This window comes from Protomyctophum bolini, assembly GCF_963924005.1.
Source record: "Protomyctophum bolini genome assembly, chromosome: 9".
Lineage (NCBI taxonomy): Eukaryota > Metazoa > Chordata > Actinopteri > Myctophiformes > Myctophidae > Protomyctophum > Protomyctophum bolini.
The window spans coordinates 14,125,577-14,269,755 of NC_137870.1; the positions used below are offsets into that span (position 1 = coordinate 14,125,577).

The following is a 144,179-nucleotide window of genomic DNA, read 5'->3' on the forward strand; positions in this document are numbered from 1 at the left end:
TACTCCAGCCATGCGTACTTGACCAAAGTAAGCCCTTATGTTCTGTATTGAATTAATGTATTCTATGCTATGTTGATCACCTTGCCTACTATGATTGTTCACATATGTATAAATGCCCAGTCTACCTGTTGATACGTACCCATTCTGTTGCCATATTCTGAACTATATTTGATCTACTTTATTGTCATGCTATAGCTAATATGTATTCCATTTCTTATATCTTACTTGTAGAAACCATGGATTAAGGAGATAATAAACCTGAACGTGTTGATAATATACCTTGGTGTCACATACTCTCTCTGACCGGGGATACTTGGGTGGTCAGCTCATAGTCCACAAACCCAACCAGCACAGAATATTTATTACTCATTCATATGCATTTATAGTCTGGTGTATGTGTTGTTATGTATGTCTTGTCTATAAAAGAAACCTAATAAAATAAAACACTGTCCACCTTCTCCTTCTCCTCCGCCAGCTCTGTCTCACTCCTCTTCCTCTCCTCCTCGCTCCTCCTCTGCTTCATGTCTGGGTCCTCTTCTGCCTATAGAGATATACAGGACAATAACCGCTTATCGCTTAACGCAAAAATCTAAAATTACACTGATGATCAGAAATCATCTGTCATACACTGGACCCCCCCCCATGTTTGTCATGCAGGTGGCTGACAAACAAGGCAGTTTTAAGCCTATTTTGATTAGCCTATCGTGCTAATATCACTAATCGCAATTATAGAGGGTGCACGTGACATCATCATCATACCCGGAAGTTATGCGGGAACGCCTACTGAGTGTCAAGAAACTACATACTGGCCTTGACAGCCCATACGTCCTATCTGATTGCATTAAAGTCCCACATGTCATACGCTGTCGTGGCAATCAGCTGACCATTTGGGCGGATCTTGTCCCGCTCATGGTTGTCACCATGAGCTGTTTGCTCTCATCGCCACCCCAGCACCACCGGTGGGCTCTGCTATTTATGTTCCCGTTTGGGCGGTTGTTATTGTATATCTATCTCCCTGCTCTTAATGGTTAATGATGGTTGTATAATTGTGCCTCTCTCTCTCTCATTAGCAGGCAACAGAGCAGCACTATCTCTCTCTCTGTTTCTGGCACAGCGCCCCTACTGGTACTAATAGGCATATACTCGTGCTCATGGCCACATAGGTAGACACATGAGACATAGGTAGACACATAGGTAGACACGGACATTGCTGGTTGTAGGAGTGGTTGCACCACTCAAAAATATTATATGCACACTCATATTCTCACTCTACAATAATATTCGCTCAATCTACTCGTGAGTTATCTGTCAGTACAGTAATTGTGACATTAAATACTCATTATGATCTCATCCCTACCTCCATCTTCTCTCCACCCACCTCCTCCTCCTTGTCCTCCGTGCCGTGACCTCCTCCTCCTCCTGTCTGGAGGTGCCTCTCCTTGGTGGCCTCGAGGCGCTTCCTCTTCAGCTCCCTGAGGAGCTCCTCCAGCTCCTTGTCGTTCCTCTCCTCCTCCGGCCTCCACCTCCCCTTCTTCCTGGCCTCCTCCTCCTCCACCAGGAGCTCCGCCAGCTCCCTGGCTCTCTCCTTCCCCTCCTCCTCGTCCAGCCGCCTCCACCTCTTCTCCACCTCCAGCTCGCGTGCTTCGCCCGTGTCTGTCTTCACCTCCTGCTGCTGTGAATAAAGGAATGAATCATTCATTCATTCATTCATTAATCTTTATATCCATGTCTTGCCGTAAAGACCCATCTATTACAGGATTATAAGACACCAAAAACATACATTAAGAAATATCACATTCACTTCACACACAGAAACTACATGAACATGAATAAAACATGAACAAAACTAATAATAATACATTATGTTTTCATTGTCCGTATGTCCCAAGCTTTCTCTAAATATTCTTATGTTCAAAGATCCATGTGAGTCGCTCTGCGTCGCTTAACCACATCAGATGTATGTTTTTTTTTTACACCTGTTAAATAACTTTTGACGTAGCAATAGGCAATAGAAAACAAAATGGAACTCATTCTCAATGTTGTTCTTCTATAACTGCTCTATACCTCGCCTGTCTTCGCCTCCTGCTGCTGTGTGTCTTGCTCCTTATCGTCGCCTGTCTTCGCCTCCTGCTGCTGTGTATCGTCGCCTGTCTTGGTTTCGTTTTCTCTCTCCTCCTCGTTCACCTCCTCATCGTTCTGCCGCTGGTCTGCGGTGTTGTATTCATACCTCTCACTCTCTCTTTCTCTCTCTGTAGGATTCACAGATTTATCGTTGCTGTCGGGCAGAAACCGCTTATCCCCATATGTATTCGTTAATTAACAGCCTATTTGATCATACTACAGCAAGTCTGCAAGTTTTTGACACATGGTGCAAAACAAAGCGTTTCGCGCTTGTAGATCTGCTACTATTTATTTTTATCCTGAAAAGTAACAGCATTGGACTTATGACGTTTCCATTCCACCCAGCAGAGACAATTATGTTATATTATACTTATTGCTTATTTAATGTAGTAACGTACATGTGGTGTATATGAAACAAATATATATCCTACAAAAAAGTCACATTATGCATACGTGTGCGTGCGTGCGTGTAAGTGCATACCATCATCAGCCAGTTCCTGCAACTCTCTGAGCAGACCCTGATGCCTCTGCACCTCACCAAGCTCCTCTATAACACAACACATCACAAGATTCATATTATACTATATTATATTCTCTCAGGCTTATGGCAAATAGTTGTTTTGTTTCGTTGTTTGTTGGTTGTTTTTGATGTAAAGTGTCCTTGGTATTGACAGGTTGTAGAATACAAGTTGTGGTGACTGAGAACTTGAATCCATGTTTCCTTATAGGACTTGGGCCATTATTTGCTGTTTATGTGTTTTCAGCGTGATGGCGCTGAAGAAGAAGTAGGCTACAATTCTTCTGTCATGTCATGTCATGTCATGCTGTGTGAGAGCCATATTTAGAACAGAAAATGTCTATGAGTGCATTTAAGTTATTTCATTGTGTGTACTATATTGAAGGACATTTCTTGATTACACATTTTGTGCAGCCTGAGTCTTAACTGAGTTAATAGAGCCAATTAAGAATTCAGCCTATTGGAGCAGAAGCCAGCAAGCCAGTTAATTCAGTGTGCATTATCAGCAGCAAGGTTTTAGTTAGTTCAGAGCTGGAAGCCTGAGAGCAGCTACAGTTTTTTGACCCACTTTGGAAATTCTAAACCACGTTGGAAAATACTAAGACACTTCAGAAACCGTACTAGACCATTTTAGAATCGTTTTTGAACACTTTTTCTTTGTATCACATTGTTTGTTGTTCTGTACACTTTTTGTCAAGTAAAACGTTAAACTACAATGGACGTGTGGACGTGGATTGTTTTTTGGAGTCAAGCTTACTGCTTCACGGGCTTTGGAACCTACATTTTGTCAAAAAACTAGCTCAAGAGAAGCAAGTGGAAACCTAACATCACTGGAAGCTACAAGAAGGTAAAGAGAGTTAATCTTGTGTAAAGGAAGAGGAAAAAGAAAAGAAGTTTGCTCTGGTGAGCTGAAGAATGATGCTGATTTTATCATTGCCGTTTTGAAGATATATCCAAGCCTATATCAGAAGACAGTGCATTTAAGTAACAGTTTTGCAAGTTTTATTGGAAGCTTTTTTGTGAAGTTTAAACATTGCATTATACACTGTTTGCATTGAAAAAACGAAAATGCCAGATGAAGCAACACACAAGGCTGCAGATACGCCTAGCCACCACAAGAGGAAGTCCATACCCACAGAAAAGGCTTTGGAGGAGAAACTCCATAGACTGATTGCATCTAGGAGAGCCAAAGCAGGGCAAATAACTAACAAGATTAACGAATTGGATATTCTGAAGAAAGAAGTAAGAAATGTGGATAAAGTTGAACAATTGAGTCTGAATGACCTTGTTAAGCTGTGTAAAGAATTTGGTGATGTCAATGAAGAAGTGACAGCTCTTTTACCTGAAGATGAGGTTACTGCTGATCAGACTAATTGGTACGAACCTAAGCAAGCATCAATCCTAAATTCTGTTAAAGCCACTGATGAATGGATTGATGATGTGCGTAAAATAAATAAAAAAGGCCCTCCCAGAGAGGATGAAGAAGACAACTATATCAAGCCTGGTGATAGTGCTTCTAATGTGCAACACTCAAAAGTATCCTCTACTACGTCTTCTGTGCGTGCACGTAGACAAGTAGAAGCAGACAGGGCAGCACTGCTGGCGCGTGCAGCAATGTTAAAGATGAAGCAAGCCCTTGAATTTGAAGAAGCCCAGTTGAAAGCTAAAAAAGAACAACTGGAGCTAGATACAGCTATTGCAGAGTCCGATGCCAAGTTACAAGTATTTGAAGAATATGAAGAATATGAAGGCACCCACCAGGATGGAATGAATGACTACTACAAGTCACATGTAGTAGCAGGCTCAAAGACATCGAAGACAGGAACAAGAGGACCCCGAAAAGCATCTAAGGAGCCAGAGGAGCGGTCTCAGACACATGTTGAAAGGAAGCCCGCCTTGCAGCCTGCTTTGCCACCTACCTTGCCACCAAGAAGTGACAGAGATGGCTATGAAGTGATAAGGCGTCAGAATCAGATTACTGAGATGCTCATCACACAGCAACAATTGTCTTATCTCCCGAAAAGAGAAATACCTGTGTTCCAGGGTGACCCGCTCACCTACAGGTCCTTTATTAGAGCCTTTGATCATGCAATAGACAGCAAGACAGAGAACAGCAGAGACAAGCTGTATTATTTGGAGCAGTTCACCAGCGGAGAACCACACCAGTTGGTCTGCAGCTGTGAACACATGGACCCGGACAGAGGCTATCAAGAAGCCAGAAAACTACTTCGGAAGCATTATGGTGACGAGCTGAAGATAGCCAATGCCTACATAGAAAAGGCTCTGAAGTGGCCTCAGATGAAGTCGGAGGACGGGAAAGCGATGAACACATACGCTCTTTTCCTGATCGGATGTCGTAATACCATGGATGATATTGAGTTCATGAGTGAGATGGACAACCCCACGAATATGAGAGTTGTTATCTCAAAACTTCCTTACAAGATAAGAGAGAAGTGGAGGGTGACAGCGTTTGACGTTCAAGAAAGACAAGGAAGAAGAGCCAGGTTCTCAGACTTGGTGACGTTTATCTACCGACAAGCACAGATTGCAAGTGATCCGCTATTCGGAAATATTCAAGACAGCGGCACAGCTACTGAAGGAAAACCAAAGAGCAGTTTTGATACCAGGACCCTGATGTCCATCAATCCAAAGGGAAGCAGTTTTGCTACTACTGTAACGCCTGCTGAAGAGGAGTCACATGACTCACCTAAGAATAATCTACCGTCCCACGCTGTAAATGCTTTCCAGAAACCCTGCTTGTTCTGCCAGGAGAATCATTCACTAGATGTATGCAGAAATATAAGAGAAGAACAGGGTAAAGACAGAGTTGAGTTTCTGAAGAAAAGAGGACTCTGCTTTGGTTGCCTTACGCAGGGACACCTCAGTAAATTCTGTAAAGCCAGGATGACATGTCAAGAGTGTTCTCAGAAACATCCAAGCATCTTGCATGTTGACAAAGAAGACAGTGTTCAGTCAAGGAAGGATGAGGACAGCAACACTGAGGAAAGGAGCTCGAGTGTCTCAAGCGCCCTTGTGTCACTAGAGCAAGAGACCTGTGGACGCACTGGGGCCGGAGATGAGTGCATACTCGCAATAGTACCTGTAATGGTTAGGTCCAAGAAAAGTGAGAAGACTGTGAAGACATACGCCTTCTTGGATCAGGGAAGTTCAGCCACATTCTGTACTGAAGCACTCATGAGACAGCTGAACATCAGAGGCAGGAAGACGGAGATCCTTCTTCGAACAATGGGCCAGGAGAAGCTGGTTCCCAGTTACATCCTGTCTGACCTGGAAGTGTGTGGACTTGAGTCGAAAGATTACATCGACCTACCGAAAGCCTTCACACATAAGGACATACCGGTGAAGAGGGAAAACATTCCCCAGTCAGAAGATGTGAGGAGATGGCCCCACTTGAAAGAGGTACAAATCCCGCAGCTCGAAGCAGAAGTCGGCCTGCTGATCGGGACCAACTCGCCTAAAGCTATGGAGCCATGGCAGGTGATTAATAGTGAAGGGGACGGACCCTACGCAGTTAAGACCATCCTTGGTTGGGTGGTGAATGGGCCTGTAAGAAGAGAGGATGAGATCGTGGATGATGTTTGCAGTCACACAGTCAACCGCATTTCTGTAGCAAGCATTGAAGAACTGTTAGTCCAACAGTACAATACAGACTTCCCGGAACACAGCTGTGAAGACAAAACAGAGATGTCTCAAGAAGATCACAAGTTCATGCGGTCAGTCACTAAATCCGCTGAGCTTGTTGATGGGCATTACTGTATCGGCTTGCCTTTGAGGAATGAGACTGCCATCATGCCGAACAACCGCTGTGTAGCTGAGCAGCGTACAGTTGGTCTAAAAAGAAAGCTCAGCGAGAACCCAGACTTCCATGAAGACTACAAGGGACCAGATCAGTCCAGTCATATTCAGGAAGATGACGTCGAGATCAAAAAGTCAGCTGTAGTCAGTCTACTTGCCACGGAGGAGAGCACTGCTACACTAAGTAAGCTATTTGATCACTACTCAAGCTGGCATCAGCTGAAGAAAGCAGTGGCTTGGTTTCTCCGGCTAAGGGAATTGCTGCTGCACCTAAGTGGCAAAAGGAAAGAGCTACAGGCTATCATCAATCACTCTGAAGATGACCCAGTCAAGCAACAGAGGCTTCTCAAGCAACGACTGGAGAAACATAGAACAAAGTTGGAAAAGAAGCCGCTCACAGTTGAAGACCTGAACATAGCTGAAAAAGAGCTAATTCTCTTCAGCCAGAAGCATTCATACCCTGAGGATATTGAGGCTTTGCAAAGAAGGGCATATGTCAAGAGAGAAGATCTGTACGCACGATGGAGATGGAGACAAATCCAGTACTTTGCTGATCTGTTCTGGTCAAGATGGACCCATGAGTACTTGCCGCTCCTTCAGGAACGGGAGAAATGGCTGACAGCAAGAAGGAACTTCCAACCTGGAGACGTCGTTTTGATTGTGGATGACTCCGCTCTGAGGAATTCATGGATGATGGGAAGAATACTCAAGATCATGCCAGATTCAAGGGGAGTTGTGCGTCGTGTCAGTGTGAAGACGAAAACCAGCACCCTTGAGAGACCAATTACAAAACTCTGTCTGCTACAAGAGGCAGTTTGAACTGTGAAGAATATATTTAAGTTGTTTTCTTGATAGTAATGTTTAATGGCTCTAAGTAATGTCATAATTGTTATGCTTCCCGCCTAGCCAATTAGGGGCCGGAAATGTGAGAGCCATATTTAGAACAGAAAATGTCTATGAGTGCATTTAAGTTATTTCATTGTGTGTACTATATTGAAGGACATTTCTTGATTACACATTTTGTGCAGCCTGAGTCTTAACTGAGTTAATAGAGCCAATTAAGAATTCAGCCTATTGGAGCAGAAGCCAGCAAGCCAGTTAATTCAGTGTGCATTATCAGCAGCAAGGTTTTAGTTAGTTCAGAGCTGGAAGCCTGAGAGCAGCTACAGTTTTTTGACCCACTTTGGAAATTCTAAACCACGTTGGAAAATACTAAGACACTTCAGAAACCGTACTAGACCATTTTAGAATCGTTTTTGAACACTTTTTCTTTGTATCACATTGTTTGTTGTTCTGTACACTTTTTGTCAAGTAAAACGTTAAACTACAATGGACGTGTGGACGTGGATTGTTTTTTGGAGTCAAGCTTACTGCTTCACGGGCTTTGGAACCTACATGCTGTATACAGTGATTGATACCTGTCAGATGAGGGTCACAGTCATGAAGAGGTCCATCTCCATTCAGAGTCTCCTGAATGATGCATTCAACCTTGGAGAACAAGGTACACAGACACACATGCATGCGCACACGCACACGCACACACACACACACACACATACACACACATTTGAGGGTACATTACAAATTTGATTAAGACACGGTACTTTGAAATAATATTCCAATTCATTGATACAGAATATATATATATATTGTTTCTGACCTTGGCGTCATTTAGAGGTGAGGATACAGGCCGACTTCCCACTAGGATGAGAGAGAGAGACAGAGACAGAGAGACCAAGTGAGAACGAGCTAATATAAAACTCATGTTTTATATTTACATAACGGATGGAGCCCGCACACCACAGGTACAAGAAAGACGTTCTTTATTGAGAATTCTGACAACGTTTCGATCTATTTGATCGAATAGATTGAAATGTTGTCAGAATTCTCAATAAAGAACGTCTTTCTTGTACCTGTGGTGTGCGGGCTCCATCCATTATCTGTTTCTTTAGCCCAACACCCAGCCTGTCGATGTGCATATTCTACGTCCGCACTTATATTTACATAACGCCTCAGTCGGATGTAAACCTCATATCATGTCCAAAACTTTTCAGGACAATTTCAAATTCAAAAGTAGCAGATCTACAAGCTCATTGCTTTTGCATGATGCTGTGGTATATGATCAAAAAGTATGCCGCTAATTTACGAACAAAAACACAAAACCTTGGAGCATGGAGATAGGAGGATTCTGCCCTATACATAAACATAAAATGTTTATTTATAACGCATGCAGTGTATAAATGCCAATGGAGCTGTTGTATAATGCATACTGCAGCAACCTGGCTTTATTCAGTAAGGTCTGTCCTTTCCTCTCATTAGGGTATAAGCTCAGTCACACGTCAAACAACAGCAAAGAAGATTATCTCTCTACCTTTATCACTCTCTCTCTCTCTACCCCTCTTCCTCTCCCTATACCTCTCCCTATACCACCCCTTATCTCTACTCTCTCTCTCTCTCTCTCTCTCTCTCTCTCATTCAAAGGAGCTTTATTGGCATGAGAAAACATACGTTTACATTGCCAGCAAAAGTGGAACAAAACAATCAAGATAAAACAATAAATGAAATGTGTAAACAGAGCTGTGTTACATTAACACTTTGGGTAATACTATCTTGTGAAACAATCACTTCTTTGATAGACTCAACCAGTTTGTGTTCTCTTCTGTGCGGTTTCAGACTGTGTGTGCCTGTGTGAAACTGTGAATTATTATGTGGCTGGGGAACCCCAGTTCATCTTCATTCATTAGCTCCATGGCACGCTGGCACTTATGTGCTGCCTGAACTCTGTGATTTGGGAAGGGATAGCAATGTGTCTTGTGATAGCAATGTGTCTTGTGGCTGTCCTGTGCTGGGGGTATCTGGCGTCTGGGTTGTTTGGGGTGGAGGTTCTAAACTTGATGTAGCTTGAGATTGTGGATCTTAGCTTTCTGGATTTTCTGTTTCTTGTTTCAAATCATGTTGTTCGGTGGTAGGCCTTGGCAGGCCCTCCTGATTTCTCTTCAGCATTCTCACGTCTTTTTGGAGTTTTTGTATCTCTTCAATGAGCTGACTTTGCTTCAACTTTGACGAGTGTTATTTTTCTTCCATTTGTTTCTGGAGTCTTTTTACCCGGTCATAGAGGAGAGACAACTTAATGAGTTGCATTGGTGTGTTTTATCTTAAAAACGGTTTTGTCCCAACCTGACCCTTTGGTGTTGTTTGGGCTTGATCTGCCCTTTAAAAGATCCTGTGGTCAGTGGGATCAATATGGGCTAATTGGTAGGTCATTATTGATGAGTGTGTAACAATAGTGATCATAACTGGGATTTGACAGTGGATGGATCATGCATTGCCCCGTCACCGACCACTGCACATATTGTCCAAATGTAGGCTATGTGGAAATGTTCAGATTCATGATTATTGTTATTATTTTAACGTGATTAGAACTCCACAAGAGGCAGACAGCTTGGTAACTCCCAAAACGGCACATATGACACACCAACAGGCTGGTGGCTTTTTGGTTATGTTTCCATAGACCTGGCTCGGCTGCTTCTCTCGCACTCAATCTGGTAACAGTTTTGGCAGTTTGGCACGGCCACGGTATCTACTATCTAGCACGGGTTTTATGGTGAAAACCCAGCAGGCTACCGGGCCGACACACACTGTCACGCACGCACGCGCGCGCGCGCGCACACACACACTGACACACACACACACACACACACACACACACACACAGCATTACAGCAGATAGGATCACTGCCTTGTCTTATGAGCCCACGTGCGCACTTTCTCTCACCTGTGTGGCTTTATAATCCGTAGCTATTTAGGATTCCATGTGACATTTCCCTACCTGCGGCCGTTGTAAAAGCAAACCGTACGCATAATCAATATTTTAGTATGACTTAAGATGCCTCCTACAAATAACATATGTGGCTAAATATATTAAACTGGGGGGAATAACTCGCCTTATATCCATCCATCCATTCCATAGGCTAAGGATACGATATGGGCTATTATGTAACATGAGCCAATGGATGGGACCGTTTGTTTGCAACGTCTCCTTTGATTTCCATTTTTTTAAATAAGCTGCTATACATGTCAGGCTATGTTAGATTTCAGACGTAGGCTATTTATTCATGGATGGTAAGCCTATGATCGTATAATAATAAAAAATTAAACGTTAAAACCGTTGTCTTCTACGTCTGTTTATTCTCAAGCCGCTTTCAAATATATAAAATATGCGTTTATAGGCACAGCAAAAACATATATCGGGTTACAATATAGTATCGATTCCGTGGTTAACACCAATAATGCGTCCCATATTGAAGACTTCACATCACTCACTGTCACTGGCTTTATAAAGCTACGAATTCTTACCTCCGACAGCTATGCAGAGTAGCAGCAGTGTAAATATTGGTCTTCCCATAGTAGCTAACGGGAACAGTCCGGTCCCGATGGAGGGTAACCTTGAAATAAACGGGCAAGTGTTCCTCCTCTGATCCCTAGATTCCCCACACGCCCGCTGGCCGCTGCTGATGGAATATATATAGGTCCGTACACGGAGATTGAGGAGCGCTTGTTGTGCGCGTCTGTCAGCCAGCCGGTTGAGTAATGAGGCGGCCGCCAGATCAGATCAGACTAGAGCCACACTAGGCTACACACCCTGCCAGGTGCCCCTGGCTGCAGGGGCAGTGGTTTTCAACCCTTTTCACATCAAGGTCCATTATTTATTCGCCATGTGGAACACCATTTGAGACCCAAAACTTTGAATATTTTGTTGTCGTTGGATAAGATTTTGTACACAATTTCATGCTGGCTGTAGGCCTATTGATGTATTAGGAGGCAAATGTTGACCAAAATAACAATAGGCCTACTTCTACATTATCTAAATGTGTAGGCTTCTTGTAAATGAACAGATTATTTTTTTGTATAGGCTAACTTTTGAGAGCGTAACATGAAACCAAATGGACCCGTACTTTTGAGAGCGTAACATGAAACCAAATGGACCCTTAAGGGTATATTTGGTTTAATTTGACACGCTCAAGAGTTCAAGATCTATACAAGGGTCCATTTTGGTTACCCCAAATGACCCCCTCTGAAAAATATGTTCGTGCCTGCAGGGGGTGATTCCCCAGAAGCAAAGATTTGAGATAAAGATGTTTGCTTTATATATACATTTGCACAAAACTTCACAATGTTTCAAAAATAGCTAATCTACTAGCTTGGCTATTAAATAAACACATTATTATAGTGATTACAATTACAATGACTGCGAAACCGGGGGACCAGTGTTGATTTTGACACAGTCAGTCTTTTGAGTAAAATGTCATTTATTATTAGTCATATTTTAAGTCATCTGAATTGTTTTAGTCTTGACGCGGTGCCTTGATGGTGTTGTAATGGCTGATTGCACCCGAGCACAAACAAACATAAAATGACTTGTCTTTTAGTTCTACTGGATTTCTTCTCCGCTAGTCCCTCCCTAACATTTAATCTAGTTTTTATTTGTTGACAAAATTGTCAATATACTTAGTATACTTATATATACTTTTGGTTTTCGTCAGTGTAAAAAGGTATAGTCGACAATAACATTTTTCGTCATAGTTTAGTCAAAATGGTATTTCTTTTAGTGACAGGTCAGTGGAGAGCAACTTGGTTGCGATGCATTCATGCCAGAGAGCCCTCTGTTTCATAATTTCCCATCATTGGTGGGATGATGTTCACTTCCAAGAGGGGTATAAGGCTTTTGTGTCTTTCAAGTTAAGAGAATAGTCCTGTGCGATCTTCTGCTGCAGCCTGCAGGGGTCCGTGTTCGCGGCTCCTGCTTATGACTTGCATGGCCTCTGAGAGGCTCCACGATGCAGGTCTTTCTTTTAGGAAAGTCGCAAACGCTCCAACATTTGACAGCAATAGTGACAGTACAGTACAGTTCATGTGGTCTTGGGAGTACGACTGGGCAGTCGACTGGGCTGGTTGGGTCCGATGTATCTCAGTGGAGTATACGTCGGCTTCTCAATCACTTCCAGACCCAGATAGGGCTGCAAGGCTCGTGGGACACGCACCATTCCCTCCTGCATGAGACAAAGAGAGAGGAGGGTGGAGGAGGAAGATCAGTTACATCGAGCATACAGATAGCCGATACCATCGCGTAGAAATGTTTATGCACCCAAGCATCTTACTTTAGTCTGGTGAGTCTCTAGGATAGCGATGATGGTTCTGGGGATGGCACACGCTGTGGCGTTCACCTAGACAGGGACATTCATGGAGGTGTCAAAACCACTAAACCTGCTTCAAACCTGCATTCAATTCAATTACATTTTATTTAAATGTCAAATCACAAGTTGTCTCAAGACACTGATTTTAATGATGTTTGGGAGACAATAAACACGGCCTTACCGTGTGAGCATACTGCAGGCTGCCGTCCTCTCTCTCATACAGAATGTTGAGGCGTCTGCTCTGGTAGTCTGTGCAGTTGGAGGCACTGGAGATCTGAGATACCCGCACACAAACACACACACAAACATAAACACAGTAACACACTCGGCTACGAAGAAATAGAAACATTATAAAACTACTAATTTGTTCAAAAGTAAATAATTGAATTGTTATTATGCTTTGTTACCTCCCAACCTATCTGCCGCACCCCCCCACATGGAAATATAAATGGCATAAGCTATATATAGCTATTTATCCACATATGTGCACATATATGGACCTGAATATGGCATATGCAGCATAGGTTATATTCTGCACATACTTGCCATATATTGGCATAATATGTTAATATATTTAAAATAAAACCATAGCATTACCATTAGCCTTTTCATGTTGTGCACCCCTTAGAAGGCGCTCGCACACCACAAGGGGTGCACGCACCAGTTTTGGAACCACTGTGCTAGGGTTATCGATGGAAGTTGGATCCATGCCCCACCCGGCTATGCAATACCCATTGTACCCGTGTCAGAGTACCCGTTCCACCCATCTGTCTGTGTCCCTTTTATGCCCATATGGAGATTTCTGCATCCGTCTCTCTGTGTCCCTTTATTCCTATGAGTTCTGTGTCAGGCACCTCTCCATAATTGCCCCTCCCAGGCATCCAGGCTTCAATGTCAAACTTCCTGTGGGCCGGAGCACCCAGTTCCTGTGTTGGCATGTCCAGCACCCTGCCAGACAAAGAAACAACCAAGTATCACTTGGATTCAAAATATTAAAAAACACAACTTATGCAGTACTTTACAGTGATTCTCAAAGTCTTCTTCAAGGGGTCCTTGAAGGGGTTCAGACCCTTATGGATCTGTGACTCTGGGAGTGGAGAGTACAAATGGAACCAAATGAACACAGATGATACTACAGTGTAGATCGGGGGGTCCCAGAGATCACAATGGAATCAAATTGGGGTCCGTAACCTAATGCATATAAAGCTAGGGGTCCTTGTTATGAATCGCTTCTGACAGCTGTACGTAAAAGCCTTCTCTTTTGGTGGTTTGTTTTGGGGGTCCTTTGATAACCACTTGCTTAACACAATGATATAGATGGATGTAGCAATGAGAGAGAGAGAGAGAGAGAGAGAGAGAGCCAGAGAGAGAATGTCTGTGTGTGTGTGTGTGTGTGTGTGTGTGTGTGTGTGTCCACTACCAACCTGTAGCGTAGCTCCAGAGAGGAAAATATCTCCTTTTGGAGAGAGACAAACTCCTCTAGGAGCCGAGTGCTCTCCTCTCCCGTCTCATCTGCTGTCACCCCAAACATCTCCACCTAGATAGACAGACACACACAGGTGTCAAGAGGTGCACGCACATCCACAAATTTCAACGGGTGCAGGATCAAAAAGGATAACTGAGAAAGAAAAGAAGAGATCCGCAGTTTCCGCACAACGTTTTAAAAGCTCCAAAAATAATTTAATGACAACAGAGCGGAAAACTATACAACGTTTCGGCCTCAGGGGCCTTCGTCAGGTATCGATACCTAAGCTCCCAAAATACTTTAATTATTTTGAGAGCTTTTAAAAACGGTGTGCGGATCTCTTCTTGTCTATTTGTTAACCAACAGGGTGCACACTCCATAATAGCCGTGTTTGGCATTACCTTGTTGAAGTGATGGATTCGGTACAGTCCCCAGGCCTCTCTGCCCGTGTCTGTCTCTGCTCTGTAACATGTGCTGCTGCACACAGTCCTGTAGCAGGAAATGACACACCATGTGGTTGTTGTCGGGCAGAAACCTCTTACTTTGTGTTTTATCACAGACAGGCTTTTTATAAATTATTTATTCCGACTAATGTTGTCCCAATGACAATTTAATAGCTCTGGCGTTTGTCTTTTTAATTTATTGCATGTACAGCAGTGACATTCAACTGGCCCTGAACACATTCCATATTCATGGATGGTTGGTTGAAAAGGATGACCATTTTGAACGTTTTTAATAACTGTTAACCAAATGTGTTAATGGTTAATAATTAAGGGTTGTGTGCTATAGTACATGAGGTCCATTGCCATGTACTATAAAGGTCTTAATAGGACGATAATGGACATAATTATGTCCATTTTGGTGACATACTGTACTGCTTCATACTATATTTGCGCATTTTTTATTTGGATTTGAGAAAGTATTTCAATGTGTCGTGTGCACCCTGGCATGGAAGAGTCTTTGTGAGAAGAGTAGAGACTTCACCGATTTTCAGCCTATCTTCATATAATTGGTTCTCACTATAAATTGGACCAATTTTCTGTCTACTTTCGTCTTAGAAGAAGGGAGAGAGAGAGAGAGAGAGAGAGAGAGAGAGAGAGAGGAAGAGAGAGTACAAGCTCTCATGATGTGTTTCATGAACCATTAGTTGAGAGTTAGGGCATCATGACATTCAGCCCGGGAGGCTTCTGGGTGGGGGGTGCACACGCAGATTAGACACACCAACGGACCGACATGCGGAAACAACGGTAGAACATGTGCTGCTCCGTGCTTGCAGTTAGGAGACAATAATGCACATAAGTAGACAATAAAATGACCAAAAGTTTTTAATCTACCTTAGTACCAAGCACAAAGGAAATAATAAAGACATAATAAATTAACCGTTTAAGCAACCAGTTAAACCATGAACTTTTATTTCCTTTTTCTGTCTGGTCTGGTGACTGGTGGCCGTAATTTTACAATTGTGACCCCCTGGCCAATCTATAGTTGAATAACCCCTGCTGTACAGTAATTCCATTTAGAAATGTGCCGTCATTCATACACTTCTAAGTGACTAAACTCCCAAACAGAAGAAGTGCTTTGTCACCTTACTGGCAGGTCCTTCCAGTTCACAGCATGGTCCATGAAGAAACCTGGAATGGAGAGGATATTATTACATATACACATACAGTCAAGCTTCAACCAACTAACTGTCAGATATCTGATGTCTATGATTTTAACTTCATTGGGTGTCAGCGCACACTACCATATGAAAGTCAAGTCCACCATGGCCCAATCCAATATGGTTACGCAGTCCTTCCTTGGTGATTTACTGTGAGCCTCAAATGCCACCCTACTGTGATGAGTGCATACAGTATACCTTACCTGCCACTCCTACCTCTCCAGTTCCAGCCAGGTTGAGGTCAGGGAAGCGGGCGGGATCCAGTGAGTACACTTGCGAGCGATGAGCGTTGGGCTGCATACCACAGCCCTCCTGGAAGGGGACGACCGAGAGAAAGAGGAGAGGAAAAGGGGTGTGTATATCACTGTACGTATATCATTGCTGTCGGGCAGGAACCTCTTCTCTCCACATTCTAATCTAACTTGTTGTGGGGGTTTTTTTCCTCGTAAATTAATACTCTACTTGTCCTAATACTTGACCATACTACTACAGCGTCATCCAAAAGCATAAAAAATAGCAGAGCTGCAAGTAAAGCTCGAAAATGCAGCGTGAAGAAGTGACGCGTTTCTAGCTTGTTGTGCGTCCTACAACGATATCCCGGTATGTCAACCCAACTAATTTGAGGTCAAGGTCAAATGGGAGAGAAAAGTTATTTTTGTCTCCACTAGGCCGAAGGCATGGGGAGAGAGTATGTTTTTTTTCCTCTTTTTTTAAAGATTAGTTTTTGGGATTTCATGCTTTTATTGATAGGACAGTAGAGTGACATGAAATGAAGGAGATTGGAAGTGGCACGCAGCATAGCAGCTTAGGGTGCCCGGTCCACCACGCCGGCAGCCCGGGCTGAGAGCAAGGTTCTGGTACTCACGAAAACGGCTCCTTTCAAAATGTCTGGCACCACCATGGGGATGAAGCCCTGTAGATGTGGCAAGACAAACAAGAGGCCTGATGTTGGGCAGTCAGTCAAGTAGAGGAAAATGACTACAGACGTTCATATCTAGACTTCATAGTCGTCTTTGCCACACACAAGACTTACCCGCCGTTGTAACATGTCCAAGGCAAAGTTCTGCAGAGCGGTCTGCAATCTGGCTCCCACTCCCCTCAGATAATACGACCGGTGGCCAGAGATATGGGCCAGATGCCTGGAAGATAAAACAATCCATAATGAATGGTTTATACACACCAGCACAAGGACAATCAGTATAAAAGTTATTCTGGACAGTAGAAAAATGCACAGAAAATGTTCCATTAAGGTCATGACAGGAGTTGCCGTCAAAGATGTATTTGGTAATTTCTTTCCTACATCCTGGGATTTGTCTAATAGTTTCAATACACAAGTATTGGGGGACACTGTTTTACACGCTAGAGCAGAGAGGAAATTAAAATTAGCTACAATATTAGACAGGGCAAATACCAGCTTGAGAAATAGACCAGAGAGAGTGATCTGACTGTATGTCATCTACAAAGTTAAACACAAACCTCATTCCAAATAAAATATCTGATTTATGTGAACATTACATATGTGTAATTAATAACACTACGAAATAACACAATAGCTACACAAAATCATTAGAACTTTACAAGACAATGGACAGCAGATATTGTGGAGAATGTTTAAATGGAAAAGTCTCACCTTTGCCTTAAAATCCCCAGTTTCTCCCCTAGCTCTACATGGCCTCTGGGTTTGAACTCAAAGACTGTAGCAAAATGGAGAGAAAATGGAGGTCAACATGTAGCCCTGAATGTGTTTCCGTTGACGAGAATGAGATGTTACAAATTAGGTGACAACATGACAAGTCCAAGTATGTGCATTTCACATAAATAAGCCGTTGCCGTCGGGCAGAAATCTCTTATCTCCATGGTCTACTGAGTAGACCATGGAGATAAGAGAGTAGTAGAGTAGACTCTACTCTAACCTTTTGTGTCATAAATTAACGTCCTACTTGATTATACTACAGCGCCACACAAACTCAGATCTCCAAGCTTGAAATGCAAGACGCTTGGGTGATCTGCTACTTTTGCTATTTTTAAATTAGAATCCTGAAGAGTAACTTAAGAGTAAACTAAGTTTTGGACATATGAGGTTTCCACCCGACAGAGACGAAGCACAGGTTCACGTCACCTGGTTTCTCCCCAACCAGCTCCAACACTCTGGCTTGGCTCTCCTCTCCGATTGGCTGGAATAGGAAATGGGGAGATTTAATAACCTTGGAACGACCACACCGTTTTCAACGACTACAGCCTAATTTATAATTTGGCACACGGCCATGTTGTTCGCCTGTGCGTGCGTGAATGCTCACCACATCAGGGTGTGTGGTGTTGGGCAGTCTGAGAGCTTGTCCGTAGTGCTCCTGTTCCAGCTCAGTCTCTTTGGGGTACAGGTCATTGAGCCGGACGCGGATGTCTCGACCTTTCTGCCGAGCCTGGTTGTACTCCGGCAGCTGAGTGACAAATCCTCATTATGACGAAAGTACAGGACTGTCACGATTTTACTTTTACGATTAATTGCCACTCAAATTATTGCGATTAACAATTCATTTAATTGTGTTGGAACATTATGAATAAAAAGGCTTCATGAAACAAAAGGCAGAAAAAAGGCACAGGGCAGATATGACAAATAAGCACATAATAAAAACATTAAATAAACATTAAAAGTGGAAATAGCCAATCTACAAGCAGAAAACACCTCACATCGTGATGCGTATTCCACTATTTTTTTTAAATATATGAACATTGTATGTAATGATAATTAAACAAAACATAATTGCGATCATCTCAAATAATTGACATTAGGCGATTATAAGCATGTTAACACTAATTGACTCAAGAGACGATGTGATGTTTAGCTAAGTTTAGCTTACGTTAGCCAGGGCTTTCTTGTCGTTGTGGTCCTGTGGAGATAGATACAAGATGAAATGTCAACTACATAAGATATGTCATTTTATATTAATACTAATAACTAAATAATAGAAACTCCATTGTGTCATTGATCACCTAATCTAATGGTGGGCAGCCGATCATATCTTATTTTGAGGGGTCCCCAGATGATTAGCTTAATGTGCAACATTGTTTTCTCACTCAACAGTAAACAAACCAACATACAGTAAGTGAATACATTGTATCTGCACAATTTAGTTTCAATTTAATAACTTTTAAGACCTTGTTAATACCTTGAAATTAAATAATAATTAGACCATTACTACACCAAAAGTAACCAACAAAATATAGACTACTATAAAGAATTGTCAAATATTAGAGGCAACAAATTTGAAAATAGCCGATGTACAAGCACATAGCTTGTAGTTTAGCTATTTTCACAATATTTATCTGTGGAATCGAGTCAAGCTAACTCCTACAATTCCAAGTGCTTGTCCCCCAGTTCAAATATAATTGTTTTGGGGGATCACAGGCAAAAAAAAGGGATAAGGGTTAAGGCACTGGCGAAAATAGGGCCCTTGGTCCCTGAGAGCTCCCTCCGAGTGATCTTTATGGCCATCTGATCTGAGCAATTATCAACTGGGTGAGACTTGAAACTTGTATTTCTCCCGTGGGATTAATAAGGATTAATGGTGCTGTAATCTGAACCAAGATGCTACTTCACTGAAATCAATTGCAATCAGATTTCGTCCCTGTCGGGTGGAAACCTCATTATGTACAAAACTGGTACTTTTCAGGATTCAAATACAAAAACAGCAAAAGCAGCAGGTTGACAAGCTCGGGGAAAAAAATAAAAACACGTCACGGATCTGCTACTTTTGATGCTTTTGTGTGACGTCACTGTAGCATGATCAAGTAAAAAAGTTAGAATATGGAGACAGGAGGTTTCTGCCCCAACAGCGACGATTTATTGTGATGAAGTATGAGCTCTATTCATAAGCTCCAGTACTCCCCTCTTCAATATCATCAGTGTACTTTTGGTATTGATTACTGACCACTATGGCTCTGACTGTGTCACTGATATGCTTCTTCTGCTGCTCTAGCTCACAGATGTCCCTCCTCACCGCCTGCAGCTGCTGCCACACCTTGGCCTGAGAGAGAGAGAGAGAGAGAGAGAGAGAGAGAGAGAGAGAGAGAGAGAGAGAGAGAGAGAGAGAGAGAGAGAGAGAGAGAGAGAGAGAGAGAGAGAGAGAGAGAGAGAGAGAGAGAGAGAGAGAGAGAGAGAGAGAGAGAGAGACACACACACACGAGTGAAATTATTTAAAATGCAAAACCGGACACACAGATATGGACTGGATATAATGATTGATATTATCATTATCTGTGTGTCTGGTTTTGTATGCCTCCTCTGCCTGTTGTGCCAGATCCTCAATCCTCAATTATTTTTGTCCTTTCTGACACTTTTATTCACTTCTTTGTTTACTGCTTCATATTCTTTCTGTGCTTGGGCCTTTGTTGCTCTCATTTTACTCCTGTTTAATACCTCCTTCCCTGCCTCTTTGCTGACGTTTTATTTATTTTGCTTGAATGTATGGTTATTTCTGGTTTATTACGATAAATCATCTTACTTTCCATATTTTTCTTGTGAAATTTTGTTTTTATTATCCTGTCGATGTGCAGCACTTTGTGGCTCATGCCTAGAAAGGTGCTATATATATAAAGTTATTATTACTTCGACACTAACTCTGGGGGAGCCCGGGGTTCGAAGTGGCAACCTGGGGTTACCATCCAGTCACTCTACCGCTGACCCACTGCCACCCGTAATAACAAGACAATAGGCCTACTGGATGTGATCAAATATATATATATATATACACAATTTCAATATTTTTTCCAAAAGTACAGGCAACCCGCTTTAGCACCAATGGTTCAGCAATATTCAGAATATGTGGGCAGAATAATTGAGTAGCCAAAACCAAAAACACTGGCTCATGGGGTCCAGGGACCCTCAGGATTCTCTGAGGGGGTTCCCAATGGATGGACCCTTACCCCTTTTTTCCCTACCTTGAAATTAAAACGTGTAAGAAAGAAGCCCTGCTGTCTGACACATAAAACAAGCACCTTACCATCTCCCTGACGTCATCCCCTCGCAAATCTCCCTTCCGGTTCTCCACGTTCGCTATGACCTGCTCGGGGTTGTCACACAGCTCTGACATGTCTATGCGGGGCTTGTCACTGTAGCCTGCCTGGATGTGCTCATACAGACTGCTGCGGATGCTATGGTGGTGAGACAGGCGATGCGGGGTGGACAGCAGCACCCGATCTGTCCCCTGCTGCTGCCTCGCATGTCGCCTGCAGACCACCGGTCTGTATGCACGCAGTGTGGTTGTGACACCGAGCCGAGCGATCATCACACTCATGCACGTCGCCATGTTGTGTGGATTGTTGTGGATGCTCTTCGTGACTTCTTCATTTGGCTGCCTGCGTTGTGCCAGTAATAAAGCCGCGTACCTCCACCTAGTGGAAGTAGGCCTATATAGTATTCAATATTCTTGAGGGAGAAAATGCTGAAGAAATGCTGCTACAGTGCTACTTGTTTAAAAAAAGCTGTATAACGATGCAAAATGTTTACAAAATGTTGCGTACCCCCCCCCCTCTAGCTCTGGTCCATAGCTCTAATGTGTTTGCTCTATCTAATGTGTTTAATTTAGAAGATGGACAAGAGCTAACCCCCCCCCCCCCCCCCCCCCCCAACTGTAGGCTCTTTCCCCATTTTCAACAGTTTTTATATTTTGACTCTTCCTTTGCCTTTTATGTAAACGTATGTTTTCCTTCTGCCAATAAAGGTCATTTGTATTTAATTGAACTAGAAGTGGACGACCCAATAAAGCATTACACTTGTTTACAAGAGGTTCCACCTTGTTCAATTCATCATAACATTTAGAGACGTACAAATATACACAATTCAGATTCAGATTTTACAGGGGCCAGTTTCAAATTGCAGCCGTCCGTATGTGCCCTTTGAGAGCGGTTTTTAACGAGTCAAGGGATTCGCATGTCTTATAGTTATAATGACGGTAGGGCGTTCCACATTTTGCTGGCATAGGACTGAAATTAATTTAGTCCCTTGTTTGTGCCGAATCCGGGTTGCACATGGTTTGTTGCACTCCCTCTGGTGTTGTGGGTGTGGACTTAACATTAAGGAAGTATTTAGATGTACATGGGTATCTTGTGGTGTATCGAATCTTGTGGACCAGACCCATTGCAAGATGCTGTACTCTGTCGTCGACCCTAAGCCATTCCAGCCTGTCAAAGTGGGCAGGGGTGAGGTGGGTTCGGGGGGGGTGAGGCCAAGTAGAAGCCTGACCAGTTTGTTTTGGGAAGTCTGGAGCCTTGTTTTAAGGGCCTTTGAGGTGCTGTGGTACCAAGAGGTGCATGCATAGTCGAAGAAACCTTGTACGAGGGCTCCTGTTAGGGAGCCATCTGCCTTGCTGAGATTACTATTTGAGCCAAAGAGAATGCTTTCAGTTTTTACAAGGTGTAAACTATAAAGATATAGTTTGTTATCAGCGAGCCAGGTGCAGATTCTACAGAGTTCAGAGCTGAGGGCCTTTTCAACCTGCAGTTTGTTCCTGTCCGAGACCAGCAGTGCTGAGTCATCTGCGAACAGGAACAAGTTGCAGTCACAAGCTGATGTTATGTAAAACAATTAATTATGCTTTAAGTAGCATGTGACGGGTCACACTAGGGCAGTGTTAGGCAGTGGTGGGCCAGAACTGGCCCACCAGAGATTATTGGTCCGTCAGTGACAGTTACATACAGTGTTCCTCCTTGAAGGTCTTCAATCCCCAGCTAAATTAAGGATAGTTTTGTACAAATTTATACTCTTGTAGTCACAGAGTGTATAAGAATGTGCACATTTGTACACTCAGTTATGGTGGTCCATGAGCTAAATTTGCATATCAAACTGGGGTTCCTTGAATTTAAAACGTTTGAGAACCCCTGTGCCAACACTGCCAAATAGAGAATCTACCCCGCTGGAAAAAATATTGTATCCATGTTCAGAGTGAATTGATGATTGCATGCTTTATTAGTCAAACATACCACACAATAGGTACAGTCATGACATACTTATTACATAATAAAATCACAGTGTGAAGTGAGGGGCTCTCTTATCATCGTACATCAACAGGCAGCTGTTGTGTTTATACTGTCTATCCATGTCTAAGAGACCTTGAACTCCTATAGGCCTACCATGAAAATACTGTTTATATCCATTCAAAAGGGCGTCTGTCTGTCTCCAGATGTTCTTTCTTTAACCTTTTAATGAACAAAACCCACAACATTCAAGGATGAGGCTTGCAGAAAATGATTACCCCACGCATTTCTATCTGTACGTGCAGTGGCGGAAGGTTCCTATAACGACAGTGGGTGCCCACCTTAGAGTAGCCTATATATTTTAAGGTGCCCACCCGCCCCGCAACTTATTATTATTGGCTTATTATTTTGCCAGTGGGTGCTTCTGCTCCTGAGCACCCACGGAGTTGACGCCACTGTGTACGTGTAACATTAGATTACACACGCATGCAGTTCTATCAGTATATCAGAATCAGAATATCTTTATTGTCATTGTACAAGACAACGAAATTGATTGGCAATCCAGATCAAGTGCATTAAAAGAGACATCAATACTCTATGTACAAACATAGCCAATATAAGACATTGCACAGAAAGTCGATAAAGTGTCTAGTTTTGGACGAAAAACACTCCTTGGGCTTAAATTCGGCCATAGCCACCTGCCCAAATGTGATGAGTTTGACCCACCATATACCCACTATAAAAACAATTACTCGATGCGGACAGCCGGTCAGCAGGTGGATTCATGAATGTGTAGGGCTATGTATACTTGTATGGACAATATTTTAGGCCAATAAAATAAACTTTGGGGGAAAAAAAAGTTTTCAAATGTTTAAAAATCTTTTGAAAATGGCAGATCCAAGCTCACAATGTGTCGCATCGTGATGTATTGTGACCTTGTAGATCGGCTGTTTTGAAATGTTATCCATTCATTGTCAATGGCACTTAATGTTTGTGTTAGGACAAAATTTGGGTTACACACACCAAAAGCTAGACATAGGAGCCCTCAAAAATCACACCCGTGTGAAGTGATGGGCGCTCTTATCATCATACACCATCTCATTTTCATGTTCTGGCCAATCACAATTTGCGTCCTGACTTTTGTCTTCAATGATTGTGTTTACACACTTTTGTTTTCAATATTTGTGTTTACAGTCACAGACCCTCAAAGCTGGACATAGGAGGTCCTCAAAAAAAGAAAAGAAAAACTCAATTGGACAGTACAGTAATTGAGTAAATGTAGGCCGCCTAGTTACTTTACAATTTACACTTTACACCACTGATTATATTTGTCCAAGGACCCCTGAATTCACACTCCAGATCGGCGTGTGGCGGTAATGCACCAGGAAGCCATCAGCAACCAAAACTAAGCAATAAAACAAGAACGAGGCGGAAGCTGGGTGCTGCTGCTGTCCTATGCTATGGTCCTATGCTGCTGTCTGACGGTAACGCGGTGCTACTGCTAGTTCCTTCCACAGATCCAGACATGACGAGTTCGGCCGACTGAACTCACACACACAGCCGTCTGTTTCTGCCCCGCGGGCTTTGTTTTAACCACCGTACTGCGCTAATTTATATATTTTTTTGTTCATGAAGTTGACGTTTTACTAGGCCACTGATGAATGAGTTTCGGTTGGCCCAGGAGGAGGGCATCGGTGTGTACAGGAGTTGACTCACTGAGTGTGTGTGAGAGAGAGCTAGGAGGTTAGCGTGTTGTTATTGTGCTCGAAGGCCGGGGATCCTCTTGGACTTCAGGCCGGGGACTAAGCGCATCTCTGTCCCAGTCAGTGAGATCACCACACCGATTCCTGTATAGAGGAGCACGCCAGCCATCAAGGTGGAAACCAGGAGGAGAGCAAAGGTAACGTGTACTAGTCTGTAGCCAGCATAAATAAACGTTAACCCACACGCTACAGCACCATTTTATGCCTGGTGTGTTTTTACTGTTTTAGTTTGAGATGTACGTATGTGGCGACAATACTGTCTCTCTGAATGGCTCTACATGTCATTCGTTTATTTGTTAAATTTATTTTTTTGTCTGTTTTCTGTCAAGTTTGGTATGCATAGGCCAATTGGTCTTCAACATTTTCCATGCCAAGGACTAGATGATAGAGAGATGAAGCATGGTCCCCCCCCCCCTTTTCATAGATTTCATAGATGGTTAGCTTCATAGACTTGTGTATTTTCAGACATTTAACAACTTAAACCGTCAATACTTTGTAAACCTCATCATTGTGAGCTTGTAGGTCTGCAATTTTTTGGCTAAAATTATCCCTAGAATGGAGATGCTATAGGGTTCAAATGTTTTTTTTTAACGTTCTGTTTAATGTAAAATAAAATATCCCATTAGACAGATTTGGAGGCCCTGTAGTAACCACAAAGGGGTCCCGAAACCCCTGTTTGAAGACATCTGCTTTAGGCCATGAACCTCCAAGTGTACAAATCAATCAATCAATTTGTACTAGAATATAGACCAGTCTCCGATACAAATGTCAACGCTCAAAGAAAAATCACACCTGTGTGAACTGAGCGGTGCAGGCTGTGTGTGTATGTGCACTGTACTCTGTGCTGTTAATACCTGCGCAAAGCACGCAAGTACTGTAATCGGCTGATGTAACTTAGGTAAGTTTGGTGATTGGCTGGGTATGTATGTCGGGGTAAGAAATTAATGGTGGTCCTTTATTGGCTGTTGATGGTGACGTAAGAAGGTGCGTCTCCCCAAACGTTTTTTGGCCATGGAAATATAAATTGCATAAGCTATATAGAGACATACATTTCCTATGTATCCACATATATGCACATATATTAACCTGAATATGGCATATATATGCAGCATAGGCTATATTCTGCATATATACATAATATGTCAAAATATTTAAAATACAACCATAGCACCACGGTACCACCATTAGCCTTTTCATTGCGCGCACCCCCTAGAAGCCGTGCCTGTGCACCACAAGGTGTGTACACACTACACACCACAGTTTGAGAACCACTGGGCCTATCATGCGATCAATAACGGGTCTAAAGGATTTAGTACAGCAGTTGTAATGGACATTAGTTAGTACTAGCAGTACTTGCACGCTCTGCTTGTGCACAAAGTATGGCCTACTTGTGTGCAAGGCGCAAGTTGGCACCTTGACAGAGTGCATTTCTAGTTGTTATAGTTACTAGAATTTCGTGCGCGCTACGCGCGCACTCATCCCAGAGCGACTTTGCCACGCACTATGGGAAGAAATAAATGGCGGGAGTTGACTCCACATGTAGTAACGAATGGGTTATTGGAAATGTACCATTGTTTTGTCCTGAATATTTCCACAGCCTAAGTACTAAAGGATTGTGACTGTGGGACAGACATACAGTCTGACATACAATAGGCTACACGTGTGCACAGTGAATAAACAATGACCTATATGCCCAGAGTTCTTAAATTAACATAGTTGGATTTTAACAGAAAGACAATGCCATAAATCAGTCAAAGTAAGTGACAGACTCAACAGTAGCACACAGCATGCAAGGCAGCGATGCATGCATGCAAACATGTTTGTCCAGCTGAGATTTAGTGTCTCCATCTCTCTGTGGAAGAGGTTGCACATGACCTGTACGGCCACACTGAGGCGCTCCAACACAAACACAGACACAAAACAACACCACGCTGTTTGTCCAGTTGACCCAAATCAACACCAATACCTAGCCTGTTTGTCCAAAACACAGTATCTGCTGGCCACGTGTCTACTTCGCCACAACCTAATGTTAGTAACAAATGTAGGGGAGAGCCGCCAAGGTTGTAACGCTTCACGGTTGTAACATGGACGTTATATCTTGATTGGTCAACGCCACCATGACGCCATCGCGTCAGTATGTGTACAGCAACGTACTCTACGTGGCCAGGAGTTTGAAGTTTGAAGTGTTTACCTTCAAAATGCGTCTAATTTTACACCTGGAGTATATGTGTGGTACAATTTTTGTCTTTGGTGTTGGTGAATAAAAATCCACATGGATGTGTTCATGCTTATGTTCTTCATTAGTTTGCATCGTGTTTAGACGGAATTCACGTTCATTCTGGTCTGTAAGCAACTGCAAAGAAAACTTGCAAAAGCGGGTCATTTGTAACATGTGTTACAAATGGTCCGCTTCCATTCAATGCCATTATATGTAATATTTACATATTTGACATATTGGCCAATATTATATGTTCTGAAATGGTATTGTATCGTGTAGTGTATTCTGAAATTAGTTTAGGGTTGTATAACGTTGTACAACTCAATCAATCAAACGTTTGTTTAATCAATGTATTGCCCCATTGAAAAAAAAGAAATGGCCAAACTGGTACTGGTACACCCGATACTATTTAATATTTCCCTTATGTTTGATACATTTTCTTATCACATCCATGGTATGAAAACAATGCTAAGGAGTTGCTTCAATGAAATGTAATTGCTTTAAGCTGAGAACGATATGTTTAATGGTGTTTTTTAGCGTTGTTACATTTATCATGCATGCCGTTACAATTGATCCGATATGCGCAGCAAATGTAACACTGAAACAGCGTCCACGTTCGGTTGAATAACTCCCGACCTGTTTTATCAAAAAAATAACTTGAAGTGGTTTATGGTAGCTGACATGTGTAGGTCCGTTGCCTGAAAATATTACATGTGTAGCTAAACGGATCTCTGAGTAAAAGAATGAAACGTGCAAAATGTTACATCCTTGGCGGCTCTCCCCTATTAGTTTACTCACAGCACAGCACCGTCACTCCTGTCAGTTATTTCGTCCTAATAACTTGAAGTGGTTTATGGTAGCTGACATGTGTAGGTCCGTTGCCTGGAAATATGACATGTGTAGCTAAAGGGATCTCTGAGTAAAAAAATGGAACGTGCAAAATATGTTCTAAAATTGTATTGTATTGTGTAGTGTATGCTAAAATTAGTTTAGGGTTGTATAACGTTGTACAACTCAATCAATCAAACGTTTGTTTAATCAATGTATTGCCCCATTGAAAAAAAAGAAATGGCCAAACTGGTACACCCGATGCTATTTAATATTTCCCTTATGTTTGATACATTATCTTATCACATCCATGGTATGAAAACAATGCTAAGGAGTTGCTTCAATGAAATGTAATAGCTTTAAGCTGAAAACGATATGTTTAATGGTGTTTTTTAGCGTTGTTACATTTATCATGCATGCCGTTACAATTATTCCGATATGCGCAGCAAATGTAACACTGAAACAGCGTCCACGTTCGGTTTAATAACTCCCGAGCTGTTGTGTGTATTGCGTGGTTAAAAGGCCGTGTGTTTGTGTTGTAAACAACTCATGTTATGTCTGCGCACACTGTATGTTGCTATGGCTGCTGACGTTAGCATGTGTGCTATCAGGCAAAAGCTGAGATAGATATGCAACTACTACTGGGGAAAATGCCATACAAAACACAACACCTAATTTCGGAATGTTATTGTGACCTATTGAGCACAATCAGACCATCATGATTTGCTTGCTGGACCTATAATTAATTTATTAGCATTAAATGTCCACTCGCCCATCCAAAAGAAAAGCAAGATGGCTGCGACAGATTGTGAGCGCGACGGACTACGGAGGCCAGGAGGAACAGAGCTGGTGACGTAAGAGGCAGGCAGTGTTGCCAGGTTTGCGAATTGTAAGCGAGTTGCAGTGTATGCAAGTAGCGTGGTTAAATTCCTTGTTTCTCGGCGTGTTGTGGCACCCGTTTATCTGCTGGCTCGATCGTGATTTTCATAAAAGTAATATTTGCAGAGTAACTAAGAAACTTGAACGGCTAAAAAATAGGCTATGTCAGTTCGGGGAGGGTGGCGAATTTATTTTGCATATAGAGATGTGTGGTGAAAGTGTGGTTCGGTCGGAGATAGAGCATGAAGAATGAGCATGGGTACACCTTTTCACTTGTATAGTAGATAGTGGTCAGTGTGAATCTCAACAGCTGTACTGTAGCCCTTTAGGCTGCTCAACAATCAAGTCAGACTTTTGCTTTCGTAGAAAAAGTCAGACTACAAAATACATATGATAGTCTTGATCCAGGGCAAAAAGAAAAAGCCACAGCACCATGATGTAAGTGTGTTTAGTTTAATAGTAGATGTAGCTGCAGTGTGTACTGTCTCTGAATGGCTCTGCAAAGGTCATTCACTTATTGGTAAACATGGAAATGGCAGGATTTTCACTATTCTAATTTAAAGTCCTTATCTGTATTGTGCTGCACATTAACTAGGGATGGAGAGGTGTACTGTCTGTTCCTGATTAGAGTCTGCTGGCGATAAGGACAGCAGACTCTGGTCAAACACAATAGTTTGTACACGCATCTGTGCATTTTCATAAAGTATTCATTTAGTGGTTCAACTTCTCAACCTTTTCAGGCCGTGACCCCCCCAAAATAATCCTATTTGAACTGCGGACCCGCCACCCTGACATAAATGATTTTGGTTTGACTTGATGGTTCCACAGCTAAATAATGTTGTGAAAATAGCAGATCTACAAGCTCACAACACCTCGCGAGGCATTGTGAGCTTGGAGAACAACTATTTTCAAAATGTATTTGACCAGTTTTTTTATATTATAGTTTGTTATATTACTTTTGATGCAGTAATAGTCTTCTTTTTATTTCCCAGCTAAACAATGAGTCCCCAGCTAAACAATTAATATTTATTTGGAAAACAAATGGACACAGAACACAGAGCTTCGGTCTGTAACTCTTGAGAGTATGCAAATGGAACCAAATGGACCCATCACACTCTCATGAGTTATGGGTGTTTGTGGGATAATCATGATGGTCTGGTGGTGGTCTCTAAAAGGTGTGAGAACCACTGTGTAAATCGTTGCCGTCGACCCGAAACCGCTTATCTCCATATTCTAACTTTTTGCGTTTTATTACTTTTTTTTGTTTGGTTTGTAACACAAAAGCAACAAAAGCAGCAGATCGCGTCACGTTTTGACCTTGTCGATCTTCTACTTTTTCTATGTTTGAATTTGAATCCTGAAAACAGTGTTTGTCGTACATACACAGTCTGAGGTTTCCACCTGACCGACAGAGAGGATAATGTTTGTGCTTCCTCAGATGAACGCGGTGCGGGCCGGCACCGTCACGTGGCGCCCGCAGCCGTGGCAGGACGGGGACGGGGGAGGAGGGGAGCCCCTGTCCGACAGCGACTCCGAAGAGGAGGACTTCCCTGATGACAGCACCACCCCGTTGGGAGACTACATCACGCATGGTACCGTTACTAACACATGTTTGTTGTGGGGTGGGGATACAAAGTGATACAGGGTTATAAAAACATTAAAGGAAACCAAACAATTACATGGAACCCTACTAGGCTAAAAGGTAAATGAGGGGGAAAAAAACATGTAAAGTGAGTAAGTGCTCTTATCATCATACATCACCTCATTATGGCCAATCACAATTTGCGTCCTCACTTTTGTCTTCAAGGTTTGTGTTTACACACTTTTGTCTTCAATGTTTGTTTACACAAACCCTCAAAGCTGGACATAGGAGATTAGGAGGGACTAGTGCCCCTCAAAAAAAATTAAGAAAACAGAAGGCCAAGTCGCCCATGCTGCGGAGGTTGGTTGTGGGTACAAGAAGAAGGTTAGTGTTAGAAGAGCAGAGGCGTCGAGTGGAGGATGTTGGGGTGAGGAGTTCTTTGAGGTGGGGTGGGGGGCATCCTATTATACATTTGAAAACCTCAACGTAACATTAGCACAGACTACAGAGGAAGACTGCTGCTAGCTTAGGCGGACACCAACAAACGCCACAGCGCACGGACAGCCTCCTGGGACCCCCCCCCCCCTTTTGAAGCTAGAGTCTGCGTTCTTAAAAGCATGTTGTTGATGTCTGCCCCGCTGCATCGAAGCTGTACCAGTTCAATGCCTATGTATCTGAGAATAGAAATATAGTTTCCAGTTTTAAGTACAGTATACAACCAGGACTGAGCATCGCTGATTGTACCACAATGCTCAGCAATGCATGTTTTTAACAGTCTCAGGTACCGTATATCACATCGGCTGTTGAACATTAAATAATGCCTTTGATTGTATACTTTTTCCCTGTATGTTCGTCCTTGTCCTTGATGGGTTATGTCCTGCTTGTTCTCCAAATATAAGTAGAGTCCCTGACTGTTCAGATTTCTATTTCTTATATAAACTACTGTAGTCGGTACACATTCACATTCACAAACTACACCTTCCAGAAAAGGTTCTAGACCAGTGGTTATTCATATCATGGAACTCAAAATTAAGTTATACAGTATCCGTGCATCGCTGCGGAAATCCCAACTGAAAAGATGTTCAAGTAGCCGATGCGTCTAGGTTTAAAGTGGTTAAACTGATAAATGCTGTATTGCTGAGGACCCCTTGGAACCCCTTCGACAACCCCTTGGGCTCCCCAGACCTCACTCATGTCCACCTCATGAATGTCAGCCTCTGGACCTTGCAGTTCTTCTCTTTACCATGTGTCTGTCCTCTCAACCCGTTTGTTTCTGTATCTGCTACCTTCCCTCCACCTCTCCGTCTTGCTCCTGTATCTGATCATTGCTCTCCTATATCTCAGGGTTGAAACAACTCCTGGATGCCCAGCAGTTATGTGACGTCACTCTACTAGTGGAGGGGAAGAAGTTCATGTGTCACAGGTAAACTATACTAAATATAACTAACTAAATATAATGATAGTTACTGTACAAAGCCAGCTCAGTGGCCTTGTGAGTCAGTGTGTCCGCCGTTAGATGGGAGGCGGGGATAAATCCCTTGGCCAGCCCTACCAAAGACTACAATAATGGTACCCAGCATCAAGAGTTGGATTGTGGGTACGTGCCTGTTGTGACATTTTGGAGTCATGTCCAGGGGATGTACTCGCACATCAAGCCGTCTTCATGCTACAGAAACAGACTCCTGACCTATGGGCTTCATGGCTCTGAAACAGCCCTACATCATGTGATAATTATAGTGATGTCAATTTCCACGAGAGCTGAGAATCTTAACTGGCTCATGATTCGTTTAAAGTTCACCATAAGCGTTGATTCTTCAATGCATCTCTTTATCTACATTACTGCTGATGGCTACTTTTTCATCAGTTGTTACAAGCCGTCAACTTCCTGGGAAAAAAATACTTAACGACGCACCACTGTCATTGACGTCAGTTGAGGTGTGAACTCCGCCATCCACTATTGGAGTGATGTCGTATAGTACAGGATTCATTGTCAACATAGTTATTTATGGTTGTTAGTGTGGATGGCTCTGAAGTGCACCGTTAACTCATGTCCCCTGTTCTCCTACCTTCATCCCTTGGCCACAGAGTGCTCTTAGCAGCAGTTAGTCCATACTTCCGGGCGATGTTCACTAGTCCCCTGGTGGAGTCCCGCCTCACTGAGATCCGATTGGAGGAGGTAACGCCGTCCGTCATGGAGACGGTGATCCAGTTTGTCTACACGGGAGAGGCGGGGCTGTCTCTGGACACGGCCGAGGACCTGTTTGTTGCAGCCAATCGGCTTCAAGTCATGCCCCTCCAGGTCCTATGCTCTAGGTATGTGCAGTGGTGGAAAAAGTACTCTCATTCTAGTATTCCAGTATTAATATTGCAATGTAGAAATACTCTGTTACAAGTAAATGGCCAGATTGAGTAAAAGTACAAAAGTATTGGTATAAAAATGTACTAAAAGTATTCATTATGCAGACTGTTCCATTTCATGTTTTCAAATGTATAAAAATCTTTTGAAAATGGCAGATCTACAAGCTCACAATGTGACTCATTCGCATTGTGAGCTCGAGTCAAATTGTAACGCCTCAACTCCTACAATTCCAAGTGCTTGTCAGGGTGGGGGTCCCCAGATGAAATATTGGCTCCCAAGCAGAACTGCAGACTCATTCCCTTTTTTCCACTGCAGTGAGTCTGAAAACTAACTTCTTCAGAGTAGACTACCCCTAGATAGAATGTTGGCAGATGCTAGATTTGATGTGTACGTGGTATCCTAGTTTCTTAGAAGAACTACAGTGTTGTACAGTTGTCTTTGCACTCCCATCCTATACAACTATTTGTACCATTATGTCATTTGACTACTTGACTAGGAATCATGGCATTTACATTTGTTTTGCATTTTATGTCTCTCTGGGATGGTTATAAGACTGCCTGTTAAAATTTTACTTAAATGCCAAAATTGTAAAAAAGCAGCCTGCCCTCACACTAAAGTTAAATCCACTAAATAATTTTGTATATCCTTTTAGTTGGCAGCCAGTCATAGTAATTTCTGGCCTGCTGAGAACTGCTGAGCGGCCCATCTAGAGTTTTAATGGACAGGTATCATTCGAAAGGGAGACATCGAAGAGGAAGGACGGGTGGGGTAGGATCAACATCTTGAATGTCAGAACAGGTCAGCTCCATATCTGTAGATCTAAGGGTTTGAGGTAAAATGTGGAGTTGCTGGCCGGCTCCATAAATGCAGATCTAGGTGTCTTCTCCATGTATGGCTATTCAGGGTTTGATGAGGTCAGTGTGGTGATCTTCATTTTATGGAGACTGCCATATATAGTTTTTGTTATCGACTAGGTCGTTACTTTCAGGCAGAAATTTTTTCTCTCTCTCTCTCTCTATATAGTGTGTTTTTTGTTCCGTAAATTAATGCCCTACTTGATCATACTACAGCGTCACACAAGTAGCAGATTTGCTCGATTCACAGTGCCTAATCGGCCCATTTTGAGCTTGTAGATACCTAGGCTAATAATTTTGTTTTGAATCCTGAAAAGTAACAGTTTCCACCCGACAGATGATATGCTTCAGCCAGGCTGTGAGTAACTGTGTAGTTGTTTTGTAGATTGGGGGGGAGGTCTATCTTGAGCTCTCCTCGTGAGTTGTGTTGAAGCTGTGCATCTCCTTAACAAAAGCTGTGACCAGCACATGTGTAATAATAATCTTACAAATGAGCACAGAATTTAACACTTCCCGGTGTTATTTAATCCATTAAATCATAATGCCCAAGCGATTTATAGCAACGGAGCACTTTTACCGACAGACCGGAAGTTATACTGGACTTGGCTGAAGCAGCTAAATGGACATTGTCCGTGGAGAGAATTATCGATCTCCTGGGGGGGGGGGACGGGGGGGGGGGGGGACGACTTCCAGGCCGAGGTGTATTTTCAAGGTGCTATTTTGATCATTCCAGCATATTGCAGTTGCATCTAAAGTTTGATGTGAGATTGTAGATTGACTATTTTAGAAAGTGGTTATGTGTCTGTGGGTTTAATACTGTAAATATTTAACCAGTGGATGTATTAACAAGAGCTTGTGACTAAAATTAATAGGAACACAACACAGGTTCTGTCTCGATCTTACAAGTTGTCTGTTTTTATCACAGTCATACGGCCAGAACTATACCAATGACTTGCATTTTAAAGAGCCTATTTACTCTGTTAATGTTACTTGTATTTTTTCTCCCCTTTCTCCCTCGCCCATATCCCCTCTTGCTTGCCTCATTTTCTCCCCTTCTCCACTAATCCGTCCCAGGTTTCTCTTTGAGCACCTGTCGGTGGACAACTGCCTGGGCATGTACTCGCTGGCTCGCTCTCACCACGACCAGCTGCTGCTGCGGGCCTCTCTTCGCCTGGTCGCCCAGCACTTCCCCCGCGTGGCACGGCAGAAGGACTTTCTGCTGCTGGACCACGGCACCCTGGGCAGCCTCCTGGGCTCCGATCGCCTGGGGGTGGACTCGGAGGCAGAGGTGTACGACGCGGCACGGCGCTGGGCCGAGCACCAGCCCCTGGACCGCTACGTCCACATGCCGGGCCTGCTCCACCACCTCAGGCCGGGACTGCTCTCCCAGGAGGAGAGCCGACGGCTGTGCCAGGAGCTGGGCCCCGCCGCTGCCGGCGAGGGCCTCGGCGGACCTCTGAGACCGCGGGAGGGCATGTTCGAAAAGAAGATCGTCTGCGTGGACCTGACTCCTCGGGAGGACGACTCCCAACCGGAACGAGACCTCACCGTGGACTGCTTCGACCCACGGACTGGGAAGTGGGATAAGCTGGCGGCGCTGGGCTCGTTGGTCTGTCCCGGCTGCACGGCCGTGGGCGACCGGCTCTTTGTGGCCGGCGGAATCCTTCGGACAGGCACGGTGTCTGCAGACGTCCATGAATACGATGCCATTTTAGACCGCTGGATAGAGAGGCCCTCCATGGTCCACCCCAGGGCCATGCTAGGGCTGCTGGGCTGCGGGGATTCACTCTACGCTCTGGGCGGCTGTAACCGCTCTGCGCTGCTGGACTCGTGTGAGACCTTTGACCTGACTACGCTCCAGTGGTCCCTCGGGCCCAGACTGCCGCTGCCCCTGCGTGCCTTCGCCTGTGCGGCCCTCCGCGGGCGGCTGTACCTGCTGGGGGGAACCACGCTAGAACAGAACAGGGCCGTGGTTCATTCAGGAGTGCTTATTTACCACACCCTAACGGACTGCTGGTCCCGCGTGGCGCTGGACTCCGGCGCCACCTGCCTGGCGGGAGGGGTGGCGGTGCGAGGTGGAGTTTGCGCTATCGGAGGCTACATGAGGGACGCGACCAAATTCCTGGACGGGAACTACACCAATGTAGAGACCTTAGACGCCACCGGCCGCGTGCTGTTTTTCCGGGAGGGCAGGGGGTCCGGGACGGAAAGAGAGCTGACCGGGGCAGTCACGGGGGACAGGGGAGGCGGGAGGGGGGACGCAGGCGGAGGGAGCGACCGTGCCCCAAGTCCGGTGGTGTTCCCTGGCCTGCCGCGGCGGATCGCAGCCGGGGGCGTGGCCCGCTGGAAGCGGCGGATTTACGTGTTGGGCGGCGAGAACGGCTCTCGGTTCTACGACAGCGTTTACTGCTGGAAGCCCGGCTGGAGGAGCTGGGTCCAGAGACGGGAGAAGCTCCCCGGGGACACGGGAGGGGTGAGTCAGTTTGGATGCACCACTCTGAAGTTCCCAAAGAAACACATCCTGTCCAGACTGAGGCGTGCCAGGGAGAACTGCAAGAAGGCCGGCGACAAGCCTGAAAAACGGACCAATGACTCAAGTCGGACAATGATGTGAGAGGGGAGAGAGAGTGAGTTCTTAGGCTGTGTTTGGATTGGCTAGAAAATGCTTTACAATGTTAGGCTAACTCCTACTTTACTTGCTTGAACTGCTGACGATTAAGGTGAAGTTACGATGGTAAGACCATTGTTGACAATCTTGAACAGCAGCCATGGTATTGTTGGTCAATAAATGGCTTACTGATGCAAAAAAAAATTAAAAAAAAGAATGAATTAAAGCAGGCTGATATTCAGGCAGACAGTGGGTGAGTGAGTGGGGCCAGAAACTGAGCAACAGGGAATCGGTACCTGAATGTAATCTAGTAGAGTCCGGCCGATGTATCGGCCATTAATTGACATTAAGACATCGGTATTGGCAATCATGTGCCGATTTGAACGACTGTCATTTCATTCTTGTGTCCCTATTTTTGGTATGTCAAACATTGGCGCAAAATGTTTGAATGTTCAAATATTTTCAAAAATACCATGTGAGCTTATACATCTGGTATTTTTTTAAACTTTTTGAAATCTCGTATTTGTCGGGCTCTATAATCGGCCATTTCTCACACTAGTGGACACTCAAGTCCTTCAAAAAGCTTGAAAGAAAAACAAAAGGCCCTGAATGTATTGAAACCATGACCATGGCTTACACATTACATTTCAATGAATTATATTTGTTATCTTTAACTTTGTTAAAACGTTACTTTTATGTTTAACTTGACAGTTTGCGATGAATTAACTGCTGAGAATGAATTAGAGCAAGAATATTTTTTTTGCTTACCAGGAATTTTGAATGTCCTTGGGATGTAGGCTACCTTGAGATGATCTTGCAATGGCCTTGTAAGATGCTTTCAATAAATGTGTTATTCAGAAGCGTATGACTTATTTGATAGGCAGAGCAACAACAAATAAAGCAGCCTACACTCACAGTAATGTTCGAGGTTGCTTGACGGCCCTAGCAAAGTAAGTGACAGAAGTAGCTCTGTAGCCTACTGTACACGATTGAGCATAAACAAGGGAGTAATTAAAGTCATGAGCTAATGACCCTAGAAACGTTGTTCTAGGAGACAGATGGACATTGTACCCCTTGCAAGTCCCTGCAGAAACCTTAACTTTTTGTGTTTTTTCGTAAAGGTATGCCCTACTTCATGGGTGACCAAAAGGTTGATCGCGATCTACCGGTAGATCACATAACATGCCCCTAAAAATATATCTAAAAATATTGGCATCAGCCACTTGAATTTAGTTGACTTGATTCATTGACATGAAAAAGGGCCCATCAGCTCAAACACAAGGCATTACTTTGTTCTAAGTAGTCTTGCACACAAACATGCATTACAAAGTTATTTACACCCTTATTTTCCCATTACAAGTGCATTTGTCTTATATGTAAAGCCAGTGCCACTATTTTCAGCAATGGGAGAAAAACAATTTGGTGGGTAGATTGTTGAGCTTTTTATCTTTTTTTTTTCTTTTGCTATTTTAGAATTTGAATCCTGGAAAGTAACAGTTTTGGACATATGAGGTTTCCACCTGACAGACGATTTAGTTGCATCCGACTGTCCTGTTCTCCACTTCTATTCCATCAGACATTGATTGAGTCATCGTGTCACTCTGGCCCCCTCACAAGCAATGCACATGAAAAACAAAAGATATCACATTTATTCTGTCAATTCCCTCTCTGTATCCTCTCCACTAATTCGCCCTGACCGAACAGATTGAAAAAAGTCTAAATGAACTTAAAGGGTGTGTAAGTGATTGTCTTTGGTTAAAACACTGAACACTATATTGTGATGGTAGTACTAATTGCTATATACTAGTGTTTGTTCAGTAACGGGAGTCTCCATGTCTCTAGCTCTGTCTCTAATTTTCAGAAACTTAAACTGGGATACCAATTTTTATCCAATCAGTATAGAGAACAGGATGCAGATTAAACAAGTGGAATTGTAAGTGATGACACAAATATATGAGCAGACAAAATTGTAACTGGAACACAAATTAAGCTCATAAATAGCAACTCATCTGATTGGCTGAAATGTTGTCACCTACCTGAAAATGTATGTTCTGTTTAGTAAAGAGATGGGGAGACCCCTGTTACCGAACAAACAATATGGCAATGGTTACTATCAGAATATAGCGATTTAACCTTTTAACAAAACCTTTTGTTTTTAACCAAATAAATCACTTGCACAACCTTAATTCATCAATATGAAAAGTCCAGATAAATGTGACATCATTGCAAAAATGTTTAGGTGACCAAAATGCCTATTCCAAAAGATGAAACCTGCATGTCTTAGCATTTGCCCAGTAATAATGTTTTTTTGCTTAATATTTATTAATTTTGCTTGTAGGTCAGTCAATTCAGAGATGAGGATCAGAGACATTTTACTGTGTATCAAATGCACATGATGTTTTCTTGTCTTTTTTTTTTCTTTTTCTTCTTTCTTGCTATGAAATTCCAATTAGAATTTTACTAAACAAATTTTACACAGGATCCCCCCCCCCCCCCCACTCTAGGGTTAAGATATGAAAAGTAGGGGTTGACTGGTTTTCTGGGCTGGTAACTACCTTCGATCGATTAGTAGTAATGAAAAGAACTCATCTTTTACCTCATCGTTGTTGTTATAGGACAACCGAAGCCCACCAACAAGATGTGCGTTTGTTTCCAAAGCTCGGTGTGAGAAAAAAAAGTTTGTATTTAGTGAAAAGAGGAGCTAACTTGGACACAAAATAGGTACTATAGCGTAAAATTGCCGTATGTTTATTAGATGCACTACTAGTCAGTCTCTAAACTGTTCTCTCAACCATGTCCCAGCTTTCATTGTTGAAACTGGCTGGAAACAATAGGAAATAATAATGGGTTGCCGTATCGAACCAATGCAAAGTTTGTAGCCTTCATATTGAGGATGCAAAAGAACAAAATTCAGAGCTGATAATCGGTTGACCCCTAGCGAAGAATGATTGTGTGTGTATGTCTGTGGACTTGACTGGGAAGATTTTGATTGTGTGTGTGTGTGTGTGTGTGTGTAATGCTGAATAATGTGTCTTTTCAAAACAAAACATCTCTTTGCAACACCCCCCACCCACCCCACAAGTCCAAGGAGTAAGTTGGCCTCATTCATACAATGTGATGTAGGTTTTTTTTTTACCCGACAGGCGAGTGGATATTTTAATGAGAGCTATGTTACAAAATAATTAAAATATTTGTTAATAAATGATCTCTTTGTTGGATATTCTCTTTTCTTGGATATTCTCATTTTTGCTTTAACAACTAATTTTGCTGTTGAAAAGGTGATTATCTCTTAGGGGGCACGGTGGCGCCTGCTGTACCTTCATTGTCAGGCTTGGGCGGTCAATCGCGGTGCTGCGGTTCAGTGTGTGCCGCACCACGCCCTGTCTGCCAAAAGCCAATCACAAACATGACTGCCAGAGAAAAACGATGGGGAGCGCCCGTCTGTAGCACTGTCTCCTCACAGCTAGAAGGTCATGGGTTCGATTCGGTCACATGTTCCTTCCACACTACGTCCAACCGGTAAACCCTGTTCCCATTTAATTTAATTTCCGTCTGGTGAAAAGAAGCGGCTTGGACTCCTCGTGCATGAAGGGGCATGAGGTCAGTTTGTTGCCCTCCCCAGATTGGCAAGAGGGAGTGTAGTTTCCAGGATTACATTAGACTGGGTGAAAACAATCATGGGCTAAATTTTTAATTTGGAAAAAAAGAAAAGGTGATTCTTGATTCTTATCCTATAGGCTAGCCCAGTAGTTCTCAAAGTGTGGGGTCCTTAAAGGGGTTGCAAGGGCTACAGACCAGTGTGTGGAAATCCCTTATTTTTCTTCAGCACCTGTGGAATGTTTTGAGATGCGCATGCTTCCTTCTTGGACTTTGGTTCCAAGAGGTACCCAGGACCCTTATTAACTATTATCTTACGGGTCCATTTAGTTCCATGTGTACATTTGGTGGTCTCGATCTGATGCAGGGTTTCTCAAAGTGGGGACTAGGGACCCCCAGCCCAGGGGGTTCCCCAGGTAAACAGTTAAGTTTAATGTATAGTTTAACCACTTTAACGGTAACAGACCCCCATTCAGAAACACCGCCATTCAGAAACCTAACATATACATCAGTTATTTTCCAAATATATTTATATATTTTTTAAATTGTAATGTTATATAATTTTTAACACCACAAATCTTGTATGGGGTTCCCAAAGATTTTCAGATGTGGTCAGATTTGCCCATTTTTCTGTACTATATTTCTACTACACTACATTTCAGAGGCAAATATTGTACCATATACTATTGACTCCACAACAATTATTTGAAAACTTTTTTCATTACTCATGTATACAATTAAGCCTTATTTTTTATAATTTTGCTATTTAAAAACACATTTGGAGCAATACATTGTGAAATGGGACATTCTGCATAATGAGAACTTTTTAATATACTGGTACTTTAAACATATTTGGTGCCAATACCTTTGTACTTTTACTCTGTTTTTGAGTGGTGCAACCACTCCTACAACCACTCAGTTCACACGGGTGTGATTTTTTTAATACTTTTACTTAACTATTTCTACATTGTGTATTGCAACAATGCTAAAGAAAAAATAGTACTTCTGCTACTGCATTTCAAACTGAATGATATGGATGCAGAATAGCTTTGTAACTATCGATTAGACAATTTCTTAGGCGGTTATTCTATTTATATACAGCATATTTTGTGAAAAGATTCTAATTGATTTGACTAAAGTTGTCAGTTATAATCTACAAGCTGTACAGTATATCTGCTATTTTCGCTACTGTATTTAAGTGACATCTTTAGTTTAATTAAAATTGATTATAATCTAATTTGTTTGATTAAATGTTACACTTCTAATGGAACATCCGGCTCAGATTCAACATGGTGGCCCTGGGCTATATTGCACCCCAAACTGTTTACCTAAAACTGGACTGTTGGTGATCATTTTAAGGTTGGTGTTAATAATTACTATCAATAATATAGTGCTGAATCTGCTCATTAGGCCCTGCTGACCAAAGGTCTTAGCTTACAGGAATGTCCATCTCAGCCCTATACCGCCGTGCCTACTGTTTATTCTCTCTCAAACCTCCTGGGAGTGGACATATTCGTTTGACTTTTATAGTCCTAAAACTAAATTCAACGCATATCCTGGAGTAGGTGTGGAACATTATGGACAATCCCACTGTAGTGACCTCCATGGCAGACAAAGTGACCATCAACAATGCTGCAGATATCTCTGTTATTATAGGATACTTCCTCATGGTCATTGCGGTTGGCATCTGGGTGAGTGTGTGTGTTAATTTGTTCTAGTAGCCTACTCTGCTTTTTTGTTGTTGAAATAAAACACTCTAGTAACACATAAAAGTATCAAAATGGAAATCTACAAGCTCGAAACTTGGCATGAAGTTACACGTTGATATTGACAAGCTTGTCAATCTGCTATTTATGCAAAAAATAATAATACATTGAATCGTAACAGTTTGTTGCAAAAAACGACTTTCTGGACTATATATCCATTCCAAACAGAAAAGTCCTATCTGATTAAACACGTTAGATGACATTAAACCCACTCTGTGCATGTGCATACCCTCTATAGACCCCTGTCAATTAAGTAGTACAGTATGTAGGGTTTAAGTGTTTACGCTCAAATTGTCAATTTTGTGTGTGTTGGTCTGTCGGCCGGTGTTTCAGTCCATGTTCCGGACCAATCGTGGAACAGTTGGAGGGTACTTCCTGGCTGGGCGAACCATGACCTGGTGGCCTGTAAGTGCAGTGTGCAGACAAATAATGAATTGCTGGATCTATTCTAATGGGATTTAATGTAACATTTTATGAAATCGACCCCCATCCCCAACCCCACCAATTGCAAAATAGCTATATATATGTTCACAATAATGAGGTTAGTGCATGACTTTTGAAGATCACATGATATGACAGCCAAGTCTATGGGATTTGTTATGTTTAGTTGTTTAGAGCACTTATGATGTATATCGTTTGCCAGCCAAGTCTATGGACCTTGAGGATATTAGTCTATGGACTTTAATGTTTGTGTAGAACACAAAAGCAACGCATAGCCGATATAAATACAGTGGGTGCCCGTCACTTCACACGAGTGTGATTTTATTTTGTTTATTTTGGCGATAGGGACCAAAGCCAGAGGCTTAGGCATGCATGGAAATGTTTGAAACCCCTGACCTCATTGACTTCAAACCTCACATATTGAGCTTTAAAGAATGGATAGCTCCATGTTTTCTACTTTGTTCCTGTCCTGACCTGTAGACTACCTGACTAGATCCCGCATCTAGTGGGTTCACTGTTTCCTAACCTGTTTTTCTCAGGTTGGTGCGTCTCTGTTTGCCAGTAATATTGGCAGTGGCCACTTTGTGGGCCTGGCTGGCACAGGGGCAGCCAGTGGGATCGCAGTGGGAGGGTTTGAGTGGAATGTAAGTAGCGTACAACTCTTTGTTTAGTTTAGTTTTGTAGTATTTTCCTTATACCTTAGTAGATAGTTATTCCGATGTCAAAATGATACTACTTGATACATAAATATTGATCTTTTGGGATCTCAGACATTAAACTGAAGTTGAAAGGAGTGGAAATAACTATTACTGTTGGTGTGATATTGATATTGGTATTGTTGTACTGGCTGTTAATATGCTATTCTGGTGGATCTGAATATTTGTGTCTTGCTGTGTCTTCTCATGTGTCAGGCTTTGTTCATTGTACTGCTCCTGGGTTGGCTGTTTGTACCTGTCTACCTCACAGCTGGGGTAAGTAGTTTATCTCTATGGTTGTTATCTCTGCCAGTCAGGCTGGGAGGCAGAACTAAAATGTTCACCCATTCACCCAATCATTCACCCAATCACATCAACATTTTGTATTGTTGTGGATTAAAGTTTTGTTTTAGAAATGCAGGTGAGAATGAGACACGGTTCTCATTCTCTCTCTCTCCCTCCTTCTCTCTCTTTTTCACACACACACACACACACACACACACACACACACACACACACACACACACACACACACACACACACATGCACGCACGCACATAACTATATATAAATCATCTAAATTTCACGGTCACATCCCAAATTTACAGTCATAAAAAACTGGGTGAGATTATTTCTATACAAAGCTTCCACGAATTGCAGTTTCAAAATAATCATAAGAAATATAAAACAACTGGCTCCCAAACCTTTTAGCTCGAGACTCAAAAGAGAAATGTGATTTCTCCCCAGAACCCAACTAGGGTGCCCTAGTAATAAAAACTCACACCCGTGTAAAGTGAGTGGTGCAACTCCGTGTGGGGGTCCCCAGGGGTTCCCCGGAACTTCCAGACCCACAGGAACGTGCCCAGGGTGCCGGCCTGGTTTCGGTGAGCCGCACTGCGTCCGCGTCCGAGTTCCGTGTGGGGGTCCACTCCCCGGTAGTCCCCGCGAGACTAGGGCCAGGCCCGTTCCGGCGAGCCGCCCCTTGTCAGAAACGGTTGAGAAATGACAGAGTTACTATGTGGGGGTCCCCAGGGGGTCCCTGTACTGTACTGTACTGTACTGTACTGTACTGTACTGTACTGTACTGTACTGTACTGTACTGTACTGTACTGTACTGTACTGACTCACTTACTGACTCACTTACTGTCACACCCGAAATCATCATAGGCCTATAGTTAATATGTATGTGTGTGTGTGTGTGTGTGTGTGTGTGTGTGTGTGTGTGTGTGTGTGTGTGTGTGTGTGTGTCACAACCACACAGCCAGCCAGTTCTCCCCCCTAGTGGCGAAAAATAAAACTTCTGGGAACTCAGATTAGCCAGCCAGACACACCTGTTGCCTGTTAACTCGGGGCACGAAGAACAAACACTCACGGCTGTTTGCGTTTATAGTAGTTTAATTTATTATTTATATACTTTACTTTTGGCTTGGATTTTTTTGGCTGCTTCTCTGCTTCGTGGCTCGGTGATCTTGTTGCTCCAGCCTCCAAGCTTAAGCCTCCAAGGTAAGATTTGAGTTTTTATATTGAGTTTGTTATTATGTAGCAGCTAATGTGGTTTTCGTAATTTGAGTTGTTTGATTAACTATTGTTAATCAATTATCGTAAGGTCTAATGCATTTGCGTTGCCGACTGCAACGCATGGACCAGAGCTAGTGTAACTGTTGACTTTGATTATTTGCAGTTTTCATGCCAAATAGCTAGGGCTGCTAGGCCATGTTTGTTGCAGACAGAATACAGTTGTACTTGTCCCGATACTTTTTTTTCCTCTCCAGATAAAGTAGAAGTACTTAATTTTAGAATACTAGTCCAACGGTTTTCAGCTTCTTTTGGAATTTTGCTCAAGGCTTTACCTTCAGAGCTAGGGGTCTTCAACGTTTTTCAGGGCAAGGACCCCTTTAATAGCGGACAGAGATGAAGCAGGGACTCCCCTCTATACACTTGTATACACATCTATAGATGGCTTCATAGACTTGTTTTTGGTTTATGTTGGATGCATGTTAAATTGTTAATGTGTATATTTCACATATTAACCACTGCAAGTTGTGAGCTTGTAGATGTGCTATTGGCTTGGGTTCAAGTGGTTGTTGGCCAAAATCTAAAAGTCACGCAATGTTTGACCAATTAATTTGTCAGTATAAAATGCTGATTGAAGGTCAAGGCAACACACGCTCATTATCTAAAATCCCATGATATGTAGTCTAAAGTCTAAAATCCCATGATATGTAGTCTAAAGTCTAAAATCCCATGATATGTAGTCTAAAGTCTAAAATCTCATTGAGACTTGTGTCATGATAATGATACAGTATTGCCCAGCCCTAATGGATACTTTTTATGATGGTTAGAAAGAATATTCAACACACTTGTCATCGGTTAGTATTTAGGCTATTTAGGCAGACAGTTGCATTAATTCATCATGATCAATGGAAGTATTGGCACATGATTAAATATTGTATTATTTTTTTTGAGAACCACTGCTTTAAATCATCATGGCAAAATTAAACTAATTTTTGTTGGTCACCCTCCCCCCACCCTTTGAGAACCACCGACTCAGCCACTTCCCCTGTTGTAAGGTCCTGAGGCTGGATGTCACCATCAGCAAGATGGCCGAAAGGGAGCAGCTCATCCATAAGTTCCAGAATAACGCTCGCTACACCGTCTTCCTGCTGACCACCCAAGTGGGCGGCATGGGCATCACCCTGACTGCTGCCAACCGTGTGGTCATCTATGATCCCAGCTGGAACCCTGCCACTGATGCCCAGGCCGTGGACCGTGCATACCGCATTGGGCAGACTCGGAATGTGGTGGAATGTACCGCCTCATTACCTGTGGCACAGTGGAGGAGAAGATCTATAGGCGTCAGGTCTTCAAAGACTCCCTGATTCGACAGACCACAGGGGATAAGAAAAACCCCTTCAGGTATGCTGTGTGGAATTATACATTTATGTTTGATTGCACTTTATCTAGTGCCAAATCATTTGTCTCAAAACGATTTAAGATGATCCATTCAATGTATTCATCTTCACAGATACTTCAGTAAGCAGGATCTGAAGGAACTGTTCAGCCTGCAGGAGACGCGCTCGTCCAACACCCAGCTTCAGCTGCAGAGCCTCCACTCCAGCCACCGCCTGACAGACCCCGAGCTGGATGAACACATAGCGCACCTCCACACCATGGAGATGTTCGGCATCTCGGATCATGATCTAATGTTCTCGGTACAAATTGTCATTCCTTATATTATATATATATTTATTAATGCTTATTGCTACCAACATTCAGAAGACATCCCCCCCCCCCTCTTTCTTTATTCTAGCTGTATTAAGTTTCATTGTGATGCACAGCATTATGCTAACCAACACTCACTTGTTTGGTGGACCACTTGCATTTTGCTGCTTGAACCTGTGTAGGTGTATAGGTAGTGACCATGTACCTTCATCTTGATTCTTTGAGGTGGTGGTCAGCGACGAGGAGGAGGAGGAGGACGAGGAGTCTCGGCACCAGATCGAGACCAGAGTCCAGAAGGCTGAGGAGAGGATGAGGGTGGAGTCGATGCTCCATGCTCAGCTGGCAGAGAACATGGGCTCCAGCACTGAGGCAGCCTTTCTGAGACAGATGGCTCAGGATGGAGCTCCAAGGTCCTCTCGGAAACGAGAGAAGCCAAGGACTCCTGCCCCCCAGCCTGCTGTGGTGGTGGACCTGGACATGTCTGCATCTGCCCCCTCCCATGAGTATCCCCAGCCTGCTGTGGTGGTCGACCTGGACACGTCTGGATCTCGGGAAGAGGAACAAGATGAAGCACAGAGTGGGAGCGTACAGATGGTCGAAACTCTGGATGAAAGTGAGATGAGAGCAATGACTCCATTTTCCCTGCCGATGACAAATCTGCAGGCTCAATCATAATGAGCAAGAAAAAGAAGGCAGCTGTGATCTATGACAGTGACGAGGAGGAAGATGTGATTGATGACAGTGAAGAGAAAGATGACCACACAGAGCAGCCAAATATTAGCCTGTTGGCTGGACCGGGAGCTTCCAGTTCTACCCCTCTCAGACATGCCCCCCTCGGACCCTCCCCACTCAGTTCTACCCCTCTCAGACCTACCCCACTCGGACCCTCCCCACTCAGTTCTACCCCCCTCGGAGCCACTCCACTCAGTTCTACCCCCCTCGGAGCCACTCCACTCAGTTCTACCCCCCTCGGAGCCACTCCACTCAGTTCTACCCCCCTCGGAGCCACTCCACTCAGTTCTACCCCTCTTGGATCCACCACACTCAGGTCCTCCCCACTCGACTCCAACAAGAGCAGCAGAGGGAATACTTCTGTGGCCTCCAAGCGCTCTCTGATCAAGTCGTTCATCGAAGACCTGGACGATGACGAGGGCAGCACGGGAGAACACGAAACGAGTGGAGAGGAAGACCTTGAGGAATCTGAGGGTGAAGAAGGCTCTAACGAGGGGGAGGAAGTCTCTAAAGAGGTCATGGAAGGGGAGGAAAAGGAAGAGGAGGGTGAGGAAACCTCCAAGGAGGAAGAGGAGGGTGAGGAAGGCTCCGACGAGGAGACGGAGGAAGATGAGGAAAGCTACAGCGAGGAGGATGATTAAGGCTCCAATGAGTGAGTCAGAATCTGTCTGATCATTTTTTTTAAATGCATTTTATAAATAAAATGTACTTTTGCATTATGCCCTGCCATTTCTTTATTTTGCTTATGGAGAACTTGAAGTGGTGCCGTTTTGTGAAGGCCTGGGTTAATCTGAGATTAAATTGTGAACCTTTCTTAAAGAAATTGAGTTGACAAAGATTCTTATTCTGAGTGTTTGGGAAAATCAATCCTTCTGGAAACTGCTCCAGAAATAATAGCACATGCATTATCTGTAGAATGGTGGGGTTTTTTTTTATGCCTGCACAATTTGTGACATTCACTTCCAGCAGGGCTGCTTAAACTACTTTAAAATAAACTCTTAATTTCTACCTAGTGGTAGAGGGGTCAAACAATGGATATTTACTGTCATACTGTGACTTTTAACGTTATCCAGATGGCAAAATGTATTGCCAGCCTCTTTTACAATTTCAAAATGCTGCATGGTTGGGATGTTTTACAGGCATTTTTAGCACTTTTACACCTGACCTTAAACCACAAGATGGAAACTAGAAAAAAGCAACCAACTAGACAATTTAACCTACTTTACTATACAATTTGGACCCAAATAATACGTTAAAGTGGTTAATAAGATTAAAGCACACTGACCTAAGTTTCCTGGTTAATCCTTGAAGGGTGTATTTTAAACTTCTGCCAGGTAACTAGCTGAAATGTGCCATGGGGTTCCTTAACACTTTCTTACACATGGAACAAAAATGGAACAAATTGAATATGCATAACCTTTTTAGTAAGTGACTCTCATAGAAAAAACATTACGTACAATTTGGATCCAAGGAATTCATTGAAATGGAATCTACATTAGGATTCCACCACAACTTGACTCTTACAGGAAAAAGAACAAGCTGAAAATGGTCTTATATATGTTCCCTATTTACTAATAACATCAAGGTCTACATTAAAATCTGAATCTATTTGGAAATGTACTAGTGCTTTACTGCCACTAAGTCTAAGACCACTGTAATGAATCTAGTGTAAATTTTAAACCACTACTGCATACATGCTGTAGTGTACTGCATCCCATCCATTGACTACTGTACTATAGCTATATAATACAATGTATTTATGAAGCAAATTAACATGACCAGGTCACAAAGTGCTGTACAGGACAGGTAACATACTAATGAACAAAACATTGCACCAGTAAAGGAAAAACATGGACTGTCAAGCTCAGCTCTCGCTAAAGATGAGTCAGACTAGTATTAAAGATGGAACCGACTGGGCACCTCATGTGTATGTATTTTTCCACAGCCTGGGCGGGTGGCCAGGCTCCTGGGTCACCATGAAGGCTCGGTCACCTCCGTTCTTTTTATGCTGGTTATTGGCACAACCAGCAGAAACTGATCATCTGACCTCAGGGCTCTGCATGGTTTAGTTTATTTAGGATCCCCCATAGTTTAGTTTATTTAGGATCCCTGTTAGCTGTTGGCAACAGCTATTCTTCCTGGTGTCCTCACACAATAATATACATACAAAAAGAAGAAAAAAAGAAACAAAACAAGTTTACAGATATCACAAGATAATACATTACAGACTAAAAAATACGGATAGTGCATTCACTCTAGATTAAACCAGTAAGACGCCTGCTGAGGGCGAGAAGCGACTTCTCATGCACTGGCCCTATATGGAGCGTGTCTTGAGTGTACAGGGTTTGATGAGGGCCCAGGTAGGACCGGGCCTTAATTTTCGGGCCTGTTGAGAACTCTAGTTTTTGCCGGCTGCCGGACGTGGCTGCACTAATAACTTTGGGGCAGGCCCCCAGAAGGCCCTCGCGCACAACAAAGGGTGCACGCACCACAGTTTGGGAACCAAACCACTGCTGTATATGACTGTATTCTTCATTGCATGAGTTCTTGGATTATGCGCTGTATTATGCTCGACCCATTGCAACATCTCTCGTCGTCTGGTATTATGTATGTCTATCACTGGTATAATGAATATTTTTTTATAAACATTTTGTTTATATAAATGTTCCTAAAAAAATCCAGTCAGACTATCAGTGAATGGGATGTAGCTATACAGTTTTGAAATGGACAGGGGACCCCAAACCATGTGTACTGTATCTGACCACTACTACCATGTCTATGCTCGGACAGAATAGATTCACGCGTATGAGACCACTATACTGCATCTATGGAATACTGTAGTGCAACTGTGGACGCTATCTTGAAAATTATGCCTTTCCAAGATGTTAGTTTTTAGTATGTATAGCATACCCAAAGTAACAGAATCTCTTCTATCAATTTGGGGTTTCAACCATACCTATGCCTATCTAAAAACGTGTCCTTTGTGTTTCAAGGTGATCACCATGCCCCAGTATCTGAAGAAGAGGTTTGGAGGGAGCCGAATCAGCCTCTATCTCTCGGTCATCTCTCTGTTTCTCTACATCTTCACCAAGATCTCTGTGAGTGTGAGACAGAAACACCTGGGAACCAACACGGCAGCCCTTTGACTTAATGCTCATTTTGTAACTCTTGCTACTAATATGTAGGCAATTTGTTTATTTATTTATTTGTAAAGGATCTCCATTAGCTATGGCAATCACGTACGTCTTACTCGGGTCCACACAAAAAACACAAAAGAAAACCCATTAAATTGCATTAATACACAACATTTACAACAATGTTAATATAAAAACAGATTCAATTGCATTAATACACATTAAACATTAACATTAAATTACAGTTACATCAAAACATTACCACAACTGGTACAAAATAACTTTCATAAGGAATTTAGCCTAAGGTTATTCTTTCAACTATGGTCATCTGCATTCCAGTAAATACCTCCAGACTCGTCTTAAAGGGTGATTTATTTTTGAGTGGTGCCAACCTCTCCTATGAGTGACTGACTGAGTGTGTGTGTGTGTGTGTGTGTGTGTGTGTGTGTGTGTGTGTGTGTGTGTGTGTGTGTGTGTGTGTGTGTGTGTGTGTGTGTGTGTGTGTGTGTGTGCGCGCGGGCGTGCGTGCGTGTATGTATGTATGTATACCCCTATGTCTGTCTGAGTTACCCAAAGTAGCACTGTTGAGCAGTGTGTGTGTGTGTCTCTATGTCTATGTATGTCCCCTATGTATGTACCGGTATATCTGTTTAGGCAACACACACACACTCTGCCAGGTGACAAGCTCTGTGTCCAGCTCTGTAAATGACTGCTTTTTTTCCATTGAGTTTGCTTGTGAAAGACGGGGAGGAGAAAACAAAAGGAAATTAACTTAAATTAGACAAACACTAAGAAAAGACTGAGATTATGGGGAAAAGAAAATTTCGATAAAAACAGTAAAATGGTGAGACAGGGGGGTGTGCGGTTAGCACTCAGAAAGCCGTTAAAATAAAAATGGAAAATGACCCCCTCCTCCTCCTCTCTCGTTATGTGCCCACTCTCCCTCCCCGTGTCTCCACCTGTGGGGCCTCCTCTCCCTCCCCCGTGTCTCCACCTGTGGTGCCTCCTCTCCCTCCCCTGTGTCTCCACCTGTGGTGCCTCCTCTCCCTCCCGTGTGTCTGCACCTGTGTGCAGGTGGACATGTTCTCGGGAGCTGTCTTCATCCAGCAGGCTTTGGGCTGGAACATCTACGTGGCTGTCATTGCTCTCCTCTCCATCACAGCCTTGTACACAGTTACAGGTATGTGTGTTTGTATGTGTGTGTGTGTGTGTGTGTGTGTGTGTGTGTGTCAATGCCCCAGAAGGGTTGGCCAACGTCGAAGTCTCGGCCCTACTGGTCAAAGGTGGAACTGCAGACGGGCGAAATACATGCACGAGCAAGAGAGAGCGCCGCTGGGTCTTTGCTTTGTGAACGCGTGAGGTGACATGATGTAGAGGTACCACAAGAGCAGCACGAGCGGTACTCTCATAGGAGCCAAGTTAGCCAACCAAATAGACGCTCGAGAGATACTACCCGAAAGACTTTGTCAGTCTTCCGGGTGCTTCAAAACACCACTGAGCAAGTTCCATTGAAATGAATAGTGGGGGACGGGGCTGTCGCTCCCGATCCACTCTCTAGTATTATATATAACGCATGGTGTGCATGTGTGTGTGTGTGTGTGTGTGTGTGTGTGTGGGGGGGGGGGGGCGGTTCCAGTATCGCTTCATATATCATCTCTGTTGGGTGGAAAAACCTCATTATGTCCAAAACTGCTACTTTTCAGGATTCAAATTCAGAGAGGGAGGGAGACCCGCACACTGTCACTTGCTGGTTCAAGAGCTTTTTATTTAATGTCAAATGCAACATTTCGATCTTTCAACCTTCCTCAGTCAGAGAGTATGGTATTGACTGGTATTATCCTTGTGTCTTAACAGGTGGCCTGGCTGCTCTGATGTACACAGACACGGTTCAGACCTTTGTCATCATCGCCGGGGCCTTCGTCCTCACTGGCTTTTGTAAGTTTTGTAGTTTTACATTTTGTAAGTGTGTACTAAAGACATCCACTACGCATTACTGTAGGGCTACGTGTTTCCAAAACATTTCACACTAGAGGAGCACCCATTTTCAACCTTTTTCTTCATATAATTGGTCCTCATTATTTCTGTTTCTGTCTACTTCCTCGGTCGTTTTCAGGGGGTCCGACAATGGCGCTTTCGGGCAAAACGCAACAAAGTGAAAACACCCTGGAAATCTTTGGAAACTGTCTCCTGGCTCCCATCTCCATTTAAACGGGCAAAACGGTGAATTTGCTAAACTTGCGACATCATGGCTCACGTGTGCTCACAACACTTATGTTTATTAAATTGGTACAGAGCCGTAAGCGATATTTGGAGTCCCTAGAATGAGCAAGCGCTCCCTCGCCCCACTCATCCTACAAATACAAATGTAGTGACTAGCGATGGTGAATGTAAACCATGGTGTAAACAAATAGCCATGTGATAGGAAGTAGAATGGAAGTGGTTCTAGTATGTGTGCCTGCCTGGTCTATCTGGCAGTGCGCCACGCCGCCACCGCCACCTGGCATGCACAGATTTCACACTACAGCGTTTTAAGCCACTGTTGCGTCTCCGTGTAAAGGCTGAATAAAAAAATGAGAATGCAACGGGACGGTTTCTCTGGAGTCCGTTGTCGTGTAAAAGTGGCATTCTCAAGCTATTGAAAACTACAGCTACTCTGACTACTCTTCATGGAACGTTAGCACACTGAAATAGAAGCCTTGCATCAATGAAATGACCACGAATTCAGACAGAAATGGAACCATCTTATAATGAGCATCAGTGAGGACCGCTATGAAGATATGATTGAAAATGGGTGTAAGTGCTCTTTTAATCCTGATTTATACTTTCGCCCCCCCCAACCCGCAAGCTCACAAAGAGTCGCACCACGACACGTTCTGAGTTTGGAGATCTGGTATTGTTTGGTGCGAGACACCGTTGTGTAACTATATAAATCAGGCCTTATAGGGACCTAGGGCAAGGCAAGAGGGAATATAGTCCGGCCGGGGTCGTGGAGTGGGACATTTGGTATATTTATTTATTTATTGGCCTAAATATTGTCTATATACAGAATCCACCAGCTTGACTGGCTGTCCGCATTGAGCAATTTTTTAATAGGGGGTTATATGTGACCATAACCATACCATTAACAACCTGTAAAGGCAAACATTAGCAAGTGACGGGTCAAACTAAGGCAGTGTTAGGCAAAAGCCGGCCCGTGGGCCAGAAGTGGCCCGCCAGAGATTACATCTGGTGACAGGCTAGTATACTCGTAGTGGGGTCTGGGACCCCCAGCGTTCCTCCTTGAAGGTCTTCAATCCCCAGCTAAATGAATGATTGTTTGGAACTAAATTGACCCTAAAAGGTCTGTACTACAACAGTGTACAAATTGACACTCTTGTAGTCACAGGGTGTACAAGAATGTGCATACGGTATTTGTACATCCAGTTAAGGTTCAAGGTTCAACTTTATTGTCAGCAATACCAGTTACAAAGTAAAAGGCACGTGAAATTCATTGTGCGTTAAAAATAAAAACCCATGGAGAGATGGAGATTGATAATCTCCGTCAAATTAGTGATATAGCAAATGTCCCACTTTGAACAAAAACAGCCTGTTGGCTGCTGGACTAACAGCAAGGAGAGTGGGGAGGAGGGGAAACAGTACATCTCTGACAACAACAGTGTGTGAACCAGTGAAGCCCAAACCACACCAAAGGCTCAGGTTGGATTGGGAGTTGGGAGTTTTGAGGTAAACCACACCAATACAACTCATTGAGTTGCAATGAGTTGCATTGGTGTCCCAACCCGACCCTTTGGTGTGGCTTGGTGTTTACTCAGTCACCTCATAGTGCTGAAGTTAGTGAAACACTAACGGCACTAACGGCAGAGTGAGTCAGTGTGTTAGTGAACAACAGGGGGGGGGGGACTTAGGGCTGCACTGGGCAGTGCCGGTTCTAGGCCTTTTGAGGCCCTAGGCAACATATTATACAGAGCCCAAAATGTTTATAAACAAATCACAAATGTTTATAAACAAATCACAAATGTTTATAAACAAATCACAAATGTTTATAAACAAATACAAAAATGTTTATAAACAAATCCCAAATCCCTTGGTCCTACCCCCCGACCATGAGACTTACTACAGGTAAACTGGTAGTGGTCCTACCCCCCCCCATGAGACTTACAAATCCCAAATGTTTATAAACAAATCCCAAATGTTTATAAACAAATCCCAAATGTTTGTAAACAAATCCCAAATGTTTATAAACAAATCACAAATGTTTATAAACAAATACCAAATGTTTATAAACAAATACCAAAATGTTTATAAACAAATCCCAAATCCCTTGGTCCTACCCCCCCGACCATGAGACTGGTAGTGGTCCTACCCCCCCCATGAGACTTACAAATCCCAAATGTTTATAAACAAATCCCAAATGTTTGTAAAGAAATCACAAATGTTTATAAACAAATCCCAAAATGTTTATAAATAAATCACAAATGTTTATAAACAAATCACAAATGTTTATAAACAAATACCAAAATGTTTATAAACTAATCCCAAATCCCTTGGTCCTACCCCCCCGACCAACTGGGTTTGGCCGTCGAGAGGAAAATGCAGAAGAAAAGACTTGCCCCCTTCTCCACATTTATCTAGGAATCCAAGTTTATTCAAGGTCGTTCAAGGCTGCATAGAAAGAAAGAATAGAATAGAAAGAATAGACTTTATTTGCCTAGGAAATTAAGTGCATAGGACATTTGGGAGCGCAGCTCCCAGGCTCATTATATCTCTTACTTTTGATGCTTTTGTGTGACGATGTAGGTGTAGAGCATTAATTTACTTCAATTTCCTCTTTATACTGTCTGTATGTATGTGTACTTCACTTTTTGTTTTTGGAACGATGCAGACCAGACTCCGCTGCTCTCCCTCCCTCACGCTAATTCCTTTTCTGACAACGGTTCCTTTCCCTTATACCAGCTTTTGCTGAAGTGGGGGGCTACAGTGCTCTGCTGGCTCGCTATAGCGCAGCCCTGCCCAGTGCCACGGTCTCCCTGGAGCCCCAGCGCTACAACATCTCCCCGCAGTGCTACACGCCCAGGGAGGACGCCTTCAGCCTGCTGAGGGACCCGTTCACTGGGGACCTGCCCTGGCCCGGAGTGCTGTTTGGCATCGCCATCGTGGGGAGCTGGTACTGGTGCACAGACCAGGTGACCGCTGAAATACTGCATGTTGTTGTTGTTGTTGTCACGTCACAGGTTTTGATCGATTGAATACTTTGTTAGTCAGGAATGTAAACGTGGACATTTAGGATAAAAGGATAACACAACAGTCTGGGTGTCCTACAGTATGTATTCAATTCATCAGCATAGCATAGCAATAACACCTATACCTGTCATCAACAAATGCTACAAAAAGAAAACCAGTGATGACAGTGAATGACACCTCCTTTCGATGGGAATTTTCAATTTGCATGTACTTGTAGTCTCCTGATAGACAATCTTTCAGGACAATTTGGAAAGAAACATGATTAGCCCATCCTTTAATGGATGGTGTCAGCCGTCTGGATTCCACATTTTGGTGGCAGACTAGTAGAATAACAACTTTCCCCTGTTTGCTCTAAATTTGGGGCGTTGCCAGATCATGCTTGCTCCCTCTAGTCTATTGTGTGGCTTCAAAATCTCAGTCTTTTATAGGGAGAACAGGAATCTCAGGAACACTTTCTGTGGAGCTGAAAGATTTATTTTCATTTCACATCCACAACGCAATCAAGGGTACAGAGAGAGAGACTGGTGCCCAAACCTTTTCATGTCAAGGACCCCCAAATTGACACTATTTACCCCACGAACCCCCATTTGAACAGATATGCCATGCTTTACATATTAGTCTACCGACCCCCATTTAATGGCATTTCTATATCTGGGACCCCCAATTTATATTGTAACTCTGAGAGTTACAGTCTCAGAGTTACAGTCCCATAAGGATCCATTTGGTTCCAAACTATCATTTTAGCTGGGGACCCCCTGGAACTCCCTCAACGACCCCTGGGGGTCCCAAGACCCCACTTTGGGAACCACTGCCATAGACAGCGCGAGACAAAAAGCAGAAATGCAGATCTACAAGCTTACAACGCATGACTTTGTGGAGAGGGAGCCTGAGAAAAGGCTACCACATCTAAGGAAGGCAGCAGGCTTCCCACTCATTTCTGGTACAGTGACGTAGTGACTGAAAATCCATTGTAAGCTTGTAGATCAGCTATTTTTCTTCTATATATTTACTTTTTTTTAAAAGTATACAATTTATAAAATGCCGGTAATTTCGTGGTATATTTCAGTTATGTGTCATAATCTGCCCTGTGCACCATTACATGCCTGAAGAAGGTCCGGAGGCAATGTACTCATGTACCGAGCAAATACACAGTGTGTGGGTGTATTCTCTACCTTTCATTGATGTCCACTGGCCTATACGCACCTGTGCATACGCCTGATTTCTAGGTGTGCGAAAGTTTTTTCCTACCAAAGGCAAGCGGAAATGTAATTTCTATTCATAATGTCGCAATATTCCAATGCCGAAAACACAATGAAATCATTAATCGCAATTATTTGTAAGTTAAATGCGTAATGGTGTGTGTTGCAGGTGATCGTGCAGCGCTGCCTGGCGGCTCGCAGCCTCAGCCACGTGAAGGCTGGCTGCATCATGTGTGGCTACCTCAAGCTGCTGCCCATGTTCCTCATGGTGTTCCCTGGCATGATCAGCAGGGTCCTCTACCCAGGTCTGTGTCTCTGTGTGTGTGTGTGTGTGTGTGTGTGTGTGTGTGTGTGTGTGTGTGTGTGTGTGTGTGTGTGTGTGTGTGTGTGTGAGAGAGTACACTGGGTTCCCCCGCAGGAGGGGGGGACCCAGTGTACTCTCTGCTGCCCCATCTGGCGGAGTCAGGTTACTATTTGAGTCCCTGGCGCAACATTTTTACTGCGTGCGTGTGTGTGTGTGTGTGTGTGTGTGTGTGTGTGTGTGTGTGTGTGTGTGTGTGTGTGTGTGTGTGTGTGTGTGTGTGTGTGTGTGTGTGTGTGTGTGTGTGTGTGTGTGTGTGTGTGTGTGTGTGTGTGTGTGTGTGTGTGTGTGTGTGTGTGTGTGTGTGTGTGTGTGTGTGTGTGTGTGTGTGTGTGTGTGTGTGTGTGTGTGTGCGTGTGCGTTCTCCATTTCTAGATGAGGTTGGCTGTGTGGTTCCAGAGGTGTGTAAGATGGTGTGTGGGACTGAGGTGGGCTGCTCCAACATTGCCTACCCTAAACTGGTGGTCTCTGTGATGCCCAGCGGTAAACATACACACACGCACACACACGCACACACACACACACACACACACAGTCACACCGGGTATAATGCAATCATGGCGGCCCTCTTAAACGAGGTGAAACACGACGCAAAGTCGCAAAGTACAGATCAAAGCGAGAATGTTAGTTTTCCAATGTTATGAACCCATGCTACCCTCTAGTCTAGTGTGGACTCTCCTTGCTATTCCTGCGTCTGCAGGTCTGCGTGGTCTGATGCTGGCCGTGATGCTCGCTGCTCTCATGTCCTCGCTGGCCTCCATCTTCAACAGCAGCAGCACCCTGTTCACCATGGACATCTGGACGCGCATCAGGCCGCAGGCCGCCGAGAGCGAGCTCATGGTCGTTGGAAGGTAGGAGGGAAGTTCTGATCCACCTGCACACACACAAAGATTATTCACACTATACCAAATGCCTCCTCCCCTCCTCTCCTCTCCTCTCCTCTCCTCTCCCCTCCCCTCCTCTCCTCTCCTCTCCTCTCCTCTCCTCTCCTCTCCTCTCCTCTCCTCTCCTCTCCTCTCCTCTCCTCTCCTCTCCTCTCCTCTCCTCTCCTCTCCTCTCCTCTCCTCTCCTCTCCTCTCCTCTCCTCTCCTCTCCTCTCCTCTCCTCTCCTCTCCTCTCCTCTAGAGTCTGGGTTCTTTGTATCGTGGCCATCAGTATCTGCTGGATACCAGTGGTCCAGGCTGCCCAGAGTGGTCAGCTGTTTGATTATATCCAATCAGTGACAAGCTATCTGGCTCCGCCGATCGCGTCAGTCTTCTTCCTGGCAGTGTTTGTCAAGAGGGTCAATGAATCGGTGAGACAGATACATTACAGATATCATTGCTGTCGGGCAGAAACCTCTTTATCTTCTTATTTTCCATACATTAACGCCCTATACCTGATCATACTAGACCAGTGGTTTTCACCCCTTTTCATATCAAGGCCCATTATTTATTCTGCATTATGTTAAAAACAGAAAAAACATGATGGTTTGGAGCACAGAATCTCATCTCATATAATCCCCCCCCCCCTTCAGGGTGCGTTCTGGGGGCTGATGGGCGGCCTGGCTATGGGTCTGTGCCGGATGGTTCCAGAGTTCTGGTTTGGTAACGGAAGCTGCCTGTTCCCGTCCGCCTGCCCCCGGCTGGTGTGCGGGGTCCATTATCTGTACTTTGCTGTGCTGCTGTTCTGCTGCACCTCCCTGCTGGTGCTGCTCGTCAGCTGCTGCACTGAGCCCATAGACGACCAACATGTGAGTGTTAAATCATATAGCTGCTGCACTGAGCCCATAGACGACCAGCATGTGAGTGTTAAATCATATAGCTGCTGCACTGAGCCCATAGACGACCAACATGTGAGTGTTAAATCATATAGCTGCTGCACTGAGCCCATAGACGACCAACATGTGAGTGTTAAATCATATAGCTGCTGCACTGAGCCCATAGACGACCAACATGTGAGTGTTAAATCATATAGCTGCTGCACTGAGCCCATAGACGACCAACATGTGAGTGTTAAATCATATAGCTGCTGCACTGAGCCCATAGACGACCAACATGTGAGTGTTAAATCATATAGCTGCTGCACTGAGCACTGAGAAAATGGAGGACATTGACGTCAACAACAAGTCTTAATGCTTATCGGTTTCATCCTCGTAGCAGATTTTGTATTGACTTGTGCTTTCGTTTGAAATGTACCCATTGTACATACCTATTCATATTCACATCCTGTGAATAAAACTTTCAATCAAACTGTTCCTGCACATTACTCCCATCCCAGCAAGCACGGTCAGGACCTGGACGAATTAGTGACGTCTTGATTGTGGCCAGATCAAGTCAAACCAAGACTAGTCATATCTGGCCCAGAATATCACCTGATTTCAACCAACATACATTCTGCCCACTAAGACGGATGTCCCTGGATGAATCACAGAGAGTCCAATAGAGGCCAAATCCACTTAAGTCATATCATAACCAGATCTGGATCTGGCCCAGAATATGCTATATTATTTAAACTGGTGAAGACGTCCTTGAAATGACGTAAAGATCATCCCCATATGGGCTGTGTTCTGGCCTAGTCCTGAATGTCACCGGAGGACGTCAACATAACATCATCATGACGTCATTTGGCTTGCTGGGATCTTGGCTTCCCTTCACTGGCTTCCAGTTAAATACAGAATTGATTTTTTTAAATGCACTATTTCTTTATAAAGCCCACCATGGGCTGGCACCACCTTACATACAGTATGTGAGCTGCTTCCTCCCCCCGATAACACTAGGCTACTTTAGATCAACAAAATTGTGGAACAGCATACCTCCACTAATTAGGTCTGCACCGTGCTTGGATATTTTTAAAAGCAGACTGAAAATGTACCTGTTCTCCCAGGCCTTTAAAATGAAGGCCTTGGAGTAATTAATGGTTGGACACTGTTCATGTGCTCCTACTACATTCTTTCCTCAGCCATTGTCATCCTGTTTTGGTTTCATTTACTCTATGCTTTCTTTTGTTGTATTCTCTTTTAACCTTGATGTCTTGTGTACCTGTATGTACATATTTTCATGCTGTGTAGCACTTTGGTCCGGCTTTGGTTGTTTTTAAATGTGCTTTATAAATCATCATCACCTTTATTTATACTCAGAATTACAGTTGAGAGCAAGCCCTCATTTTCAATGTACAGTAGCCGAGGTTACAATTCACAAATACAGTCAAAACAATACATCAACACAACATTACAAATCAGGATAAATTACAAAGGAACTTAAATGCAGAACAATGTTCTGGAGCATTCCTTTGAACTGACCCGAAGGATGGCAGGGAATAAAACTGAATATATAAACTGTGTGAATAATATGAATGTGTTTCCTACCTATGCGTAAACCTATAGCTCCATCGCCTGGTGTTCAGCCTCCGCCACTCCAAGGAGGAGAGGGAGGACCTGGACTGGAAGGACCAGGAGAGAGGGAGGCGAGCACGCCGGCAGGCGGCCGAGAAGAAGAGCAGAGAGAAGACTGAGCATGAGGCGGGTGAGAGAAAGAGGAGGGGATGTTGTCAGAGACGCTGTTTTTTATTTTGTCTTTTGAATACCTTTTCATTTAGTTTTAGTCATATTTTAGTCACCTGAAAAGTTTTAGTTTATAGACTAAGATATTAGTCGACTAGATGCAGAGTTGAGTTTGTGGACAAAGAAATAATTTGGCAGGCCTTGACAGCGTCGCAATTTTCAGATTTTACACTACAAGCTCACAACACATCACAGCCCGACGTGTTGTGAGCTTGTAGATCTCCTATTTTCAGAACGCAACCAAACATAAAATGACTTGCCTTTTAGCTCTACTGGATCTCCTCTCCAGTCTCCACATGTCCCTCACTAACTGTAGTTTTTTCTTTTGCCAATTGCCAAAATATTTAGTCTTAGTTCTAGTGATTATAGCTTAGTTTTCATCAGTGAAAAAAGTTAGTTGACCAACATTAGTTAACATAGTTATTTTTTTTCTCCTCTGTTTGGGCGCGGGCACATATACATACCAAGAAGCGGCAAGAAAGCGCCTAGTCCAGGCGTCTCTTCCTGGTTTTTAAACAGCTGGTGGATGGAAATGACGCTCACGTTCGGCTTCAACTTGAGGCGTCGGCAAAGCGTTTCAGTTTTTTTGCCGACGCGTCAAGTTGCAGCCGCTCGTGCGTCTCTTGCGACTTACAGTAAGTGTGGTTTACACCCTTTCTCGTCTCAGTGGCTGACGAGGAGGAGGCACCCAAGTCCGGTATCTGCCGCCTGGTTGGCTGGTTCTGCGGTGTGGGCGGTGGCTCACAGGACGCAGAGGCCAATGAGCAGGGAGTGGACGAGGCGTCCGAACAGCTGCCTGACATCAGCGAGGAACCGCTGTGGAAGTACACTATGGACGCCAACGCTCTGGTCATGATGACTGTAGCCGTGTTTATGTGGGGTTACTACGCATAAACAGTCGTAACTAAGTACATTGTGCTCAAGTATAGTTTTGAGGTATTTGCTACTTTACTGGGTATTTCCAATTTCCAATACTTAGATCTTAGAGGCAAATATTGTACTTTTACTCCACTACAATTATTGGAAAACTTAGTTACTAGTTACTTTGTAGATTTTGATTATTATTAAACAAATATGCATTACCCACTTCAGCCCGTACATTTTGGCCATTTGAAAATACCCGATCTTACAATGTGTTGCATCACGACGCATTGTGAGCTTGTAGATCGCCTATTTTGTATTTTGGTACTTTTAAGTACATTTTTATAACAATACTTTTGTACTTTTACTCTGAATTCCAGACTTTTACTTGTAACAGAGTACCGTATTTCTACATTGCAGTATTGATACTTTTACTAAAGTAAAACAATGTGAGTACTTTTTCCACCACCACACAAACAGGTGTTTATGTGGGGATGCTATGCATAAACAGGTATTTACGTGGGGATACTACGCTTAAACAGGCTGAACAACAATGTTCTTGGGCCTCAGTTGACAAATATTATGGTGCAGAAACCTCCTTTTTGTGTTTTTCCCCCTAAATTAACACCCTACTTGATCAGCATCAAAAGCAGCAGATCCACAAGCTCGACTTGCAGCGTGAAGCGACTCATTTTGAGCTTGTTGATCTGCTACTTTTGATGCTTTTGAGTTTTGACATATAAGGTTCCACCTGACAGAGACCATGTAGTTGTTCATTCTGATTTGGTAGTTGGTCTACAGCAGGGGTGGGAAACTTTGAAGATGGAGAGGGCCACTATATTTCCACATTTAACTCCAGATGGCCACATTGCATGTACTGTAGTAGCAAAAATAGCAGATCTTCTACATGCTCAAAACGCATCTCACTGCGACATGTTTTGTATTTTTGCTATTTTTGAATTGGAATCCTGAAAAGTAATATTTAATTTCAAATGCATTTACCGTATTGTACCGAATATAAGATGACTCTGATTATAAGATGACCCCCATGTTTCAAGACTCATTTGTGGAAAAAGAACATTGAATGTCAAATAGTCTAGTGATTAGTCCCCGATTATAATACGACCCCCTTTTTTTTAAGGATATTTCCATTGAAAAAAAAAAACGTATTCTCATATTCAGGCCAATAGGGTAGTTATAGGTTACTTATATTAACTTTATGAACTTAAATGCAAATACAAATTCAGCTACGAATAATTATGGACTGAAGTAATGAAAGCAGGTCATGTTTGCATGTTTGGAATTGTATCAGCTGAAATAAATACTATATCAATATTCGGATATTAACCTGCGGGCCGCATTACGTGAAGGTGGGCGCCGCATGTGCCCCCCCCAGGGCAGCCAGTTGCCCATGTGTGATCTTGATCTACACTAGTACTTTGTAATAATGGCATTCCTAATACCATGGTGGGGTTAATACTATTACATAGCCTACTAATAGTGAACCATTGTTTCCACCTACTGGGGATATTGTCACACTGCATTTAAAAAAGAATGCATGTTAATCTAGTTAGTGTACATCTGTATTTAGAGACATTTAGAGACATTATGACATACATTTTCCCTTCATTATCAATGCGTTTACTAAACAATGATAGAGAAAGCAATGATAGAGAAAGCAATAGCAAGCAAATCTTTTAATTATCGTCACCCCTTGTAAAAAGAAAAGTTGTACTTTAAAATGATTGTGATCCTGTATTAACACATTCAGACCCCACTTTGAGATCCACTGCTCTAAATTGCATTCATTCATGGAGTTAGAATAGCATTATTGTCTACTGTTACCCAGTGATTGAATCATGTCTACTTTAGTGTCTTCCCTCTTCATGGGGTGATGGGGCAAAGTAGATTGCGGATTGGAAGCTGAGGGTTTTATATATAGAATCATAGCAGACAGTATAGGAGGAAGTACAGCAAATGAAGTCCCAGATGATCAGCTTGTTGTGTTGTGGCTGCATTCAGCCTTCAGCTCAGGTTTGACCCGGAGGAGTCAAGAGAACACGCCCCCAATGACAGCACGACTGCGCCATTGTGCCTGTACTGTTCAGATTTTTATGATACTTTTAAACTGAATTAATCAAAATGTTTGCATTTCATGCAAGAGAGAGTAACAGCAAGCATTAGGCTACAGGTAGCAACATGACGGAAGCAGTGTTACAGGAAAGTATGACTGCTTCTGCGTTCAGAGCGTGTGACGACTTGTGGTCACAAAAATATCTAAAAACACATATTGCCCACATAAAAAACCCAGGAAAGTTTTTCATGCCCAGCTTTCTGGGTTTGTGTAAACACAAACATTGACTTGTGGCTGATCACTCCATATGGCGATGATTTGATTGGCTGAGCAAAGTAGGCTACATATTGAAGATAAAAGTGAGGGCAGAAAAGTGAAGACGGAAAATTGAGGACACATTGTGATTGGCCAGAATGAGATGTATGATAAGAACGCCCTTCACTTCACACGGGTGTGATTTTTACCTGACAATGTCCAAGAGGGATTGGTTGAAACTTTCAACCAATCCATTCCAATCCATTCATTACACAGTAATGAATAAATTTTTGAGGGGCGCCATCCCCTCTTGGCTCTAACGTCTGGCTTTCGGAAATTACGTCAAGTCTATGGACTTTTACAAAAACAGCACCCCACCTCCCATCATGTGGCTTTTAGCAAGTCTTTATATGGACTTTTAATGCTATTGTTAAGTAAGTTTAGTTGATTGATTAATTGCTTTTTTTTTTTAATTGTCCAATGCACCTTTTCACTACAGCCCGTGTCAACAATTGTTGCATCTTGTAACAATGTGTATGCATGCAAGTGTGTTCTGTTTAGTGTGTGTGTGTGTGTGTGTGTGTGTGTGTGTGTGTGTGTGTGTGTGACTGTGTGTGTGTGTGTGTGTGTGTGTGTGTGTGTGTGTGTGTGTGTGTGTGTGTGTGTGTGTGTGTGTGAGAGAGTGTGTGTGTGAGAGAGAGAGAGAGAGAGAGAGAGAGAGAGAGAGAGAGAGAGAGAGAGAGAGAGAGAGAGAGAGAGCGCGCGGGGCAAGAGAGAGGGAGGGGAGTCGTGCAGGAGCCATATATGGGCACACCATCGACTCTGCGCTGCTATTGGCTGCGGGCCCTATGCAGCTGCTTGTCAACAAGATGGCCTTTCCTCCTCTGGCTGTGTTTTGACACACCGATTTATTTTGGTAGAGAGAGATAGAGAGTCCCCGAGAACACACCGTAAAAGACCCTGTCTGTCACCCTCTGAAATAGACAGCCACAGAGGCGAGCAGAGGAGGGGAGGGGGGGACTTTGTGATTAGGGCCCGTATGAATGTGTGTCTGAATCGGGACAAGTGACAGCAGCACTCACCGCCAGGCCTTCGGTAGCAACAAGCAACAACCAACCAACCAACCAGGCAAGGTTGAGCAGAAAGTAGCCGTAGCTTAATAGCTAGCTAGGTAGCTGCTGCTGCTGCTGGTGGTGGTGGTGGAGAGGCTAATGTCGTTAGCTTCCTCGGCTAGCTGCCTCAGCGACGTGGACACATCAGTGGTGGTGGTGCATGGTGGTGGTGGTGTCACCTGCTCACCAGGCAGTCAGTCACCGGGGAGAGGCTCCTGTCTGTCTGTCTGGTGTCCTGTTACCAGGAGGAGGACATCATCATCATAAGCTGCTGTCATCGATAGCCGCCAACAAGTTCCTCGTCCTGGCCTGGGGAGAGATTCACGTTACTGAGGTAAGACTGCGGGCATCACCATCATGGGACAAGTATAGTAGTAACTTAAGCTAGCATAGTAAGACTATCCCACCAACCATATAACCTAGCTACATTAGCACGTTAGCCGTATCCTCCTCAGTCCCACAGGTAACGCGATGCTAACCATTTAGCAAGCTATAGATAGCTCATAGTTGTTTGTTAATAAAAACTAACAACTATTGTTAATAAAACTACTATGAGACATCAACAGTTAGCCAGCCACCACCGGACAGGTGACTTAATGTACATATGTGGCTATGCACTGTATGTTATGTAATACATTAGTAATAGAGTATCTACTGTTAATTTGACTGAGAGGGTACAGAACTACATGTATAACAAAATTGGCTCCATTTGTTACAAATGGATATTGACACCGAGGAGTTTGTAACTGTAAGTTGCTATTGTGTTTGAAAACACCATTGTTTTTTTTTTGTCCCTTAATTTGTTTTATTTATTTTTGATTGAATCTTCCTATAGTGTACAGCAAAACAAACATACATGAAAAAGAAAAGACTTAATACATTACATAAATACAAACAAACCAAATGTACATACAGTATAAGGGTCGGTATCTGTCTCTCTAGTACTCACTCATTGAGCACTGTTTGATTGCTTTTATCTAAATTAATTTATAATCTATTTGAAGCAATCGGCTGACCAGAGATCAGTTCTGTGTGTGGACCTTCTTCTTTTGGTCTTTGAAACACCAAAACTTGCTGTCATTGCCTGTCAAGTCAACACAAGTACAACTTTATTATCCTACTATATGGTCATTACTCATTAGTGCCCTGTTGGACCAGTTGGATCTCTAACCAAACACAACTTAGGAAGCAAGCATTAATTGTTACCAGCAGTCTTTACTAGGCCTTGTTAGGTTACCATAGATATATGTTTATCTAAATTAACTATTTATGGGGTATTTTTTGTGAGGGGGAGTGCTATGGCTAATAATGTACATATGCTGTTGCTGTATGGATTTGTCTGTGAACAAAGTTAATTTAGTTACTTGACAGAGGTAACATAACTCTTAAAAAAGGGATGTTGTTACAATCTCATGGAGGAAAACTATCTGATAACCGAAACCTACATCTAAGCCTTGTTGTTTTTGAAGTGCTCATTTCAGCCCCACAATAACACTGACCTACTGTACTCTACTGTTGCATTGAAGTTGGCCTAATTATGGGGGAAACCGGCTGCGATGTTAGAGGGTGATTCTGTTAAACGTTTTATCTTCCCAAAGGGGGGTTTGAAATTGGGTCATAATAGGAAGGAACCATATAATGGCATTTAATATTAAAATGTGCTTTCAAGGCTTGTAAAAAAAAAAAAAAAGAAATTATAATGGCATCATGACAGCTCAACATGAGACATAATAACCACACACACAGAGATGCTTCCTTGTTCCTTGTACACATTCAGACCCGTCGGTCTGGCCACCTTTTCTAACTAGCCTGACAAGGAGAGGTCACTTCAGACGGTTCTGTGTTTTTTTGGGGGGGGTGAGGCAGACTGCTGGAGAGAGATGCAGTCAGCCCTATTGTTCTTTTAGACAGTTTGTAGCGGTGGCTGGCCTGCTGGCCATACTTCTGTTGTATTGTCCTCCCCGCAGACACAGAGGGAGAGGGCGAATACACACACACACACACACACACACACACACACACACACACACACACACACACACACAGAGAGGGAGAAAGGGCTTGAGTTGAGGCTTGCGAGCATGCTTGGTGATATATCACTTGCCTGCTTGTGTCCATCTCCATCCAACTGAAAGGCCCTGAAAAGAGGGGTGAGATGTCAAAGAGAAAATAAGCTGCCAGAGTGGGAGTGAAGGTGTTATAATTGTATTTTTTTCTCTCCTGGAAGAAGAAATTTGTATCTGAGATGGACAGCCGGTTGACTTTAGATAAAAGGGCAGCCTATAAAGTCTCATTAAGCCTAATCTCATACGCTCTGAAAAAGGAACTGAGCTTGACAAAGGTATGATGAGATAAGAGACGACGAATGGTCATCACTACAGCCTATCGTCTGTTGGGTGGAAACCTTGTATGTCCAAAACTGTTACTTTTCAGGATTAAAAATAATGAAAGTTGCGTTGCTTCACTCCGTATTTTGAGCTTGTAGATCTGATACTTTTGATGCTTTTGTGTGATGCTGTATGTAGTGAGAATAAACAACTCACATCCACTCTCCAAAGGTAACTGTAAACATCGGCAGTGACTGTAACTTCTTATACGATCACCAAGATAACTGAATTTATCTGATTGGTTACCCGATTTGCTCGTCTACATATGACGTAAAATTTCCTTTCATTGTCAATGGCATTTAATGTTTGTTGCCACAAATTTAGTCATATTTCAGGAATATATTATTTAAATTCTCCTTTCATTGTCAATAGCAAATGTGAGACGTGGCGGGACGATAAGCTGTATATATTAGGGAGTGCTCTACTGCTCTTATGTCATCATACATCATCTCATTCTGGCCAATCACAAATTGCCTCCACACGTTTGTCTTCAATGTTTGCGTTTACACACTTTTGTCATCAATGTTTGTTTACGCAGACCCTCAAAGCTGGACATAGGAGTCTACTGTGGCTGCCACATGAAGTCACTGCTTAAAGCAAACCTTAAAAAGTCCATGCTATAGATTTGGCTGCCACATGACGTCACGAGTGGGGGCCTCCTATGTCCAGCATATAGTGTGTGCGCACAAACTTTGTCCTACAGCTACACAAACATTAAATTGCTATGAAAGGACAATTTTACGTCGTAGTGTAAACTCAAACATTGATATGTTGTATACTGTATATAGCAGGCTTTCAACTGTCAGTAAGAAGTCGGCGATGATGTACGATGATAAGAGCACCCCTCACTTTACGCGGGTGTGATTTCTTTTCTTTTTTTCATAGACAATAGACAATGGTATAAATGGTAGTCAAAAACAAGAGGTTTCTGCCCAACAGCAATGCAGGTTTAATTTACTGAACTTGGGGAAATGTTGTTCACCTGAGACTGATAGATGTGGTTATGTTCAGTCCGTGAAGTGTGAACGTATAACCACAACGAACAACGCTGTACCAGCTTGTGCTTTATGTACGGAGATTAAAGTACAGTTTTGAGATCCATGCGTTCAGGAAGTATGTGGAACCTGTCATTGCCTGCCTGTCTGAACATTCCTACGCACTATGCAATCGGTACGCTCTCTCGTTTCCCTCATTACTTTGACCTGAGAAAAATCGTACTCTTTCCTCAGTCAATATTTTGTAGATAGACCTACCTATTGATAAAGTTCAATAGCTGACTTTTCAGGCGTGTCTCTCAATCCTAAAATAAATACCCATGGACTGTCGGAGCTTAAGACAGGACCAGACTGATGTAATCATCAGTATTATTGGCGTGTTTATTTTGGGGGTAAGGCACCAGAGCTGTGGAGTCTATAAGATAAACTAGTGTGACCCCCCCTGTCAGCTAACTTCAATGAGTTCATGGGTTTTCCTTTTAACTGTAACCCTAGACACCTCTGCTCGGTCAAACATGTGACACTCTCTGACGTGGGTTTCTATTCTCTTCTGTTCCCATAAAACACTTCAACCTGGCGCGCCTATTGTGGGCATGTCATGGTACAGTAGGTGGGAATAAAATGAATGAATCAAATAGAAAAAAGAAAAAAAATCTATAGCTCAAGCTTGTAAATGTGCTATTTTCCCTACTCAACATAAATGTATATTGTTGTGGGAAATATGAAGACTCAAATCTATATAGTATATTGTTCCATGCTAGTCTGTCTGGTCGTGTCTGTGAGCAACGACACCTTGGCCTGAAAGCCTGTCTTAATCCAATCAAGTTGTATGTAAAAGACCATGTCACACCTATTGTTTATTATGAGACCCTGCTGGGCCTGAATAGGTATCAGGTAGTTCCTGTCTCAGGAGGGGGGTGACAGCCAAGACAGTCAGGGCGTCGGGATTGTATTGTACCTTTTGTGATGGTCATGTTGATCTGTGGACCTGCTTCTGGGATATAAGAGAGGACCTAGGGAGAAGCTCAAGGGGGCTGGTGGGATGGAGACCACGACAGAGAGAATGTTGAGGGAGACAGGCTAAGCCTGCTAGACTGAGAGATGTTGTTTGCTAGTTGCTGTTCTTCTGAATAAACTTCTAAGATATACATTCACCCGGATGGGTGACAATACAAGAAAGAAACCATCAATCAATTCCAGAAGCAGTAAAAGTATATTTACAGAAAAACAGTGGAGCTACCTGCACTGTAAGTCCAGTAGTGCTTAAAGACTGAACAGGGACAACATCACTCGTCCACTTACATCCATCCTGTGTCTGATGTTCAGATCTTTGTACCTGCTATTGACACATGTGTAAAACATTTATCTGTACACTCACTCCTTTGCTTGACGTTCATTTGGGGGGGGGGGGAGACTAGTGTGGCGTGAGCCACACTAGGCTCTATACTAACAGTGGTCTGGTGGGGAGACTAGTGAGGAGACTAGTGAGCCACCTCTGCTCTATACTAACAGTGGTCTGGTGGGGAGACTAGTGAGGAGACTAGTGAGCCACCTCTGCTCTATACTAACAGTGGTCTGGTGGGGAGACTAGTGAGGAGACTAGTGAGCCACCTCTGCTCTATACTAACAGTGGTCTGGTGGGGAGACTAGTGAGGAGACTAGTGAGCCACCTCTGCTCTATACTAACAGTGGTCTGGTGGGGAGACTAGTGAGGAGACTAGTGAGCCACCTCTGCTCTATACTAACAGTGGTCTGGTGGGGAGACTAGTGAGGAGACTAGTGAGCCACCTCTGCTCTATACTAACAGTGGTCTGGTGGGGAGACTAGTGATGAGACTAGTGAGCCACCTGCTCTATAATAACAGTGGCCTGGTGAGGAGACTAGTGAGCCACCTGCTCTATAATAACAGTGGCCTGGTGAGGAGACTAGTGAGCCACCTGCTCTATAATAACAGTGGCCTGGTGAGGAGACTAGTGAGCCACCTGCTCTATAATAACAGTGGCCTGGTGAGGAGACTAGTGAGCCACCTCTGCTCTATACTAACAGTGGTCTGGTGGGGAGACTAGTGAGGAGACTAGTGAGCCACCTCTGCTAGATACTGACAGTGGCCTGTGAAATAGCTGCAGTGCCGCAGCCTGCCTCTCTGTCTTAACAGTATGCTTGGGCAGGCAGGATTACACCTATATGGGAAATGCTTAAGTGTGTGTGTGTGTGTGTGTGTGTGTGTGTGTGTGTGTGTGTGTGTGTGTGTGTGTGTGTGTGTGTGTGTGTGTGTGTGTGTGTGTGTGTGTGTGTGTGTGTGTGTGTGTGTGTGTGTGTGTGTGTGTGTGTGTGTGTGTGTGTGTGTTTAGAACCAGTATTAATGTGTATAGCACAGGTGAAGTGTGAAGTCCACATACCAGGCAGCTCTGACAGTGTGATAAAACCGGTTCTGGAAACGCTTCCAAATGTGATGGGACACTACCGGCTGAGACTTTGAATGTTTGAATATCAGCTAACTGGGACTGATGATTTCTACACTGAGCAGCTTCCGAGTCCCGTTAACGACCACTTAAACCCTGTACTTTGTTGAGTCAACTGGCATCCCCCAAGGGTTTAAACTGGGCCCTCTTCTTTTCCCCTCTCTACACCAAATGTCTTCACCGAAAATAGCCGATCTACTAGCTCAACACCAGCACAACACTGAATCCCTGTTTAGGATATTGTAGGCAACATTTTTATAAAAATGGTGCGGAAATGTTTGCGGCGCACCACCGCCATGCAGCTTAGTTATGACATGCGACTTAAGTGGTTCATTCACAGGGTAAGCCCACCCCAAGTATTTTTATTCTGGACCACTACAGTATGAAAACCACTTAAAGATTGCGTGCTCTTACAGCACACACATCAAATTCGAGACTGTGTGTCTCTCACCACACACACACACTCACACTTTGTGTGTGTGTGTTTGTAACCATCTTGTGTCGGGAGGGCTCAGTGAGTAGGAGTGATTGAATAAAGCCGTTGAGATGGGGACTGATGATGTCTCTGCCAGTGTATGTACCCGTCAATTGACGGTCACAATTATTATGCAATTGCAATCATTTTGTGCAATCGTCATAAACTCATCATTGATTCCGATGTGGTAAAGGGCAAACGGAAGTGTATTTTTTATATGTTTAATTGCCCCAAAAAATGTTAATCGCAATTATTTGTATGACAATTTAATGGTCAAGAGAAATGCCATGATGGCTGCCAGCCCTGCCCCTCATCATGCCCCTCTGCCCCTCATCATGCCCCTCAGCCCTGCCCCTCATCATGCCCCTCTGCCCCTCATCATGCTGACACACACCGCAGTGGACAGCCTGCTCTCTTTTTATGATCCCATCTAATCTGTCAGGAGAGAGAGAGAGTGAGTGATGCAGGGAGGGAGGGAGGGAGGCAGGCAGGCAGGGGGGAACATAGTGTGAAGAGAGGTCAAATGGAGAGACGGAGAGAGAGAGACAGGAAAAGCATTCAGCTGCATTTTCCCCTCACAACAGTGTAATTTGCCTGTTCTTAGCCCCAGTGGTTTCTGTGTGATTATGGAAGAAGCATTTTGCGCGCCACACTGTGTGGGTGGCGTTTGCTTTTTTTTTTTTTTTTACACCTTTTCAACCATTCCATTTAGTCCTGAAGGCAAAAGGCAACAGCCTTTATATTGTGCCACACAGGGAAGCAAAAAGAGACTGGTTTCATGCCCCCTGGACCGACCGAGGACACTGGCCAAAAAGTTACTCTACTACACTGTAATGTATTGGTTACATTTATAGTGTATATTCCTTCTCTTGCCCAGAGTTAAATGAGCTAACACTCTGGATTTTACAGTGTAGTAGTGGAAACCAATCGTATAAAATAATATGGAATAAAACATGCTATGGACAAGTGTAATTTGGGCAGACGCCCTAACTTGAATATACTCCAATATTGACGGTTACTACAGTATGCTCCGAATGGAATGAAGCTGCTCTTGAATTACCATCTCAGTGGAACAGACGGCAAGTCCAGGCATGCTATTAAAGAGTTCAAAACTGTAGCATGCAGACAGTATTTGATAGCAGAAGGGATGATTTAGTCAAAAAATGCTTTTAGTTAAAGCAGCACTATGTCCCTTTCTTTATAAAAAATGTAATTGTATCCAGTCTGTATAGTAGTGTTGCGACAAAACGAATGACGTCATATCACCTTCATATAAGGTGCAGAGAATGAACGGGATCAAAGTACAGCGTTGGCACACCAATTCGAAGTATAAGAAAGGAGGTCTAAAGGTAGACCTTCGACTCAAACGTGACCAGATCCGTTCCCTCCCCAGCTCCTAAGAAAAATACTGATCCTTAAGCTATAAGGCCTCCCCGAATACGAGCCCTTTATAGACTCCTCTGATGGTTCCCTACGTACATAGAATAATCTCGGTTATAAGTAGAGTTGTATTTTGTCCCCCTGCTCTTCTATGGACACACTTAGATCGTGTCAAAAGATCATGTCGCACTTAGACACAGGATCTGACACAAATGTTGACCTGATGGTCAAGATTAAATGTATCCCTTGAGCAAGCAGGCCAATGGTAAACAAACATGTCAGCACAACACAAACCGGGTTCAAATCCAGGGTAGAAGAGGAAAGTAACAGTGCAGCGTTAAGTGCACAAATTGACACATGCATGTACTGTACGTCCATAGTGATATCTACGACATAAATTATTTGTATTTTGTGATATTGGTTGATTGTTCTCAGTTTACTAGTAAGAACACTTGTTTTATCACTTTACTGAATGCTGTAACTCAGTGGTTCTCAAACGTTTGCATGTCCCGGACCCCTAAATGAACCCATTGACGCCTGGTGCAACCTACTGTATACGTTGTTCTACCTTTGATGCCGGCACGCTCTCTGTGTCTCATCAGCTATTGCGTGATACATGTAGCAACATAACTATTTAAAAAAAGAATGAATCAGAATTTGAAGGTTTTCAGAAACCTTAGGTCAGGGGTTCCCAGATTCGGCCTCGGGCATCAATTTAATGTGTATTTGGCTTTATCTGAAAAAAGGTCAAAGAATGTCAATTGTTTTTGAAAATGGCTGATGTATATAGGGCCCTGGGGAGTTACAGCCCCAGGATCCATTTGGTTCCTAACTATAGATAATTTATCTGGGGACCCCCTGGAACCCCCTCAAGGACCCCTGGGGGTCCCTGGACCCCAGTTTGAGAACCAATGCTGTAACTGATGTTGAACTGCTATCATAGTCGATGAAAATAAGTTCTGACCCTGAATACTTGGCTTTCATAAGCTCTGAAGACTGGATTAGGTGAAATGTGTTGTATAATGTACTGTATAATGTGCCCGTGTGCCTAAAGTCAGATAGGGAATATGAGCTGGCTTATTTATTTTGGGATTTTCTATAGGCTACGTAAGTCCTTCACAATGACCATATGAGCAATTGTAGCCTATTGTAACGCATGGGATTCGAACTCGGGCCTCCCACGTGAAAGTCCAACTCATTTTGCAGTCGTTGTAAATAGCTATCTGGACGTGTGAATCTTTTTACAATAACGTTGTTTTTCAGAAAGGAAGCCATTGAAGGTTAAAAGGGGTTAAAAAGGGGTCTTAATGCTTTCAACTAGACTAGAATTATTAATGTAACTGTACAAGTGTCCATGACAAAGATAATATGATGCGGAGACTATAAAGACTATTTTTATCATTATTATTGAAGGTGTTAACAGTCCATTTGCTCAGTACAATATTTCGGGGGCATAAAGAATGTGTGCAGGGTTGAGTACGTTGAATCTAGTTTGCATTACTACGATCTCTAATGGAGGATTTAGTTGACACAATGAAATAAAATGGCGATAGTATTCAGTGTGGGGCAGTAGCTTGGTTTTTGCAAGGAAATGAGACTTTATTGTTTTTTCTTGTCTCAGATAGGTTCAAACACTGCTACGACAGAGGGACACAGTATAACTCTATGGGGACACAAAAGCGACACAATCAGTAGGACACGGAAGTGGCTCTGGAGGAGGTGCTTACGCTTACGGCTTAAATACTCCATAGATAGATGAATCCACGGGGCGGTGCCCTGGAGGCCAGCTGGAGGCAATCAATGCTGCGGTGTCAAGTGATGCTTAGTTTGACATCGCAGCTATGATTGCCTACAGGCACTGCTCCGCGGATTCGTCTATATACAAACGCAATTGGCTGTGTTCGGGGGAGGGAAGCCAGGCGGGGAAGGAGATGTATGTCGCTGATACAACCTACAGGCTGGGGCGACGCCTGTCCCTCCAGTGGGAATGTTGAATGAGAGGAGTAGCTAGGACGGAGGGCGTTGTGTCCTCCGGGTGGGGGCTCCACGCTGGCAGGTGAGCCAGGGGGATACATACAACGGTGGCAACAGAAATGTGTGGGGAGAAATAAAAGAACGTATCGTTGCCATCGGGCAGAAAACTATGCATATTTTAACTAAATTAATGCCTTATACTTGCTCATGCTACAGCGTCACACAAAAGTAACCGATTGAGATAAATCCGTGTGTAAAGATGCTTCTGTGTGTAAATACAGAGACGATTCCTTAATGACGGTCGTAGGCTCAAGCTGTCTCTCGCCACGGGCCTTTTAAATCGGTCGCGACGTTACCACATGTCTCCTTCTGCCTTAAGCATGCCGTCATGCGTGCACGTTCCTGGCAGCACCTACTGCTGGCACAGTGCGTGACACAGCAGCAAAGCATTCTGGGTATAGCGTAAAAGGCTTTCCCCGGTAGCTTGTACTATGGACTCCCCTGGGCAGGGAGAGATGGGTGAGGGAGGGAAGCACTACTACCAACCCCACCCTACCTCCTGCTGATGGCTAAAAATAGGCCCAGCATTTGCCCTGCCTGCCCCTCCCCGTGTTGACTCTCCTATTAGGCAAGTCCTCTTTGAAGCAGTGTGAGAATCCATTTCGTGCTTTGGTGTTTCCCCCCCCATCCCACCCCTCTCATGATCAGGCAGCCTGAAATGGAAGCCTTTAATTTGATTGAGATGCTCTGACGCGAGAGAATTGATCTTACAGTAAAGCAGCAAATGTAATGGTTATTACGTTTGGCCAAAGGAGGAGACTGGCTGCTAGAATGGAACACAGTTCTCTTAGCCACTTAAGACTTATACTGTACTTTGTTACAATACTTATCGTATATTACCACTTACCAGTCCTAAATCAAACTCAAACTTATAAACTCTCATTGCTGTATCATCTGCTTGCTGTAGATTTAGGTTTAGATTTAGAATCTTCTAGTGTTGTTAAAGGAGACTGGGTTGTCCTACACACTACGTCTATTTCACAAGCTCATTTTGCAAGCATTCACAACCTCAGTTGATCATTGATCCAGTCCCACTCACACACACGTGTGGTGTTATCACTCCGTATCGCTCCATTTGGATGTCAGAGGCGTTTCTAATGTGGTACTATCGTCTGTTATCTGCTCTTGTTAATCCCTTCCTTCTCTTCTGTGTGTCCCCTGTTTCCTCCACTCCCCTCTCTGTGGGTCCAGATTGTACGCCAAGTTGTTCCTGTGGAGTCGGCGAGGCAGACTGACTGCACCCGCCAGGTTGGCGCGGGGGAACGAGGAGGAGAGGGAGGTAGAATGACAGGTCTGGCTCTCAGTGCTTGCTGGCCAGCCTAGATGCCGATATGCCCTGGTGGTTCGTTCCCTGATGGACCGAGACACCTTCTCCCACATCCGCCTTTGGTGCCCGCGCCCCTTTGGCACCTACTCCCAGAACAAGGCTCGCAGCGGCGGCGGTGGGGGGTCGGGGCCGCAGGGCGCCCCCTCGCTCTGCAAGGCTGAGCCCTCGCCGGGGGGCATAAGGTCGCTGGATGGAAGTGGAGCCGTAGAGATGATGCTGGGAGGGCAGGAGGAGGAGGAGGATGGAGAAGAGGAGGAGGATGCGGGCTCAGAGTCAGAGAACACTCCCCCTGCCCCCGAACTGGGCTCTGAGTCCATGGCCCCTCCTCCTCCTCCGCCATCGTCCTCCTGTCCTCCTGGCCCTCCCTCGCCGCCCTCTTCCGGGGCACAGATGGAGGACGGCCGCGTGCTGCTGGACACCTGGTACGTCATTAAGCCAGGAAACACCAAGGAGAAGATCGCCTTCTTTGTAGCCCATCAGTTCAGTGGAGCAGGGCTGCCCAGAACCAGCGCCATGAAGGTAAGCAAAGGAGCTCCACATTCATCTAGACCACATTCATCTAGACCAGTGCTTCAAAGGAGCTGCCACATCCATCTAGACCAGTGCTTCAAAGGAGCTGCCACATTCATCTATACCAGTGCTTCAAAGGAGCTGCCACATCCATCTAGACCAGTGCTTCTCAAACCTTTTAAATGAGCTGCCACATCCATCTAGACCAGTGCTTCTCAAACCTTTTAATGTCAAGGAGGACCCCCAAATTGATATATATTTGGATGCAGATCCCCATCTGATAATTCTTTGTTTTAAAGCATAAAATACTGTGTATAAGTTGGCTGAATGATGGGTGTGAACTGTGAAGGCTCCAAAATAGACAAAAGTCTAGGAATTCCACTTCCTCAAAACCAACAGTTCTTTGATATATTAACAAGTGCAAGCCAGGCCCAGGCAAACACAATAGTTTGGCTAACTATTAATAAAGACTTTCAATAAGACAAATGCTGATGAATGCCAAAACCGTTTGTCTGAGACTGCTCCTGTGATAAATCAAAGAAAAATGACCTGCAGAGTGCGGACTGTTTTCTCAGACAGTTTGCTTTCGCAGCTTAGACTTAGAGCACACTTTGCTCCAGACTTCTGTCCCACAGTATTTTAACTTGAAGACAAAGACAAAATAACTACGGCGGTGCTGTATCAGACAATGTTGTCTCCGTTAGGTGGAAACCTGACCATTTAGGTGCCCTGCTCATAATGTCATTGTGGTATTTTTGTGGCATTTTCCATAAAACCATCTTGGTCTCGGATATTTTATAAAAGCAAAGGTTTAAAGCCGCAGTCTGTGATTTCTTCACATAGGACATGGCCATGCACATGTTCTTCATTCATGAGATTTTATTTTTGCTTTAATCTGTGGTTTTGAAATAAAAGACTACATTTCTGTATTGCAGGTGAAAGGTAACTGGGCGACGGACTGCAGCAAGGCCAAACGACGGAGACGCTGCTCTTCCTATGACCCTCCCACCCGCACCCAGACCTCATCGGACCCCCACCTCAATCAGGACCCCTCCGCCCTGGCCCCTGAGGCTCTGCCCAGCCCCGAACAGCTCTCGGGGGTGAGTGAGACGGACCTGCTGTCTGTGGCCGAAATGGTGGCTCTGGTGGAACAGAGGACGGCCATGGCTCTCCAGGGGATGGTGGCCGTTCAGGGGAGCCAGCAGCATGCCCAACACACCCTCCTGCGGAGCACGGTGTCCGACCCCACTCCCATGATGTTCCTCTCGGAGGACTCTGATCCCCAGGATGCCCCTTCCTCTCCCATCCGGACAGACCAGGAGCTGGAGGAGGAGGAGGAGGAGGCGGAGAAGCAGGAATCCTGCAGGGTGGCACAGGCCATCGCGCACTTTGAATCCCAGAACCTGGAGGGCCGGCTGCTTCAGCCGGCCTCCGGTTGTTCCGGAAATGGAACGGACTGCTCCGGCCAGGACCGAGAGAGGCAGCCTCGGGTAGGGGTGGAGTCGGCCCCGCCTCCGCCCCCCGCCCACGGCCGCGGCGAGGTTCGGATAGCCTTCCGGGTGTCCAGCCTGAGCCTGGACCCCAGGTCCCAGTCGGAACCCGCCGGCAGGCCTCGCTGTATGTTCATGAGCTGTGGCGGCGGGGCCAGCCAGGCGGGGGCCAGAGCCAAAGAGAAGATCACGTGTGACCTGTACCAACTGGTCAGCCCGTCCTCCAGAGACCCCGGCGCGCTGCTGCTCGCACCCCCCAAACAGGACGGAGACCACCTCCACCACCACTCGGACAGCCCGGACCCGGCCCAGGACCTCTCCTCCTCCGGGGGGGAGAAAAAGGCGGGCAGCGGCATGAGCGTGGGGAGGGAGAGGGAGAGGGTGACGGGCTTCCACGTGGAAGTGGTGGTGACCGGCGCCGTGGACCAGTGTGTGTTTTACGGAAAGGACAGCACAGAGAATGTCCAGGAGGAGACGGTGTGTTTCGCCATGCCCGGCGGGGGAGGGGGCGGTGGCGTGGTGGGTAGCTCCACGGACCCCTCAGCCGACGACCCCCCTCCTCCTGGCCAGCTGTTCTTCCTGCAGGAGGACGGCAAGGCGGCGGGCGTGTCGGGAATGTGCTCTCTGGACTGCGGCGGCAACAGCGCCGCGGCGGGGGGCGAGCGGATGAACGCGCGGCCCGACTCGCCCCTGGTGGACGACTGCTCGGACCCGTCACTGTGCCGCCTGTACCGCCACGTCTCCCACGACTTCCTGGAGATCCGCTTCCAGATCCAGCGGCTGCTGGAGCCGCGCCAGTACATGCTGCTGCTGCCCGACCACATCATGGTCAACATCTTCAGTCACCTGCCCACACGCGCGCTGGCCGCCCTCAAGTGCACCTGCCACGACTTCAAGGCGCTGATCGAGACGTTTGGCGTGCGCGCCGTGGACTCGCGCTGGAACCAGGACCCGCTGTACCGCGACGATCCCTGCAAGCAGTGCAAGCGGCAGTACGAGCGCGGGGACGTGTCGCTGTGCCGCTGGCACCCCAAACCTTACCACCACGACCTGCCTTACGGACGCTCCTACTGGATGTGCTGCCGGCGCACGGACAAGGACACGCCGGGCTGCCGTGTGGGCCTGCACGACAACAACTGGGTGCAGCAGCCCGCCGACAGCTCGCAGCCCGTCCGCGCCAAGAGGGAGGACAGGAGAGACGAGGCCAGGTAGAGGAGGTGGAGCGGACCTCCTCTCTCTCCCTCTGTGGGTTCAGGGGGAGGAATGGAGACTGAAAGGATTTGGCACTCCTTTGTTTCACAGCGCGGAGGAGAAGAGGTGCTACTCTCTTCTTTTAAACCCTCCGTCTGTTTTTGTCTCCTCCCCCCGTTCTCTCTGTGCTCTGATGGTGGCACATGTGGACAGGTGTTTGTGTGTGTGTGTGTGTGTGTGTGTGTGTGTGTGTGTATATATATACCAGGGTTGGGGTCTGCTCCTGTGGCTCTGTTGTCAGCTCTCTGCCTCTGTGCTGTATTCAAGTCTAATTCCATACTTGGTTGTTGGTTAACTTTCACGTGAAAACTATGTATTTCATTGAGATAAAGCGTTCATAAATGTGACACATGTAACAGTAAATTCCCTAGAGCTTAACTCCCGCTGTAGCCAGTACATACCTGTTCTATATATCCAGGAATAATCCATGTCAGCTGTACAATGGTTCTTTTTCAGGAACTTGGCTTACAAAGTGGTCCTTAAAGGATCTGAGTTTTTTCAGTGATAGAATGTTTGACATTTACAGTGTGATTGTATAGAGCTAAGCCCGTTGTACACGATTGCCACTCATATCTTGTCCTGCGCCCGTCGAGGTTCTTTTGTGTTTCTCTGAATGTGCTGTAATGTTGTGTTCTGAATGAACGGGCCCCTGATAATGCTGCTGAAATCATTGCCTATGTCACTGATAACATTAATAGCCATACTGTTTGGTCACTGACGGGCACCCTCTCTTCCCCCCTCGTCTCTTCGCCATAATTGTTTGAGCTGACCCCAACCTTGTTAATGAAACCACACCGCAGAGCCGCCCGAGGACTTTTCCTGGTTTACTGAGAATTATGGGAGTTTCTTGAATGACACTAAGAAATAGTGCGAGGTGGAGGGGAAAAGGCGCAATTTGATGTCACTTTGCAAAGGCCTGATGTCACTTTGTATGAAGGTTTGATTGACATGCTTGTTTATCTATTTTCATTATTTTTAATTGGGGTGTGTGTGTAAGAGAATGTTTGCTGTTATATTCCTGTTTTGTTTGTCTTTCGTTTTTATTTTTTCCTTGAGGAATGTTTTGTTATCGCTCCGAGATTGTCTCCTGCAAAATGATTTTATTTTCTATGCGTGATGGTTTCAGACCCTCAACCCCATCTTCTTTCCTCTGTTCCCTCTCTCCTCCATTTTTCTTTTTCAAAGCCATGGGTCTTGCTTGTTGAAACAGGTGAAAACCAACCACTTAACCACAAACACTACACCAGCCTCCATCCAGCCTTAACCCCCACTCCAGAAAAGATTATATAATTCGTAACCTGCTCCCTATGAGAATTAAATATCAGACACCATCATACGATGGCATTGAGCTTAGTATAAAATCATCTGTCAGGTGGAATGTATGTATGAGGTTATACAGTTATGTCCAAAACCTTTACTTTTCAGGATAAAAATTTGCAGATCGCAGATCCGCAAGCTGATACTTTTCTTTCGTGGCGCTGTAGTAAGAGGGCGTTGATTAAAAAACATACACACTTATAATCTAGATATACGAGGTTTCTGCCCGACAACAACGAAACTATAAATGAAGCATGAGATTCTTAATGGGGACTAGGGACTCCTTGGTGCTACTGTAGGCTGCCTGGTGAATGGGGACTAGGGACTCCTTGGTGCTACTGTAGGCTGCCTGGTGACTATATTGTTGTCGGTCAGCCAGAAACCTCTTATCTCTATATAGGGTATGTGACTATGTGCGTGACATCGACATCATACCAGGAAGTTATGCAGGAAGACCTATACTGAGTGGCAAAAAAAATCTTTCTGGCCTGGACAGCCCATACGTCCAAACAGAAAAGTCCTATCTGATTGCATTTAATGATGTTAAACTCACACTGCCACTCACTTTATGCATGTGCATACCCTCTATTTGGACTGTTTGTGTTTTTTCACCCTGTACATTTTATCAAACTACAGCGTCACTCAAAAGTAGCAGATCTACAAGCTTGAAACGTGATGTCGTGCGTTTTGGACATACAGTATGTCCAGTGCAGAGCCTATATTTTCAATATTAAACCTCCCTCACCGCTTTTCCCTGCTTTCACCCCCTCCCCCCTCCCTCCCTCCCTCAGCACACACAAGTCACACATACACACCTACAACTGGACAACATGCGTAAAAAGGACTGTTGTGAAGAATGCTGTTGAAAACTGCATGGAGGGGGGGGAAAAAAGGAAGGTGGGGTGAGGCATTGGGAGACCACTGTAGGTTTCAGAACATGTACAATGCTAATGGCAAATAAATGCTTAAAATACCAAGTGATTATTAAACTGGATATCTGGTTGAACTGCCTGGTTTTACTGGTGTTCCTTCCTTATACTGTACATTTGTGTTGTTGTGTTTTTGGCTCCACGTTTTTGTGCCGTTTTTAATTTTACTTTTTGTTAGAATTTACATTGAGCAGAATAACACGTCTCGGTAACCAATCTAGGCATTTAGCAGACGCTCTTAATCCAGAGCGACTTGCAGTAAGCAAGAACAAAAACCTGGTAATACATAAAAAATAGTCATATCTATGTGTCTATCCAATGAAACTATAAGTGTATACAATAGACTCATAGAGTGTCTACATAAAGTGCTATTGAGTTCCATAAATTGAGCCTATGATTACGCAAGTGCTATGGGCTAAAATGGAGTAGAATTCTTGGATCATAATTATGGTATGTCAAACTATGACATCTGAGACAGTGGATCTTCCAATAATCTTCCAAGTGTGGGCAGCATCATAACATGTGTAATTGGGCTACCTTCTGTTATTTTACACCTTTGGCACATGGCAGAAATATTCCCATCAGTTTTGTGTAATTTGAGCGGATTAAATGACGTTCTGTAAAAATGTTTAATTTATTTTTGAGCAGCACAATAGTATGACGAAGTAAAACATCTTAAGTGGTTAAAGGCCGGCCTCCCCAATAAACATTGAAACTCAGTCCAAAGAGCCTAGGTAAAAGCAATGCTCAAAAAATACACTTCTATATAACAAAAACCAGGAAATTATCATAAAAAGCTGTAAAAAAGGGGGGAGAAAACACCTTACAGTATAATCAGTGCCAAACGGTTATCAGGAACTTACACAGGTCATTTTACAAAGGGAAATGTTCCAGTATGAAAAGCTACTCCTAGATAATTAGGGCACTCAGTGGCTGCAGTGGCCTGAAGTGGTAAGAGAATATATTTAAGCTACAGTACAGTGGTCATATAGTGTTTTGCACACACAGCAGGAGATTAGAGTCAAAGCATTTAGTCCACGCTATAGATACCGTAGGAGTAACTCCTGTGTAGTCTCTCTGTGTGTGTGTGTGTGTGTGTGTGTGTCAATTCATAGGCTACTACATGTAGCCAATGGTATAAGGGTGTAACAATAGTAACTGCATCGAAAAATAAATTTTAATTTCAAGAAGTGTATTGAAATGGAAACTTAATATATTGTATTTTTTCACTTTGTATCGTATCATATCATGTCGTTTTGAGATGCAAATAATCGGTATCGAATCGTGCAGGTTTGTCCATAATTTGCCAGAGAATCACTATGTTTACTTTATATCCATAATAATACATGTTTCCCTTTAAAAGACTTGCTCTATCCACATGTTTCACACAGATTCCATGTCTTTGCTAAATAGTTACGGTATCGAATTTAAATCATTGAATCGTATCGAATCGCCATGAATGAACCAATATAGTCCATGTATCGTATCGTCAACCATGTATCGTATCACTGTTAAAATGTATCGTTACACCCCTAGTATATAGGCTGTGTTTGTGTGCATGCACATGCAAATCTGCACTATACCCAAATGAAGTCTTTATTCCCTACTTGTTTAAAAAGCAGGTGGCTTGCGCACATCCAGTTCCTGGCTGGTGCTGGACTAAAGGTAGATACATGAATGAACACAAACACCAATAAGTGACATGACAATAAATATGAATAACCACCACAGCAAGCAAGTTTACAATAAGGCAACACAGTTGAACAATTTCAAGAAAACTTCCTGGTTTTTAGCTTGTTACAGACTGTTTTAGTATTTTTTTAAATATTTTTAAATGTTTTAAATATTTTTATACATTTGAGATTTTGCATTTTTTTGTTTTTAAGATTATTTAAAAAGCTTTTGGTACCAAAAGTAGTTTACAGTTTGGGCAATCTGCTCCAAAATAGTGTTAGTCAGTCAGAACAATATCAAAGGGAACAAGTAAGAGATACATGAAGGCTATTCCCTACTTGATCATACAGACTACAGTGTCACACAAAAGCATAAAAAGTAGCTGATCCACAAGCTTGTAGATCTGCAAGCTTCCACCCGACAAAGACCATACATACATGCCCTGGGCAGCTATGGTCCCAGAGTTGTGGGTGTCAGAGCCCACTTCAAAGTGAGACTTTTTTGGTGTGACGTTGGAATAAGATTGTAACCGCCTCTTGGAAACAAGTGTTCCACACTAATATAATATATAATGTCTACGCAGTGATATTAGTCTGGCCATGCCTGGCTATTGAGGGAACATAAATTCTATAAGGTTGAGGGAACATAACCATTGTATGCCAGGTGATGGATGGGATATTTTGCATGAAGCTCATACCTGACTAGACTAGACTTGAATTGTGTTTCTGAGTTGACAGTTATTACTACAATTATTAAGCAGATGGCGGTTTGCACTTAGCAGTTGTACTGAATGGCCTGTCTGCAGCCATGTGTAATAATAATAAATACGTTCTAGTTGTTGCAGATTTCTTCTGTTTGACAGACATCCCTCCATTCTAGTTCAGTGAAGTCTAGTGTAAAAGTCCAAAGTTACAATTTAAACTTTCCACCTCCTCCAACAAGAAATGCGGATCACTGGCTTCCTTTAAAACAGGCCTGAAAATCCACCTGTCAAGAGGCTGAAGGGGGAGGTAAATATTCACTTCCTACTTCCCTATTACTCCTAAAAAAATATATATTTGTGATTATTGAATCTGGTTGTTATGTTTTATGAATTGAATTCATAGGACCCAAATGGAAACAATGGAATCAGTTAGGTTAAGATCTGTTGTTATCCTTTCAGAGTAGACCAATTGTTTGACTACTCCGTTGCTGTTTGCATTTCTGTCCAATACAGTATTAAATCAATCAAAACTTGGAGTCACTATTTGGAGCATGTCATTTAAAAAAAAAGCTAAATAGCAGATTTTAAGAAAACATTGATGTATAATGAATGTTCTTATGCATGAATTGAATATTCATTATGGACGAATAGAAATATATAAAAAAACGAAATAAAAGAAACACATTTCTGCTAATAAGGTATTCAGTCAATCAATCAATAAACATAAACATGATAAGTGTGGACAGTAGTAGCTACAGTATGTTTTTATTAAACTCAAGAGGACAAGAGGACAACCTCCAACTAACCCCCCCCCCCCCCTCCTCCTCTCAGAAAATCCGATTGGACGCCGTTCCCACCTTTGCCACGCCTTTTATGGGCATTGATTGGACAAACATCCACAGAAGTACACGCCCTCAATCGGACCACAGAACCTATCACAGGACGCGCGAGCCAGAGCACGTGTCCTCTCTGAGCGCTCATTGCTCGGGCCAAAACTATCCCCGCCCCCGTGGTCAAATAATGCGAGAATGTGATTGGACGTCATGTCTGTCAACGTGCTTTACTTCCTGGTAGCTTTCTTGGTTGTTGTGCGTGTTGTTTTTCTTCTGGTTGTTGAGTAGAGGAGATCAGGTCACCGCTGTCACATTACATCACAGTGAATGGACAGCGTTTTACAATAACTTAAGTGAGTAGTTTGATTCACAACTAACAGTCCAATGTTATTGTTTTGTACTTGCACGGGTTCGTGGCGTCATGTCAACAACAACATGTCACAACATAGCATGCTGTGCGTGTGTGCACTCTACTATGTGGAGTGTTTCATTAGCTTCTGTCGTTAGCCACCAGTTGCAGTTACACAACGTGTAAAAAGACCTTGGAAGGTTAAACCCAGCAGTGTATAGAATGAAGAACATTTATTTCATCCACAGATAGATGCCATCAAAGGTTTTTTCAGAATCACTTCCATTATGTGGAAATTGTGTCCTTATTTACATCTGTTTATTGTATGGCCTATGGGGGTGTGTCTGCTCTGGATTTGTCTGGTCTTCAACGTTTTTCAGGCCAAGGAAGGACCCCTTAAATGAGAGAGATGAAGCGGAGGGCAAGGCCACCCCAATACACATTGTTCATGTTAAATGTGTGTTTTCAGATTTAACAACTTAAACCCTCAATACTTTGTATAAACTTGACCTTTGGCTCTGTACTTGGCCTGCTCTTTATTCACCCTGTACACCAAACCTGACGTCACTTGTTGTGGCCTTGTAGATCGGCTGTTTTGGGCTAAACAGCCCCAGAATATGAATGCTAGGGTTCAAATGTTTAATGTAAAATAAAAAAAAATTAATAAAAAAATTAATAAAATAGACACTGTCTATTTGCTCAGACACTACGGCACTATGGAATTTAATGTTTGTGTAGGACAAAATTACACACACCAAAAGCTGGATATAGGAGGCGCTCGCGTCCCTCACAAATGGAAAAATAGGGATCTAGACATCTCGGTTAAGTTCTTACCGGACACCACTGTGACGGGTTCTAGACTCGGACAACCAGCTCCCATCGAGTAGTATTTTATAGGGGGTAATTGGAGATTTGTCCCATATTGTAATCTTGAGGCATTCATGTGTGTGTGTGTGTGTGTGTGTCTTTCTGTAGTGTCTCTGAATGAGCTGATGCAGGTGCTGCGAGGGGCCGGTAAGGTGGGCACCTCGCTGGTTTGCACCCAGGGGGAGCAGCTCCGACTGATTGCCTCCAACTCCACGGTGGGGGCCGGGGTCAAGGCTGCCCAGGAGCTGGTGGAGGGGCTCATGGGCACCGTCATGGGAGGAAGTGCTACGGTGAGAACCGATTCATGTCTTCTTCTAGAGCAGGGGTTCCCAAACCTTGTCAAGGACCTCCAAAATTGATACTTATTATCCAGTTATATATATATATATATATATATATATATATATATATATAATCTCTATCAGGTGTACTGTACAAGCTCTCAGCGAGATTGTAGATCTGCTATTAGTTAAATGTGATGAAGTTCATCCAAATGAGGGATTTGCAGCGATACAACACATGAAGAGCAGCTGATTTCACCCATTTAGACCTGAGGCTGATTCTAAAAACGCCTCCTAAAACCTAGCCCCTCTCGGAACCCTCCGTAAAGCTTTTATGAAATGTGGATGTCGCATTGCGTAGGGTCCCTGTGCGTATCTATATTTTCGTATGGGAATGTTGGAACGCGGACATAAACATCCTCCGCATAAGTCAATCTGCGCTCTTTGAGGACGTCTTTTTTCGTGTGAGGGCTTCTGAATGTGTGAACTATAAGTACATACACAATTACACATACCTACACATATACTTTGTTTGACCGATTTGGTCGCTTTGATGATTCTTGTTTATTTACCGTTTATTGTACCGCCTCCCACTGTGCGGTTGGCTTGTGCCGGCTACGTTCCTGCCTCTGATCTGCTCTGTCATAGCTATAGCGCCACTAGCTAGCCAGATAGGCGGTACAATGAGGTGTCAATAAACAAGGGAGGAAAAGAAGAATCAAAGCGACCAAATCGGTCAAACAAAGTATATGTGTAGGTATGTGTATGTACTTATAGTTCACACATTCAGATACTTAACGGCTTCCGCGACACAGGAGATATTCGCAGCGGTATTTATAGGTACTTATAGTTCACACATTCAGAAGCCCTCACACGAAAAAAAGTCCTCAAAGAGCGCAGATTGACTTATCCCGAAGGTGTTTACGTTTATTTATGTGTGCGTACCCGGTGGCAGGGTGGAGGTGGAATAGGACCCCATGCTCTGGGTCTAAAAAATGTCAGAAACTTCAGTAGCATTGGGTTCTGCTTGTAGGGCTACCTAAAACCTAACCTAAGGTTTTCTGAAAACTTTAAATTCTTTACTAAAAAAAATAATATATATATGAGAGATCTGTATGTCAATTTACAATATAGGCCCAATATAGGCACCCTCATCCAGAGTGGGAAATCAGAGTTGGTAGTAATTTTGCACCCTTGTCAACAAAAAAATGGGGTAAATAGTACAATAATAGTACAACAATGTAGTGCTTCAAAGAAACTAGGATAGCAGGTAAACACCAAAGCCAGCATATGTCTCTAAACAACATCTAAATAAAATTCTTAACATTCCACAGTAATTAATTCACACACCTCTTTACATTGTCAAATTGTCAAAAGAAAAGATGTTTCACTCTGTCTAGAGCATTGTCAGTGACTTTCTCCGTCTACACTTCCTCATATCTGTCCAGTAAATCATACACAGTACACATTGTTTTGGCTAAGTGGCGTGTCCAACTGTGCTCCTCTTGCAGCAGCAGTCTGTAAAGGACGATGTGTTTGCTACTGATGAGGGCTGGGAGGTGGTGGACCCTGAAGAAGCATTCAGCTCTGAGTTTCCTCCGGATGCAGCCGGGGCCACAGAAGAGATGCCAGCAGGTATTGTTAAATTGAAAAATACCTTTTTATTTCACACTTTTAGACCATATCCATGGTCATCATATGGGCAATTGGGCATGCCTAACAATGCCAAAACAATGGGAACATTTACTTTTGTGTGTATTTTTATATATATAAATAATCTAATTTTAATGACTTCCAACCAAAACGTGCTACGTGATAACGTGTCATGTCGAGATGAATAAAAATGAATCTTGATATTTCATCCACCTGTTTGATTCCCATTGCTGCATCCCTCCAAACACAGCTGATATTGATACAGAACTACTCTCATTCAAGATGACATCCAGACAGTGTATTAATCATTTTAAAATAAAATTAATCATCACGCTAAAATATATATCTGAGAACATTATAGGTTAGAAATAAGCCACATAGTAGCTGCAGAGAGAGAGAGAAGGATGAGGCTGGCAGGCCACTGCGTCAGGCACCCAGAACTTGAGGCAAATAAATTGACCCTATGGGAGCCAAGCCAGGACGGGAAAGAAGCGTACCACCTATGTAGATGTGCTGCAGCATGACGGCTTGGCTGAAAACACTGAAGAGCTCAAGAACCTGATGTTGGTTAGGGGAGCGATCCAGTAATCCAGAGTTGGTGTTGGCACTCACTCTCACAGCAACTAACTAGTATCTGACCTGTAATGTTTTGTAAACGCACAACTCCAGCTTCCCAGACTTGTTTTAGTCTGAATTTTCAAAATAAAAATGCCAAAAAGCCATTGCACCCTGTCTTTAAGTCTGCCATGTTGAAATGTCCTTTGTATTGTCGGGAAGAAACCTTATCTTCATATTTTAACTTTTAGTGGGTTTTTTTCATAAATTAACGCCCAACTTGATCATACTACAGCCTCACACAAAAGCAACAAAGGTAACGGATCCACAAGCTTGAAATTGGACATAATGGTTTTCATAATGGAGACATTATTATACAATAAAGTGAAGAGATTATGACTTTTCTCTACAGTAGGTGTGATTTCCCCACCCCCCTCCAGTGTGTTATGGAATAGCCTTTATATTTTTCAGCACTGCATAAAAAAACCCATATAGTCTTAAGTTCTTAGTCTGACAGATTTTGATTCATTTTGCACAGTTTTTCATGTTGCACAGTAACAATAGCCAATCTACAAGCTCTCAATGTGTCGCAGATGCATTGAGAGCTTGTAGATGGGCTATTTTCAGTATTTTGTTAATAAGATTGGAGCATTTCAAGTGGTCAAATTTGCTATATGGCATCATCTATTTCATAAAAGCAAAAGGTTAAAGCCTTAATTTCTTCACCTGGTTGGCTGTATGTAGAACAGCAGGAACAATAATACTAAGACATCATAATTTCACATATTGTGTTACTTGTTTAGGGAGCAGCGCTAGTCTGGGGGCCTCCTTTCAGACTGTTTCACAAATCGCATTACAGGACTTGGCCTGTAATGTTTTTTCGGCCAACGTGGTAATGATCCCTGCCTCCAACCCTATCTGCTTCCAACCACAGGGGTGCCTCCTCCGACCCCAGGGACAGCGGCTCCTGGCGGGGCAGGCTGGCCAGGACAGACTGCCCGCTTCCTCCACATCCCCGCTAGGAGGATCCGCCACTACCAGGTCAGGCTTGTCCACGACGCAGTGGTGGCCGCCAGACTCACACCAGAGGACATCCAGAAGGCCAGAGAGGCAAAGAAGGCACTGGTCAGACCTGTCAGGCAAAAGGTTTGGTTACATCAGGAGTCATCATGACTGCATCTTAATGCGAAATTGTTCTGATGAATATGGTTCGTCTCTCTCGGGTGGAAACCTCACTTCAAAACGGTTACTTTTCAGGATTAAAAATCAAAAGTAGCAGTTTGTAAACGGTACAGTGGTACGATTTGACAGTGATTGTACTCAAAATGCCCTACGGGCTTGTTTCCATTGTGGTCCTCCTAGTAGGTAGGTATTCAATTAATCAAGGAAGTTATGAGAAAACGTTAGAATATGGGGATAAGAGATTTCTGCCCGACTGCGACGATCTGCCCCATGTAATCAAAAGATTGTCTCTGGTGACCTGTAATGTACAATCATGTCAAGACTACTTTTTTTGTCTGCATTGTAATGTCCATAAGTTGTTGTTTTCCTATGTTGTGTTGAAAAAAGAAAAATGTGTGGTTCTATATACATTGAATTGCGATAAAAAAATTGTGCAATTTCAGAGCCTCAATAAAAATACATTGAAAAAAAAAAAAGAGTCTGTGTACCAGGCCTGGGTCAGGAGGTATTAACCATTTCCCCTGCCTGCATTAATCTGTGGCTTTAAAAAAAACAACACTGCTACTAAAAACATCTATAGCTTATAAAACCTGCCTCTTTAATTCTGGATGTCAAAGCGTTGGATGGGATCAACTGCTCTAGTTTCAAGATACTTTGTGGCTCGTTCCAGTCCATGCGGAGGGGGCAGTAAGTGTGTGTGTGTGTGTGTGTGTGTGTGTGTGTGTGTGTGGCTCAGGAGGTAGAGCAGGTCGTCCAATGATCCATGGGTCGGCGGTTCGAATCCTGGCTCCTCCTGTCTACATGTCGTAGTGTCCTTGGGCAAGACACTGAACCCCAAATTGCTCCCGATGTGCTGGTTGGTACCTTGCATGGCTTCCGCCGCAATCGGTGTATGAATGGGTGAATGTGCCAGTGCCAGTGCCAATCTATGTAAAGCGCCTTGGATAAAGGCGCTATATAAATGCACCATTTACCATTTACTGTGCGTGTTTGGTCGGTCAAGGTTATTGCATGGCTATAACCTTGAAACCACATGGCAAAAGTATTTTACACAGCTGAAATGGAGCATCCCCCCCCCCCCATGCCCGGGTCCAAAATATGAAACATGGGGCCGAACATTTGGGGAGATCACAACGCGTCAAGTTGTGACATGTTAATAAATCCATGGCACCTTCACTTCAGACTCATGCCACCTGGACGAAGATGCAGAACTTCTAAATGGCAAAGTACATTTTAGTGGTTTTGTTCCTTTAGCCATTGCTGCACTAAACAAACTGCCTCGCTGATATGATGTTTGGGTGTATATTGGGGCATTCATGTATTGTCTTAGTGTTATGTTATTATGTGCTATATGGGTTGTGTGTTTTCTGTTGGAACACACTGTGAAGACGAATCTATCCCTGAGGGGACAAAGATGTATTACTTATATAGTTATATTATTATTACGTTGTGAGCTATTGCCAGAGCGTAGTATAGGGTTTAAGTTGTTAAACTATTAATAATGCAGACCGTTTCCTCAGCATAGATTTGAATGTCTGGCGTGTGAATGTCTGGCGTGTGAAACTAATAAATCATCTTTATTCCCCCAGCTGAGTGAGCGTGCCAGAGAGCAGAAGGTTCCTGCCACTAGAATCAGCAGGCTGGCTGAATTTGGTGGTAAGAAACAGTTTTTATTCTTTCTCTGCAAGGTACGAATATATTCGTACCCCCCAACTATGGGACGTTATCAGCAGTTAAGAACATATTCTTACCCCCTCGTATACTCTGTGTATATATACTGTAGTGGTTGAGCCCCAATTCAGCTTTTAACGTTGATCCGGTTGCTATGCAACGCCTCCACCAGCTATGGGACGTTACAACTCCATTTACCTCGGTTCAAAGCAGGATTTTCAAACCTCCATAAGTCGGAATCTAGGAGAGCTGTCCTTGTTGATCTTTGGAGCCATCCAAAGTTCGGATGTCATTTGTGACTTTGTACCACACCGCGTGTGTGTGTGTGTGTGTGTGTGTGTGTGTGTGTGTGTGTGTGTGTGTGTGTGTGTGTGTGTGTGTGTGTGTGTGTGTGTGTGTGTGTGTGTGTGTGTGTGTGTGTGTGTGTGTGTGTGTGTGTGTGTGTGTGTGTGTGTGTGTGTGTGTGTGTGTGTGTGTGTGTGTGTGTGTGTGTGTGTGTGTGTGTGTGTGAGAGAGTGTGTGTGTGTGTGTGTGTGTGTGAGAGAGTGTGAGAGTGTGAATGGGGCTACAGGGGGAGGACAATGATTCTCTTAGTGGATGCAGGTGGTGGCACAGCTTAACTACAATTATGCTACCCGCGATGCCTGCCGGGCCGCTTAGGTGCCTGGACCGTGGTCTGTTTTTTTCATAAATTAACGCCTTACTTGATTATACTCCAGCATCACACAAAATCATAAACAGCGAAACGCGGTGCAAAGCTCGGCGCATTTTGAGGTTTCAAATCTGCGACCTTTGCTATTTTCTTTGCTATTTGAATACTGAAAAGTAACAGTTTTGGTTATTGGACATGGTTTCCACCGGACAAAGACGATAAACAGCTAGGTTGTTACTTTTGTCTTAAGGCATCTCCAGATGGCACAGACGGTTGGCTGTCGGCCAGTTTGAAAGTGTCCGGAGTTTGTCAGCAGGAGTCTCCTGCCGACAAGCTCCTGTCGCTTGCCGTCCATATCGCCTTCCTGGCGCGTCGGAAGACTCGGAACCCTTTGATGAAGAACCGAGCATGTTTGGTCGGTTGCCGACCTCAGGAGCCGACGCTATTCATGTTGAAGTTTAATTACTCCACTGTAGAGTGACAACTAGTCTGCTCGCCATGTATCAGTGCTGACTACTCGTGTATCTCATATTAACCTATGTTACAGAAAAACTAGCCCAACGTCGCTTATAATAAAGCGGAACTGGCAACACTGCAAACCTATGCATGGGGAAACATAATGTTTTATCGGCCGACTGGTTTGTGCTGAATAAATGCTAGTCTATTGCAATCTGACTAATCTTTGACTAGTCTGAACAAGACTGTTTGGTGTGGAGTCACCTTTACACAACTTCATCTGATTGCTCTCTCTCTCGACAGGACTGGCAGTAGGACTGGGTATCGGTGCCATTGCAGAGGTGGCGAAACAGTCTCTGGGGGGAAAACGTCAAGGAGGTAAAGCCTTCAGTCTCTTGTCTCGTAGTCTTATCCTCAGGTTCTCTGTCCTTCTGCTCGTAGTGACCAGACTGTTGCCAACTTGCCTCCCACAATTTTCAAATATTTCCGGCCATACATTCTGGATTATGGAAGCTCTGATCATGAGCAATCGATAAAGCGGAAGTAAAGTCTCCTCCCCACCTCTGCTTCGTCTTTACAGTCGCGCAAATTTATCCTAATATAAATAAATCTATAATCTAAGCATACTGTATATAGCATGCGGCTTAGCAGAAATGGATATACAAAGATGAAATGTAAAGACATTTTCGTGAACGGAAATGCCAGCTTCCTTACTCGGATTTTGGGAGGTGTATTTCCAGACTATATAGCATTCAGAGATTGTGGAATAGTTGTCTGGCTATGCAAAGCTATCCTGCTCGCTGTCTTTTATACCGTGCAGTCCAGAGTTGGCAAGACGTATATCAGACAGATGGACATTTTAATAGACCCAGGAGATGTTGTCTAGATATTTGTTAGAACCTGCCAAGCAGCAGACTGCTATTAAATCACCTTGTTAACAAATCTGTCAGGCAGTGTTATCAACGACTTTAAATTGCTGTTAAATCATGTACCACTGTCACAGCCTTGACACTGATGTCAGGATACCGACCTTCACTTTTCACTGACTTTTTTCCCAGTATTGAAATCTGGCCCATGACCACACTTTATATGTTGGACCTTATAACTTTCAATCCGGGACGGCATCTGTGTCACATTAGTTAGCTGTTGCTACAGTATATAACATATTATATAACATATTTAAAAAATACGTTTTTCAGAGAACTTCTCTAGAAGGCGTTTTTAGAATCTGTCTCAGGTCTAAATGGCAGTCGAGCACAATCAACTTTACACTTTGTATTATAGTTCAGTGGTTCTCAAGGTGTGGACCGGGGACCACCAGGGGTCTTTGAGTGGGTTCCAGAGGCTGCTAAAGCCTATATATATATATATATATATATATATATATATATATATATATATATATATATCTATCCCTCCCTCCCAGATGCTCTGCTGGACTCTCCTCTTATGTCGGAAGCCAACGCAGAGAGGATCGTCAACACGCTGTGTAAAGTCAGAGGGGCTGCGCTCAAGATCGGCCAGATGCTCAGCATACAAGGTACATATCACGGTTCATATTGTGACTCTGATCTCATTGGATTATAGTTGGAGTGTTTAGAGCATTGGACATTCCAGAACCGGTTTTATAATCACACTGTTAAAGCTGGTATGTGGACTTCACGTCTGCTACACAATTACAATACCAGTGGTAGTCATGTTTTAATTTCATGGAGGACTTTAACTCTTGAGAGTGTAACTTTACAGAATTGCTTCCATTTGTACACTCTCAGAGTTACAGACCTGTTCGGGTCCATTTGGAACCCCCTATATAGGAATCGTTAAAGGGAACTGTAAAGGAATCGGACCGCTAAGAGGGAATTTGTTAACTCTTTTTTGTTGTCGTTTGAGTGACATTGGCACGGGGATATGGAATGTAACCAAACATGGACATTGTCTGTGTCCACAAAATGCTTTGTGATATATTCTATAACAACATGGCATTGGCAACCAATTGGATGGTTAAATCTCACGATAATCCACACCTTCAATCACTTATATAATTCCCAGCTGCGTTACATTGATCCAGCAGCTCTGTAGCTGAACTGGGGAAGTTTCTGCTAAACCAGTTTCTGCTAAATGCCTAAATTGTGAATGAGTGGCTCCGGGCGGCCTCGTAAAGACATCAAGCGCCTCCTATTCCCCTGTCTGAGTTAAAACAAGGAAGTGTGCCCCGCGCTGAGGCAATAAGCAATCAGCCACTTGAGGTCCCAACTTACCTGGTATTTTATAATGGCTGAAAGGGTCGGAGACACTCCGCTATGTGTCGTGTCTCACTACGCCTCTCTTGCTTTAGTATATGTTCCCAAGCTGACTGCAATATTAAAGGGATTGTGACATTAAAAAAAAGGTTTTGGAATTGTTCTTATTTTTTTTAGGTTTTCTAATCTCAATTGCACCCAAAAAACATGAACTTTTAACATTCAGTAGATTTTCTGGGGATCTCAGTCGCCATGAATATAGGCTATCAACTGTACAAGGTTACAAGGCATAGTCGCAGACATGGTCAATCTTCCATAAAACCCTAATGATCTCTCGGATATTTCATTAAAACATGTTAAAGTCTTAATCTACAATTTCCTTAACTGGCTGGCTGGCTAAAATGTTTTAATTTTACATATTTTTTTATTCATGAAACACAGCCCTAGTGTGAGGCTGATGGGGCTCCTTTCATGCCGTTTCACAAATCACAGATTAGGACATGGCCTTACAAAATGTAATCCATGTGTATCCAATACAACTGCAGTGCTCTGTCCTCTCTCCTCACCAGACAACAGCTTCATCAACCCCCAGCTCCAGAAGATCTTTGAGAGAGTGAGGCAGAGTGCTGACTTCATGCCTATCTGGCAGATGAGCGTGAGTCAAAGACTTTTGATATGCAAAGATAGTCCACCTCGGTTGGAGCCACTAGAGGCAAAATGGTACACAAATCCTGCAAATGGTCTCCTAAGCAGGCATCTGTCTCCCCCGACAGATGTTTTAAAATGATTATTACAGCCTATCTTAGCCGTTGACCGTGTGTGTGTGTGTACTGAGTTAACTCCTTTTAGTTCATAGATATATAGATATTTTGTGTAAGACTCCATTTCCATTTTAACACACCAGCATAGAACAACAGATTTATCGGGACAAATGTTGTGTGTGCAGAAAGTTCTAGAGGAGGAGTTGGGTGCAGGCTGGAGAGAGAAACTATCGTCCTTCGAAGACAGACCATTCGCTGCAGCTTCTATAGGCCAGGTGCATCATGGTGTTTTAAAAGATGGCAGAGAGATCGCCATGAAGATCCAGGTAAGACAGTTTGTATGCACTACACACGCACTGTATACCAGTGGTTCTCAAAGTGGGTCCTGGGGACCCCCAGGGGTCCTTGAGGGAGTTCCAGGGGGTCCCCAGCTAAATGATAGTTGGGAACCAAATGGACCCTTCTGGGACTGTAACTTAGTTATGTACATTAACATTGATTTTCCACTATAAATTGGGGTTCCAGAAATAGAAATGCCATTAAATTGGGGTCCGTAGCCTAATGCAAGTCAAACTGGCGGTCCTTGAAAATAAAATGAGAGTCATTGCTAGAGCTGTAAAAATCTTCAATTTGGGGTACACTGCATGCACACACACACACACACACACACACACACACACACACACACACACACACACACACACACAAACCATCTCAAGCTGCTCTATAGCCTTTTTGTTTATTTTACTCTTTATATTTGCTACTTTTGCTACTTTTTGTGTATGAGAGATAAGATAATATGGAGATAAGAGATTTCTGTGTGACAGCAAAGATATATTCGATGAGTAGCTGTGGCTATCGCTTAAGTTTTTGGTGGGCGCTAGCCCCTCCTATGTCCAGCTTTGAGGGTTTGTGTAAACACAAACATTGTCTTAACACAAACATTGAAATCCATTGACAATGAATGGTCAGCTTTGAGTGTTTGTGGTGAGGAGTGAGGACGCAAATTCTGAGATGAGATGCCGGAATGAGATGATGTATGATGATAAGGGCACCCCTTACTTCACACGGGTGTGATGTATCATGTTGACAGTCTTTGATATTCTACTGAGCAGTCCATGCTCGATCACTCTGTTAACTACAAGCTGGTTGTTGCACTACTGAAACACTAGCAGGATTAACTCATTTAGGCCTGACATTAAAAAAAAGAGTTTGCTCTGAAAGAATATATATTTAAAGATTTGTGCCGCATTTTTACGATTTTTCAAAAATAGCAGACCTACAAGCTCGTAGCGCGCCACTCGGTGGCGCGCTATGAGCTTGTAGGTCTGCTATTTTTCAATGGCTAAAGTATAACATAAAGCTTAGTTAAAACACCAAAAGGGGTTCCCGTACAAAATGGTTTAATGTACCACTAGGTTACATGAATATCCTTATTTAATGTCTGACAACATTCAAGTAGAGCCATCACTCTGCAATAGTTCAGCTATAGTTTTCCACCTGTCCAAAGTCGCTTAAACACTAAGACATGAAATATGTATTGGTTCACACAGTACCTTTTGTCAGATTGTTTGTGACAATCTGCAGCAAGCGCCCTCTTGTGGGTATAACTGATACCAGTTATAACTTTTAGTTTACATACCGTACATTCATTATGTCTTTATGTGCATAATTTTCTATGCAAAATATAATAATAGTTGACAGCCCTACTTGGCAATAGATTCATTTTAACATTAACCCTAGCATCCCATTTTTGTGTCAAAGGTCATGTCTCACCTAGACACAGAATCTGACACAATTCTTTACCTGATGGTCAAGATTCCATTTATCCCCTGAGCAAGTAGGCAGGCTCTATTAGCTCAATGGTAAAACATGTCGGGGTACAAATCCGTTCAGTGGTTGGGGTAACCTATAAAGCAAAAAATTCTAAATGTAATTGTGCTTTAAGTAGCATGTGTGACGTGTCAAACTAGGGGGTTAAATGTTATTTAGATGATCATAAAAAACCTTGAACGATTGCTATTGCAATTTCTTTTGGGTCAAACCTTAGATTGACTGGCCTTGTGTACATGTTGTCATTGCGTTCTCCAGTACCCAGGAGTGGCAGAGAGCATCCACAGTGACATCGACAACCTGATGTCCGTGCTGAAGATGAGTGTGGTGTTGCCAGAGGGTGAGTCTTCTACAGTACTTTTGCACCAAAAAGTCACCATTAAAATAATAATGTCTATGTGGACTGCTTTGAACACAGAGGTTGCATATAAGTCACTGGCACTCTAACTTTTTCGTATCCCCCCAATGTTTTGAGCCAGGGACCCCCGCAGAAGAGAAGATTTGTGTTTTAAAAAAGTAATTATTAAAAAAAAATCAGAAATTGCAGACAAGCTTGCAGTGTGGCACAAGCTTGTGCCACACTGCAAGCTGGTCATCTGATATTTGTTTAGAACTACTGTTCTAACTGTCTAAATTTAGACCGGGAACCCTTATAAATAACTACAGTATAGCTTTCAATCCAGGAACCCCTTTTCTGGTAATTTTTGAATAAATATGTTTTTCAGAAAATTAGAAGGTGTTTAGAATGGGCTAAACCACTGTTCTAAATCCTAAGAGTTTTCTTTATATCGCAAACATCTAAAATGGCATTAACGGGTTAAAAATAATTGCCGACAGTGGACTGCTTTGAACCCCGATGTGGCATAACTGGCTTTCTTGGCATGGTGCCCGGCACGGCAGTAAGTCATGTCCCAGCCTCCTTCAGGAACGTAGTTTTACTGGAAGAATTACTTAAAGACTCAAATCCGTCACGCATTACACATGATGCCACAAATAAGAAATGAGCATTAACATTTCATTTCATTTTTCACATTCACCTACAAAACGTGAGTCATCGTGTGCTGACGTTGCGGACCCCTCATGAGTCATGACTTAACGGTAGCAACTGTAACCAGTCGAAGAATCATCTTGTGTTGTCCTGGATCGCATTCACTTACAGTAATTGCAATGCGTTCCACTTAATGAAATTGGTTTCTTCAGTGAAGCTCTTTCTCGGTTTTGATGCAAGCTTATTACCTACAGTACGCTTGTAATAATTGGACATGCTGATGTCGCCATAAGTGGCTTGAGGAGGTAAACGGTAATGACATGCTGTGTGACAGGATGCCTGGATGATTGCTGTGGCTCTTTGGGTTGAGTTGACGGCAGGCATCGGATTGCAGTCATCTGAATTGTGTGTGTGTGTGTGTGTGTGTGTGTGTGTGTGTGTGTGTGTGTGTGTGTGTGTGTGCATGCATGCATGTGTGAGCATGTGCGTGTGTGTGTGTGCAGGTCTCTTTGCGGACAGCAGTCTGCAGGTTCTCCAGAAGGAGCTGGCGTGGGAGTGTGACTACAAGAGAGAGCTGGAGAGTGCCAAGAAGTTCAGGTTTGGATCATCTTTTTCTTTTGACTGTCATACACCATGTCACACTGCACAGGACAGGAGTATATGCGATTAGTCGAAGACTAGTGTGACTTTTTTGGGGATACATTTTTTTAAAGTGTTTTAACTTTTACCGTTTGTCCTCCCAAGACCTTCACAGTGCGTTTTAACAGTGGGTGACAGCCTGAGGTATTTTCCGGAAGTGCATTATTTTGTCTATGGGACCTGGCAACTACTGGCGATAGCAGGCGATATTCGAAAAGCCAGCGGAGGAACGTCGCCCGAAAACATGACGACATCATCCAGCAATAGCCAATCAAATGGATGTGTTGCTTTGTTTACCCTCCATACCACCTATACGCCCACTAGAGGGCACCTAAACCTGACTAGTCTAAACTAAGTATGCACCCCCCACTGGAAGATTTGTATCGCCCAGAGTTGCCGTTGTTCTCCCTCTGTTAAAACGCAACTTTTTATCAATGAATAATACCGGTATGTAATTTTGTCCAATCTGTATGGTAGAGCATGTTAATACAATATATTATGATAGCGGTGGTTATATTTTGTGTCTTGCTCTTCGATTGAGGTAAAAATGTCAGCACTTGGGTCAGGGCTCCACTGAGTGCGTCTCGTTGCATTTGGACCTTTCTTAGGTTCATAGGTTGGCAAGGGGTCCTTCAACAAACTACACCACAATTCAGTGCAATTGTTCAAAACATGCAGTCTTAAATTTGCTTACAACTCCACTCCACTGAAGAAAAAAAACTGTTGTATTATTTTAGGCCTGATGGAGATAATTATGAACACTGCCATCATTTGACGAATGGGATGTGTCTTTGTGTGTGTTTGTTGTCTGTGACATGCAGGTCTTTGCTGGAGGGGGAAGAGTACTTTCAGGTCCCGGAGGTGGTCGATGACCTTTCAGGTCGCAGGGTCCTGACCATGGGGCTGGTCCAGGGTGTCCCTCTGGACCGCTGTGTAGACCTGGACCAGGAGACTAGGAACCAGGTGGGGCCTTGACTCATTTAGCCTGGGGAACCGGCTCACGGTCTCCTGGGGCTCCCTGCCACACTTGGCTAGGGTGCATGAATGTACTACAGCAACGATTCCATGGTTTTGATCAGAACGCAGATGTTCTGTCCTAATTTCAGATTTAACCAAGCATCTCGTTTGGAATATTAAAGAAAGATCAGACTTATTAGCACGAGGTAGTAATGGAACTATAACAAAAAACATTGCATGGATGCACGTGGGACGTATCCTCAGTGATGTATCCCACGGTCATCAGGGTTTCGGGTCTGTCGAAAATCATACCCCTCACTCAGGTGACCCAGCCGGGGTGATCAAGTCCTGACTTACGTCCCAGTAGCTACCCTCAATCAGTCCCACTAGGGCAAAACCAGGGCCACACAATCCGTTGGAACTACTCCAGAACAACTCTGCCAGGGCTGGGAGGTACGCTTCTGGTGCATGGAAGGACTAGGCTCTGTGGGTTAACATTATACCTCCCGGTTTTGGGGGGAAATTGAAGGCGGGGCTGCCCATCTGCTTGGCACTCTAGCGCCTTTATTCTGAAAGATTCCCTGGCAAAGGTAGTGTTAATGCATTTCATCTCTGTCTGTTTGGAAACCTCATATGTCCAAAACTGTTACTTTTCTGCATTCAAATTAAAAACTATAAAAAGTTGCAGATCTGCTACTTTGGTGTGATGCTGTAGTTAGTATGGTCAAGTAGGGCGTTAATTTACGAAGAAACAAAAAGTTAGAAAACCGAGATAAGAGGTTTCTGCAATGGTCAATGCTCATGTGCAAACTAAAGTTCAGAGGGACTCCTCAAACCACTGAGGAGAACCCTGGACACTGATGGACTGACAGAGCCTTGTTTTTTCTTATGGCAGGATGTTTACTTTTCAGTCAATAATGTTCCGACTGCTCCTCTCCCTGCAGATTTGTTTTAAAATCCTCCAGCTGTGTCTCAGAGAGCTGTTTGAATTCAGGTTCATGCAGACGGATCCCAACTGGGCCAACTTCTTCTACAACACAGACACTAACAAGGTAAGGAAGATGGAACAACACCTGAGCCTATATAATTCATACTAAAAAACCAACAAATCCAGCAAAATCAATCAATCCTCATACCAAGAGAATCCATCAACACTCAAATCATGCATTTTCTTTCCTTTCCTTTCCTTTCCTTTCCTTTCCTTTCCTTTCCTTTCCTTTCCTTTCCTTTCCTACAAAAATTCAAACCTTTTGCCTTTTGTTTTTGTGTTATTGATGAATTGAAGTTAATAGCCAAGGTTAATAACAGAAAAACCTACATCAAACATCCCAGGCAACTACTTGTTTGTGGGTAAGAATGTTTTATTCAGAATTCAGAATTGTATCCGAAAAAACACAATAAGCTCTCTAGCTTTTTCCACAAGGCTTAAGCCATTAAGACCCAATTTATGGCAGGTTCTACAAATGCCTTCCAGATCTGTAGTTGTCAAACTTTCCAGATTAAAAATAAAATGTACAAGCTCCTAGAACTGCGAACTTGTATATCTGCTATTTTTGAATAGTCAATGACACGAATTCTTTCCTGATTTACTTCGTAAAACAAATAAAGCGATCTTGTACTTTTCACCACATTAATTGACATTGTTGTGTTGTTTCGTCACTAGGTGATTCTGTTGGACTTCGGAGCTTGCAGGGGTTACGATGCATCCTTTACAGATACATACATACAGGTACTGTATGCATGATCAATATCATATTACGGCGATATGGAATACATTTATAATCCTAATTGTTAAAGCTGCACTATGTAACTTTACTCTTCTACCTCAGATTTGAACTTTTTTAGTTTTTTCATTGAGCTAATAGAGCCTGCCTGCTTGCTCAGGAGATAAATTGAATCTTGGTAACGGGTACAGGTACAAATCCTGTGTCTAGGTCAGACATGACCTTTGACACGATCTAAAATGTCTTAATAGAAGAGCAGAGAGACAGAATACAACCACGCCAATGCAATTGTATAAGTTCTAATTGTATTGTTGTACCCTACCATCGAAACATGATCATCAGGTACTATGATTATACTACTAGGAAGATTATTATTATTTTTATTTTTCAAAAGGGTGTACAGAAAGTGTTAAAATTATGTTTTATGTGCTCACACCTCGCCCACAGCTGTTGTATGATAATGGGGAGGGCTTAGGTGAGGGGATGATTTTATGATGTCTAAAGTGGTGCATTTCGATTGGGCCTTTTGACTGGAAGGCTTTCAGGAAGAAACCAAAAATACACAGGGAAGACATATTTTAATATTATCTGGGGTCTATAATGTTAACTCCATTGAGATTTACAAAACAGAAAAAGTACACTCCCATCTTTAAAATAGATGGATTTATCAGACTGTTGTATCTTAGAGGCAGAATCGATCATATATTCAAGGTGTGTGTGTGTGTGTGTGTGTGTGTGTGTGTGTGTGTGTGTGTGTGTGTGTGTGTGTGTGTGTGTGTGTGTGTGTGTGTGTGTGTGTGTGTGTGTGTGTGTGTGTGTGTGTGTGTGTGTGTGTGTGTGTGTGTGTGTGTGTGTGTGTGTGTGTGTGTGTGTGTGTGTGTGTGTGTGTGTGTGTGTGTGTGTGTGTGTGTGTGTGTGTGTGTGTGTGTGTGTGTGTGTGTGTGTTCTCAGGTGGTTCACGCGGCCTCTGTGGGTGATCGAGCCACGGTTCTCTCCAAATCCAAGGACCTCAAGTTCCTGACAGGTTTTGAGGCCAAGGTAAGAGTATTTTAGTCTCCACCAACTCTGCTGCACGGCTCATTCATTTTTCATACAGTTTGTCCTCCACCAGACTCCCTCCATCCATCTTTGATCTGTTCCTCTCCCTCCCACCTCCCTCTCTCTCGCCTCATAACGCATCGAGCTGTTTCTCTACATCTCTTGCGTGTTGCTCTGCTCTCATTTCTGTCTTGGTTGCTAGTGGTACTGTGTTGTCCCTTAACCCATCAAATTATGATTGTGTTGCTGTCTGGCAGAAAACTCTTATCTCCATATTCTAGCCTTTTGTGTTCTTTTGTAAATTAGCGCCCTACTTGATCATACTACAGAATCACACAAAAGCATAAAAAGTATCAGATCTGCAAGCTCGAAACGTGTAGATGCATATGTTCAAAGTTGAAGCCCCACATTGCTGTTCGACCTACTGTACATGTGTATAATTCTGTGGGCACATGTACACTGTACAGTATTGTGAAGACGTTTTCTGAGGGGCACTAGCCCCTCCAATACGTTTGACATTGGCAGCCAAGTCTTGTTTAGAGCACTTATGACGCAATTTGATTGCCAGCCAAGACTATGGACCCCCCTGTGACATACAAAAGACTATGGACCCCCCTGTGACATACAAAAGACTTATGGACCCCCCTGTGACGTACAAAAGACTATGGACCCCCCTGTGACTTACAAAAGCAAAAGAAGGTGCCCCTCATTTCATAGTACTCACAGAGCAATGACCCTAACACTACAGGAAGTCAGCCATTTTTCTTTTTATGTTTTTGACATTAAAATACAGTGGTCTTACTTTAGTATAACCAGATCCACCTCAAACTCGCTCAGTCCATTGTCTGTCTATTGTCTCCTTCAGGTGGAAACCTCATATGTACAAAAACTGTGACTTTTCAGGATTCACATTCAAACACAAAAAGTTAAAATATGGAGACGGCGACGATATATAAAAGACATTAATGCTGGAAAGTTATCAAAAAATGAGTTCTGAACCAATGTTGATTTCATCCACTTAAATAATCCACACGAAATAATTTTGTCAACCAACTTTCTTCTCTGACGAAAACTAAATAAATTATGACCATTATTATTATATTATCATTATGATTATACTTTACATTTCGTCAAAATAATAATAAAAACTAGACTAAAATGTTAGGGAGGGACTAGTGGAGAAGAGTTTGGTTGCGCTCAGGTGTGAAAATAGCAGATCTACAAGCTCACACCCACTGCACTGTAAGGTTCCCAGTTCGATCCCGGACTCCCCCAGAGTTGGTGTCGAAGTGTCCTTGAGCAAGATGCTGAACCCCTAATTGATCCCGATGTGCATGCACGTCGGTGCCTTGCATGGTTTCCTCCGCCATCTGTGTGTGTGTCAAGAGCTTTGGATGAAAGCGCTATATAAATGCACCATTTACCCACCCCTCTGCCAGGCCTTCATCGACGCCCATGTGGAGGCGGTGATGATCCTGGGCGAGGCCTTCGCCTCGGCCGAGCCGTTCGACTTCAGCACGCAGAGCACCGCGCGGCGCATCCAGAGCCTCATCCCCGTCATGCTGCGCCACCGCCTCACGCCTCCGCCCGAGGAGACATACTCCCTGCACCGCAAGATGGCCGGCTCCTTCCTCATATGCTCCAAGCTCGGGGCTCGGATCGCGTGCCGGGACATGTTCCTGGACATCTACAACGCCTACGCCCAGAGGCGGCAGGCCGGCGAGAGTGGTGGCGAGGCCACGCAGCAGGCGTAGTGTAGGGACCCCACTGAACTGCCCAGTCCCCTCTCTGCCCTTGTGGAGCCAAGAACTGGACACGCTGGACCGGACAAATACAGGGGATGAAAGAAGTGAAGATTCTGGTGGTTGTTTCCTTACTGGCTTACTCTAATAACCAAGCCCTCAGTGTCTGACATAATGCTTATGTCTGATTTATACATGTTTGCACATGGGTGCCGCACACTAAACAATAGTCGATTTGCAAACTTGCAATGTGTTGTGAGCTTGTAGATCAGGCATTGGCCTCCCTGGGGTCTAGGGCCACAAGAAGAGAACTAGTAGCAGCCTGTGCTGGCATTGTGACCATGGGTGCGTTTGATTCACACCACTGGACTTAAACCTCCATGCAGTCTGAGACTAATGTGCGTTTGGAAGTTTGGAAGTACGCTGGATCTTGAACTGGTTTTGCTCGGGAATGTAAATTATGATGGGGAAACAATCTCTAAACACTGCAGATGTGCTGTGCTACTTAGTATTCACATACTATACCATACAGTTTGGTTAAAAATTATGTTTTATTTATTAAAACAAGATCGCCATGGCCATGACTCAAATGTCACATTCTCTCAACCAAGCACTTGGTGTTCATAACAATACCTGTAAACAAACGAGTACATGGTGTGAAAGTCGATCACAATGAGATTGCTGTTGACCAAATGGCTATATCGTTGCTGTCGGGCAGAATCATCTTATCGCCATATTATTATTTATTTCTCCGTAAATTAACACCCTACTTGATCATACTCAAAAGAAGCAGATCCCCTTAGTGGCCCGTTTCGAGCTTGTAGATCTGCCACTTTTGGTACTTTTGAATTTGTATCCTGAAAAGTAACGGTTTTGGACATGTGAGGTTTCCACCCAAGCAAGAGAGACGATATACAGTAGGAACTGTTTACGTAGATACGAATTGATTATTGAATGACTCGTGAGTGTTGGTTTATTTGAGTCATTAGTAGTCCAATGCCTCTGATCTCCCTGCGTCAGAACATAGAGCATGAGGTCCTGTAAGACGTACTTTCCAAACTCAACTGTCAACTTAACTGAGAGGTAGCACATTCATTTTGTAAATGGCAAGATTCTTTCCTAGGGATTGAAAAAGGAAAGCACATTTTCCAGCAGGTTTGGAATATCTCACCTCTTAAACAGCCGTCTTCTGTTCTTCTGGGGCATAATGTTTCCTAAGCCCCGTGTCAGGCAAAATTACCTATTGGGTGTCAGCTGGTGAACAATTCCTTATTCATAAATGTGTTATGCAAACAGAATTGCAATAAGAGTTACTTAATCCTTTTGGATTGTACATCACAATATGTCTTTTGGAAAAAATAAATAATATATCAAATTGTTTGTCTTTGAATGTATTATCATTGACTAATTGTCATGATTTTAAATACGCAATAACTTGAATACTGTACATGTGTCGTGCAGTGTGCCAGTCTTAAAATGTGAGAATGGAGACGAAATGTCACTTGAGCCTAATTTATGCTCTGTTGCATGACAGAAAATGGAAGACCAATAAAACGACGTGTAGGTTGGCTATTTTCGGCATAGCACGCAACAAAGTGAATCAGGCAGTTGTAACTGAACTGAACTGCAGGTACCAAGATCAGGCTTCATGCCAAGGTTGTCTTCCACTTCATTTGGATTATTGATCTTTCCCTTCCAACATTAGAACTCTTTATTGTCTGTCAAGGAGGCAGGAGACTGTTTATGCTTGTGTCCAAACCTCATGCAAATTGGAACACATTATCTCTGTAGTCATGTAACAAATCTGTCAGATTTCTCTTATTCTATTCCAATTGGCTTCCAATTTTTGTTTTCACAATCGTAAACACAGCTCCTGATTTCTGTGAAACTTTGCAAGCACATTTGGTGGCAGCACGTAAGCTTGTAGATCTGCTATTTTCACTATTTGTAATTCAACAATATAGCTTAAAGTGTACTATACCAGTCCTGACAAAAAAAGGATAGCCATTTCATATGTAAACAAAAATATGGGATGCCAGGGAGTTAATGATATTAAATGATTAGCTATAAGATATTTTATTTTCCATTTTCACTACAGACAAAATGCAAACCACAAAAGCTGAATTGGTCTGATACTGATCTTGTTGCCATCAGACCAAGTGGCACCCTTATGTTTTGATTTGATTTATTTGACCTTATATGTAGGTCAATCCCATTGAGATACAAGATTTATTTTAAGAGGGTAAGCAGTAAAAAAAACTAAAGAAAAAACCTATAAAACATACAAACATTTACGGAAAAACAAGATTTAAAGTTAAGAGTTCAACAATCAGATCGGACAGTAGCTAGACGTTCTTTTATGAGCAAGTGAAATCATGTGGATCTCGGGGTCCACATGGGAACGGCATGGCTCCAATGCGTCTTGAACTTCATGTGGGTCATGTATGACGTCAGTTGTTTACGACATATCTTATCTATGATGTATGACCATGTTTAAGCCCCATTTCAGCCTCACTGACTTCATTATACATTTTGAAGTTAAATGTTGAGAAAGAAAAATAGTGGAGATACTACAGAGTACTGACAGTGGCATTTGGCACCGATTGGTCCAGGGGTTTGTGAGATCAGCTCCTGTCCAGAGACACACAGAGTCACAGACACAGGCACACACCCTCACCCCACACTGATGGATGCCTATAGCCTCATGCAAAGCCATGCCATAAAAAAACACACTTGGATGAAGTGAGGGGCACTCTTATCATCATACATCATACAATCAATCATCACATTCCACAGTACATCTGCCTCATAACTTTTTCATTAGAGGGGGTTTTCATAACGAATTATAGGCTACATTTTACTGGCCACAATAAATGCAGTTACATTTTGGTTGTTGAGTATGAGACAAACCAGTGGGGGGCGATCTCTCCACACTGTGGGCTGTCATACAGGACAAAATGAAATAAAAAACACCACACAGACTGTCCCACAGGGAATTCCCCTGGTACTCCCAATGGGCCAATCCACCGCAGCTGCACCTGACAGGCCCGCTCACCGACAAAACGAGCATTGACGGTGGGTCTGTCTGTCTGTCCGTCCGTCGTGGTTCTCTGGTAGTTAATTTGATCTACAAGCACGTTGCATCACATTGTTGACGTAGATCAGGCTATTTTCAGCCAACAGATCTGTTGTAGCGAGGGGAAAAGTCACCTGTTTTCATTTGGTCGTGTATTATGCTGATCCTTGTGTCGTAGTTTCTGCCTGGCTAGAAACGTGTTAGGCCTACTGCGTCTGCGTACTAGCAGCTGTGGACATGCCGAACAACGGACACACACTATCAATGAATGCACTGAATCTATGCATATCCATTCGTCTGTCTGCACCTTAACTAATGCCAATAGCATATCATGTACATTGTACAATATATATATATATGTACATTTCTGATATACTAACGCACCTTCATGTCTTACCTCAGGTACTATAGATATCCGATACCATGTGTAAATATGTAGATCATTTGTTTTGTATTTAATTGAGCACTCTTCCCCCATATTCTCAACTCCTTCTTCTACCCATTGTTTTATGGAAATAACAAAAACGATTTTCACCCAGTTTTATGCCTGTAAACTTGTGATGTGACAATAATCTGTCCCCAGCACATATCGAGAACCATTTCAACTTTGGGTGCAGAGGACCTGAAGGAGTGATGTGCTGAGTGGGAAGTCGGGTCCGATTGGCGCTTGTCCACAAGTCTATAAATCCACAAATCTGTGTGTCTGTCTGTGACCTCTTTATCCCCAATGTCATCAATGTGATTAATATTTGTACAGAGAATAGCATAGACTGGCCTCTAATTACTATGATAATGGGTACTGCACTAAGTACTCTGACAAGACGTACAGCAGGTATTGCATAACCAACTCAGACTCATGGAGCACTGCCCTCCACTCTCCCCTATCCACTCCCCTATTGGGGACCGGTGCTCTGCCGTTTTGCTAGCTACACTGCCACAGCGCAGTTTGTCTACATGGTGTTGCACCTCTTTCCCCTCATAGGTGGTGACATCAAAAAGGTATCCGTCGCCTCGTTGTACAACCTGGGGGGCCGCGCCAGGACACCATGGATTTCTGTGGAAGCCCTATAGTCTTTTCCGCAGCCAAATACTGTAGTGCACCAGCCTTTAGAAGCCCACATGCTAAGATGCATGGTTGATTCGCCCCTCTAACAATACCCTCCGACTCATAACTAGCCTTAAGACCACCCCTGTGACTTGCCTGTCAATCCTAGTGGGAATAGCCTGGGCCGGCCACCGACTGCTAATCCTCGCCCCTAGCAAGGAAAGCCCAGAAACATGACATATCATGACAGACAGGCATATCCTGCATGACATTAACACGAAGGCATTGCCTCAAATCCTGCCACCCCTACAATAGACCACCTTCAGAAGAGGGCCTCCTCTTAGTGGGACCAGAGATGGGGTATGCATATGTGATGCCGTACTGTGAGCGTCCATGTTCGGATAATTTATTTGGTCGCTGGGTCAGTGAGCTGGTCATCTAGTCTGCTACCAACAAGGGCGTCTCTGACTAGCTGAAGGCCAGCCAATAAACGCATATCCCTGAAAAGTCCTAAAAAAACTAAAGAAAAAACAACAAGGTTTTGGCTTGGCTGAACTATTCCATTTCATGTGTCCGGGTAGCTCAGTCGTGAGAGCTCGCTTTTGAATCACTTAGTTCTGGTTTCGATCCCGGACACTGCCAACTTGGCATACAAGTAGCACAGCTTATACCTGAGACATGCGGTAAGTACTGGTATCCGATGGTAGGTGTCTCTCCTGGGAAGGTGGTGTCAATTAAATTACCTGACTCGTTTCCGTGGCCTTCTTGGCCAGCTTCTTCTCTTTTATGGCTTTATTCGCTGCATCCACCTTGGCCTGCTTTTGGACGATCTTGAACACATCCCAACTCTCCGAGTGAGGATCTTTAAAGACGATCGAGGCCAGCCAGGAAACGGACAGGATGCACATTATGGAGATGAGCACAATGGTAGTGCGGAAGGGGAAATACTGGATGTACTTGTCGTCTTCCTCACGTAGGCCAGGGAAGTGGATGACGGGATTGAGACCGATGAGCGGTTCTCCACTTAGAATCCTGAGGACAAGGCCCACAACTAATCCCACAAGGGAGCCGTAGCTATTAGAAACGTTGAAAAAGAGGATGCACACCAGCTGAGGGAACATGATGGTGTAAGACATGTCCACGCCGAAATGCCAGAAGATCATTACACTGTTGTCCAGGAAGGTGAGGCCAGTGCCGGCCAGACCCGTGACTATCACCGAGATGCGGATCACCCACTGGATCTCACGGTCTGACGCCTCTTTCCTGATGATGTTCCTATAGATGTTGGAGGAGAATAGTGAAGCGGCAGACAGCAGGGCAGAGTCCATGGAGGACATGGCGGCAGCAGCTACAGCTCCAAGGCCAAAGCCCGAGATAATTTGGGGGGTAAGGTAATTCAGGGCAATGGGTAGGATGGCGCCTGCGTGCCCATTCTCGTATGGGGTATAAATGGATGGATATTCTGTCTGGTTCCATCTTGTGGATGCGGCCACGGCACCGACGAGCATGGGTGGGATACCCAAAACCAGACAGAAGCCTGCTGAGACAAAGCAGGTGTACTGGGCCCCTCTATAAGAAGAGGCCGACAGGATCCTCTGGTAGAAAGCCTGGTAGGCCAGACCGCCCAGGGCCAGGAGTAAGAATTCGTCAAGCCACTTGCCCGCATCTCTGGACTCCACCTTTCCAACCCAGGAGTGATCAAATAAGGCTGTTTTTGCGATGGATTCAGTATTGGGGTTGCTCATCAGGAACGGCACGCACACCCACAAGCTGACGAAGATGAGGATGAGTTGGATAACATCCGTGTAGGCTACAGAGAAGAACCCCCCCATTAATGTGTAGGATATGGCCACGGTCGCCGAGAGGATGTTGGAGTACGCCATATCTATTCCCAGGATCACGCTCATGGTTCCACCTATGCTGACCAGTGTGCGTGCCACCCACAGCACATCGGCGATCAGCGTGGGAAACAGCAGCAGTGTGCTAAGCACGTTACCATACTTCTTCTGGAACGGGTCCATCATTGTGATATACTTGTTTTCCCTCATGGGCTTGGCAAAGAACAAGCCACCCAGGAAGAAGGTGATGATGTAGGCCACAGGCACCAAGGCCCAGAGGAGCCCTTGCGTTGGGTTGTACACGGTCTCGGCTATGCCAAGGATGAAGCCCCCTCCCACCCATGTGGCTGTGAGTGTAAAGATGCCAACCAACAGGTTGATGTTGCGTCCTGCCAGCAAGGTGATCGTCATGGGGTCTATCTTCTTTTTCTGTTCCGTCTCCATTTTGATGCGCCATTTGGATGCCCAGATGCCTGCAGCGAGAATAATAATGTAGAACAAAATAGCCAGCAACAAGGCAGGTAAATTATGAACGGCCATGGTTCTTCTGTTCGGTTCAGTTCAGTTCTGTTCTGTTCTCCTCTACTTTCTCCTCTTAATATAATGAAACTCAATTTGTATAGGGATTACAAAACAGTGCATAATAATACACTTTGTTGGACATGCGTTGAAGACTGACAGCTGTATGTCTGTAACGTGTCTTTTAAAAGGGCAAAATTCATCGGACATGATGACGTCACAAAGATTGACATGGAGCTTGGTTCAGCTCCAAAGCACCGAACTGACCAAGGTGCGCCGTAGGGACCAAAGTGTTCTAAACGTACAGTATACTGGACTGGTAAATGGCAAATGGTGCATTTATATACCGGTAGCTGCTTTACTGGATTGTGCATTACTTTCACACACCGATGGCGGAGGAAGCCATGCAAGGCACCAACCTGCACACCAGGAGCAATTAGGGGTTCAGAGTCTTGCTCAAGGACACTTCGACACTAACTCTGGGGGAGCCCGGGATTGAACTGGGAGCCTCATGATTCCTGTCCGGCAGCTCTACCGGCCACTCTACCCCTAGAACCACTGCCGCCCTATAAGGTCCACTGCAGTCTATAAGGCCCGCGCCATTTACAGCAGCCAAATCTGGCCTGAATCTATAGCCTGAATCAGATCTGTGTCACATTCGGATTGGAATCTGTCTTGTAATAATAAGCCTTATAAGTCTAAATGCAGGTCACATACAAGTCACATGGAATCAGGTTTTGTCAAGTCACATTGTATGTGTATATTCAGACTTATTTAAGCAAATCAGATTCCAATCTGGATGTGGCACAGAATCAGATTATAGGGGTGGTATCCATAGAGCTATAATATATCGGTGGAATCCCTGATCCTTCCCAGGGTGCCTGTGTGTTTTAGGGTAGGTGTGGAATCCCTGATCCTTCCCAGGGTGCCTGTGTGTTTTAGGGTATAGGTGTGGAATCCCTGATCCTTCCCAGGGTGCCTGTGTGTTTTAGCGTAGGTGTGGAATCCCTGATCCTTCCCAGGGTGCCTGTGTGTTTTAGGGTATAGGTGTGGAATCCCTGATCCTTCCCAGGGTGCCTGTGTGTTTTTTAAACCCGAAAAAAGTCCCCCCCCCCTTTCCCCCCATACTACTGTAGGCTACATGTTCTTTCCTTTTTTAAGGGACCAAGAAGTCCAGAATTAAGGTGGCTTTGGTCACTTATTGTTTTTGTGTTTTTTTCCCCTTATTTATTCTCCTCGTCCTTCCGCCAAAAATAGCTGTTCTGGCTGAGCCGTGCAGTCGTTTTTCGCTAAACGTGGCAACATGGTAGAGGGCCAAGCCAAACGGTGACTATGCGAAGCCCATGACCATTGGCCAAAGGGTGGCGCTATAGCACTCAATTGAAAATGCAAACTTTGAATGTGCATAGCTCATGAACCATTTGACTGTTGGCAATGGAACTTTGATACACACATGCGTCTTCGTGCTCTGACTTTTTACCTCTGACCTTTAGATCACCCGCCATTTTGAATTATATAAATACATGTGAACTTTGGACCTATACAAACAAAAAGGTTTTTATGAGCCAATGAAAATTGCTGTTTTGTGAAAATTCTTCTTCTTCCCCTAATACATAGCCTACATGCTTATATGTCACTTTACAGTATAGTAGAGGGTCATGCCAAAAAAAGGGGGGGGGGCGATATAGCAATTTTGCACAAAACTAGTGTCATTTGTATTGTTTCTACCAGTATATTGCAACTTTCGTAATTTTTTTACTCTATCACACGGATCTGTTTTTTGTGTCCATATCACTACACCCAAAAAATAGTTCCATGTGATAGAGGGACAAAGTTGACTAATATTTAAATAGGTCAACAATACAAATGAGTTTTGTGGATTAATTTACTTTCAATGCGTGGCCCCTGTGCCCCCCACAAAATGACCGGAACTAGGCCTACTTAATATTCACCAAAACCAGAGCAGAACTCCCACCACGGGACTCAGGCAATCAATCAATACAGTTGCAACCACTATGGATGGCAAGTATTTCATACAGCTTAAGTATATAAAAAAGCGAACTATCCCTTTAATCAAGGACCCGTAAAAGTCAATTATTTTTTGTCCACTCTCGGAAGTGACCGACGCTGCCACGCGGTGGCGCAGTAGAGCTCCCGAAACAGCGCAATCTCCGGTGTCTGTCTCTTTTTATTTTTTGTAAAACATCAATGGGAATGGGAAGAATGAATTTGCATGTCGGACCATCTGTTCCAATGGTCTCTCTGGGAAGGATGCATGGGTTAGCGGGTGGAGCCCAATCCGTGCGACAGTAAGTGTGCGTATACACGCACAGACACACGCGTCGCACACACACAGTCAACAACCAAAGCATATAATATTTGGCTACTACAGAAAACTGATCCCAATCTCCCGTTATTTCCCCCGCGTTGGTCTGTTTTAATGCGGGCGCGGGATTGAGTCTCCTGATTTATTTTTTGGCGTACAGTCGCTCTCTCTGTCGCTTCGATATAGTGTGAATGAAAACGAATTTGTGAAATTAACAGATTCTCCCATATTTATTACGGCGGGATTGGATTATTATTACACGCACAGGGCGGCGGGCGGACCGGGGGAATCGATCCATCTGCCCTTCTCTCTTCTTTGGTGAGTTCACTTGATTTCATAATCCGATTTATTTATTTTATGATGATGATGATCGCGGGTTGACTCAGCTGTGTGTGTGTGTGTGTGTGTGTGTGTGTGTGTGTGTGTGTGTGTGTGTGGGGGGGGGGGGGGGGGGTGTTATTTGAAGATAATTCTAACGGTTAACGATGAATGAATCACGGCGTATAGAAGTGGCTGCTTGGATGTCCGTCCCTCGGTCGGTCGCTCTGGTCCATAGTAGCACTAATGCCCTTTGCTGCCGTTGCAGGGCATTTAGGGCTATGGACCAGAGCTATAGGTCGGTCGGTTGTCATCCAAATCCAACGTTGTTTAGCTTGTTAAAACGCCCGTATAGTTAATCTTTGCTTTTTCATTGCGTTTGGGAATGTCTTTGCCTTGTACGAATTCATACAGCCTGGACTCGAGGGCTTATATGGAAGGCTGCTTGCATGCTACTATAATATAACGGTTCCTGTCCGTCCGTGATGGACTGATGATGATGGCACGATATTCCATAAGATATAATTGATGTTTGGCACAGCGATATGATTTGCAAATCATTGGGCTTTTACTGGGTGGCGGGCTGGCTTGTTTTATATTATGATATCCATTCTTTGGTGACCATCACATCCAGGTGGAAAGTGTTTTCTGTACATATAGCAGCAGGCTGCCTTATATTGAAAAACGCGCCCAGAGTTTGAATATGCAGTTAGAGAGAATCTGATTCCCTCATGTATGGCCGTGGCAGCTATAATAGGCCCATACTGTACTTCTACAGTATAGCCTGAACTCGTGTGTTGTATTATAGTTCAAGTCACGGGGTGTGCAAATGGAGCTCTGAGTTTAATTAACACTGAATTACTATAGTATAGTACTTATTACTAAGTATAATTTGACTGTGTGTACCAGAATGCAGGACCACTCCTCCTTTCCCATTGCATCATCATGGTCAATGATTTCACCCCTATAGTATATACACTTGACTCTTTTAGTGATCATTTTAATAGCCACAAAGTTGTAGGCCTACAGACAGGTCGATGATGCTGCCAACCAGTCATCTCTCTCTCTCTCTCTCTCTCTCTCTCTCTCTCTCTCTCTCTCTCTCTCTCTCTCTCTCTAAGCTAATAAGCTATCATCACATGGAGCTACAGTATGACATTTACAACGCGGCCATGGCCCCAGCATGCCTCCAGACCGCTGTATACAGGCCCATGAGTGATGCCACTCCATTGTCTAGTGTGGCTCCATCTGCTCCATGACATGGCATTCCTTAGAGCCTGCAGCCAGTCACTCTTTCTATACTACGGGTGGTCCGGTCTGGCCTGAACCACGCTGTGTGTGTGTGTGTGTGTGTGTGTGTGTGTGTGTGTGTGTGTGTGTGTGTGTGTGTGTGTGTGTGTGTGTGTGTGTGTGTGTGTGTGTGTGTGTGTGTGTGTGTGTGTGTGTGTGTGTGTGTGTGTGTGTGTGTGTGTGTGTGTGCGCGATGTGTGAGTGGCAGACAGAGAAAGAGACACAGATAGCGTGATAGAGATCACAGAGAAAGAAAGAGGCACGACGCGTGTGTGTGCGCGCACGCGTGCGTCACATGCAGAGCATTAAGAGAGAGGGGCTCAGGGCGGCGACTGAGCCCACAGCCCAGCAGCTGTGTGTGCAAAGCAGGTGGTCCAAACCTGGGTATGTTTGGGTGGACCGGCGGCTATAGAATAGGGCCCAGTGGAGGACTGCATGGGGCCAGATAGATCATCACTTCATGCTTAGTCCTCACAAAGTATTGTTTGTTACATACACACAGTATAAGAGTATAGGCTATAGCATCCAGTCCATGGCTTAGAGATGATCTTTCACAGTTAAGCCTGGTTTATAATTAGTGGCGTGCCAAAATAGCCGATCTCACAAGCTTTATACAATGCACAACTAAGTATAACTCAGGATTTACAGCACCTTAATTATTTTGTTTTGTTATCTTGCTGTCACTGTCCCATGTCTGTCTGTCTGTCTGTCTGTCTGTCTGTCTAGCTCTCTTTCTACCTCTCTATCCATTTCCCCTCTGCTTTGATTGCATCATTAGGTCTTGCCTGCCTTTTGTCACACATACGCAATTACGCACGCACGCACGCACGCACGCTCGCGCAGTCACGCACAGACAGAGGGAGGGCCAGCTGGGTTCCACAATACCACGGGATCAGAGGTCATCCAGTCAGCCAATCAGGCCTCACCCTGGGCTGAGTGGCGGAGGCAGAGGGCGTTGCCCCCCCTTTGTGATGGTCTGGGTGGGCCTGCTAAACAACCAGCTCCACTTCCACCCCCTGCCCCGCTACACACACACACACACACACACACACACACACACACACACACACACACACACACACACACACACACACACACACACACGGGCGGATGCTGAATGTACAGCAAGTCATTTTGAGGTGTAAGACGGCCTGTGTTCTGAGATTTTTTAGTAGTGACTTTTCTTCTAGCTGTGTTTGACTTTCTGTGACTCAAGGACAGTGCATGACATGATCTTCAGACTTCAGAAGTCTATATTTCCAATAGAAATAAAACGACAGCAAACTAAAGATGTTTGTACTGTAGGCCCTATATCAATATTTTGTCTATAGGCCTACAGTAGACTATATGATCTGTGTGTATATATCTTCCAGTCTGTTTTTTCAAATCGACTTTTCAAATAAATGGTTGTCGGAACGGAATAGATTTGGTTGCAAATGCACATACAGTAGCTGTGTGTGTGTGTGTGTGTGTGTGTGTGTGTGTGTGTGTGTGTGTGTGTGTGTGTGTGTGTGTGTGTGTGTGTGTGTGTGTGTGTGTGTGTGTGTGTGTGTCAATGTGATGCATTAGAAATGGTCCTGGAATTGGGCTGCTCTACTGGCCATACAATATTTCTGGCACAAAGTAATGAACTGTTGCCGTGTAGGTTATAGTAGTTACTGTCCGGCAGAAACCTCCTATCTCCATATTTAACATGTTGTCTTTTTTCTTAAATTACTACTTGTCATCCTACAGCTTCACAACAAAGCATCAAAGGTAGAAGATCCACAAGCTCGAAACACGGCACGAAGCGACACATTTTGAGCTTGTAGATCTGCTACTTTTGATGCTTTTGAATTTGAATCCTGAAAATGAACAGTTTTGGACATAATGGGGTTTCCACCATACAGCAAATATCAAAACTAGCCTATACAAGCTCAGAACAACACATGTCAACTTGTAGATTAAAGTGAATGGTAAATTTGTATAGCGCTTTTATCCAAAGTGCTTTACATAGATAGTGCATTCCATTCACACACACATTAATATACACCGATGGCGGAGGAAATCATGCAAGGCACCAAGCTGCACATCGGGAGCAATTAGGGATTCAGTGTCTTGCTCACGGTCACTCCACCACCCTCTCTACCCCCTCGGTCATCATCACACCTGGAAGTTATGCAGGAACGCCTACTGAGTGGCAAAAAAAACGACTTTCTGGCCTTGACAGCCCATGCATCCAAACAGAAAAGTCTTATCCGATTGCATTAAACAACGTTAAACTCAGTTTGCCACTCGATTTGCCATTCACTTTATGCATGCGCATACTCTCTATACTCTATATAATGATATATGCTGCCCAAGCTAGGGAGGCCAGGGTGAAAGTGGGTTAACAAATTAACAAAGAGTTATGAGAGTGAAGAAAACACAAATGAAGAGAGAGAGAGAGAGAGAGAGAGAGAGAGATGAATGTTCAAAGAGCAACGACAAGGAGGAAGTGATTTGGTGACTGGCAGCAGAGTCGTCGAGGCGGGAGAGACGGAGAGAGGGCGGGAAGAGGGAGGGGTTAGAGAGAGAGAGAGAGAGAGAGAATGACAGATGCGGTACTAGGAGAGGCTGTGGGATAGATTCAGCTTGTGGAGGAGTAGAGAGACAGACAGACAGTGCAGAGAAGACTGAGTGAAAACAGAGGAAACTGAAATGGGAATTAGCCATCAGGGACAGAAAGGCGATTTGTTGCTGTCTCGTTGTCTCTAGTTTGTGGCACTAACACGCTGCCTGTGTGCAGAACACCGCAGAACATAACATGCACTCTTCTAATGGTTATGGCCTTGTCATCTTCTCCCTCCCTCTCTCTCTCTCTCTCTCTCTCTCTCTCAGTCTCTCTCTCTCTCTCTCTCTCTCTCTCTGTCTCTCTCAGACTCAGTCTCTCTCTCTCTCTCTCTCTCTCTCTCTCTCTCTCAGTCTCCCAGTCGCAGACACACGCATACTTCCATCATCACTGTCTGATGTCTATAAGTGCTTGTGTGCTGAGTTGAGTTATCTGATTTCTTGCAGCCTAGTTAAATGCGAGACGCTCCTTTTCCCCTCATATGTTTCCATTACTTGTGCTCACTAATGGCCTTACAGTGCCGTCGGACAAGACCCGGCATAGAAGTGTGTGTGTGTGAGCTACAGCAGTGGCTCTTAAACCCTTTTCAAGTCAAGGACCCCCAAATGGATATGTGCTTGGCTGCTGCAGACCCCCATCTCAAACATATTTACTAGTGCCATGGGGGACCTCCAGAAGCAAAAGATAACTTCTTTTTTTTAAAGATTTGTCTTTATCTTTTCTGCCTTTATTGATCCAAGTGAAGAAGATAGACAGGAAAGGGGGAGAGAGAGATGGAGAGACATGCAGCAAAGGTCATCCTGAATGGGCTGTAGGCTGTACTAGATTTATTTAAATTTTATACAGACATCTGATTGGTAATCGCTATCGAGGGATCGGTATCGGGGAAGGAGAGAATGTTATCGGTACTTCATTAGTGTAAACTGTAAGCCTCAGCGGTGCAGCTCCTCTAGTGTGCGATATGTTCATAGCATCTAATGATGTTCCCCACCGTGCATGTTGTTTATATACCCTTGCGGTTGGGCAGATCATACTAAAGCGTCAGGCAGAAGCATCAAAGGCAGCAGATCCCGGATCCGAGCTTGTAGATATGCTACCTTTGCTACTTTTGAATTTGAATCCTGAAAGGTATCAGTTTTGGACATTTGATTTCCACCCGACAGAGAGAGATATTTGCACTACAGCATGTGCGTTCACACACGCTGTACAGTATATTCATGTGGGACCATGCATTTGACGGTACTGTGTGTGTGTGTGTGTGTGTGTACTTGTAGCCGTTTCCCTGGAGATAAAGCGATTAATGTGGTTGCTTCAGCGGTACGTCCCACTGCACAGGAATGGCTCGTTTCTTTTCTAGAGAGAGCTAAAAAGTGCAGCCACTGCACTCATTATTAGGACTAATGCATCCTGTAGCTCTCAGCCAATGAGCACCACCAGGCCATTGTCTTTGCTACACTGGACTGATGGATTATCTCATCTGTCCCCTCTCCCCTTTCCCCTCGCTCTCCCCCTGCCTCTCTCTCTCTCTCTCTCTCTCTCTCTCTCTCTCTCTCTCTCTCTCTGTGTAATTAGCAGGCAACAGTGCAACACTAACTATCTCTGTTTCTGGCACAACAGCGCCACTTTTGCCCCTACTGGTACTCATAGTCACATAGGTGAGGACACAGGTGAGGACGGACACTCAAAAACATTGGTTAAAGAGGGGGGGGGGGGGGGGGGGGGAAGTGAAAACAGCAGATCTACAAGCTCACAACGCCTCGCATTGTTTGGCATTGTGACCTTGTAGATCTACTGTTTAAAAAAAAGTAATATCTCAACTGAACTCCTGCTTCTCAGGGTGAGGGGTCCCCAGTTCAAATGTGATTACTTTGGGGGTGAGAACCACTGGTATAGACGATGGACGAAGCCAGATGCACCGCGGTGGAATGGAACTCAGATTTCAGATTTTATTGAAGGGACAGCCCCTTGAGATGCAGCATCTCATTTTCAAGAGGGACCCATAAAAAACAAAATACAGAAAAGCATACTGTACACAAATACACAAAATATGCAGTACACAGATACAAACAGATAAACAAATACATACATATATACACAAATAGCTTGCTCACCATCTTCCACCTAAATCACCAACCACCACATAATACACAGTGTAGATAAGGTCACAGCGCAAATATTTCAGGGTCATAAAAGGTTACAGTCAGGTTAGAAGCAAAGACAAGTTGAGTCTAGATGTGAATGTAAGGAGGTCCTGAAGCTACTATATGATGAGATGGATCTAAGATCTAGAGGGAGGTTGTTCCAATCGAATGGGGCTTTGTAGGAGAAAGACCTCCGCCCAACCACATTGGAGATTTTGGGGATTTTAAAGTAAGGGTATTGAAGATGTCTTAGTGGATAGGATGAGGTAGACTGAGCCAGGTACTGTTTTAGGTAATCAGGGCACCTAAAATAAATGCATTTATAAGTGAAGAGATACCAGTGTAGTTGCCGTCTTGATTTAGGCTGCAGCAAATTGAGTGATTTGTACATGAGGCAGTGGTGGGTATCATATGCGCATCTCAATACAAACCTGCACAGGGAGTTGTATAAAACATTTAGAGGTTTAAGATGAGAGTCAGTTGTGTTCTGATACACAACATCTGCGTAGTCAATAATGGGAAGAATCACTTGAGCAATAATTATTTTCCTAACATCAAAGGAGAAGCAATTAATAGAACGGTAAAGTGAGCTAAGCCAAGGTGATATGTTGGTTGACTAGGAATCAGTCACTGGTAGTCATGGCAACGTTGTCACACCGTTGACATCATCTCAGAGCGACAGTGTTTACAGCAGCAGACGAGCATGCTGCAAACACGCTCATGACGTCACGATCAACAGGTTGTGTGTGTTTACTTGTGGCTGGGGGAGCACGCTGGCTCGGTAGCTCCTCTTGCGCATCGTGGAAGATGTTTTCATCACTACCACCACACAACCAATAAGTGATGCGAGGATTCCTGTAGAGATTTCCATCAATGTACAACTTATCGATGACGAGACGAGTCTTCGTTTCCCTTTTTCTTGCATCCGCCATGATCGGATAGAGCAACCTCCGCCGAGCCATGATCTCCGCTGGAAATTGGTCGCTGATGGAATAGCTGGTATTCTTCAATTCTTTGCCCCATGGACATGACGGCAGATTTCATCTTCGAGTCGGTGACTTTGGCCACGATGGGACGGGGCCTTTCCTGATCGGCTCTGGATTTACCCAGGCGATGAACTCTGGAGAAACGAATGGCTTCAACTTCCTCCGACTCCATTTTCAGATTGTTTTTCAAGAATGTCTTGACGAGTACTTCAGACTTCAGGTAAGTCTCACCTGGTGCTTCAGAGAGTCCGTGTATGATGATGTTGTCCCTCATGCTTCTGCAAACTCACAACCTCTGCAGTGGTGGGCAAGGCATGCAGGCACTTTACCTCTGCGCCCTCAGAGCGTGCCCTGAGTGTTCATTTCAGCTTCACGGGTCCATTTGGTTCCATCTTTACACTCTTGAGTCTGAGTTACAAGTGGACAGACACATTTACCCTGGGAATTCTACCGTGGAATTTAGCCTTGATTCAGAAAGATTGTGTATATTAATTCTTTATCCTGTCCAGCCTGCCTGCGTGCGTGTGTGTGTGTGTGTGTGTGTGTGTGTGTGTGTGTGTGTGTGCGCGCGACTGTGCTTGCGTGCGTGTGGGTGGGTGCATGTGTGTGTGCGTGCGTGCGTGTGTTAGAGAGAAATCCGTTCCCTAAAAATGTAGTTATTTCCAAACCATAAACACCCCTGGAACCTATATACCTTTGGGAACCACTGGTGCAGATGATATTGCACTGGACGTTGCAATGGAACAAAGTCTGCATGTACGTACTGTAGAGTGGGAAGTGTGCTGTAACAATCAACAGACCTTCAGTCAGCCTTCACAGTCAGTGCTGGACATGAGAAAGAGAGGGTTCAAAAGAGAGAGTCTCTGTAATCAGCGCTGTGAGGTTGGTGGACGTGGTGGGAGGTCTGGAACGGAAACCACTCAGGGAGAGACCCGTGGTGGGAAAAGTACTATTTTACTGAAGTGAAAGTAAATGTAGTGATGCCACCGTATAGAAATACCAGTAAAAGGCCTGTATTAAAAATGTTATTACGAGTAAAAGTATACAAAAGCATTGGCTTGTGTGTGTGTGTGTGTGTGTGTGTGTGTGTGTGTGTGTGTGTGTGTGTGTGTGTGTGTGTGTGAATTTTGACAGCAACTGATTCAGTTTTAGTCATAGTCTTCAATCTATTTGACAACTGGCAAAACATTATTTTGGTGGGCCTTGATGGCGTTGTATTGACAGACAGATAGACAGACAGACAGACAGACAGACAGACAGACAGACAGAGTTAAGCCTCTATACCATGCAGAGCACAGAGGAACCCATTCACCATGCTATGTCAAGGGTGGAGAGAGAGAGAGGGGTGGGGGGGGGGGTAGGTTTAGGGGGTTTTAAAGGTTCATGGGATACGTGTGCTGTGAATGGATGTAGGGAGGTCGTATACTGTACTTCACAGGCTTGTCTGAACTAGACAGAGCGTGCGTGTGTGCGTGCGTATGCGACAGGTTACGCGGGCATATAGGGTCATGTGATCCCTCCAGCTGAGAAAAGAGTGAGTCACCCTTTGGGGGAAAAGGGGTCATGGTCTCCTGCCATGTGTCTGGTCTTGTTTGTGTGTGTGGGTGTGTGTGTGTGTGTGTAGGTGTGTAACTGTGTGTGTGCATGCGTGCGCGTGTAGGTGTGTAACTGTGTGTACTTTCAATTCCTAGAATGCGTTTGCACTAAGTGAAATACGAGTGAACTCTAGAGTTAACTGTCAGTGTAAATAGCTAAAGCACTGATGATGATCGCTCTTACAAAATGTATGTTTCTTACTAAATGTATGTACTTTACACAGCCGTTGTTTACTTCCGGTTCACGGCCCGGGACCAGTTGGCCTTCAAAATAAGGGCCTGCACTGAAAAGACAGTGGCAGTGGCTGAATAATTCATTAATTCATACTACATTGTGACTCAAAAGTTGCCTGTTTTCGCAGTGAAGTGAAAGGAAAAAAGTATTGAAATGTCTTAACAATAGCTTTAGACTAATTGGATCGACTGTAACATTATGTTCCTATTTCCCATTTCCTGAAAAGTTACGGTTTTGGACGTAAGTTTTCCGCCCGACAGTGACGATATAAAACAATAATTGAGGAGCAGTAATGATTATTATATCTTCTAACGATCAGAAAATATCATAGCTAGTATCACCATATCCCCCTGTAAATATAAGCTGCAAAGTCTGTCCAAAGAAAGCACGAAAAAACAACGTGTGTTCTTCTCCGGTAGCTTGCTTTTTGGCGTTTATGCCTGATTTATACTTGGCCTGTGTCCCGTGCCCGGAACATAGCGGATCTACAAGCCCTGTGCTTCATGCTTTTTTTAGCGGGTTACCTCATGTGAAGTCATGCAGCGGCCGTGCAAACGAGACCGCCTTTAAACAAGTCTCTCCATTTACGGGCGGCCATGACTCATGGTTACCATAGCGAGGAGGTCGCGTTGACGCCAATTAGGAGCATCTGGCTCCGCACAAAACATCCCTGTGTGTGGTACACACACACTTAACGCTCTCTTTATTCCAGTGGCTCTGGGGACCCCCCCAGGGGTCCTTGGGTGGGGGGTCCCCAGCTAAATGTGTAATAAAGCATCACACAATAATTTTAACAACTTTATCCATTTATACGTTGGCTATTCAAAAATAGCAGATAATGCAAGCTCACATAAATCTTCTCGGGGGGGCCAAGTATAATATCAATCTGGTGGTCCTTGTCACGAAAGAGAACTACTTTATTATATCTCTCTCTCTTTCTCTCTTTCTCTCTCTCTCTCTCTCTCTTTCTCTCTCTCTCTCTCTCTCTCTTCTTGCCTCCAGCTTTTCGTATTTTGTACGGCGTGGCTCTTATGGGTCAAGCCATCTAGAGGGTCTGTCTCCGTCCGTCTGGGGGCTAATCAAAGGGTTGGGTCAGATTGGGCTCAAACGTTGCCCAAATATGGAGATATATTCCTCCTCTCCTCTCCTCTCCTCTCCTCTCCTCTCCTCTCCTCTCCTCTCCTCTCCTCTCCTCTCCTCCCCACTCCTCTCCTCTCCTCTCCACTCCTCTCCTCTCCTCTTCCCCTCTCCTCTCCCCACTTCTCTTCCCTCTCCTCTCCTGCTTATGGTTGTGTCCGACTCAGTCCGAGGCAGACGGAGGCTAACCAGATGTCTATAGCAGGTGACCACAGAGGCGTGTGAAATAAATTAGGATGGAGAGAGATGATGGAAGAGAAAGGGAGAGAGGTGCAATGCCTGACACAAACAGACAAAAAGGCGGAGCGAGATAGAGAGGAGAGAGGGAGATGCAGGAGAGATGAACAGAGAGGAGGGCGAGATGAAAGGATAGATGGATAGAGCGATGGATGGGGGAGGGAGAGGTATCCTGTTCCACAAGCACACACAGACAGCCAGAGACAGCAGCAGCACAATGAGATGCCAAGGCTAGATGCAGCGACAAGAAAAAAACCATCATCGACGTCGGGGCAGAAACCTCTTATCTCTAACTTTTCCTATTTATTCCGTAAATGAACGCCCTACTTGATCATACTACGTATACAGCGTCACACAAAAGCACCAAAAGTAGCAGATCTGCAAGCACGAAGCGACACATTTAGAACTTATAGATCTGCTGTCTATTTAATTTTTATTTTATCCTGGAAAGTGGTTTCCACCTGACAGATAGGATATGCTGAATAGGAGGTCCTGTGGCATCAGCACCACAGCAGAACTCTGTGACTGTGCTAATAGGCCTACACTTAGTTAGATTGAACTCTGTTAGATAAAAGACAGTTTACCTTGTACACCGAGGCTATAGCCTAAGATTTAGACTCTGGTGTTGGATCCTGTTCCTTCTGGTTCCAGGTAGTCTGCATGGTACCAACCCTATATTTATGTTGCAGTGCCGTGAGAGGTGAAATGTTTTATAAAAAAATCACACCTGTGTGAAATGAGGGGCGCTCTTATCATCATACATCATCATGCATCATCTCATACTGGCCATTGGCCAATCAGAATGCGGCGTGTTTCGATTGGTTGTTGTGGGTCAGGTTAAAACAGAGGACCTGACTGATTGAGTCAATTTGCTGGCTCACCAAGAACACGCAAATAGGTTCTGCTAGATTGGCTGTTTTGACTGGAGGCCGCTCCTCCATTCCTCGCTCTGCATCCTAATTTTTCAATTATTTTCCCTCCACATTAACCTTTTGTTTCCTTCTTCCTCCCGTTTCCCCCAGCTTTTCTCTCGGTCCCCATCATGTCTACCTTGCTTTGTGTTTCTCCTCGGTCCCCATGTCTACCCTGTCCCCATGTCTACCCTGTCCCCATGTCTACCTTGTCCCCATGTCTACCCTGTCCCCATGTCTACCTTGCCCCCATGTCTACCCTGTCCCCATGTCTACCCTGTCCCCATGTCTACCTTGTCCCCATGTCTACCCTGTCCCCATGTCTACCTTGTCCCCATGTCTACCCTGTCCCCATGTCTACCCTGTCCCCATGTCTACCCTGTCCCCATGTCTACCCTGTCCCCATGTCTACCTTGCTTTCTTCTTGGTCCTCATGTCTACCTTGCTTTTTGGGGGGGGTCCAATCGATGCCATTTTTCTATCTAGACCAACTGATTGCTGATGAAAAATAAAATAAAACTGCTAAAAGAAAAAAAAGAGTGGTTCTGCGTGCCGATGGCCTACTGGTTAAAGGACCACTTTTCAACCTATATTCATATAATTGGTCCTCACTAATAATACATCTAACAACTCTACTCAGTCTGTGTCTCATATAGGGCTGTAGGCAGTTCAGAAACCTGTCCACCACCAGTGACATCATCGATGGGGAATCCAAGCTAATAGAAACTGCAGGCTTATTCCTGAAAATCTAATTGTGTAAACTTCTTGTGAATTACGTAAGGAAGGTGCTTAACAATAATTTAACTCTTGAGAGCGTGAAACGATTTCATTTTGTTTCATTTTACACTAAGAGTTAAAGAGTTAACGTGGCCCTTTGGTTCTCACCTCTGCATCATTTAGTGGAGACCACCTGGAGCCCCCACAAGGACCACTGGTCGTCCCCGGACCACTGGTTGAAAATCACTGCCTTATGTGTCATCCCTAATCTTCTTAAGCAGTTTTTATACTTTGAAAAACATTTTAAAATAGTGAAAATATATATTTTTTAACGAAGAAAATCTGGACATATTGGCTGAATGGCTGCATTAAAAAATGGCAAATAATAGCCAATATATCAGCCAAACTGGCATATCGGCCTTGCTCCTTTCTCTCTTTCTATCCACCTCTCTCTCTCTCTCTCTCTCTCGCTCTCGGCCCCCAGGGGACGTGTTGGTGGTAGTGGTTGGTCCCCAGAGGAACAGACCTGTCATTGTGTTTCTGTAGGAAGATGAGTAGCCATGCAGTCAGCTCAGTTCAGTTCAGGGCATCCAGGGTTCCCCAGCCCATCACAATCGGCCTCCATGGATCATCAGGATCAGGTCACCCAGGGTGTCTGACAGTGAGCCGGTCAGCCAGCCAGCCAGCCTGACCAATACTGTACATTCAGTGTTCAAAGCATTGAGACATCCACCCCATCAGTGAAGCGTAATAAGGCTGGCTTATACGGTCTTCAAAGGCCAATGACTGACCTATCAATCTGTTCATCCATTTGATCAAGTTGAGTGCTTAAATCCTGTACTTAATTGACGTTTCTGTCGGCTGGAAACCGCGTGTGCCCAAAGCTGTTAACTTTTTCCGAATTCAAATGCAAAAACAGCTAAAGTAGCAGATCCGCAAGTTTGTGGATCTGAGACTTACTACTTTTGATGCTTTTGTAGTAGCACATTCATTTACGAAAAAAGTGGAGGTTTCTGCCCATTGGCAACGATATTAAAAAGCTAATGATACGACACTTAATTTGTATTGTTTTTACTTTTCTTTTGATAGTTCTAAGTAATAGGTTCCAAGGGGAGTTTGTTTTCATTATTCAACAATGATTTTCAAGTCTTCTCTCTGGCATTCAAGTGAGTTGATCGATAGCGTAACATTAGGAGTTAATGCTATGTGACTGCATGTGTCAATAGAGAAATGCCACTGACCAGATCGCTATGTGGCGCACTGGAGTGAAATGATTTTACACTAAAGGTGGTGCTCAGACGTGGAGAGTGGGCTTTCAACACCCTAAACCAGTGGTTTTCAACCCTTTTCTTATCAAGGCTCATTATTTATTGGGTATTTGAGCCACAGACCACCATTTGATGACATTTAGCCTCTCAGACCCAAAACTAACAAATATTTTTTTGTCCATAATTCCATTCTGTATTGATGTTGGTACCATTAGGAGAGATAACAGGCAAACGTTGAATTGTGTAGATAATAATTGTATTATTTTATCATTTTATGCTCTCAAGAGTTAAAGATAAGGGCCCATTTGGTTAGCAACTCTCCATCATTTAGCCACCTGTAACCACCTCAAGGACCACTGGTTGAAAATCACTGCCCTAAACCCATGTTTCTATGAGTAGTGATTAGCGAACTTGAGTAAAGAATAGACATTGTGCACTTTGTTCAAATGCGGATAATACTCAGTCGCATATCGCTAAGGAGAACTCCTAAATGCTGTGGACCAGCGCTAAGTGGAGACTATCTGAGGAGCTGTTCTGTGCTGTGTTACTGCATGTCACTGATGGAGTGGAGGGCTGACGAGCAGACACAGAGAGAGGCCGGAATCAGAACAACATGGATTGAATTAGAGAGGACATGCTTTTTCTCCCTTTTATCTCATCAACCTGTACCTCTCTGCCTTGTCTTTAGTTTTTCTCTCTATGGGTGTTTTTACAGCATGTGTCTAACCTTACCACTATTTTCTCTTCATCACCTGTCTAGAAAATAACTACTGAAACTACTGAAAATACAGTAGATGATCTGCAAAGCATTGTAAGGTTATAGGCCGAGCTTGTAGATCTGCTATTTTCACTAGTTTGGGTCTCGGGGAGACATCAACATTTTCTTTTGGATCTCGAAGGAGGAAGTTTGGGAACCACTAGCTGATAGCATCATCATCATTTTTTCTTCAGTTTTTTAGAAAAGGATTTAGAAGGCCCATAATAGAACTGAATTTGAGCTTAAATGTGAACGCCTTTTTTGCCATCCCTTGGGGACGGCGGGGCGCCCCTGGCCTGCACCTGACATGTCCTCTTAATGCAGCACTCTTCAAAGGCTGGAATGGTGTGTGGGTGAGTTATAGGAGAGAGAGAGAGAGGCTTTTAGGTGGTACGTGTGTCTGTGTGAGCTGTTTGAATGGCTGTAGGGAGGTGATGGTGCAGAATGGATGTAGGGAGGTGATAGTGCAGAATGGCTGTAGGGAGGTGATGGTGCAGAATGGATGTAGGGAGGTGATGGTGCAGAATGGATGTAGGGAGGTGATAGTGCAGAATGGCTGTAGGGAGGTGATGGTGCAGAATGGATGTAGGGAGGTGATGGTGCAGAATGGCTGTAGGGAGGTGATGGTGCAGAATGGATGTAGGGAGGTGATGGTGCAGAATGGATGTAGGGAGGTGATGGTGCAGAATGGCTGTAGGGAGGTGATGGTGCAGAATGGCTGTAGGGAGGTGATGGTGCAGAATGGCTGTAGGGAGGTGATAGTGCAGAATGGCTGTAGGGAGGTGATAGTGCAGAATGGCTGTAGGGAGGTGATAGTGCAGAATGGATGTAGGGAGGAGGTATAGTGTAGAATGGATGTAGGAGGTGGTATAGTGTAGAATGGATGTAGGGAGGAGGTATAGTGTAGAATGGATGTAGGGAGGAGGTATAGTGTAGAATGGATGTAGGGAGGAGGTATAGTGTAGAATGGATGTAGGGAGGAGGTATAGTGTAGAATGGCTGTAGGGAGGTGATAGTGCAGAATGGCTGTAGGGAGGTGATGGTGCAGAATGGATGTAGGGAGGAGGTATAGTGTAGAATGGATGTAGGGAGGTGATAGTGCAGAATGGATGTAGGGAGGAGGTATAGTGTAGAATGGATGTAGGAGGTGGTATAGTGTAGAATGGATGTAGGGAGGAGGTATAGTGTAGAATGGATGTAGGGAGGAGGTATAGTGTAGAATGGATGTAGGGAGGAGGTATAGTGTAGAATGGATGTAGGAGGAGGTATAGTGTAGAATGGATGTAGGAGGAGGTATAGTGTAGAATGGATGTAGGGAGGAGGTATAGTGTAGAATGGATGTAGGAGGAGGTATAGTGTAGAATGGATGTAGGAGGAGGTATAGTGTAGAATGGATGTAGGGAGGAGGTATAGTGTAGAATGGATGTAGGAGGAGGTATAGTGTAGAATGGATGTAGGAGGAGGTGATGGTGCAGAATGGATGTAGGGAGGTGATAGTGCAGAATGGCTGTAGGGAGGTGATAGTGCAGAATGGCTGTAGGGAGGTGATAGTGTAGAATGGATGTAGGGAGGAGGTATAGTGTAGAATGGATGTAGGAGGTGGTATAGTGTAGAATGGATGTAGGAGGTGGTATAGTGTAGAATGGATGTAGGAGGTGGTATAGTGTAGAATGGATGTAGGAGGTGGTATAGTGTAGAATGGATGTAGGGAGGAGGTATAGTGTAGAATGGATGTAGGGAGGAGGTATAGTGTAGAATGGATGTAGGAGGAGGTATAGTGTAGAATGGATGTAGGAGGAGGTATAGTGTAGAATGGATGTAGGAGGAGGTGTAGAATGGATGTAGGGAGGAGGTATAGTGTAGAATGGATGTAGGAGGAGGTATAGTCAAGTGTAGAATGGATGTAGGAGGAGGTATAGTGTAGAATGGATGTAGGGAGGAGGTATAGTGTAGAATGGATGTAGGGAGGAGGTATAGTGTAGAATGGATGTAGGAGGAGGTATAGTGTAGAATGGATGTAGGAGGTGGTATAGTGTAGAATGGATGTAGGGAGGAGGTATAGTGTAGAATGGATGTAGGGAGGAGGTATAGTGTAGAATGGATGTAGGAGGAGGTATAGTGTAGAATGGATGTAGGAGGAGGTATAGTGTAGAATGGATGTAGGGAGGAGGTATAGTGTAGAATGGATGTAGGGAGGTGGTATAGTGTAGAATGGATGTAGGGAGGTGGTATAGTGTAGAATGGATGTAGGGAGGAGGTATAGTGTAGAATGGATGTAGGGAGGAGGTATAGTGTAGAATGGATGTAGGGAGGTGGTATAGTGTAGAATGGATGTAGGAGGAGGTATAGTGTAGAATGGATGTAGGGAGGAGGTATAGTGTAGAATGGATGTAGGGAGGTGATGGTGCAGAATGGATGTAGGGAGGAGGTATAGTGTAGAATGGATGTAGGGAGGTGATAGTGCAGAATGGATGTAGGGAGGAGGTATAGTGTAGAATGGATGTAGGAGGTGGTATAGTGTAGAATGGATGTAGGGAGGAGGTATAGTGTAGAATGGATGTAGGGAGGAGGTATAGTGTAGAATGGATGTAGGGAGGAGGTATAGTGTAGAATGGATGTAGGAGGAGGTATAGTGTAGAATGGATGTAGGAGGAGGTATAGTGTAGAATGGATGTAGGGAGGAGGTATAGTGTAGAATGGATGTAGGAGGAGGTATAGTGTAGAATGGATGTAGGAGGAGGTATAGTGTAGAATGGATGTAGGGAGGAGGTATAGTGTAGAATGGATGTAGGGAGGAGGTATAGTGTAGAATGGATGTAGGAGGAGGTATAGTGTAGAATGGATGTAGGAGGAGGTGATGGTGCAGAATGGATGTAGGGAGGTGATAGTGCAGAATGGCTGTAGGGAGGTGATAGTGCAGAATGGCTGTAGGGAGGTGATAGTGTAGAATGGATGTAGGGAGGTGGTATAGTGTAGAATGGATGTAGGAGGTGGTATAGTGTAGAATGGATGTAGGGAGGAGGTATAGTGTAGAATGGATGTAGGGAGGAGGTATAGTGTAGAATGGATGTAGGAGGAGGTATAGTGTAGAATGGATGTAGGAGGAGGTATAGTGTAGAATGGATGTAGGAGGAGGTATAGTGTAGAATGGATGTAGGGAGGAGGTATAGTGTAGAATGGATGTAGGAGGAGGTATAGTGTAGAATGGATGTAGGAGGAGGTATAGTGTAGAATGGATGTAGGGAGGAGGTATAGTGTAGAATGGATGTAGGGAGGAGGTATAGTGTAGAATGGATGTAGGAGGAGGTATAGTGTAGAATGGATGTAGGAGGTGGTATAGTGTAGAATGGATGTAGGGAGGAGGTATAGTGTAGAATGGATGTAGGGAGGAGGTATAGTGTAGAATGGATGTAGGAGGAGGTATAGTGTAGAATGGATGTAGGGAGGAGGTATAGTGTAGAATGGATGTAGGGAGGTGGTATAGTGTAGAATGGATGTAGGGAGGTGGTATAGTGTAGAATGGATGTAGGGAGGAGGTATAGTGTAGAATGGATGTAGGGAGGAGGTATAGTGTAGAATGGATGTAGGGAGGTGGTATAGTGTAGAATGGATGTAGGAGGAGGTATAGTGTAGAATGGATGTAGGGAGGAGGTATAGTGTAGAATGGATGTAGGGAGGTGGTATAGTGTAGAATGGATGTAGGGAGGAGGTATAGTGTAGAATGGATGTAGGGAGGAGGTATAGTGTAGAATGGATGTAGGGAGGTGGTATAGTGTAGAATGGATGTAGGAGGTGGTATAGTGTAGAATGGATGTAGGGAGGAGGTATAGTGTAGAATGGATGTAGGAGGTGGTATAGTGTAGAATGGATGTAGGGAGGAGGTATAGTGTAGAATGGATGTAGGGAGGAGGTATAGTGTAGAATGGATGTAGGGAGGAGGTATAGTGTAGAATGGATGTAGGAGGTGGTATAGTGTAGAATGGATGTAGGGAGGTGGTATAGTGTAGAATGGATGTAGGGAGGAGGTATAGTGTAGAATGGATGTAGGGAGGAGGTATAGTGTAGAATGGATGTAGGGAGGTGGTATAGTGTAGAATGGATCTAGGGAGGAGGTATAGTGTAGAATGGATGTAGGGAGGAGGTATAGTGTAGAATGGATGTAGGAGGAGGTATAGTGTAGAATGGATGTAGGAGGAGGTATAGTGTAGAATGGATGTAGGGAGGAGGTATAGTGTAGAATGGATGTAGGAGGAGGTATAGTGTAGAATGGATGTAGGAGGAGGTATAGTGTAGAATGGATGTAGGAGGTGGTATAGTGTAGAATGGATGTAGGGAGGAGGTATAGTGTAGAATGGATGTAGGGAGGAGGTATAGTGTAGAATGGATGTAGGGAGGAGGTATAGTGTAGAATGGATGTAGGAGGTGGTATAGTGTAGAATGGATGTAGGGAGGAGGTATAGTGTAGAATGGATGTAGGGAGGTGGTATAGTGTAGAATGGATGTAGGGAGGAGGTATAGTGTAGAATGGATGTAGGGAGGTGGTATAGTATAGAATGGATGTAGGAGGAGGTATAGTGTAGAATGGATGTAGGAGGTGGTATATAGTGTAGAATGGATGTAGGGAGGAGGTATAGTGTAGAATGGATGTAGGGAGGAGGTATAGTGTAGAATGGATGTAGGGAGGAGGTATAGTGTAGAATGGATGTAGGGAGGAGGTATAGTGTAGAATGGATGTAGGGAGGAGGTATAGTGTAGAATGGATGTAGGGAGGAGGTATAGTGTAGAATGGATGTAGGGAGGAGGTATAGTATAGAATGGATGTAGGAGGTGGTATAGTGTAGAATGGATGTAGGGAGGAGGTATAGTGTAGAATGGATGTAGGAGGAGGTATAGTGTAGAATGGATGTAGGAGGTGGTATAGTGTAGAATGGATGTAGGAGGTGGTATAGTGTAGAATGGATGTAGGAGGTGGTATAGTGTAGAATGGATGTAGGGAGGAGGTATAGTGTAGAATGGATGTAGGGAGGAGGTATAGTGTAGAATGGATGTAGGGAGGAGGTATAGTGTAGAATGGATGTAGGGAGGAGGTATAGTGTAGAATGGATGTAGGGAGGTGGTATAGTGTAGAATGGATGTAGGGAGGAGGTATAGTGTAGAATGGATGTAGGGAGGTGGTATAGTGTAGAATGGATGTAGGGAGGAGGTATAGTGTAGAATGGATGTAGGGAGGTGGTATAGTGTAGAATGGATGTAGGGAGGAGGTATAGTGTAGAATGGATGTAGGGAGGTGGTATAGTGTAGAATGGATGTAGGGAGGAGGTATAGTGTAGAATGGATGTAGGGAGGTGGTATAGTGTAGAATGGATGTAGGAGGTGGTATAGTGTAGAATGGATGTAGGGAGGTGGTATAGTGTAGAATGGATGTAGGGAGGAGGTATAGTGTAGAATGGATGTAGGGAGGTGGTATAGTGTAGAATGGATGTAGGGAGGAGGTATAGTGTAGAATGGATGTAGGGAGGTGGTATAGTGTAGAATGGATGTAGGGAGGAGGTATAGTGTAGAATGGATGTAGGGAGGTGGTATAGTGTAGAATGGATGTAGGGAGGAGGTATAGTGTAGAATGGATGTAGGGAGGTGGTATAGTGTAGAATGGATGTAGGGAGGAGGTATAGTGTAGAATGGATGTAGGGAGGAGGTATAGTGTAGAATGGATGTAGGGAGGTGGTATAGTGTAGAATGGATGTAGGGAGGAGGTATAGTGTAGAATGGATGTAGGGAGGTGGTATAGTGTAGAATGGATGTAGGGAGGAGGTATAGTGTAGAATGGATGTAGGGAGGTGGTATAGTGTAGAATGGATGTAGGGAGGAGGTATAGTGTAGAATGGATGTAGGGAGGTGGTATAGTGTAGAATGGATGTAGGGAGGAGGTATAGTGTAGAATGGATGTAGGGAGGTGGTATAGTGTAGAATGGATGTAGGGAGGAGGTATAGTGTAGAATGGATGTAGGGAGGTGGTATAGTGTAGAATGGATGTAGGGAGGAGGTATAGTGTAGAATGGATGTAGGGAGGTGGTATAGTGTAGAATGGATGTAGGGAGGAGGTATAGTGTAGAATGGATGTAGGGAGGTGGTATAGTGTAGAATGGATGTAGGGAGGAGGTATAGTGTAGAATGGATGTAGGGAGGTGGTATAGTGTAGAATGGATGTAGGGAGGAGGTATAGTGTAGAATGGATGTAGGGAGGAGGTATAGTGTAGAATGGATGTAGGGAGGTGGTATAGTGTAGAATGGATGTAGGGAGGAGGTATAGTGTAGAATGGATGTAGGGAGGTGGTATAGTGTAGAATGGATGTAGGGAGGAGGTATAGTGTAGAATGGATGTAGGGAGGAGGTATAGTGTAGAATGGATGTAGGGAGGAGGTATAGTGTAGAATGGATGTAGGGAGGTGGTATAGTGTAGAATGGATGTAGGGAGGAGGTATAGTGTAGAATGGATGTAGGGAGGAGGTATAGTGTAGAATGGATGTAGGGAGGAGGTATAGTGTAGAATGGATGTAGGGAGGTGGTATAGTGTAGAATGGATGTAGGGAGGAGGTATAGTGTAGAATGGATGTAGGGAGGAGGTATAGTGTAGAATGGATGTAGGGAGGATGTATAGTGTAGACTAGAGGAGGAAAGGGAGGATATCATGCAGAGCAGCGCATCAGTACAACAACAGTTACTGTGTGACTCAGTCAGTCAACCACACAGCAGATGGCTCCTGCTTGTAGAATATGCGTGCGTGCGCGTGTGTGCGTGTGCGCGTTCGTGCGCTCGTGTGTGTGTGTGTGTGTGTGTTTACATGCATTGCATCCTGTATGGCTCACTGTGTTCCACATAGGGAATGTGTTATTGCCCCGGCTCCACATTCCAGAGGAAAATCGTAGACCCTTTGTAACCCCACTCTCTCTCAATCTCTCTCTCTCTCAATCTGTCTCTCTCTCTCGCACGCACTCACACACGCACGCACGCACACACACACACACACACACACACACACACACACACACACACACACACACACACACACACACACACACACAAACACGTCCTCCAGAAAAGAAGCTTCTTTCACATGGACTTTGTTTACATCCTGGCTCGAGATGGACGGACGGAGGGACGGACGGACAGACAGACAGACAGACAGACAGACAGAGACTTTAGTGTAATTTATTAACTCTTTGCTCCTTTCTGTGGTCCATATTGATAGGGGGGTCTGCTCCTTTCTGTGGTCCATATTGATAGGGGGGTCTGCTCCTTTCTGTGGTCCATATTGATAGGGGGGTCTGCTCCTTTCTGTGGTCCATATTGATAGGGGGGTCTGCTCCTTTCTGTCGTCCATATTGATAGGGGGGTCTGCTCCTTTCTGTGGTCCATATTGATAGGGGGGTCTGCTCCTTTCTGTGGTCCATATTGATAGGGGGGTCTGCTCCTTTCTGTGGTCCATATTGATAGGGGGGTCTGCTCCTTTCTGTGGTCCATATTGATAGGGGGGTCTGTCCGTGGCCAAACATCAACGTGGGGGTCCTTGACGTGACAGAGAGACAGACAGCTCCAGACCCGTTGCACTTTGACACTGAGTTCAGCGACTAGACGGTTGTTAAAGATGAAAGGAAGGGAAGGGGAAAGTTTTATAACCCCCCCCCCCCCACCCTCCCCACCCCACCCCATCTGTTTCCATAGAAACCGTTTCAAACCAACAGCCTCTCTGATAGACTCATAACGTCGCGAGACCGCGTTTGCACATCTGCTATTTTCACATAAAAAATAAACCTGCGAGTGCGTCACATCACAGTTTTACAGAAGTAAAAGAAGTTTTTCTGTGAGTTCAATCGTTTTGGTATCTCCACAGAAAGGCAAGAAAGGCAAGAAGAAGAAGAAGTGGGTGGGGGAGGAGAGATCAATCTAATAAAACAAACAAAAAGATAATAAATAGATAATTTAATCATCTATATTTACACATTGTACCTGCAGAGATAAGATGTAAAGGTGCGTGAGCATAGCATGATACACTATATGGTTAGTTAAAAGTAACACAAAACAAGACAAAGGTCAGTGTGTTTGAGGTTTAAGGTGCAACATGTCAGCGCCTGTCGACCGCGTAATCCATATCCGCAACTATGTCTATGCTTTATGATATGTATGATATATATAGCCTACTGGCTGCTTGTAGTGTGTGAATACCAGTTGACTCGCCCCTTTACCAACTCGCCCCTGAGAAAAGTGTTAATGTAGTTAACAGTTAATGTATAGTTTTTCCCTTCCTCCCTGAAATCTGAAATGATCTTGTATACCGATTTATTTGATTGTATAGTAGTCGATCTATACTCTCTATACATGACACAGAGACGGTGACTGCTTAATTAAGTTAATTTAGGACGTTCTAGCAGTTAAATTTGTTTTATTAAACACATTTCTCTTTTGTAATGGCATCATGATGCTATTATGCCCATGGATATACAGAGTGAACTTAACAATTATAAATTAATATAATACCTTTTATATAATCACAAACATGAATTTATGTTTGTTATTTACAGCTAGGTATATAGAGTAGTTGGGCGAGATGGAAAAGTGGCGACCGTGTGTGTGTGAGTGTGTGTGTGTGTGTGTGTGTGGTGTGTGTGCGAGCGAGCGAGCGACTGTGTGTGTTGGTTCTGTGACCATATTCATATGGACCAAATGGCCTCTTCCACACAGGAGAGAGAGATTAACATTAATCTTCCATATTGAGGGGATTTTAGTGTGTAGAGTGTTTTAGGGTTTTTTGGGGTCAGAGCAGGCCAGGCTGATACTGACAATATATCCTGCTATTTGTAACCATTCAGGTCTTCAAGGCTTTTCAGCCAAAATGTATCGCAGATTAAACTTTTCCATAGATTTCGTAGATAGATTCATACACCTTTTCTACAGCGTATGTCAGTGTATTTTCAGACAGTAAACCATTTAAATTCAATGCTTCATCATCCCTGCTAGCGGCCTCTCACCATGTTATAGTCAGGCCCTAGTCGCCTTGCAGTGTGTGTGTGTGTGTGTGTGTGTGTGTGTGTGTGTGTGTGTGTGTGTGTGTGTGGGGGGGGGGGGGGTGTTGGTGTCTCTCTCTCTCTATGTAGGTCTGTGTTATCTAATACAATCTGTCCCCATCTGATATTCACACTGCCAAACCCTTAAGGGGAATGATGCTGGGCACTGAATGAGGAGAGGAGAGGAGAGGAGAGGAGAGGAGAGGAGAGGAGAGGAGAGGAGAGGAGAGGAGAGGAGAGGAGAGGAGAGGAGAGGAGAGGAGAGGAGAGGAGAGGAGTTACAGTAGCTGAGGGGAGGGGTGGCACGACTGGAGGGGGAGAGAGAGAAAAAAAAAGAGAGAAAGAGAGAGAGCGAGAGAGAGCGCACGCACGCGCGCGAGAGAGAAATGGAATAGTCTTAAAGCTGATACTAAGTCAAGTGCTTCGTGCATGCGTGAGTGTGTGTGTCGCGCGCGCGTAAATACAGTACAGCAGTAGCTGCAATGCGTACCGGCTCAAGGTCTATGAGAATAGAATTCCTGCACAGTTGAATCAGCAGGGTGAGTGTGACAGAGGCCTGAATACAAGACAGAGAAAAGAATCTCATGGGATTAGACTCAAAGACAGAGGTAATTAAAACGGTGCTTTTTTATTTTTATTTCAGGGACCACCATAAACTCTGAGAGTGTACAAAATTAAAACACTTTAAGTACTAAGTGTATACTTCTGGTTACTGGCTGCACAGCACTGCAGTGTTTAATGTGTCATAGAAGCCATTTACATTAGTTGCCTCGTGCAGGCAAGTTCAGCGACTTCTAAAGTGGTATATCGTGTGTGTGTGTGTGTGTGTGTGTGTGTGTGTGTGTGTGCGTGTGTGTGTGTGTGTGTGTGTGTGTGTGGGGGGGGCTCTTCAGTGAGACAGCTAGTAGATTTGCGATAGGGTTGCGTATGAAGACCCGCCCCTGCCTGTCTGTACTCTGTGTGCACACGCTGTCCAGTCCAGGGCGCTGCTGCTGCCGTGTCAAAACTCTGGGACTCTAAAAGTTTGGAGCACCCTGAGTTGTAGATATTCCTCTGCCTCAGTAGTGATAATGTTACAATGAGTCATGCTTAAGTTGTAAAATTAATTATTTTCGTATAATTATAAGTATGGGAGCTTGCTTTTTGTAAACGTCTTTTGGTCAGGCACAATCATAATGTAACCACTATCTTTCATGTAGGATTACATGGTCTCTGTCAGGGGTGGAAACCTCATAACCTCAAATTCAAAAATGGCAAAAGTATAGCAGATCGACAAGCTCAGAGTGTGTCGCTATAGGCGCCACGTTTTGAGCTTGCAGATCTGCTATTTTGGACACTCTTGTCTGACATTATATGATGTTGTTAATTTGTAATGTCAATCTGAGAGGTTTCTGCCCGACAGCAACTATTTCTAATGCCTAATGCTCCATCGTAGGCCTATGACGGTGTCGCTGTCTGTGGATTGGGGACAGCGTCATAGGATGAAGTATAAATCAGGCTTTAATCTCTCCCTTGATTTGTGCACCGCCTCTGTCGCTGCAGATTTCTGTGTGTGTGTGTGTGTGTGTGTGTGTGTGTGTGTGTGTGTGTTTTCTCTGTTTTCTTGTGATACAGCAGATTCACTCGGCTCCGGTCGACAGCATTAACAACAACACAGGGGGGTGGATTCACTTCATGTCCATCAGTCAATGATGTCTCTGAAGAATTATTCTCGCGTTAACCTCAGACGATCAGAGATCTGGACCTCTGTACTTTGACTGCTTTTTTGTCTTTACACCAAATCGAATGTCCCCCCCCTGAATATGGATGCTGGGGTGGCATTTATGTTTTAAGCATATTCTCATTATCGCGATAATATCGATAATCGCAATTATTTTGGCCACAATTATCATGACATGACATTTTCATATCGTCCCCTGTCTCTACTCGTGTCGAGGTTTGAGGTATATCCGACAATCAGCACTCCTGCGATAGTGCCGGACATACAGTATAAGATAATATGATATGGAGGGTGGATGAATATGAGATGCATAACTTGATATTTGAAAGATCATTTATAGGCTACTCCTGAAATGGGCACCGGTGGTTTAGCCGGATATTATGAGCAGCAAAATGTGTCATTCTATTTCTTTTTGGTTCTTTTTGATATCCCACTTTGTTATCAGCATCAGCTGCTGCCAACTGGCAGCAAGTGGCCTAACTCTGCATTATCTCCAAGCAGGATGATGTATGGTTCAACGCACTGAGGTCTATAACGGTCTGTCTGCAGACATACTATAGTAATGATATCACATCACCCACACTGCAGAAAATATATTTCACCTACAATAGGCTCCTTGTTTGATGTAAAATATATGATCTCTCTCTCTCTCTCTCTCTCTTTCTCTCTCTCACACTCTCACACTCTGATTTGACCCCGGTTGTTTTTTCGTCACCTCAGCTTATTCTTTGTAAAGCAATTTCCATTGGCAGGGTAAATAATCAGACGGAAGCTCGAATTAAATTACCGTGAAAGAACCTGATTGCAGAAGTAGTCTTACTCTTTTACAGCTGACACCATGATTTCAATGGACCGGACCGTGATAGTTTAACAAAGCAGAATGCAATAAAATATGTTAAGGTACAAATCAAGCCTTTGTTGACATCTCAAACCGTAGCTAGGAAAGCCTTGCTTGAACAGACCTGTCCTATTCTACTTTGTACATTATTGGATATTAAAGATGGACGGTCGGTTTTTAAGGGGCGCTATAGGTATACTTGTGCGTGTGTGCGTGCAGCACAATGCCAACAAGCTATATGTTCTGCCAAGGCTCAGTACAGAATGTTACAGATTACAATGAACACGCTCACTGCAGTCTGCAGCACTGCCATCAGATGCTGAATGTGCACGACTAGTAGTGCTTAGTGTATCTTCTGCATGTATTACATTGTACTGAATGGCACGAGCAGCACAGCAGAATTCTGACTGCATTTCGTTGCTGTCGGGAAGAAACCTCTTATCTCCATTATTGAAAGTGAATTGAAACGCCCTACTTGATCATACTACAGCGCCACGCAGGCTTGAGATTGTGGATCTGCTGTTTGTTTTTGCTGTTTTTTTATTTGTTCGTATGAGGTTTCCAGTTTCCACCCGACAGATATTATGCTGAATAGGAGGTCCTGTGGTGTCAGCACCACAGCAGAACTCTGTGACTGTGCAAATATGCCTAACTCTGAAAGTGTACAAATGTACACTTAGTTAGATTGAACTCTGAAAACAGTTTACTTTGTACAGCGAGGCAGATTCCTCCTGAATGAGTGAATTAATAATCTGTTTGGTTGATTGAATACTTTATTAACAAATTGCAAACAGCACAGCAAGTACAATCAGGCGAGCAAAATTTAGCAAAAGCATAACACAAAAAAAGCTTTGATGACTTGTTGAATGTGGCCATTGTGGTCCTACTGTATGTATTCAATTCATCATCAGGACAGAAGACATAATACAATAGGTGCAAGCTGGAGGGCATAACTACTTTCTAGGAGGTCCTGTAGCAATTTTTGGACAGGTGCTCTTTTTTTATTTTATTTTTTATTATCCCACGGTTTTTGACTTGTAACTTTTCACCCAGTGTCAACTATGTAGTGTAATCATGGGCGCTTCACTCTTCCTTCTATGCATGAGGAGTCCAAACCACTAATTTTCACCTGACAGGGGGAGTTTCCCCGGTTGGACGTAGCGCGTGGAAGGAACACGTTATTCCAACCAGTCCCTTTCCCCTCCATCAGGCATCAAGGCTGTGAGGAGACAGCACTACCGACTGCACCACCGAGCCCCTTTTAGGGTGCTTTTGAATTAGAATAGGGAGACCGAGACGCAACGTTTGAAGTCTGGTGGTACAGTAGGTAAGGCGTTCCACATCTTTGTGACAGAATGCTAGAATGCCTTGTTCATCCCCTTGTTTGTGCTGAATTTGCGGCGTACGAGATCAGTGGAGCTCCCTCTGGTGTTGTGCCCGGGGGCGTCTCTCTCACGCTAGTTGTTTAGTTTGACAGATACGTACATGGGCACCGATCCATCACCGTGAAGGAGTGTGCAGGGGTTATCGTATATATAGCGTGCATGACATTGGGATTGATCAACACAGACTCAACGTTGCTTTTATGGAGCAATCAGAGAGACACCTCTCTTCAGTGAAGATTAGCTAATGGGAGGGAGGGCCGAGGGACACACAGAAGCACTATGACTCAGACAGTACCATTACATAGAAGCACTATGACTCAGCCATTACCATATAGAGGCACTATGACTCCGACTCGGATAATTATCATGCGACGGTACTTGACTTTTGTTGAGCAACTCTTGTGGAAAGGGACATGTGTCAAAGTATAAATTAACCGTAACAAATGGTAGTAGCTGTGTGTGCGTGCGCTTTATGTGTTTGTGTGTGTCAGTGCGCACGCACAGGGCAGCACAGGTCCTTGTGTGCGTGCGTGACTGGCTGCATTTGGCCTGTACTTGGTGTGTGTGTGTGTGTGTGTGTGTGGGGGGGGGTGTTAGGGCATAGGAGACACAGCTGGTGAGACCCCCAGAACCCCAAACCAGCTGTCCCCTCAAAAGGCCCCTGTCAAGGCTGTCCAGAGAGGTGGCCTGCCTGCCGTGTCCCCCGTCCCCCAGACTCAGCCCAGCTGTTCCGAGGTCCCCCCCCCCCCCCCCTCCACTCCCTCCTCCTCCCCAGACCCTTTGTGGGGTGGTGGGTGGATTGGCCCTCCGATATACACCCAACTGTTCACTTTACCAACACCAGTATGCTCTTCAGCAGTGCTGGACAGTAACCACGTATATTGTTGCTGTCGGGCAGAAGTCTTTTATCTCCATATTTTTTGATATTTTGATCATACTACAGCGTGACACAAAAGTAGCAGATCCGCAAGCTCAATACTTGGCACGAAGCGACATGTTTGGAGGTTGTAGATCTATACTTTATACTTCAATTTGATTTGAATCCTGAAAAGTAACAGTTTTAGACATGAGGTTTCCACCCGACTTTCCACTTTTTGAAAACGCTGATTACTCTATAGTTACTTTGTACAGTTACTGTAGATTATTAAAAAAATATACATAAAACACATTAGCTGGCATGATGCGAAGCATGGTAGCTGGTAGATCAGCATTTTGCCAAAGGTTATTATACATTTATGAAAATTCTGAAATGAGACATTCTGTACTTTTTGTTTGAACAAGGGACTTTCACTTGTAAGTAACAGAGTATTTCTGCATTGTGGTATTCATACACTAAAATGCACCACTTGCTCTACAGCAACGTGCACATGCGCCACACGGGAGCGCACGCAGAGCGCACGCCGTTAAATGCTTCTACTTAACCACTTAAAGCACAGCATGTGTGTTGTGGGAGTAAAGGCCTATTCATAGACATAGTCCAGTTTCTGGTTGAGACAGAGGGGTGACCACACTACAACATGACGTGGTTGAGACAGAGGGGTGACCACACTACAACGCCGCGGTGGTCACCGCTCGCACAAACCCATCTCTCTGTTTTGACTATAAAGCACCGTTTGGGTGGTCACCTCATCACGTCAACACTGGACCATAATATGAACAGGCTTTAAGGCTTTCACAGACAATAGCGTCGAGCTCACAACTCTGTTTTCTGTGAATTGCAGAAAAGACACTAGTATCAAGCCCTGAGGGACGCCATCAACCATATGGGGTTTAAGTGGTTAAGGGACCCCCACACACACCCCCACAGGCCTGACGGTAGAGCCAGGGGCTGTATGGTGAATGACCCCCCACACACACCCCCACAGGCCTGACGGTAGAGCCAGGGGGCTGTATGGTGAATGCAGTGGCTGGCTGGTGGAGAGTGAGTCTATAGTGGGTGGGTGGGTTCGGCGCGTGCGCTGCTAGATGATGATGATGATGCCCCCCCCACCACTACCGGTGTCTGGTGCCGCACCCACCCCTCCCCTCCCCTCCTCTCCTCTCCTCTCCTCTCCTCTCCTCTCCTCTCCTCTCCTCTCAGCGAGCGCTTATTGTTCCTCGGATGACAAGCCCCACGTGCCCTCTCTATTCAGCGTGGTTGGAGGGGGGGGGTTATGGTAGGCGGGCTCTTTGTCTGGCTGCCATTGTCCCAGACACACGCTGCTGCACGCACCACGCTTTGACAGACACACTTGCTGACAAAGGAGGAAGGCAGAGTGTGTGTGTGTGTGTGTGTGTGTGTGTGTGCGCGCGTGTGTGGCGTGCATGCGGGTGTGCGTGCGTGGCGTGTGTGTAGGGGCGTGTGGGGGGGATGTCTCAACCTCTGGCCGCTCTAAAAACTGGAACGAGAGAGGGGTGAAAAGACGAGACGCGCCGACCATCTGTGGAGCGGGGCGGGTCTGTGGAGCGGGGCGGGCCACTGGGCCACTGGCCAGGACCGCAATATACTACACACGTTTTGTCCCTATAAATCCTGACTGTTGACCTTGAACACCATGCAGAATCATTATTCTGGGGGGAGCATGCGTCAGAAATAGCAGATCTACACGTTCGCTTCGCACAACGCGTCACGTTGCAACATATTGCGTGCACGTGTGTGTGTGTGTGTGTGTGTGTGTGTGTGTGTGTTAGAGTTAAGGAGACAAACATAAGTTGGTTTTTAACTTATTCTTCCTCCACCAGAGAATCTCCTCTCCTCTCCTCTCCTCTCCTCTCCTCTCCTCTCCTCTCCTCTCCTCTCCTCTCCTCTCCTCTCCTCTCCTCTCCTCTCCTCTCCTCTCCTCTCCTCTCCTCTCCTCTCCTCTCCTCTCATGTCAAAGTGTCCATTGTTAGGCTATAACATCTCTCCTCTCTGGGTTCTTTGTTTCCTAGTAACGGGCCTAAACACCTGTCTGTCTGTCTGTCTGTCTGTCTGTCTGTCTGTCTGTCTGTCTGTGTCTGTGTGTGTGTGTCTCTCTCTCTCTCTCTCTCTCTCTCTCTCTCTCTCTCTCTCTCTCTCTCTCTCTCTCTCTCTCTCTCATATTCTCTCATTCTCTCTCCTCAGCAGAAATGGTACAAGACAAGTGTGTCTTCACCACACTTGTCTTGTACCATTTCCGCTTTTCTCTCCAGGGATCGTGTTTTCTGTTAGGAACTACATGCCTTTTCAACAAGGCCGTACACACACACACACACACACACACACACACACACACACACACACACACACACACACACACACACACACACACACACACACAGACACAGACACACATAACCTGGGCATCTATCTATTCTATAACATGCCATCTAAATGACATATTTTAGCCTTTGGATACGCCCCCTGCAAGGTCATCCAGGCTAGGGCATTGAGGGCAAGCACTACAGCAACTTTACAGAGTACAACAGAAAATAGGGAGTGACTAACTGCAGTTCTAACTGCAATAAGGACTTTGTTCCACAGTTTGAGAGCCAGTTTCAAGGATAGGGAGTCGAACCCACCGCACGCCATTTGGCTGGCCTAGAAGCCAAGGTGCCCAGACGGTTGAGCGTGCGTTAGTTAGTTAGTTAGTTTATTTGTACTGGTGTCTGTATTTCGGATAGATTTGATTTGTTTTCATTTTGATGTCAATAAAGGGACAGACAGACAGACAGACAGGATGAGGTTTTGAGGTTAAGTGTTAAAAAGCTTTATTGATTGTCGGGTTGTGCTCCTTGTATGCGGCGCTTGCTTTACACAGAATATTAATTCAATGCATTATGTATGAAGGCCGGTGTTTCCTCCATAATGGCGCGTTATACATTCTGATCAAAATATGATGTGGGACTACTAGAGCACAAGCACATACATATATTCAACAGGGTCCATTTGGTTTCATTTTACACTCTCAAGTGTAAGATCTAATAGTCAACGCTGCCAGTAACATGTAATGTGGTGATGATATGCTGAAACAAGCACTTCATGCCAGCACTTTATAACCTAGCACTTTTTTCTGATGTAGCCTTTCTTATTTCTTATTTTTTATCTTTGATTCTATACCTGCACTAGATGCGCCCCCGAGACTTCTGTTTATGCTATGGTGTCTCATGTCTGTTGTTGTCCTGTATTGTTTGTATGTTTAAACCACTACTTTTGCTGTAACCTAATTGCCCTTCTGGGACATTAATACAGATCTTGAACCTTAGTTGAACTTGTTGAAGGGTCCATTTGGTTACCAACTCTCCATCTTTTAGCTGGTGGGGACCACCTGGAGCCCCCTCAAGGACCACTAGTTGATAACCACTGCTCTACAGGCATTATTGTGTGGCGGGCCTGACTCGCCAAGATTGGGATCCGTATCGGATCCCAACTAGATCTGGCACCAGTGCTGTATAGTACAGTATATACATATACAGTATAATGTATACAGTACTGTACAGCGCTGTCAGACATCAGCCGTGCACACATTCACACATGTCAGCAAACTGTGAGTTACAAGTCCTTCCTTCCCTTCATGGAAACTGACTGGAGCTTAGGGGTCAGGGGTCAAAGAGAGTGACCCAGCATTTTTTACTCTCTCTCTCACACACACACACACACACACACACACACACACACACACACTCACGCACGCACCACGCACACACACGCACACAACATGCTGCGCTTGACAGCTGGTCCACATTAACATGGCAGACATGATTTTACCTTTGCTGTCCAGCAGAGGCGCTGTTACTCTGGGATCGTGTCTCCTCTGCTCTTCTCTCTG

At 44.1% G+C, this 144,179-nt stretch overlaps 6 protein-coding genes across 7 annotated transcripts; 4 read left to right on the plus strand and 2 right to left on the minus strand.

Moving 5' to 3' along the window:
• Positions 1 to 11,691: 11,691 nt before the first annotated feature.
• sars2 (seryl-tRNA synthetase 2, mitochondrial) lies at positions 11,692 to 21,081 on the minus strand. The gene is made up of 16 exons (XM_080771384.1): positions 20,774 to 21,081; positions 19,703 to 19,798; positions 18,632 to 18,661; positions 18,071 to 18,211; positions 17,893 to 17,947; positions 17,404 to 17,467; positions 16,807 to 16,912; positions 16,639 to 16,686; positions 15,977 to 16,085; positions 15,699 to 15,744; positions 14,515 to 14,602; positions 14,073 to 14,185; positions 13,503 to 13,596; positions 12,830 to 12,922; positions 12,613 to 12,678; positions 11,692 to 12,504 (listed from the first exon to the last, which is right to left on the minus strand). The coding sequence occupies exons 1-16, from the start codon at positions 21,077 to 21,079 to the stop codon at positions 12,364 to 12,366; spliced, it is 1,596 nt and encodes a 531-aa protein (XP_080627510.1). The 5' UTR covers positions 21,080 to 21,081; the 3' UTR covers positions 11,692 to 12,363.
• Positions 21,082 to 24,235: 3,154 nt separating this feature from the next.
• LOC308321975 (kelch-like protein 12) lies at positions 24,236 to 39,041 on the plus strand. The gene is made up of 5 exons (XM_080773130.1): positions 24,236 to 24,645; positions 29,872 to 30,025; positions 31,360 to 31,438; positions 32,101 to 32,328; positions 34,303 to 39,041. The coding sequence occupies exons 2-5, from the start codon at positions 29,872 to 29,874 to the stop codon at positions 35,840 to 35,842; spliced, it is 2,001 nt and encodes a 666-aa protein (XP_080629256.1). The 5' UTR covers positions 24,236 to 24,645; the 3' UTR covers positions 35,843 to 39,041.
• Positions 39,042 to 41,037: 1,996 nt separating this feature from the next.
• On the plus strand, positions 41,038 to 60,659 carry slc5a2 (solute carrier family 5 member 2; the record flags this gene model as incomplete). The annotated part of the gene is made up of 15 exons (XM_080771713.1): positions 41,038 to 41,124; positions 41,533 to 41,604; positions 42,180 to 42,284; positions 42,552 to 42,611; positions 49,283 to 49,387; positions 50,498 to 50,603; positions 51,278 to 51,358; positions 54,377 to 54,606; positions 56,033 to 56,168; positions 56,600 to 56,707; positions 56,925 to 57,075; positions 57,350 to 57,518; positions 57,741 to 57,956; positions 59,589 to 59,727; positions 60,433 to 60,659. 15 exons carry the CDS (start codon positions 41,038 to 41,040, stop codon positions 60,657 to 60,659), a joined length of 1,992 nt encoding a protein of 663 aa, XP_080627839.1.
• Positions 60,660 to 63,860: 3,201 nt separating this feature from the next.
• Positions 63,861 to 80,701, plus strand: fbxo46 (F-box protein 46). Its single transcript, XM_080772301.1, has 3 exons — positions 63,861 to 64,401; positions 74,992 to 75,646; positions 76,573 to 80,701. Exons 2-3 carry the CDS (start codon positions 75,155 to 75,157, stop codon positions 78,337 to 78,339), a joined length of 2,259 nt encoding a protein of 752 aa, XP_080628427.1. The 5' UTR covers positions 63,861 to 64,401; positions 74,992 to 75,154; the 3' UTR covers positions 78,340 to 80,701.
• Positions 80,702 to 84,083: 3,382 nt separating this feature from the next.
• Positions 84,084 to 104,072, plus strand: coq8b (coenzyme Q8B). 2 transcript variants are annotated; one of them, XM_080771819.1, is made up of 16 exons: positions 84,084 to 84,187; positions 85,159 to 85,340; positions 86,843 to 86,966; positions 88,474 to 88,685; positions 90,311 to 90,377; positions 91,804 to 91,878; positions 92,927 to 93,040; positions 94,310 to 94,395; positions 94,687 to 94,827; positions 96,593 to 96,674; positions 97,826 to 97,919; positions 98,783 to 98,924; positions 99,863 to 99,970; positions 100,582 to 100,647; positions 101,594 to 101,680; positions 103,120 to 104,072. In XM_080771819.1, coding segments are annotated over exons 1-16 (1,896 nt in total). In that variant the 5' UTR covers positions 84,084 to 84,186; the 3' UTR covers positions 103,435 to 104,072. The 2 variants fall into 2 exon arrangements, with proteins under 2 accessions (XP_080627945.1, XP_080627946.1); XM_080771820.1 differs by having other exon boundaries at positions 86,846 to 86,966.
• Positions 104,073 to 106,046: 1,974 nt separating this feature from the next.
• LOC308321746 (high affinity choline transporter 1-like) lies at positions 106,047 to 109,921 on the minus strand (the record flags this gene model as incomplete). The annotated part of the gene is made up of 3 exons (XM_080772836.1): positions 106,047 to 106,053; positions 107,343 to 107,521; positions 108,287 to 109,921. The coding sequence occupies 3 exons, from the start codon at positions 109,919 to 109,921 to the stop codon at positions 106,047 to 106,049; spliced, it is 1,821 nt and encodes a 606-aa protein (XP_080628962.1).
• Between the last annotated feature and the right edge of the window lie 34,258 nt (positions 109,922 to 144,179).

Coding starts and splice junctions, on each gene's coding strand:
- LOC308321975 (XM_080773130.1), top strand. CDS start 29,872: ATGAACGCGGTGCGGGCCGGCACCGTCACGTGGCGCCCGCAGCCGTGG. Junction 30,026..31,359: donor GGGAGACTACATCACGCATG/GTACCGTTACTA, acceptor CCTATATCTCAG/GGTTGAAACAACTCCTGGAT. Junction 32,329..34,302: donor CTCCAGGTCCTATGCTCTAG/GTATGTGCAGTG, acceptor AATCCGTCCCAG/GTTTCTCTTTGAGCACCTGT.
- coq8b (XM_080771819.1), top strand. Junction 94,396..94,686: donor TGCCTATCTGGCAGATGAGC/GTGAGTCAAAGA, acceptor TTGTGTGTGCAG/AAAGTTCTAGAGGAGGAGTT. Junction 97,920..98,782: donor GAGAGTGCCAAGAAGTTCAG/GTTTGGATCATC, acceptor TGTGACATGCAG/GTCTTTGCTGGAGGGGGAAG.
- sars2 (XM_080771384.1), bottom strand. CDS start 21,079: ATGGCGACGTGCATGAGTGTGATGATCGCTCGGCTCGGTGTCACAACC. Junction 18,212..18,631: donor ACAAGAAAGCCCTGGCTAAC/GTAAGCTAAACT, acceptor TTTGTCACTCAG/CTGCCGGAGTACAACCAGGC. Junction 12,923..13,502: donor GGAGGGGCAATTATGGAGAG/GTGCCTGACACA, acceptor CGGGTATCTCAG/ATCTCCAGTGCCTCCAACTG.
- fbxo46 (XM_080772301.1), top strand. CDS start 75,155: ATGGACCGAGACACCTTCTCCCACATCCGCCTTTGGTGCCCGCGCCCC. Junction 75,647..76,572: donor CCAGAACCAGCGCCATGAAG/GTAAGCAAAGGA, acceptor TCTGTATTGCAG/GTGAAAGGTAACTGGGCGAC.